General features: G+C 47.4%; 6 protein-coding genes across 18 annotated transcripts in view; 3 read left to right on the top strand and 3 right to left on the bottom strand.

The window, feature by feature from the left end:
• Nucleotides 1-19,872: 19,872 nt before the first annotated feature.
• ELOA (elongin A) lies at nt 19,873-38,335 on the top strand. The gene is made up of 11 exons (XM_033227869.1): nt 19,873-20,538; nt 25,966-26,022; nt 26,813-26,919; nt 27,506-28,697; nt 29,074-29,185; nt 30,769-30,924; nt 31,032-31,129; nt 32,531-32,711; nt 32,961-33,072; nt 33,920-34,092; nt 35,795-38,335. The coding sequence occupies exons 1-11, from the start codon at nt 20,386-20,388 to the stop codon at nt 35,854-35,856; spliced, it is 2,403 nt and encodes an 800-aa protein (XP_033083760.1). The 5' UTR covers nt 19,873-20,385; the 3' UTR covers nt 35,857-38,335.
• Nucleotides 38,336-56,020: 17,685 nt separating this feature from the next.
• On the top strand, nt 56,021-66,914 carry PITHD1 (PITH domain containing 1). 2 transcript variants are annotated; one of them, XM_033227867.1, is made up of 6 exons: nt 56,021-56,350; nt 57,075-57,118; nt 57,517-57,594; nt 63,172-63,276; nt 63,810-63,918; nt 66,713-66,914. In XM_033227867.1, the coding sequence occupies exons 1-6, from the start codon at nt 56,153-56,155 to the stop codon at nt 66,740-66,742; spliced, it is 564 nt and encodes a 187-aa protein (XP_033083758.1). In that variant the 5' UTR covers nt 56,021-56,152; the 3' UTR covers nt 66,743-66,914. The 2 variants fall into 2 exon arrangements, with proteins under 2 accessions (XP_033083758.1, XP_033083757.1); XM_033227866.1 differs by lacking the exon at nt 66,713-66,914 and adding an exon at nt 64,793-65,748 and having other exon boundaries at nt 56,024-56,350.
• Nucleotides 66,915-68,107: 1,193 nt separating this feature from the next.
• LYPLA2 (lysophospholipase 2) lies at nt 68,108-73,021 on the top strand. Of its 3 annotated transcripts, none has more exons than XM_033227863.1 (10): nt 68,108-68,740; nt 70,147-70,250; nt 70,494-70,525; nt 70,649-70,714; nt 71,196-71,243; nt 71,355-71,425; nt 71,559-71,632; nt 71,718-71,819; nt 71,922-72,095; nt 72,176-73,021. In XM_033227863.1, exons 2-10 carry the CDS (start codon nt 70,173-70,175, stop codon nt 72,224-72,226), a joined length of 696 nt encoding a protein of 231 aa, XP_033083754.1. In that variant the 5' UTR covers nt 68,108-68,740; nt 70,147-70,172; the 3' UTR covers nt 72,227-73,021. The 3 variants fall into 3 exon arrangements, with proteins under 3 accessions (XP_033083754.1, XP_033083756.1, XP_033083755.1); XM_033227865.1 differs by having other exon boundaries at nt 68,108-68,772; XM_033227864.1 differs by lacking the exon at nt 68,108-68,740 and adding an exon at nt 68,896-69,515.
• A 60-nt stretch (nt 73,022-73,081) lies between these two features.
• On the bottom strand, nt 73,082-79,175 carry GALE (UDP-galactose-4-epimerase). 4 transcript variants are annotated; one of them, XM_033227862.1, is made up of 12 exons: nt 78,151-79,175; nt 76,778-76,869; nt 76,328-76,453; nt 76,056-76,171; nt 75,551-75,664; nt 75,152-75,328; nt 74,509-74,622; nt 74,353-74,419; nt 74,179-74,264; nt 73,991-74,068; nt 73,635-73,749; nt 73,082-73,491 (listed from the first exon to the last, which is right to left on the bottom strand). In XM_033227862.1, exons 3-12 carry the CDS (start codon nt 76,446-76,448, stop codon nt 73,433-73,435), a joined length of 1,047 nt encoding a protein of 348 aa, XP_033083753.1. In that variant the 5' UTR covers nt 76,449-76,453; nt 76,778-76,869; nt 78,151-79,175; the 3' UTR covers nt 73,082-73,432. The 4 variants fall into 4 exon arrangements, with proteins under 4 accessions (XP_033083753.1, XP_033083749.1, XP_033083751.1 ...); XM_033227858.1 differs by having other exon boundaries at nt 73,991-74,264; XM_033227860.1 differs by lacking the exon at nt 78,151-79,175 and adding an exon at nt 77,826-78,107 and having other exon boundaries at nt 73,991-74,264.
• Nucleotides 79,176-79,308: 133 nt separating this feature from the next.
• Nucleotides 79,309-120,252, bottom strand: HMGCL (3-hydroxy-3-methylglutaryl-CoA lyase). 7 transcript variants are annotated; one of them, XM_033227856.1, is made up of 10 exons: nt 119,724-120,252; nt 104,479-104,580; nt 98,441-98,524; nt 95,118-95,225; nt 94,337-94,432; nt 91,510-91,658; nt 88,091-88,154; nt 85,674-85,862; nt 81,993-82,118; nt 79,309-80,000 (listed from the first exon to the last, which is right to left on the bottom strand). In XM_033227856.1, the coding sequence occupies exons 3-10, from the start codon at nt 98,507-98,509 to the stop codon at nt 79,899-79,901; spliced, it is 903 nt and encodes a 300-aa protein (XP_033083747.1). In that variant the 5' UTR covers nt 98,510-98,524; nt 104,479-104,580; nt 119,724-120,252; the 3' UTR covers nt 79,309-79,898. The 7 variants fall into 7 exon arrangements, with proteins under 7 accessions (XP_033083747.1, XP_033083743.1, XP_033083746.1 ...); XM_033227852.1 differs by lacking the exons at nt 104,479-104,580; nt 119,724-120,252 and adding exons at nt 103,084-103,213; nt 103,603-103,694; XM_033227855.1 differs by lacking the exon at nt 104,479-104,580 and having other exon boundaries at nt 119,742-120,239.
• An 8,562-nt stretch (nt 120,253-128,814) lies between these two features.
• The window catches only part of FUCA1 (alpha-L-fucosidase 1), a 23,810-nt gene continuing 12,863 nt past the window's right edge, over nt 128,815-139,761 (bottom strand). The window contains exons 5-8 of the mRNA XM_033227849.1: nt 137,788-137,988; nt 132,884-133,074; nt 129,808-129,907; nt 128,815-129,589 (exon numbers count right to left, since the gene is read on the bottom strand). Coding sequence (XP_033083740.1) covers nt 129,449-129,589; nt 129,808-129,907; nt 132,884-133,074; nt 137,788-137,988 — 633 coding nt within the window. The 3' untranslated portion in view covers nt 128,815-129,448. The remainder of the gene's footprint in view (nt 129,590-129,807; nt 129,908-132,883; nt 133,075-137,787; nt 137,989-139,761) is intronic.

The following is a 139,761-nucleotide window of genomic DNA, read 5'->3' as shown; positions in this document are numbered from 1 at the left end:
TTCATCAGGAGAATGGCATTTCAACTAAGCCTTGAAAGAGAAAGCTTGGTGAGAAGGGGTGGGTGTTTGTGGAAGACAAGACATTCCAGGCGGCAGGAACAGCAAGGCAAAGCCCAGAAGCAGGAGCGCCCCCTTTGGTGGAGTTGAGGAATTACAAGGTTTGTATGTGGAACACAGATTGGGGGAGTGGAGGTTGGACTTGCAAAGGATTTTAGGCTCCTCCTAGGAGCAAGTGGAATCCATCAAAGCGTTTGGGCAAGGGATTTTTATTTTTAATTGGTAAGCCCCTTGATTTGGTTAAGTAGAAAGGGATGAAAAATAAAGTTTATTGAGGGGTTTCTATGTGTCAGCTGCTTTACCTACCATTCCCTTCTTGGGTGGAAGCCCTGTGAGGTCAGAATTACTAGGAGATGAGTTCTCTGAGGACAAGGATTCAGCATTCTCAACTCTCTGATACTAAGTAGGACACTTGGCACAGATGACGTACTCAGTAATGATCCACATGGTTGATTTTACAGATGAGGCTCAGGGAGGTGAAGCCATTTGACCCAAGTGAGCAGGTGAGGAGGCCCTGCAGCCTAGGAGCTGTGCCAACCCTGAGCCCATAGTCCCTTCTAAACCATGCTACACATTCCACAACCCCAGATTTCCCTGCTGTTTTCCAGAGCCTCTTCCCTGAGTACCTCCTTCCCAGAACACTGGTGTGTGTACCCCTAGGCCCAAGGGGTGGCCAAGGGGCATCTGTTTGTGAGTGTGACTTTGCACTTAGGAGCTGGTGTGATCCCTGGGCTGAACGTGAGGTCCTGTGGTGCAGGACAGAGACTAGGGCAGGTATTCATTTCCTATTTCTGCTGTAAAAAAATTACCACGAACTTACTGACATTCATGGAGGCCAGAAGTCCAAAATGGGTCTCACTGGGCTGTAATCAAGGTATATCCGTGGCTGTGTCTTTCCTAGAGGCTCCAGGGAGAATCTGTTTGCTTGCCTTTTCCAGCTTCTAGAGGCCACCTGTGTTCCTTGGCTGGTGGCCACCGTCAAAGCCAGCAATCCCATCACTCCAGCCTCTGCCTCTTTCACCACATCCCCTCCGACTCTGACTCATGCCTCCCGCTTTCACTTAGAAGCACCCTTGTGATTACTATTGGGCCACCTCAATAATCCAGAATAATCTCCCTATCTTGAGTCAGCTTATTAGCAGTTTTTTATTGTATTAAAATAAATAAATTTGTAATATACATTGAAATGAGGTCTTGCAACGTTGCCCAGGCTGGTCTCAAACCCCTGAGCTCAAGTGATCCTCCTGCCTCAGCCTCCCAAAGTGCTGGGATTACAGGTGTGAGCCACCATGCTTGGCCTGATTAGCAATTTTAATTCCCCCTTGTCATGTAAGATAACATATTCACAGGTTCCTGGGGTCAGGGTATGGACATCTGGGGTGGGGAGGGGACATTATTCTGCCTAATGCAGGTGCGAAGAGCAGGGTGTAGGTCAGGGGCTAGTTCTCCTTGTGTCACCATATCCCCCAAGAACTCTTAAGAATCTGAGAATGTTAAATTTAAACCTAGCCCCAGGTCATTATGAAGGTATATTCATCAAGGTAAGAGAACAGAATAGGATAGGATAGAGTAGAAACTGTATTTAATGATTTGTTAGTTTTTAACTTTTAAATATTTAGATAAATGGTATGTGGACCTCATGTATGCACTTTTTCCATCAGCCATGCAAATATTAGAGGTCCATCTAACCTAAAGTCACATAGCTGGTGAGGATTCAAATTAGAACACAGATGTGTTACTTTCACCACACAAGGCCCCTCTTCAAGGAGAAGTAAGGCACTGTCTTACTCAGCTTCGAGGCTCTGTATCTTTGCCTGTTTCCTGGTGGTTACAGGCTATGTGCTCTGGAAACTCCCGCTGAGAACCTGGCCTCCTAGCCCTTCTGAAGCTGCAGTTCTTCTCTCATACCGTGTATTGTCCTATGCGGATACCTCTCATACAGACCCTCCACTGGGCTGTTCAAGTCCACATACTTATGGGTTCACCAGCTAGTTAGTGCCCCCAACAGGGATACAGAGATGGTTTAGTCACAGTTCCCATTTGCAAGGAGCTCGCAGTCTAGTGAGGACACCACACAAAGAAATGGACAGTGACGACCATGCGAGAGACTCTTCCAGTGATGGGTGCGCGATAATCTGGGGCAGATCTGGGGTGGGGTTAGGTAGAGGCTGCTCAAAGGAAGTGATTCTCAAACAGAGTCTTAATGAGGCCAGGAGGCCGAGGGCTGGAACTTTGAGTTGGCATATTTATAGACCCTGAGGCTACAACGGGTCAAGTTTGGGAAATCCCAAATCTGTCATGATGTCTAGAACAAAGAGTAAGAGGCTAGAGGGGCCAGAAGTAAGGCTTAAAACACTAAGAGCCTCAGCCCAGGAATGGTAGCTCACGCCTGTAATCCCAGCACTTTGGGAGGCCGAGGCGGGTGGATAACTTAAGGTCAGGAGTTCGAGACCAGCCTGACCAACATGGTGAAACCCCATCTCTCCTAAAAATACAAAAAAAAAAAAAAAAAAAAAATTAGCCAGGCATGGTGGCGCATGCCTATAATCCCAGCTACTCGGGAGGCTGAGATGGGAGAATCGCTTGAACCTGGGAGGCGGAGGTTGCTGTGAGCTGAGATCGCGCCGCTGCACTCTAGCCTGGGTGACAGAGCAAGACTATGTCTTTAAAAAAAAAAAAAATGCTGGCTGCAGTGGCTCATGCCTGTAATAGCACTTTGGGAGGTCAAGGTGGGCAGATCACCTGAGGTAAGGAGTTCAAGACCAGCCTGACCAACATGGAGAAACCCTGTCTCTACTAAAAATACAAAATTAGCCGGGCGCAGTGGCTCAAGCCTGTAATCCCAGCACTTTGGGAGGCCGAGACGGGCGGATCACAAGGTCAGGAGATCGAGACCATCCTGGCGAACACAGTGAAACCCCGTCTCTACTAAAAATACAAAAAACTAGCCGGGCGAGGTGGCGGGCGCTTGTAGTCCCAGCTACTCCGGAGGCTGAGGCAGGAGGATGGCGTAAACCCGGGAGGCGGAGCTTGCAGTGAGCTGAGATCCAGCCACTGCACTCCAGCCTGGGCGACAGAGCAAGACTCCGCCTCAAAAAACAAAACAAAACAAAACAAAAAATACAAAATTAGCCAGGCGTGATGGCACGTGCCCAAAATCCCAGTTACTCGGGAGGCTGAGGCAGGAGAATCGCTTGGACCTGGGAGATAGAGATTGCAGTAGGCTGAGATCTTGCCATTGCACTCCAGCCTGGGCAACAAGAGCGAAACTCCATCTCAAAAAAACAACCAAAAAAAAGCTAAAAACATTTGGTCTGAGTCTCTTAAGATATGGGGATTGGTGTTGGGATCAGTTTTAACGCTTCCCAGGTGACTCTAATGTGTAGCCAGGGTTGAGTACCAGGGTCACAGGCCATAAGGGAGCATTGAAGGGTTTTACTCGAAATCAGATTTGCATGTCAGACTCAATTTGAACTGACAGCTCTGCAGGAGATGGGTGGGGCAGGGTGTGAAGGGTGGTTGTGGAGAGGCAGTTGCAGCTTAATCCAGGTGAGAGAGAATGAGATGGAAGAAGCAAATGGGTTTTGAGGGAGTTTAGGAAGATACCATCAACAGGATCTGGTGAATGGAGGTGTGTGGGTAGGCAGGTCAGAGTCCAGGAAAGCCCCCTGACTTCAGACTTGAGCCACTTGGTGAATAATGGTGCCCTTTCCTGGAGTGGGAAGTAGGGACAGAGACAGGTTTAGGGAGGGTTCCTTGCTGAGTAATGTTCATTTTTTTTTTGAGACAGAGTCTCGCTCTGTTGCCCAGGCGGGAGTGCAGTGGTGCGATCTCAGCTCACTGTAAGCTCCGCCTCCTGGGTCCATACCATTCTCCTGCCTCAGCCTCCCGAGTAGCTGGGACTACAGGCATCCACTACCACATCCGGCTAATTTTTTTGTACTTTTAGTAGAGACTGGATTTCACTATGTTAGCCAGGATGGTCTCGATCTCCTGACCTTGTGATCTGCCCGCCTCAGCCTCCCAAAGTGCTGGGATTACAGGCGTGAGCCACCACGCCCGGCCTCTTGCTGAGTAAAGTTCTAACCGGCCTCTATAAACAGCTGTCTGATCTCTTTTTGGGCTTTTTTTTTCTTTTTTCTTTCTTTTTTTTAGACGAAGTCTTGCTCTGTCACGCTGGCTGGAGTGCAGTGGCGTGATCTTGGCTCACTGCAGCTTCCGCCTTCCGGGTTCAAGCTGTTCCCCTGCCTCAGCCTCCTGAGTAGCTGGGATTATAGCTGGCCACCACCATGCCCAGCTAATTTTTGTATTTTTAGTGGAGATGGGGTTTCACCGTGTTAGTCAGACTGGTCTCGAACTCCTGACCTCATGATCAGGCCCCGCCTCGGCCTCCCAAAGTGCTGGGATTCTAGGCGTGAGCCACTGTGCCCGGCCCCTTTTTACTCTTTTTCACCTTGCCTCAGGCCCTGAGTAGTTCCAGCTACTTTCATTTCTTCTTTACCACCTTCCCTATTCAGTCCATCCACTTGTAAGAGCTGTGGAGGGCAGCAGGGGAGGCATCATTTGTCCCACAAAACCTGACTGCACTACAGGGCAACAGTCTCTTTAGCCACTTTCCTCCATGTTGCCCTGAAGATTAACACTCGGGGCCTTTTTCTTCTTTTAAATAAAAAATAAAAGGATGGGTGGGGGAATAGGGAGAAAATTTCTGTAACACTCACTTAAGAACATTTGGAAAATACTGAAAAAAAAATCACTTATATCATGCCCACATAAATCCAATCACTGCCATCGTTTTGGTGTGTTTCCTAAGATGTAGATTATTTTGTTTTTTCCTTTTATAATTGTAATCATGCTGGTGAAACTGAATAGATTATAAAAACAAGAAAGCAGCTTAAGAGAGACAGTTGATGTGTGGTACAGGAAAAGACTCCCATCGTAGGCAAGGGCATGGAAAACAGGCACTTCTTACAGTGTTGGTGGAAATGTACATTGGCAGAGCCTTTCTGGAGGAGAACTTTACAATATCTATCAAAATCATAGATGCATGACTTTGACTCCAGAATTGTACTTAGAATTATCCTACAGTGTCCAACTACACAAATTTAGGTGAATGCATCAGTTATTTTTTCAAGAAGGAAAAACTAGGCCAGGCACGGTGGCTCACGCCTGTAATCCCAGCACTTTGGGAGTCTGAAGCGGTGGACTCACTTGAGGTCAGGAGTTCGAGACCACCCTGACCAACATGGTGAAACCCTGTCTCTACTAAAAATATAAAAATTAGCCAGGCGTGTTGGCACACACCTGTAATCCCAGCTAATCGTGAGGCTGAGGCAGGAGAACTGCTTGAACCCAGGAGGTGGAGATTGTAGTGAGCCAAGATTGTGCCACTGTACTCTAGCCTGGTGACAGAGCAATACTCCGTCTCAAAAAAAAAAGAAAAAAGAAAAAAGAAAAGACAACATAAATATTTATTTATTTACTTTATTTATTTATTTATTTATTTATGAGATGGAGTCTCACTGTGTCACCCAGGCTGGAGTGCAGTAGCATGCTCTCGGCTCACTGCAACCTCTGCCTCCCAGGTTCAAGCAATTCTTTTGCCTCAGCATCCTGAGTAGCTGGGACTACAGGCACGTGCCACCACGCCTGGCTAATTTTTATATTTTTCGTAGACAGGGTTTCACCATGTTGGCCAGGCTAGTCTCGATCTCGTGACCTCATGATCTACCCGCCTCAGCCTCCTGAAGTGCTGGGATTACAGGTGTGAGCCACCATGCCTGGCCATATTTATTCATTTATTTTTATTCTTTTTTTTTTTTTTGAGATGGAATCTTGCTCTGTCGCTCAGGCTGGAATGGCACGATCTTGGTTCACTGCAACCTCCACCTCCTGGGTTCAAGTGATTCTCCTGCCTCAGCCTCCTGAGTAGCTGGGATTACAGGTGCCCGCCACCACGCCTGGCTAATTTTTGTATTTTTAGTAGAGACGGGGTTCCCCCATGTTGGCCTGGCTGGTCTTGAACTCCTGATCTCAGTTGATCCTCCTGCCTCCATCTCCCAAAGTGCTGGGATTACAGGCATGAGCCACTGTGCCCAGCCTAAAAATTTTTTTGTGTGGAGACTGGGTCTTGCTCGCTCTGTTACCTGGGCTGGTCTCAAACTCCTGGACTCAAGTGATCCTCTCACCTTGGCCTCCCAAAGTGTTGGGAAAATAGGCATGATCCACCTTACCCAGCCTTAAATATTTGTAAGTTAAATAAATTACAGTAAGTCTGCAGAATGGAATAGCATGCTGATATGGAAGGTGCTCCACAATGTATTGTTAAGAGAAGGGTAAGTGGGCCAGGCACGTTGGCTCACACCTGTAATGCCAGCACTTTGGGAGGCCAAGGTGGGCGGATCACCTGAGGTCAGGAGATCAAGACCAACCTGACCAATATGGAGACACCCCGTCTCTACTAAAAATAAAAAAATTAGCCAGGCATGGTGGCGCATGCCTGTAATCCCAGTACTCAGGAGGCTGAGGCAGGAGAATCACTTGAACCCAGGAGGCAGAGGTTGCAGTGAGCAGAGATGTACCGTTGCACTCCAGCCTGGGCAACAAGAATGAAACTGTGTCTCAAAAAAAAGAGAAGGGTAAGCACGTTGCAGGATGGTATGTGGTATCCCATTGGGGTATTAAAAGCCAACACAGACAGTGCTTCTGTCTTGAAAAAAAGGCACTGAACTGTTAACAGTAGTGAGCATGAAGAGGGAATTGGTGGGATTGGTGAAGTGGGGACTCACTCTGCAGAAGCTACTAGAGGCAGGCAGCCACCTACCTTGCTGAGATTCAAGCTGTGTTGTGAGACTGCTGGATTCAAATCTCAGTTCTGCCTCCAATTAGCTGTGTGGCCTTTGACTAGTCATTAACCTTCTGTGCCATAGTTTCCTCACAAATAAAATGAGTTTAGTAGTTGTTTCTATCCCACAGGGTTGAAGTGAGAATCAAGTTATTTAGCTCATGTGATATATTTAAGTGCTTAGCCTATGAATATGCTTAATTAATATTAATTAATATTAGCTAAGTCAGAAATTCTTGAGTTTCCATTCCAGTTTTGCCACCCATTGGGCAAATTTCTTAACTTCTTTGAGCCTCAGTTTCCAATTGTGAATGAACAATGTTGATGATAGCATCAACCCTGTAGGGTTTTAAGGATTTGGGATAATAGGATGTCAGTATCTCACTGAAGAAACTGTCCCTGGCCGTAGCTCCTGGCCCCATTGCAGAGTTAGTAATACCAGTCTCTGAATTTTCTCCCTGAGAGCAGATCCCATTAGTCAAGGAGGAGCACACTTCTGTGCTTCTAGGACTAGAGAGAACAGAAGAAGATGCAGCAGCCCCAGCGTGGGAGGCCGGGGCAGTAGTGGGGATGTGGTGAAAGACGTAGGGCGCTCTCTGTTGCTCTCAGCTGCAGCCACGTGTTGCCCCATGGAGACTGGGCCAGGAGCCGATAGATCTTACTGTTTCTCAAGAGAAGTTGTGAAATCTCCTCATTTTAAACTCTTGGCAATTATTTCATTTTTGTAAACATTGTGAGAGCAAACAAAACATGTCAGTAGGCTGTATTTAGCCCACAAGCTGCCAGTTTGCTATTTATGTTCTAGGCTTTCTGTGCTTGATTTAGCAAAATATTTACTAAGTGCCTGCTGTACCTGTAGCTCCTCAGTACCTGGTCATGTTTACTGTTCCGCAACCTCAGGCCTGCTGGCTCAGTCATCCTATCAGGTACTAAACCAGTTTAGTGGGCTTGAAATGGTGTTTCAATTCAAATTAAAGTGCAATTTGCGGCCGGGCGCGGTGGCTCACACCTGTAATCCCAGCACTTTGGGAGGCTGAGGCCGGCGGATCACAAGGTCAGGAGATCGAGACCATCCTGGCTAACACGGTGAAACCTTGTCTCTACTAAAAATACAAAAAAAAAATTAGCTGGGTGCGGTGGCAGATGCCTGTGGTCCCAGCTACTCGGGAGGCTGAGGCAGGAGAATGGCGTGGGCCCGGGAGGTGGAGCTTGCAGTGAGCCAAGATCGCCCCACTGCACTCCAGCCTGGGCGACAGAGCAAGACTCCATCTCAAAAAATAAAGAAAGAAAGAAAGAAAGTGCAATTTGCATTTCCCTGATTACTGCTGAGTTTGAACTTATTAAAAAAAAATACATCTATAGAACTTTCTTCTCCCTCAGTAGAATTTTTGTTTTAAGTCTTCAGATAATCCTCTAGGTATAGAGAGATTTAAGGCTTCCCTAGTGAAATATTTCTTTTGAATAACATCACATTCACTAGCCTGGACTCTTGTTTAGGTTTGCGGCTGTCTGCACATCTCAGGAGGCCACGCATCAAGCCCAGTACCGCCACAGAGGAGGGGTTCAGTAAATATTTGAATGAATCTTTATTCCTATTTCAAGAGCATATTTCTTCTTTATTCTCTAGTTCTTGGCACAAGTATTATTGATTTAGTTATCAGCGTATTCAGCAATCACAACTCCCCACTTTGGTGAGGAAACACATTTCTAGAGGTTTGCCTGTGTCCTGCCCCATTCAGACCAGGAAGTGAAAGGGGAACCTACTGGCCTTAAGGGAACAATGATTCTTTTTTCTTTCTTTTTTTTTTTTTTTGAGATGGAGTCTGGCTCTGTCACCTAGGCTGGAGTGCAATGGGGCAATCCCAGCTCACTGCAATCTCTGCCTCACAGGTTCAAGTAATTTTCCTGCCTCAGCCTCCCGAGTAGCTGGAATTAGAGGCGCCCGTTTCCACGCCCAGCTAATTTTTGTATTTTTAGTAGAGACAGGGTTTCACCATGTTGGCCAGGCTGGCCTCGAACTCCTGACCTCAGGTGATCCACCCACCTCAGCCTCCCAAAGTGCTGGGATTACAGGTGTGAGTCACTGCTCCCGGCCTACTGTGACTTCTCTAGAGAGTAGTTCCTTGAGGGCTCAGAAGGTCATGCTAGTTTGAACATAGTGGTTCCATGTGGCTGGTTTTACATCTGTGCTCAGATGATTTGTTTTTTTTGTTGTTGTTTTTTGTTTTTGTCTTAAAGGTAGAACACTCCGGTCCCACAGCCCCTTTAATCAGTACCCACTGGGGAGTATTTATGGATGTGTTTATCAGTTTCAGGGTGTCTTGACCAAGATTCAGGAGGGAGGGTATCCCCTGTGAACATGGCCTTTTTCTTTTGGCTCTCCTTCATGCACCCTTCTCAAGCCGTGCTTACATTTCCTCTAACACTGCAGACTCCATCGGAACTCCAGACCCTTTACATCTGCTGTCACCTCACCTGGAGTATCCTTTCACTCACTTCTCATCTGACAAATTCCTTCCTCCTCCTCTTTGAAGATCTAGGTCAGATGGTCCCTTTCTGAAACCTTCTGTGGCTCTCCCAGCAGAGTTAGGCCTCCCTTCTTTGTAGACATTCATTAACTCACACACTTGGTTAGCTACCAAAAAATCGTCCTTGCCCTAGAGGAGTTCATAGGCTAGTGGGGGAGACAAACCTAAACATTTAGACAGCCATGCTGACTGCATTAGGGAAGCACTGAGGAGGAGCACTTCACCTGCCTTGGGGGACAGATGACAGGGAAGGTTCTAGAAGGTGTGGACACCTGAATCCTAAGAGTGTGTAGGTATCCAGATAAGGAACTGACTTGGGCAAAGGCACAGAGGAAACAAATAATGTTGCATGTGCACAACAATGACAAGCAGTTGGTTTTGCTGGAATATAGGCAGGGGCCTGAAAATGTAGGACTTTCTATTATATTGACCCATACGAAACTGCATTTTTTTTTTTTTTTTTTGAGATCGAGTCTCACTCTGTTGCCCAGGCTGGAGTGCAGTGGCATGATCTCAGCTCACCGCAACCTCCGCCTCCTGGGTTCAAGTGATTTTCCTGCTTCAGCCTCCTGAGTAGCTGGGACCACAGGCATGCACCACCATGCCTAGCTAATTTTTGTATTTTTATTTTTATGGAGATGGAGTTTCACAATGTTGGCCAGGCTGGTCACGAACTCCTGACCTCAGATGACCCGCGTGCCTTAGCCTCCCAAAGTGCTGGGATTACAGGTGTGAGCCACTGCGCCGGACCTAAAACTGTCATTTTTTTTTTCCGAGATGGAGTTTTCACTCTTGTTGCCCAGGCTGGAGTGCAGTGGCATGATCTCAGCTCGCTGCAACCTCCACCTCCCAGGTTCAAGCGATTCTTTTGCCTCAGGAGAATCCCAGGTAGCTGGGATTACAGGCACCCATCACACCTGGCTAATTTTGTATTTTTAGTAGAGATGGGGTTTCACCATGTTAGCCAGGCTAGTATCAAACTCCTGTCCTCAGGTGATCTGCCTGCCTTAGCCTCCCAAAGTGCTGGGATTACAGGTGTGAGCCATCATGCCCGGCCATGAAACTGCCATTTTTTATATATCAAAATAGATAGCATTAATTTCATGTGGTTTCAAGCTAATATGTCACCCTAAGAGTTTTGGACCTTATATTGTTTCCCAAACTTCTGTTGTTATTATTATTATTATTGGAGACAGGGTCTCACTCTGTCTCCCAGGGTGAAGTGCAGTGGTGCAACTGAGGCTCACTGCAACCTTGAACTCCTGGACTCAAGTGATCCTCCTGCCGAAGCCTCCTGAGTAGCTGAGCCTTCAGGCGCCACCATCATGCCCAGCTAACTTCTGTCATTTTTTAATCCACCTTCATGATTTTTACCTTCTCTGAGTTCCTACCTACCTACTATGATCCACTTAATTTTTATTCAGAGAGACTCCCTTTTCTTTTCTTCTTCTTCTTCTTCTTCTTTTTTTTTTTTTTCTGAGACAGAGTCTTGCTCTGTCCCCCAGTGATGCAATCTCGGCTCACTGTAACCTCCACCTCCTGGGTTCAAGCAATTCTCCTGCCTCAGCCTCCTGAGTAGCTGGGATTACAGGCATGCACCACCACGCCCAGTTAATTTTTGTATTTTTAGTAGAGATGGGGTTTCACTATGTTGGCCAGGCTGGTCTTACACTTCTGACTTCGTGATCCGCCTGCTTTGGCCTCCCAAAGTGCTGGGATTATGGGCATGAGCCACTGTGCCCGGCCAAGACTCCCTTTTCTAACTTAAATTTATTTTAAAAGGAAAGTTTAGGTCAAAAATTTAAAAAGCATTGTCACCCGCCATATAAAGAATTGTAAAAAGAAATTCCATAAAAACAAATATCTTGCTAGATTCTGTTGCCCACCAACCTCTGCCTATAAATTTCCCCTTCCACAAACAATAGAAGTCTAAGAAATTATTAAGAAGCATGTTGGCTGGGTGTGGTGAGGCACACCTGTAATCCCAGCACTTTGGGAGGCTGAGGTGGGTGGATCACAAGGTCAGGAGATCGAGGCCATCCTGGCCAACATGGTGAAACCCTGTCTCTACTAAAAATACAAAAATTAGCTGGGTGTGGTGGCACATGCCTGTAGTCCCAACTACTCGAGAGGCCAAGGCAGGAGAATCGCTTGAACCTGGGAGGTAGAGGTTGCAGTGAACAGAGATCGAGCCACTGGATCGAGCAGAGATCCAGCCTGGGTGACACAGTGAGACTCCATCTCAAGAAGAAGCAGTCAGCCAGGTGCAGTGGCTCATGCCTATAATCCTGGCACTTTGGGAGGCCAAGGCGGGTAGATCACCTGAGGTCAGGAGTTCGAGACGAGCCTGGCCAACATGGAGAAACCCCGTCTCTACTAAAAATAACAAAAATTAACTGGGCATGGTGGCAGGTGCCTTTAATCCCAGGGACTCAGGACGCTGAGGCAGGAGAATGGCTTGAACCCAGGAGGCAGAGGTTGCAGTGAGCCCAGATCGCGCCATTGTACTCCAGCCTGGGCAACAAGGGGGAAACTCTGTGTCAAAAAAAAAAAAGAAGAAGAAGCATGTAATTGGACATTTTGAGAGCATAGACATCAGTTAAGAGGCTAAGAAGGTTCATGGCAAGAAGAATTTAGAAGAGAAAATGGAAACAAGAAATGTTTGAGAATGAAAATCACTAGGACTAATTGGATATGGTGGGAGAGAAAAGAAGAATCAAGAATGACTTTTCAGGGCCAGGTGCGGTGGCTCACACCTATAATCCCAGCACTTTGGGAGGCTGAGGCAGGCAGATCAGGAGTCTCAACTCCTTGAGGTCAGGAGTTTAAGACCAGCCTGGCCAACATGGTGAAACCCCATCTCTACTTAAAAAAATACAAAAATTAGCTGGGCATGGTAGCATGCACCTGTAATCCCAGCTACTTGGGAGGCTGAGGCAGGAGAAACTCTTGAATCCAGGAGATGGAGGTTGCAGTGAGCTGAGATTGTGCCACTGCACTCTGGCCTGGGCGACAGAAGTGAGACTCTGACTCAAAAAAAAAAAAAGACTTTTAGGGTTCTATCCTGGAGGGTTAGGGGCAGGTGATGGTGCCAGCTATAGAGGGGGGAAGTGATGATTTAGGAGGGAAGATGATGAGGTAATCTTGCACGTCTTGCATTTGAGGTGCCCATGGTGCCCTCCAACTGGAGATGCCCAGGGTCAGGGTTCAGAGCAGAGCCACTGGGTACAGATAGTCCTCAAGACTGGGGTATCAGCCCTCCAGTAGAGGAGTTAAGGAAGCAGCCATTTTGATGAGTGTTTTGCTGCAAATCCTCCCAGCCTAAGAGTAGATTTTTGCCTTCCCTTATGGAGTAGATGGAGGTCTTGAGGGCAGCAGGATGTTTAGTCCTCTCTGTCTCAACAGCTTTAGCTCATCAGAGGAGAGGAAATTTAAGAAGAAGATGACACATTCCATCTCTAACCTGATAAGTCATAGAGACTGGGGAGTACCAATGGGAAGTGTCCATTCAGATGAATTCTGAACTCTATCCAGGCAACTGAAAGCCTGGGACTAGACCTGTAGATTTGGGTAGTACCAGCCTATATATACATGGTGGTAGCAACCATGAGAGTAGATGAGAATATCCAAAAAGAGTGTGTATTATCTTAAAAGTCATACAGCCAGGACCATACCCTGAAGAACTACAGCATTCAAGGTAGAGAAGTAGCAAAAAAGGAGAGCATAAAGGTAACAGAAGGAATAGTCAAAAACTTTTTTTTTTTTTTTTTTTGAGACGGAGTCTCACTCTGCTGCCCAGGCTGGAGTGCAGTGGCACCATCTCAGCTCACTGCAAATCACTGCAACTTCTACCTCCCGGGCTCAAGTGATTCCCAGGCCTCTGCCTCCCACATAGCTGGGACTACAGGCTCACACCACCACGCCTGGCTAATTTTTGTATTTTCAGTAGAGATGGGCTTTCACCATGTTGACCAGGCTGGTCTCAAACTTCTGACCTCAGGTGATCCGCCTGCCTTGTTCTCCCAAAGGGGTGGGATTGCACGCATGAGCCACTGCGCCTAGCCAATAGTCAGAAACTTTTGAAGTTACTCAGGAGAGTAAAGTGTCATGGAAGCCAACAGAATGGAATTTCATGGAGTGGAGTGATCATAAATGTCAGATATAGCAGAGATCTGCCACAACAAAAACATCTTCAGGTGTTGTCATTGGGATTTCACTGGTGACCTTAGAAAAGTTTTTTCCAGTAGAGTGGTGAGAATGGAAACCAAAATTCAGATTGCACTGGTGGGTGGCTGAGAGACAAGCATAGACAGTGAGCATAGACTGTTCTTTGGGGGAAATATAATATACCTTTGTTTATTCATTCAATAAAGATTTATTGGCCAGGTGCAGTGGCTTATGCCTGTAATTGGAGCACTTTGGGAAGCTGAGGTGGGTGGATCACCTGAGGTCGGGCGTTCAAGACCAGCCTGGCCAATATGGTGAAACCCCGTCTCTACTAAAATTACAAAAATTAGCCAGGTGTGGTGGCACATGCCTGTAATCCCAGTTACTTGGGAGGCTGAGGCATGAGAATAGCTTGAACCTGGGAGGCAGAGGTTGCAATGAGCTGAGATCATGCCACTGCACTCCAGCCTGGGTGACACAGTGAGACTCTGTCTCAAAAAAAGAAAGAAAGAAAGAAGAAAGAAAGAGAGAGAGAGAGAAGAGAGAGAGAGAGAGAGAGAGAGAAGAGAGAGAGAGAGAAAGAAAGAAGAAAGAAAGAAAGAAGAAAGAAAGAGAAAGAAAGAAAGAAAGAAAAAAAACTATTGATGGCCTATCTGGCCTTGTACTAGGTGATGATGAACAAAGCAATGAACAGAAACAAAGTCCAGCCAGGCATCGTGGCTCATGCCTGTAATTCCAGCACTTTGGAAGGCCGAGGCAGGTGGATTGCTTGAGCTCAGAGGTTTGAGACCAGGCTGGGCAACATACCGAGACTCCATCTCTATTAATCACTGTACTCCCTATTCAGAGCTTCCCTCCAAGCTGCTTCTAGAAGATCGGATGTGTTTGGAGACTCTCCTGATGGCCCTCAAACTCTGTCCCTTTTTAAAAAATTGTGGCTGAGCGCTGTGGCTCACGCCTGTAATCCCAGCACTTTGGGAGGCCAATGTGGGCGGATCACCTGAGGTCGGGAGTTTGAGACTAGCCTGACCAACATGGAGAAACCCTGTCTCTACTAAAAATACAAAATTAGCCAGGCATAGTGACACATGCCTGTAATCCCAGCTACTCAGGAGGCTGAGGCAGGAGAGTCACTTGAACTTGGGAGGCAGAGATTGCGGTGAGCCGAGATCGTGCCACTGCACTCCAACCTGGGCAACAAAAGTGAAACTCTGTCTAAAAAAAAAAAAAATTTAAACACCAAAACTAATGTTCTTGCTTTCACAGAGCTTATATTCTAGGGGTGGAGAGAGAAACTATACAAAACATGCAAAATAGTGTTAAGTACTTTGAAGAAAAAGTGACAGAAATTTATGTGCTATTTTGCATAGGGTGATTAGGAAAGGTCTCTGTGATCAAGTGACTTTTACGAGGGATTGTTGAATTTGTTTTAAAGTACAGTATCAGATTGTAGTCCTTAATTTTATTTATTTATTTTTTGAGATAGTCTTTCTCTGTCTCCCTGGCTGGAGTGCAGTAGTGCGATCTCAGCTCACTGCAACCTCTGCCCCCTGGTTCAAGCAATTCTCCTGCCTCAGCCTCCCTAGTAGCTGGGATTACAGGTATTTGCTACCACACCCGGCTAATTTTTGTATTTTTAGTAGAGACGGAGTTTTGCCATGTTGGCCAGGCTGGTCTTGAACTCCTGACCTCAAGTAATCTGCCGGGCTTGCCCTCCCAAAGTGCTGGGATTACAGGCAGCACTTTGATTACAGGCATGAGCCACTGTGCCTGGCCCTTAATTCTTGATATACTGTCTTCAGTGTTAAAATAATTGTACATTTTGCTACTCCTCTACCTAGAATCCACAAAACTTTACAATAAAATACGAATTCCTTATCATGGATCCTACATAAGGTTCCAAGACCCTGTAATCTACCTCTGCCTTTCTTACCAAGTTCATCTTATACCACCCTTCCCCTTTCTTATTCCACTGCAGCCACATGCACTAAAGCTGAGTTGAATGACCAAATGAAGTGTTGGAAGTATCTTACCAGGTGGCTTCTTGGGCAACAGGAAGCTACTCGGGAGGCTGAGGCAGGACAATGGCATAAACCCGGGAGGCGGAGCTTGCAGTGAGCTGAGATCCGGCCACTGCACTCCAGCCTGGGCGGTAGAGCAAGACTCCATCTCAAAAAAAAAAAAAAGAAGATATATGTAGAGGGCCAGGCGTGGTGGCTCACGCCTGTAACCCAGCACTTTGGGAGGCTCAGGCGGGCAGATCACCTGAGGTCAGGAGTTCCAGACCAGCCTGGCCAACATGGTGAAACCCTGTCTCTACTAAAAATATAAAAATTAGCTGGGTGTGGTGGCAGGCGCCTGTAATCCCACCTATTCCGGAGGCTGAAGCAGGAGAATAACTTGAATCCAGGAGGTGGAGGTTGCAGTGAGCCGAGATCCTGCCATTATACTCCAGCCTGGATGACAAGAGTTAAACTCCTGTCTAAAAAAGAAAAAAGAAGTGGAGCGTCTACTAGGTAACCAGGCACTGTTTTAGCTACAGTGATGTCTCATGGAGTTTACATATTGGGAAGAGACTTTAAAAAGTGCCTCTTAAGTGCACTATGTGCCACTTAAGTAAGGTAATTTCAAATTGTTTAAGTGCTGTAACAAAAATAAAACAAGATAAAGAGCTAAGGGAAGGCCTGTAGACAGGCTTCCACCTGGATACAATTTATATAAGTCTATAAAGTTTAACAGTATCAAAGTATACTTGTTACTTTTTACTTTTTTTTTTTTTTTTTTTGAGACAGAGTCTCCCTCTGTTGCCCAGGCTGGAGTGCAGTAGCACTATCTCAGCTCACTGCAACTTCCGACTCCCCGGTTCAAGCAATTCTCCGGCCTCAGCCTCCCTAGTAGCTGGGACTACAGGCATGTACCACCATGCCTGGCTAATTTTTGTATTTTTAGTAGGAACGGGGTTTCGCCAGACTGGTCTTGAACTACTGACCCCAGGTGATCCACCTGCCTCAGCCTCCCAAGTGCTGGGATTACAGGTGTGAGCCACTATGCCCGACCTACTTTTTAATTTTAATGGTAGCTTTTTTTTCCCCCTAGTAAATACAGATTCTCAGTAGACTGCTCTCCATGAGCAGAGAGAAGGCTATGTTCTACCCTCTTTTGACAAAAGGCCTCAGAGGGTATCTAGGTCTGATATCCTTAAATTGTTAGTGGAAAGTTTCATCTACCTTTCAAGGCATTCTGTGAAAGTTGTGGATTTTGAATCTCAAACACTACACCCTGGAGCTGGCAGTCTCCGTGTGCCATTATTGTATTTGAAGAGGGTGAATTCAGTTTGTGAAACCCAAAAAGATGCCATCCGTCAGCAAATAAACAAATGAATGTTGGTTGAAGGATGTGAAACAAAGATGAGTGTAGTCAATTCAGAAACATGAACCCCTGGGGAAGAGAACAGTGGCCACAGCTGTGCAGAACAAAATTGGCCAGATGGGCCGGGCGTACTGGCTCACGCCTGTAATCCCAGCACTTTGGGAGGCTGAGGCAGGTGGATCACCTGAGGTCAGGAGTTCAGGACCAGCCTGGCCAACATAGTGAAACCCTGTCTCTACTAAAAACACAAAAATTAGCTGGGCGTGGTGGTACACACCTGTAATCCCAGCTACTGGGAAGGCTGAGGCAGGAGAATTGCTTGAGCCCAGGAGGCAGAGGTTGCAGTAAGCTGAGATCGTGCCAATGCACTCTAGCCTGGCTGACAGAGTGAGACTCTGTCTCAAAAAAAAAAAAAGAAAAAAAAAAAAAAAAAAAACTGGCCAGATTGAGGATTTTATATCTTGCTTTACAGCAGCACACTATATTTTCATTACCAAGGCAATGCATTTTCCCTAATAATTGCTGCCTTTTCTAAAAGACCTATTATATGCCAATTACTTGACATATTAATAAGCCTCAGGATATCTATACAGTAGGAGGAAACAATTTCAGGAAGTTTAAGTAACTTGATCAGGAGCCGTGGTAGTTACTTTCGCAGAGGGCTCTGTAGTGCTAATAAGAGAGCTGAGGAGCCCCTCTCAGGTTTTCAGATGACACGCCAGGCTAGCCTTAAATTTAATAATAATTATTTCAGTTTTCAAGAAACTTACTGAATCTCATCTATGTGCTCAATGTTGCCGATCCAAGATGGGTAAACAGCCTCTGCCCTTAGGGAACTCATTCTTGTGTTGAACACTAGTGTGTAAACCAAGGATTACAATGGTAATCCCCCAGTGAATACATACAGAGTACCAATTTTAGAAGTGGTTGAAAACTTTTTTTAAAAAATCAGAGAATTACATATGTATAATTAGCTGCTCATCCTAGAAGTCATATATCCAGACCAGGCATGGTGGCTTATGCCTGTAATCGCAGCATTTTGGGAGGCTGAGGTGGGTGCATCACGTGAGGTCAGCAGTTCGAGACCAGCCTAGCCAACATGGCGAAACCCTGTCTCTACTAAAAATACAAAAATTAGCCAGGCACAGTGGTGCATGCCTGTAATCTCAGCTACTCTGGAGGCTGAGGCAGGAGAATTGATTGAATCTGGGAGGCAGAGGTTGCAGTGAGCCCAGATCTCACCATTGCACTCCAGCCTGGGTGACAGAGCAAGACAGAGTGAGACTCTCTCTCTCTCTGAAAAAAAAGTCACATATCCAAATGTAAGAGTATTTTGCAGGTAAGCCTGACTCAGGCTGACATAGGAATGGCTGTGGGGGAGCAGTGCACCCACTCCAGGATCCCCCAGAAACATTCATTGTTTTGTTTCTCTCTGGTTTTTTTTTTTTTTTTTTTTCTGTTGCCCAGGCTGGAGCACAGTGGTGCGATCATGGCTCACTGCAGTCTTGATCTCCTGGGCTCAAGTGGTTCTCCCAACTCAGCCTCCCAAGTAGCTGGGACCATAGGCATGCATCACCATGCCTGGCTAATTTTAAAATTTTTATATTTTTTGTAGAGACTGGGTCTTACTATGTTACCTAGGCTGGTCTCAAACTCCTGGGCTCAAGCAATCCTCCTGTCTTGACCCCCAGAGTGTTGCGATTACAGGCGTGAGCCACTGTGCCCAGTCTCGTTGTTTCTTTGCATTTTGGTTATTGAACTCTCCCTGGGTAACATTTGCAGAATGTTCCATGTGTCCCGAGTATGTGCCAGGCCAATTACTCAGCAATTCTGCTTCAAGAATCAGTCTGTATTCCATTACACCAGTGCTACATTTTCAAAATGGAAGGAATATAAAATGTAAAAGTATTTGCTATGCAGAGGAGGGAGACACTACTGCTGGGACTAGAATCGAAGTTTTCTCACACCCAGTTCAATGCCTTTTCCACAGCATCCCTCAGTTGAGCCTTAGGGCACCAAGTGGATGGTCATTAGTCTTGTATGGACTTGATATCCAATGCTGATTATAAGGTCTAGATGACGCTAGGTGGCAGAGATTCAAAGTTGGACAGGTCGGTTACTGTACTTGATAAATAAACAGCCCAGTGGCAAGACAGATAAATAAACGGACCATTTACACCCTGAAAAGGTGGTCAGTTGCTTAGGGAACTGGGGGAGGGGCACGAAATGGAGGAGTGGGGACATGGTAGGGAGGGCTTTTCAGCATAGTGAGTGAATGAATGCTCACTGGAAGAAACAACTTGTGTTTAAGGTGTTTTTGTTTCTTCCAGAGCTGGAATCTGGAAGAATTTCTGGGCTTTCCTGCTTTGAGGGAGAGATCAGGCTAGGTGCATTGCCCATTTGCTGCTGAAGCTCTGATTAGGTTCTACTTTGATCTGATCAAATGAGATTTAATCAATGCTGGTACTTTAAGTCAGTTTGCAACTATTTAGTTGCTCTTTTTAGTGGTAATATTAGTAATGGTAAAACTTAGTGCTTTTAGGATGAGAGTAGGCAGCCTGAAGAATGGTATCTTGGGTTCTTCTGATTCAAGCCCTACGGCTCATTGGCAGGTCATCAGAGGAAACATCTATCTATCTGTCCATTCATTCAAGAAGTATTTATTTGGTGCCTATGTGCCAGACACTGTGGGGAAAACAAGACACATGGGCTATTATTGCCTCTTGGAAGGAACTAAGCTGTTTGGATTTTGACAAATCCCTTTCTCTGGGCCTCAATTCCTCGACCTGTTCAGAAATGTGCGCTCACAGTGGTCCTAGGTATCTTAGATTCAGGTTCCATTTTCATTTCTTTCCTGTTCTGCGGCCATCTGCAAGTTAATTTGATCTCCTTGAACCTCAGTTTCCTCATCTGTAAAATGAAGATGATACAACTCGTTTCATCAGGTTGTACTGAGGCTGGAAAATATAGTCTTAACTACTGACGCATCGTGTGCTCAGCCTAGTGTGGCTGCTACCGCGAGTACCTGCGGACTCCTAGGGCGGGCACCAGCCCGGGACCCCTGACAGGGTGTTCATTAGGGCGTGGCTAAGCCCCGGGAAGGGGAAAGCGTTAGGATTTATAAAGCCAGAGTCTGGCGCGCTGGCCTCATTCCGTCTTGAACTAGACCCTGGAGAGGTCTTCCAGGCTTGGGCTCAGCACGCGAGCACCGGGAGCTGGGGTGCCGGCGGCGGAGGCGCATACGGCCCGAGCAGCCCCCAGCCCTCAGCGCGCACACCTGAGGCCGGGGCGCGAGGCGTGAGTGGCCGCTGGGTGGGCCCTGGGGACCCGGCTCTGGAGGCGGAGCCTGTGGCCCGCCGCCCCCCGCACACCCCAGCCGAGGCCCGGAAGGGGCCAGGCGCGCTTCCGTCTCCGCCGGGGATGCACGGAGGGCGGAGCTGCGGCCCGAGGACGCGACGCGAGCCCAGTTCCGGCGAGGAGGCCGCGCCAGTGACAGCGATGGCGGCGGAGTCGGCGCTCCAAGTTGTGGAGAAGCTGCAGGCGCGCCTGGTCGCGAACCCCGACCCTAAGAAGGTGAGCGAGGGGGCGGCGCGTAGCGGGGTGGGCGTTGGGACGGTGCAGGCCCCGTAACGGTCGCGGCCCGGGCGCGGCGGGGTTCGGGGACTGGGACCCTGAGCCAGGCCCCACGGGGCTGGGGTCGTGAAGTTCGCGGCCATTGGCCGCTGCTCGCGCGCTGGGACCCCGTGCGTCGGGACGCGGGGCCCCGGCCGCTCCCCCTCCCTCACGGGCCCGGGACGGGGGCGCGCCCGGTGTGGACACCGCGTGCCCAGCGCTTCCTCCCAGAGGCGCTCCCGTGGCGTCCCGAGCCAGCTGTTTCCTGCGGGAGAGCGCGCCCGGGGCGGGAGGGCGCTGGCCACCGCCTCGCTGGCCGCCCGGTGCCTGCGCTGGTGTCCGGCTCCCCGCGGAGCGGCGCGGACTCACCAGCGGGTGCGTGTTCGCTGGGAGGAGGAGACCGGGCGCCCGAACGCTGCGGAGCCTGTGCTCGTGGTGTCGTCCGCGCCGCTCGGAGACGCGGTTACTACTCTCCGGCTGGATATCAGAACGTGGACCTTTCGCTTTCTCAGTGAATCCCTTTCAAAACAGAATAAAGCCTCACGTCCCCTAGGCGTACTCCTGAAAACTTAGGTTGAAATTGAAAAAGAGGCGTGGGCCCGGGGTTGGAAGTTGCAGCTAGGTTTCCTTTTGGCGATTAATAGGAAGGTAAAAGCTACCGTTTCTCGTTGTTCGAATGATGGGTAACTATTTTTAATTGTAGTTAACTAGTTTTTGTTGTTTATTGTACAAACTGAACATTAAGTTAAAAGCGTTCTTGTACCTTTCCGTCTTTCTGTCACTCCTCCGTGGTCTCCAGGAGACAGTCTGGTGGTTGTCAGTATTATTTGTTTTCTTTGAGACCAGTCTTGCTCTGGTCGCCCAGCCTGGAGTGCAGTGGCGAGATCTCGGCCGCCTGCAACCTCCGCCTCCTGGGTTCAAGCAGGTCTCTGCCTCAGCCTCCCCAGTAGCTGGGATTACAGGCGCCCGCCACCACGCCTGGCTAATTTTTGTATTTTTAGTAGAGACGGTATTTCACTGGGTTGGCCAGGCTGGTGTTGAACTCGGCTGTCAGGATTTTTTAAGTGGAAATACAACACTACGTGTTTGGCATTCTCCGTCATCATTCTGGCCGGGGCGGGCAGTTCTTGGAGTTGGAGCTCAGTCCTGGTGGAAGAGGAAGTCGTGAAGGGAGCGCTAGGGCCGTGGGGGAATGGCTTTGCTGAGCCTCTTCCTCACCTGCTGTTTCCTAAGACTAACCTGAAAGGCTAAGGTACCAGCTGAAAGTCAGTGCTCAGAAGATACCAATCGTCGTTCTTCGGGTTTTTTTTTTTTTTTTTTTCTTGAAGAGCCACTTCCTCTTTACCTTGTTCTAGCCTGTTGGAGGTAGGGTTTCTCCAATTCCAAAGGCCATATACAGCCTCTCACCATCAGACCACTTTTTAAGGCTTCTCGTTCATACCTAGCTCGAAGATTCACTTCTTCAGGAAGCCATTTTAGTTACAAATCTGGGAAAACTTAAAATGCTTTCATTGTGCCATATTTTCTGTTGCAGCTTCAGTGCCGTACCTAGTGGTCAGGCATGCTTACAAGTTTCTTTTTACAGTAACCCCTTGTGGACATCTAATAAATGGTCATTATTTTAGTACTAGTTTGTTTTCCTAAACACTGTAAGATCTGTGACTGACGTTTGATACCTTAAAGCAATGCCATATAACTACCCCCATTTGTTCTTTATTTCTGTCAGATAAAAATGTTCTATGTAGTGTCTACAGTCTTTTTTTTTTTTTAACTAGAATTTAGATTTGGAAGTAGTTTTTCTATTGGTTGATTTGCATGAAATATAAAATTAGGAAAGGCTTATTCCACCTTAACCTAGTTGAATTATTAAGGTTTTTTTTTGTTTTGTTTTGTTTTGTTTTGAGGATTTGGGCTTTTTCTAGATAAAAAATCACCCTGAACTTCTAGCTTTGCATTGTGAAGTGATCATTATGAAGATGAGAAAATGTTGGGAGATCATTTTTGCAAAGGGCATAATAGTCGACTTTGAGAAATCAGTTAACTGAAGAGGGAAAATTGCAAGCTGGCATGTTGGCCTTGTTCCTTTCAACCTTCTGATAACCTAACAAGCTCCTACAGGTTGTATGTGAAATTGCAAGATGATTATATAGCACTGTTGAATTTGCAACCACATCTTGTTTTCAAACCATTATTAGCCAAGGGTTTGATTCCACACGTATGTTCATGGATTTTCTGGTATTAGACATTGCCGTAACTCTGTTTTCACTTTTTCATCTATCATCTTGGCTCACTTGAGGGAGAAGGTCTCACAGGCTAGGGCCACTTGGTTTCTGTTTTTATGTTTCATAGTTCATGGCTGATAAAAGTTACCTGTCCTTAGGCCGAGTACAGTGGCTCACACCTGTAATCCCAGCACTTTGGGAGGCCGAGGTGGGTGGATCACCTGAGATCAGGAGTGTGAGACCAGCCTGGCCAACATGGTGAAATCCCGTCTCTACTAAAAGTACGAAAATTAGCCGGGTGTGGTGGCAGGCACCTGTAATCCCAGCTACTCGGGAGACTGAGGCAGGAGAATCGCTCAAACCCGGGAGGCAGAGGTTGCAGTGAGCTGAGATCACGCCATTGCACTCCAGCATGCGCAACAAGAGCGAAACTGTCTCAAAAAAGAAAAGAAAAGAAAAAAAACCCAGCACACACAGAGTTGGCCGGGCGCCATGGCTCACATTTGTAATCACAGCACTTTGAGAGGCCAAGGCGGGTGGATCATGTGAGGTCAAGAGTTCGAGACCAGCCTGGCCAACATGATGAAACCCCGTCTCTACTAAAAATACAAAAATTAGTTGGTCATGGTGGTGGGTGCCTGTAATCCCAGGTACTTGGGAGGCTAAGGCAGGAGAATCGCTTGAACCCAGGAGGCGGAGGTTGCTGTGAGCCGAGATGGCACCATTACACTCCAGCCTGGGCAACAAAAGCAAAACTCCAACCCCCCCAAAAAAATAGTTAACTTGTCCTGTCTTATATTCTGACTGTGAAAACTACCAAGAACATTTTGATGGCAGGTGACATTAAAAATATTTTTTGCTTTTTTGGGTTGAAGGATTGTGCAGGGGACAACTGAGATGCCTAAACATGCACCCCGCAAATGTTTGATATTTCTCAATTGCCTGTTACCAGTTCTTACAAGCTCTACAGTTGGTACCTTGTTTGGTAACAGCAAGTTTCGATCCACCTGAGGATGCCCAATGTGCTTTTGTCTTGTTATTGCTTTGTTCTTTCTTGAAATTTACTGAAAATAGAGGGGTTGTGAAGTCCTTTTTTCTCTTGTGTTAGACTAAATGAGTCTGAAAATCTTGAGGGTTTTAGCTTTATCTGCTTTTAAATCACCCCTGCCAACCCAAAGTAAAGCAGAAAGACAGCATTTGTTCTTCCAGTTAGTGCTAGGCTTTGAGATAAACACACCCACAGTGATTCCAGCCTCATCCTCATATGTTGGCTTTGTAGAGGTCCTGGGACACCTTTGTCCCCTTGGTGACCTCCTTTACTATGTGGGTTCTGAACTGTCTAATGACATCACAGGAGGAGTTTTTCCGCTTTCTTGCAAGTATGCTAAGAAGTATATGAGCTGCCGCTCTATTTTCTTTTCCTAAGGACAGTGTTCTGATGTTGGATGCTTCTCCTGGCTTTATTTACTGTAGTAGACACATTTGACTTTCCATCTTGTTAAGCAAGTTACCTAACCTGATTGGGCTCAGTTGCAATATCTGTAAAATGGGGAGAATAACATCCACTTTATAGAGTTGGTTAGTGGGGATGAAATGCAGTAATACATGTGAGAACTTAGTGTAGTAGCTGACACACAGTAGATGGTATGTGAATGTTCCCAACCTACTCCTTCCAAGAGTGGCATTATGAGAGAACCACTTGTTTTTGACCTTTTCAGTGATTTAAAATTTTCCTTTAAGTGAAGCAATTGGCATTATTAGTCTTTGCACCCATAGTTTGGGTGGCAAGAAACACAAAATTTTTCCTGAGTTGATGTTGGTGGTGATAGGATTTGAAGTGGAGGATAATTTTCACTCAACTATGAAGGTGAAACTCCCTAGATATGCCACTTGGCCTCTTACTTGATCTCAAACAAGATTATCACTTGGTATCCAATTGCTCTGTCTGGTGTAATGATTGAAGCAGAATGACCAGAAAAACAGACTTGTTACTCCACCTAATAGCAATATGGCATACAATTACAGCCTGGTATTACATGGTAAAAGAACAGATCTTGTTATATAGTATTTAAATGTAAAGGTAACCACAGTTATCTATTTTAAACTACTTGTACTTTGAAGCACTCCTTGTATGGTGAGTATGTTTAGATACACATAGACATTTCCTAGAGAAAGGTGTGGCCAGTCATGACTTTTGTGAGAGATAGAGCAAGTAGGAATTGGCTGAGGAATATCTGGTTGAAGATCAAGGGCAGAACGTTGAAAGCTGTCAGTCGATGAATGAAATGGTAAGTATTTAGTGAGCTTTCATATTCTAGACACTATGACTAAGGACTGCACATGGTTTGTCTCAATGAATCCTCATAGTTTGTGAAGTAGAGACAGGACCAAGTTCCTGTTTTACAGATGAAGTAACTGAAGTTTGGGGATGTTTTTGACTTATTCAAGATCTCCCATCAAGGAGTGACAAAGCCAGACTGTGAAGCCTGTCTCTGACTCCCGAACTCCATCTTAACAGATCTGCTATACTGATTTTGACCTAGTTTTAGGGACTATAGGAAGGAAATGTGGTCAAACCCAGATCACTTTTCTAATCTACCCAGGCATTTTGTGTCCACCGTTAACATCAAAGCTGTGATTCTGGCAATTCAAAATGGTTCTTGGCTTTAGACTTATATAGAAGAAAACAATTCTGTTAAACACTGTGGTCCTTCTGGAAACACGATGGTCTTTTCCTGTAGAGGCCTTTTCTTCCTTTTACTTCCTCCGTGCCAGGTCCGTGGGTAATTCTCCTAAAACTGGTACCTTTCTTATAAATTCTATCAAAACTAGGGCAAAAATGATAGTTGTTGATGGCTTTTATCAGAGTTGGTAAGTTTTGATTCTCTTCTCTACATCTTATTTCCCCTTGGTGTAGCACAGTGGTTGAAAGCAGGGAATCTGAAGCCACAGACCTAAGTGAATCTTGCCCCACTTGCATCTTGGGACAAGAAACATAACTTTGATGAGCCTATTTTCACACTTGTAAAATAGGGATATTACTTATTACTTATTACTATAAATAGGGATAATACTTATTACTGTAAATGGTTAGCACTAAGCACTTAATAATCAGATATTCTTAAAGTGAATATGACTATTGAAATTAATGTTTTCTTCTTTGCAGCTATTGAAATATTTGAAGAAACTCTCCACCCTGCCTATTACAGTAGACATTCTTGCGGTAAGAACTGTGTGACTTTAAATATTATATAATGATATCCCATTCCCTTCTCACTGGAGAGTGTGTAGAGTAAGGTTACAAGTATGGGCTTTGGAAGTGAAAGAAACCAGACACAAAAGGCCACATATTGTCTGATTCCATTTATATGAAATGTCCAGAACAGGCAAATCCATAGACAGAAAGCAGATTAGTGGTTGCCAGGGGCTAGAAGAATTGGGAGGAACAGGATTTCTTTTTAGGGTAATGTAAATGTTCTGGAATCAGATGGTTATAATGGTTATACAATATTGTGAATGTTCTGGAAACCACTGAATTATGTACTTTAGTTAAAATGGTGAATATTGTTACCTGACTTTATTTCAAAATTAGAATTAAAAGAACATTGACTTTGGCATCAACTAGTCCCAGATTCAAATCTGAGTTCTGTGACTTTAGCCTGCTCCTATTGTAAAATGGGTCTGATTCCTGCCTCACAGAGTTATTGTAAAGACTGATTCAGAACTGTATGCAAAGTTCTTATCTTAGTGCCTAACACCTGCCCTAATCACTGTTGTTACCATTAAAGTTCTACACGTGTTTTTTCCTTCTCTGAACTTGGTACGCTTTGCTACTATGTGTCATTAGAGATTTGGGGCATAGGCACAAAGTAATTTAGTGTTAAGATTTGCAGGGTTATGTTTTAGGAAGGAAGTATTGCTTGTTGAGTTTCTCAAAGCAGGAGGCCTTATTTCTTTAGGAAAACGTTAGCCTAGTTCCAGACCCCTCTAACCATTACTTTGTCAAATTTTAGGAGACTGGGGTTGGGAAAACAGTAAATAGCTTGCGAAAGCACGAGCATGTTGGAAGCTTTGCCAGGGACCTAGTGGCCCAGTGGAAGAAGCTGGTTCCTGTGGAAAGGTAAGAACATTTCTCTTTAGGTTTGGTCAATTTCATGGTTAAATTGGGTTACCTGAAGTATTTACAGATAGAAAAGGTTTTCTTTATTATTTCTCTTTTGCCTTCTAAAACTGTTTTGCCTCAATTATAAAAATAATCTATGATCATTGTAGAATATTAGAAAATATTAAAAACAAATCAAAATTTCCTATTTCTATCATGCAAAGACAAACGTTATGAACATTTTGTTATGTTTCTTTCTAACCGCTCCTTAAATGGCATTTTTTTTTAGTTGTGAACTAGATAAATAATGAGCAGCCCCCATTTTATATAACAAACATGTCCCCATGTTTTAAAAAATCTTCACATTTTCATGTATATGAGATATTTGATCTTTGCATCTTGTAGTTAAACTCACCATTTCTCATTTGGGTTTTCCCGGTTTTAAGACTTGAGTATCTTTAAGCATAACCCACTTACCTTCTTCTTAAGACCTTGTTGTTTCTAACTCTGCATCTTCACTTCTTTGGTGAGTTCAGGTTCTGTGACTTTGTCCCTCAATAAGCAAGATTTAGATCTCCTTTGTCTGCTTTTTGTTTTATTTTAGAAATGCTGAGCCTGATGAACAGGACTTTGAGAAGAGCAGTTCCCGAAAGCGCCCTCGGGATGCCCTGCAGAAGGAGGAGGAGATGGAGGGGGACTACCAAGAAACCTGGAAAGCCATGGGGAGCCGATCCTATAGCCCTGACCACAGGCAGAAGAAACATAGGAAACTCTCAGAGCTTGAGAGACCTCACAAGGTGTCCCATGGTCATGAGAGGAGAGACGAGAGAAAGAGGTGTCACAGAATGTCACCAACTTACTCTTCAGACCCTGAGTCTTCTGATTACGGCCACGTTCAATCCCCTCCATCTTGTACCAGTCCTCATCAGATGTACGTCGACCACTACAGATCCCTGGAGGAGGACCAGGAGCCCATTATTTCACACCAGAAGCCTGGGAAAGGCCACAGCAATGCCTTTCAGGACAGACTGGGGGCCAGCCAAGAACGACACCTGGGTGAACCCCATGGGAAAGGGGTTGTGAGTCAAAACAAGGAGCACAAATCTTCCCACAGGGACAGACGCCCCGTGGATGCCAAGAGTGATGAGAAGGCCTCTGTGGTGAGCAGAGAGAAATCACACAAGGCCCTCTCCAAAGAGGAGAACCGAAGGCCACCCTCAGGGGACAGTGCAAGGGAGAAACCGCCCTCTAGTGGCATAAAGAAAGAGAAGGACAGAGAGGGCAGCAGCCTGAAGAAGAAGTATTTGCCTCCCTCAGAGGCTGCTTCAGACAACCACCTGAAAAAGCCAAAGCACAGAGACCTGGAGAAAGCCAAATTGGACAAAAGCAAGCAAGGTCTGGACAGCTTCGACACAGGAAAAGGAGCAGGAGGCCTGTTGCCCAAGGTAAAAGAGAAGAGTTCTAACAACCTAAAGACTCCAGAAGGGAAAGTCAAAACTAATTCGGATAGAAAGTCACTGGGCTCCCTCCCTAAAGTTGAGGAGACAGATATGGAGGATGAATTCGAGCAGCCAACCATGTCTTTCGAATCCTACCTCAGCTATGACCAGCCCCGGAAGAAAAAGAAAAAGATTGTGAAAACTTCAGCCACAGCACTTGGAGATAAAGGACTTAAAAAAAATGACTCTAAAAGCACTAGTAAAAACTTGGACTCAGTTCAGAAATTACCCAAGGTGAACAAAACCAAGTCAGAGAAGCTGCAGCCGGCTGGAGCTGATTCAGCCAAGCTGAGAAAGGTAACCCCTTCAGCCCCTTGGTGGCTTCCCACCCAGAGCACCTGGCCCTGCAGAGCTCAGAGGATTGCCCTGCCACTATTTTCCTTAGCTTGCTTTTAGGGGGCCTGTTGAATTTCAGCTTGCGGTAATTTCCTCTGGGCTTTACTGGTTGTCAGGGTACATTGTACCCCAAATAAGAATTTTCTGCGTTATTCTCTTGTGATGGGCCCATCTGTATTTATTTCCTGACTGAGGTGGTGTCAGGCATGACTGTGGCCCCCTCCAGCCTGGATCTTCCTGTGCAGGGTGTCCAGTTAATGCTCCTGGGAACAGAGTGTAGGAAAGAGAGCTGGGCTCATACTCCCTGACTCTCCACCCATGGGTCTGTCCCCCACAGGTGCCCGATGTGTTGCCGGTGTTGCCAGACCTCCCGTTACCCGCAATACAGGCCAATTACCGTCCACTGCCTTCCCTCGAGCTGATATCCTCCTTCCAGCCAAAGCGAAAAGGTAATTTTCTATATCTTCTTTTTCTTAATGGGAAAAAGATTTAAAAATTCATTCAAGGTAGGGTGCAGTGGCTCAAACCTATAATTCCAGCACTTTGGGAGGCTGAGGCAGGAGGATTGCTTGTGGCCAAGAGTTCTAAACCGACCGGGCGTGCTGGCTCACTCCTGTAATCCCAGCACTTTGGGAGGCCGAGGCAGGTGGGTCCCCTTAGGTAAGAAGTTCGAGACCAGCCCGGCCAACATGGTGAAACCCTGTCTCTACTAAAAATACAAAAATTAGCCAGGCATGGTAGCGCGTGCCTGTGATCCCAGCCACTCCGGAAGCTGAGGCAGGCAAATCACTTGAACCTAGGAGGCGGCGGTCACAGTGGGCTGAGAATGTGCTATTGCACTCAAGCCTGGGTAACAAGAGCGAAACTCCATTTCAAAAAAAAAAAAGAGTTCTAAACCCTAAACCACCCTGGTCAATACAGCAAGATGCTGTCTCTACAAGAGAAGAAAAAATAGCCAGGCGTGGTGGCACATCCCAGGTACTCGGTAGACTGAGGTGGGAGGAACACTTGAGCCCAGGAGTTCAAGGCTGCAGTGAGCTATGCACTCTAGCTTGAGTGACAGAGCAAGACTGTTTGAAAACAAACAAAAAAACTTGTATCACCATAACATCAGATTTTTGATGCATTTCCTAAGTGCATAGATTCTGAAGTTTGATGGCTTGGGTTTGAATCCTAACTCTGGTTTCTGTAAGTTATATGACCTTGAGAAATACCTTAATTTCTATGGACCTTAGTTGTATATATTGTGTAAATGGGAGTTATGATGGTATCTGTCCCATAGGGCTCAGTTTAGTGAATTCAGAAGTGATGCCTTTTCGCTCTGAGTTTATCACATAGTAATTGTTCAGTAAATTGCTGCTGCTGTTATTAGCAGCCCTTTATCCTATGTGTTATAGGATTTTTGTCTGAAAGAAAAAAATGTCTAATTTTCATAGAAAAAGAAGTAGAAGCCACATAAGGGTCTGTCAGCAGGAGACTAACAGATAAATCATGGTTCATTTACACAGTGGCATCCTATGCCATCATAAAAAAAAAAAAATGTGGAAAGTCTATGCATTGACATGGAATGATCTCTCAGATGTGGCAAATGAAAAAAAGCAGTGTATGTAGTGAGTATGTTGTTAATTGATTAATTGGTTTAAAAGGAATAAGAGACATTTGCCTTTTTTTTTTCTTCTGTGTGTTGAGAGTCTTGCTCTGTTGCCCAGGCTGGAGTGCAGTAGCTCAATCTTGGCTCACTGCAGCCTCTACCTCCGAGGTTCAAGCAATTCCTCTGCCTTAGCCTCCTGAGTAGCTGGGACTACAGGTGCATGTTGGGCAGGCTGGTCTCGAACTCTTGACCTCAGATGATTCGTCTGCCTTGGCCTCCAAAGTGCTGGGATTACAGGAGCTTATTTTTAAATTCTCTAGAAGGATCTACAAGAATCTGTAGTGTGGATTGCCATTGGGAAAGGGAAGTGGGAGGCAAGAGTTTTCACTGGATCACTTAGGGCCTTTTGTAATTCCCTTTTGTGTTTTTCTTGCCCTATAGCATTCTCTTCACCCCAGGAAGAAGAAGAAGCTGGATTTACTGGGCGCAGAATGAATTCCAAGATGCAGGTGTATTCTGGTTCCAAGTGTGCCTATCTCCCTAAAATGATGACCTTGCACCAGCAATGCATCCGAGTACTTAAAAACAACATCGATTGTAAGTCACATGCTTCTCTCTAGCCCTCATGCACATTGTAGCACTTGGACCTTATCACTGGGTGGCTTGGCTACTACTCAGTGCTTTCACCTTTGATTTCTCTGCAGCAATCTTTGAAGTGGGAGGAGTCCCATACTCTGTTCTTGAACCTGTTTTGGAGAGGTGTACACCTGATCAGCTGTATCGCATAGAGGAATACAATCATGTGAGTATTCTGTTTGAGTGGGAAGAGGGCAGTTTTCTGGCTTGTACCTCCAGAAATAGCTTTGTCCCTGTGACTCCGCTGTGGCTGAAGGGCAGATCAGTGGTCAGAGCATTGTTGTGGGCCTTTAAACAAGCATGTTATTAGCACTTGCTCCTGGCACCTTAAGTGGGCCTCTTTGGCTAGGATCAAGGTGGGATTCAAAGGGAGAAGAAAAACACTTTTAACACCTCCCTTGAGCTTGCCTAGTCATGAAGGTCAAGGGAGAATTCTGGCAGCAGAGCAGCTGGGACCCAGGGTGGGTAAAGCACTTTGTGTTGACACTGACATCTGGTGATTGACTGGATGTCTCTTAAGAGACATCAAGATCTATCCAGAAATCCTCCTTAGGATATGGGTATACACATTTGATTGCATCAGCTATCTCTCTTTAATTGTGAGAGTTCTATGACCTAACATCTTTTTTTTTTTTTTTTTTTTTTGAGACAGGGTCTACCTCTGTTGCTTAGACTCTGTAGTACAGTAGCCTAATCATGGCTCACTGCATCCTTGAACTCCTGGGCTTAAGTGATCCTCCCAAGTAGCTGGGACTACAGGCACATACCACCACTCCTGGCTAATACTTTTATTTTTCAGAGAGATGGACTCTCAGACTCCTGGCCTCAAGTGATGTCCCATCTTGGCCTCCCGAAGTGCTGGGATTACAGGCATGAGCCACTGCGTCTGGCCAATAACTTAACATCCTTCTTAGGTTGCCCCCTGCCATCACAGTTCAGCATAGTGTTGAGAAGTACCTGATTGGACTTGATCACAGTTCTACCCTTTGCTGATTTTCTAAAGGAAAAGACTGATCTTAAACACTAATTTTTGTGATAACCTGTCACAGCCACCAAAAGCAACTAGCATAGTGCCTCACACTTAGCATTCTTAAAATTTAGTGAGTTATTTTTTCCTAGAATTGTGGTATTTAACATACTACTACGATAAAGACCAAAAAATTATTAGGAAACTGGTCACTCCTAGGTAATTAATCAGAAAAAGATATGGGGCTGGGCATGGTGACACACGCCTGTAATCCCAGCACTTTGGGTAGCTAAGGTGGGCGGATCACTTGAGGTCAGGAGTTTGAGGCCAGCCTGGCCGACATGGCGATACCCGTCTCTACTAAAAATATAAAAAATTAGCTGGGCATGGTGGTAAGCACCTGTAGTCCTGGCTACTTGGGAGGCTGAGGCACAAGAATCGCTTGAACCCAGGAGGCAAGGGTTGCAGTGAGCCGAAATTGCACCACTGCACTCCAGTCTACATGACAGAGCAAGGCTCTTTCTCAAAAAAAAAAAAAAAAAGATAGTGCTTGTACATAAAAGTGCTTGTACATAAATGATGTCCTGGTTCTGGTTTCAGGTATTAATTGAAGAAACAGATCAATTATGGAAAGTTCACTGTCACCGAGACTTTAAGGAAGAAAGACCCGAAGAGTATGAGTCGTGGCGAGAGATGTACCTGCGGCTTCAGGATGCCCGAGAGCAGCGGCTACGAGTACTAACAAAGAATATCCAATTCGCACATGCCAATAAGCCCAAAGGTAACAGAGACGGGAGAGCTGGGGTAGAACTGGCAGGATGAGTGTTCTGGTCAATAGCAGGGTCTTGGTGGGCTTGGCTGGTGTGGGACTGCTCGCCCCTATATCAGGTAGCAGGGTGAGTATTTCTTCTGCCACAGCCCATGCTACCCTATAGTGGGGTTTCAGGGCAGTGGAAAAGCCCGTGGATTATTTAAATAACAGTAGCATCTCTGCTCAAGAAGGCAGATGTTCATCTCCATAATTCCACAGGCCGACAAGCAAAGATGGCCTTTGTCAACTCTGTGGCCAAGCCACCTCGTGACGTCCGGAGGAGGCAGGAAAAGTTTGGAACGGGAGGAGCAGCTGTCCCTGAGAAAATCAAGTAAGATCTGTGTTCTTTTTTTTTTTTTTTTTTTTTTGAGACGGAGTCTCGCTCTGTCGCCCAGGCTGGACTGCAGTGGCGCTTTCTCGGCTTACTGCAAGCTCCGCCTCCCGGGTTCATGCCATTCTCCTGCCTCAGCCTCCCGAGTAGCTGGGACTACAGGTGCCCGCCACCTCGCCCGGCTAGTTTTTCTTGTAGTTTTTAGTAGAGACGGGGTTTCACCATGTTAGCCAGGATGGTCTCGATCTCCTGACCTCGTGATCCGCCCGTCTCGGCTCCCAAAGATCTGTGTTCTTACCTGGCTTTTGTGTGCTATCAACCCTTAAGAGGTAGCCATAGTGGCAGGAAGCAAATTGCTTTTGGTGAAAGCCAGGCAGTACAGATGGTGGACTCTGGAGGCAGACCTCATCAGCTCAGCACTTCCCTCACCTCCCTCAGTCTCTGCTTCTTGGACTGCAGTGCAAGGTGATAATTTCTCCTGCCCTAGGGTAGTCAAGATTAAATGGAGAGCAAAGCCTGGCTTATGGGAAACATTCCCTTATGCTCTCCCTTTTCTCATCTAAACAAAAGACACATTTCTGCAATGACTGTTATTTTGGCTAAGCCACATTAGCATTTTCAAAATATAGATTTATACCAAAACAGTGAAAAGTTAGTTGAGATTATCATTTATTCTGAAAGGATAATGCAGACATCTCTGAGCCACCACCAGAATCCAGGGTGCTAGGGTACACTGGTCAAAGCCACAAACGGGGTGAGTCATCTTCACACAGGCCAGCTTCAGGCTCTTCATGCTCAGGGCAGAATTCTTGTGCTCATGACTAACCAGTGTTGTCCTGTGTTGCAGGATTAAGCCAGCCCCGTACCCCACGGCAAGCAGCCATGCTTCCGCCAGTAGCAACAGCTTTAACCCCAGCCCCGAGGAGCCGGCCTATGACGGCCCAAGCACCAGCAGTGCCCACTTGGCACCAGTGGTCAGCAGCACTGTTTCCTATGATCCTAGGAAACCCACTGTGAAGAGTAAGTAACTTGGAGTTCCTGCTCAAATATTTCAGAACTAGTTTTTAACTCTCAATGTCATTATTCACTGCATTACATTTTGTGGACTGCATGTTGCATGTGTGTGATGCCTTGCACATAGCTGGTCTGAATGTCAGTCCCTCCTTCCCTCTGCTTTGTCCATAGTGCACTGTATCTCTTAAATAATTATAGTTGAGTCCATGTGCGGTGGCTCATGCCTGTAATCCCAGCACTCTGGCAGGCTGAGGCAGGAGGATCCCTTGAACCCAGGAGTTCAAGACCAGCCTGGGCAACATAACGAGACTCTCTACAAAATTTAAAAATTGGGCATAGTGGTACATGTCTGTAGTCCCAACTACTCAGGAGACTGAGGTGGGAGGATCACTTGAGCCTGGGAGGTCGAGGCTTCAGTCAGCCTAGATCATACCACTGCACTCCTCTAGCCTGGGTGACAGACGCTGTCTCTTTTTTTTTTTTTTTTTTTTTTTTTTTGAGACGGAGTCTCGCTCTGTCACCCAGGCTAGAGTGCAGTGGCACGATCTCAGCTCACTGCAAGCTCCGCCTTCTGGGTTCACACCATTCTTCTGCCTCAGCCTCCTGAGTAGCTGGGACTATAGGTGCCCACCACCACACCTGCCTAATTTTTTCTATTTTTTAGTGGAGACAGGGTTTCACCATGTTAGCCAGGATGGTCTCAATCTCTTGACCTCGTGATCCGCCTGCCTCAGCCTCCCAAAGTGCCGGGATTACAGGCATGAGCCACCATGCCCAGTTGGGTCTTCCAAATATTTATTCTTTATATCTAGTTGCGTCTATTTTGTATTTTGTTAACTTTATTACCATAGACTATCCCCAGTATCCTAAGGGGATGTCCTAACTTAAGTCTTATTCTGTATTAATTGCAGAGCGTATGGGAGGGCAGGAGTCCTGGCTTGAGCAGCAGCTATGCTCAGATTAACCATTCAGGAGGCAGGCTGGCCCTCCTTAGGTAGTACTTGCAGAGCCACCTTAGACCTGTTTCTACACTGGACAGATTAGGGGTAGACGGGCTGTTTACTGGTTTGGCTATTTGTGAGGCAAAGTTATGTCCGAGTATGGCCTTTAGAGTCTGGCAAAGGCCAGGGCGCAGTGGTTCACACACACCTGTCATCCCAGCATTTTGGGAGGCTGGGGTAGGAGGATGCTTGAGCCCAGGAGATTGAGACCAGCCTGAGCAACATAGTGAGACCCTGACTTTACAGAAAATAAAAAAAATTAGCCAGGCATGCTGGCATACTCCTGTAGTCCCAGCTACTCTGGAGCCTAGGAGGTAGAGGCTACAGTGTGCTGTGATTGTGCCACTGCACCCTAGCCAGGGTGACAGAGTGAGACCCTTTCTTTAAAAAAATAACAAGAAAGTCTGACAAAGATTGAATTGCAATTCTGTACCTTACTGTACAACCATGGGCAAGTTCGGCAGGCTCTCTGAGCCTTGGTGCAGATAGTTAGAGAGTGGTTATTATGCCCCTGGCAGGTCCTCTGAAAGTGTCCGCTCTGTGCTGCTGTTTTTATTGCATTGTAAACAGAGGAGATAGTTACTACTTGTATCTCTGCCTGGTGGTGCACAGCCAAGAGTAGCAGAGCTGGCTTTGACTGTAAAGCACTGGGGGTGTGTCTAAGCCGCCATAGATCTGAGACAGCTGCCTTTTTTCTCTTTTCACAGAAATTGCCCCAATGATGGCCAAGACAATTAAAGCTTTCAAGAACAGATTCTCCCGACGATAAACTGAGGACTTGCCTTGGAAATGGAATCTGGGGAGGCAAGAATACAAGGAAAGTGGGGGTTGGGGAATGGAATTCTACAGGGAACTGGAGTCTTGCTTTGTGGATCCTTTTGGTCTCCGAGTCCTGCAGTCTGCAGGTGCTGCCCCTGGGAACCTGCGTGCCACAGCCCCGCCTCCCTGCCTGGAGCACACTTCAGAATTCTGAAGAAGATGTGAAGCCTCTGTCTCACTGAGGATTTTAAAGGTCAATTATACTTTTGTTGTTCATTAGCATCTTTGTAAACTATAAGACATGGTTTTAATTAATAAATATTGCCCCCAGATTGTATTTATATTACCCCCTAGGTTTGTTTTTGTTTTTGTTTTTTGTCCTCTACCACACATTTAGCCTTTTATCTTCCAGGTCCTTATTAAAATCAGATGAAAGCCTAGTGAAAGCCATTCTCCTGCCCCAGCTCAGCTCTCCTGAGTGGACTCTGGTCCAGACAGAGGACTGGGCATCTCCAGAGCCTGCACAGTACCTGCTGCACATAGGGCGAGGAGTGAGCACCAGACCCCCCATCCCCAAGGGAGCCTCAGTGGGGCAACAGGGCACGGTGGACTCCACCTTAGGCCCTCCCCAGTGTCGCTGCGCATTCCTGTGCAGGAGCATCTCTTTCTTACTCACTAGTATTTATTGAGGGAAGTGCTCTGTAGGTCTGGAGCCTTTCCCTCATCCTTTTTGTGAGTCCCTACCTTTTTGGTTTTTTTTCTTTGAGGCTCACTAGAGGACACAGAACCTTGGGAGACTGATTTGCACAGAACTCTCCACTTCCCACTTTTACAATTTCCAGTATCTGACTGAAAATTTTTGGGTTTCCCCCCAATCCCCTTCCCTATCTTTCCTTCTCCTCAACAGCATGAAGGAAAAACAAACACATGGCAGGGCTTTTTGTAGCCCTGAATGCAACTTTAGACATTTAAAAGCCAGCACTTTAATCTCTTGTTCTCTGTGAATCACTATGAGAAGTGAATGGTTTTTAAAGCTGTAATGCTATGTTGGAAATTGGTTTGTTTTGCCTTTTATTTAAAAGGTAAGATCATGTGATTGGAAGAACAAAACTGTTGGCTTGGGAAGAGAACTTTGCCGCTGAAGCGTTTTCTACCTTCTGTTTAAGGCAGGATTTGGAGGGAAGGACCAGCTTAGGGAGAGTGTCTGAGCCACAGCGTCAGGATGGGGCAAACTACATGGGATCCATCAAGTTCTAGTTGAACAGGAGCAAGATCAGAACTTAGGAGGGCAATGTCAGCTCCCTTGTTGGCTGTCAAGGAACATCGATCTAGTAGAAACCCACTTGGTTGTGACCCAGGTGGAGGTAGATGTCATACATTAGAGATGTGCGTCCTTAAGGAACCTGACATGCAGACTGAGGGGATGGTAAATGTGACAGCCTGACAAGTTTTCTCAAAGCCCAAGATACAGAGCCAGTGTTTTCTGTAACTGGAACCCTCAGTTAGGCCAACTTTGAATTCCAGAGCAATGTAGGAAGTGTGTTCAGCAGAAACTCGACATTGTTCAGTGTGAATTTCTGTGCAGGGTGCCTATTGTGACAGGACACAAACGTTACTGTGTTTTAATTTGCTATATTTTTGAATTGGGTAAAGCATTACTTCTCTTGGTCACTTGTACACCATTCCACCCCTATCCCTAGCCTGGCCCTCCAAATCTAATATCAGGAAGCCTCTTACCTGAAACCAAATGAACATTTGGGTCAGGTATCAGATGTCTGCTGCCTAGAATAGCTTTTTCTAGGCGTCTACCACCTTGAATTTGTCTCTTAACTGTGTTCAAGTCTTTGTCATTGAAACCAGTTTTTCATATCTTAGATTCAGTTGTGTATGATTTAATTTCCATTAGGAGTCTTTAGGCAGGGAGGGAAGAAAAGGCAGATTTGTTCATATCAATGTCAGTATCCATTTTGGCACATAAAGATTTTTGATGAACCCTGTTTGCATAGAGCCAGATCTTTTCCCCTCCCCCAAGAGTATCTACATCAGGGATGTGACTTGGTGCGAAGAGTCGGGGCAAGAGGAAAAACCCAATTTCTAAATGACCTCCTTGCCCAGCTTACTAAAATGACTGCAGAGCAGACACAGGATGAATTTGAACCTGACACAGGATGAATTTGAACCTTTGGTCTCATTTATGGGAAAACTTGTGCAATTTTTTTTCTGTGCTACACTACATACAAATCACCAAATTACAGATTACTCCTTTGATCCTTGGTGTACTGAGCAGTTTCTTTGGGGCTTTTTCTTTCTGGGAAGCGGGAGGGAAAGGAGCAAGGTGTCATCCTGCTCTTCATTTGTATTTTGGTCCCAAAATGTAAATACAATTTTCTATGTTACTTTTTTGTGGTAACTACCCAGATGAATATTTTAATTAGATAAGTTATATGAAAAGGAAAATTCCATGTCTAAATAAAAAACAAAAAACTCCATATACTGTGTCTTCCTTACTTACAGTGTCAGTGAAAAGAAGTTAGAAAATGCCTGATTCTTGGACTGTTTAAGGCAGAGACTTTTTCTTTTAAAGACAGTGTCTGGCTCTGTCTCCCAGGCCGGAGTGCAGTGGTGCGATCTCTGCTCACTGCAAGCTCCGCCTCCCAGGTTCAAGCCATTCTCCTGCCTCAGCCTCCCAAGTAGCTCAGACTATAGGCGCCCACCATCACGCCTGGCTAATTTTTTGTATTTTTAGTAGAGACAGGGTTTCACCGTGTTAGCCAGGATGGTCTCGATCTCCTGACCTCGTGATCCGCCCTCCTTGGCCTCCCAAAGTGCTGGGATTACAGGTGTGAGCCACCACGCCTGGCCAGAGACTTTTTTTTTTGAGATGGAGTTTCGCTCTTGTTGCCTAGGCTGATGTCTGGAGGAGGTCATCTCGGCTCACCGCAACCTCCTAAGGCAGAGATTTTAATCAGTATCCTTGGGCTGGGCCTTAAACGATGCCTAATTTCTGTTGGTAACGTAGGACGAGGAAAGAGGAATTTCAGGGGGAAAGAATTCTGTCAGCAAAGGAAGGGAACTCAGCATTTGTAGGGAACAGGCACTGTCCCTTGTTATACTTGGAACCCTGGTAACCCCATCTTAAAATCAGAAACTGGTTCAAAGGGGTGAAATGGGGCCAGGCATGGTGGCTCATACCTATAATCCCAACACTTTGAAGGGCGGGGGCAGGAGGATTGCTTGAGCCCAAGAGTTCAAGACCACCCTGAGCAACATATTGAGGCCCTGTCTCTTAAAAGATTAAACATTAGCCGGGTGTGATGGTGCACCTATAGTCCCGGCTACGTGGGAGGCTGAGGTGGGAGGATCACGAGCTTGGGAGGTCAAGGCTACAGTGGCCTGTGGTTATGCCACTGCACCCCAGTCTAAGTGACAGAGCAAGACTAGCCTGGCAACATGGCAAAACCCATCTCTTCTGTTTTTTTTTGGTCTCAAAATAAAACGGGTAGGGGGTCAGGGGGTACTGTGGCTCATGTCTGTAATCCCAGGACTTTGGGAGGCCAAGGCGGGTGGATTGCTGGAGTTCAGGAGTTGGAGGCCGGCCTCGGCAACATGGCAAAACCCTATCTCTACAAAAGATACAAAAAAAACTAGCTGGGTGTGGTGGCACACACCTTTAGTCCCAGTCACTCGGGAGTCTGAGGTGGGAGGATGGTTTGAGCCCAGGAGGTTGAGCCATGATTGCCACTGCACTCCAGCGTGGGCAACAGAGCAAGACCCTGTCTCCCCCCCCCAAAAAAAAAAAAAAAAAAAAACGGGGGTCGCGGGGGGAGGAGTGAAATTAACATGACCAAGTTGCATAGCTAATAAAGTGGCAAAAGGAAGGATTTAACACCATGAGTCTCTGACTGCAAGGTTTGTGCCACTCTACCTTTCAGTTTCCAGGGGCTGTGAGGGCCCAGTAGGTCTCAGCTTACACAGGCGTTCTAATGAGAACAGAAGGAACATGAATGCAGCAAAGTCGTGCCAGCAGGGACTTAATGAGAACCTGCTGTGGTGGCTCTGGCTGAGCTGCAGGAGCTTTAGCACTTGCTAATGGAGCCACGGTTTGGCTTCAACCCTGCATACAGCAAGTGGATTGGACCTTCCATCAAACATACAAATCTGTCCTTTATCGATTAATTAAACATTTGCTGAGCCAGGACCTGTATTAGACCTTAGGATATGGAGTAATAGACTCCTGTCACTTACAACTGGGGGGGAGTAACTGACTATTGATTATGCACCTACTAGGTGCCACCATTCCTCCTTGTATAGACTACCTCTTATCACAATGATCCTGTGAGGTAAACAGTCATGGCCCCATTTTAAAAATGACAACGTAATCCTGGTAAATCCAGGGGATTAAAAAATAAAAATGAGAACTTGTCACCATAGTATCTGTAGAAATAAATTTTTAAAAATTGTTTTAGTGAAAATGAGAAAACTGAAGCACAGAGAGATGAAGAACCTGCTTAAGGTCACAGAATGACTGAGCAGTGGTGCTATGTATTGGCCTGATTCCAAAACACATGCTCTCCGTCACATTTACCATCTCACACACTGACACACATACCCAATTTGGTCTCTGAAGCAAAGCCGACCTCCAAAACAAAAGATGCCTGAGCCAAGGCCACAGTCATTTCTGGGGTTTTTTTGAGACAGAGTCTCACTTTGTTGTCCAGGCTGGTGTGCAGTGGCACGATCTGGACTCACTGCAGCCTCAGCCTCCCGAGTAGCTGGGATTACAAACATGTGCCACCATGCCCAGCTAATTTTTATATTTTTAGTAGAGACAGGGTTTCACCATGTTGGCCAGGCTGGTCTCGAACTCCCAACCTCAAGCCATTTGCCCGTTTTGGCCTCCCAAAGCGCTGGGATTACAGGTGTGAGCCACGGTGCCCAACCTAAAAATTATTTTCCTCAAATTCAACAGCCATTTCTAAGAATGAGATATTTTGTCTGCTTCATGTAACTGATGCCCAGCAGAATCCTACCTGGCTTATCAGCTTGACAGATGCCCCCATCACAGGGTTTCTCATCCACTTTCATCTCTTTCTGGTTATTTGCCAAATGGTGAAACAGTTTGTCTTCAGAGGCCCCTGGACTTCTTTCTCTTGCTCTTTTTTTCTTTTTGAGACTGTCTCACTCTGTCACCCAGGCTGGAGTGCAGTGGTGGGATCTTGGCTCACTGCAGCCTCAACCTCCCAGGCTCAAGTGTTCCTCCCACCTCAGCCTCCCAAGTAGCTGTGACTACAGATGTGCACCACCACTCCCAGGTAATTTTTGGGTATTTTTTTGGAAGAGATGGGGTTTTGCCATGTTGCCAGGCTGGTCTCGAGCTCTTGAGCTCAGTCAGTCTGCCTTGGCCTCCCAAAGTGCAGGGATTACAGGCATGAGGCACCTTGCCCAGCCCCCTGAACTTCTCTATGATGTCTATTGTCTCAACTCTTTTCAAAGACTAAGGAAAGTTCCAGCCATCAAAATTTTACATCACTGTATCTGTTCCTTAAGCACAAAGTCTTGGGTTGGGGCCTCAGAATATGCATTTAAAAAGACACAACTCAAGTGTTACGGACTAAATGTTTGTGTCCTCTCCAAAACTCCTATGCTGAAATCCTAAACCCCAGTGTGACAGTATTAGGAGATGGGCCTTTGGAGGTAATTAGGTCACGTGTGTAGAGGCTTCATGAATAGGATTCTCCCTCATAAGAGAAATGAGAGTTTGTTCTTGCTCCTTGTTCTCCACCACGTGAGGAAATGAGAAGATGGCAGTCTGCAAACCAGGAAGAGGGCCCTCGCCAGACACAGAATTGGCCAGCGCCTTGATCTTGGACTTCCAGCTTTGAACTGTGAGAAGTAAATGTTGCCTAAGCCACCCAGTCTGTGGTAAGTTGTTATAGTAGCCTGAACTGACTGAGACACTAAGCAATTTTTTTTTTTTTTTGAGGTGAAGTCTCACTCAGTCACCCAGGCTGGAATGCAGTAGCTCGATCGCTCTTGGCTCACTGCAACTTCCACCTCCCAGGTTCATGTGATTCTCCTGCCTCACAGCCTCCCAAGTAGCTGGGACTACAGGCGTGCACCACCAACTTTTGTATTTTTAGTAGAGATGGGTTTCGCCATGTTGGCCAGGCTGGTCTTGAACTCCTGACCTCAGGTGATCCATCTGCCTCGGCCTCCCAAAGTGCTGGGATTACAGGCATGAGCCACTGTCCCCAGCCTGCCATGTCTGACTTAGTCAGTGACACAGAGTGGGAGGCAATGCAAGCATTTGCTTAAAACTAAATCGACAAGCTTCCTAGTCCTGACCTAGGGACCTGCTGTGAAGAGCTATTCCACTGTGGCAAATTCTCTGAAGCAGTTCTCAAACTTCAGTGTACATTTTAAGAATTGCTTAGTGTCAGCCAGGCATGGTGGCTCATGACTGTAATCCCAGCACTTTGGGAGGCTGAGGTGGGCGGATCACTTGAGGTTGGGAGATCAAGACCAGCCTGACAAACATGAAGAAACCCCGTCTCTGCTAAAAACACAAAATTAGCCAGGTGTGGTGGCACATGCCTGTAATCCCAGCTACTCGGGAGGCTGAAGCAGGAGAATAGCTTGAACCTGGGAAGCAGAGGTTGCGGTGAGCCAAGATCACACCATTGTATTCTAGCCTGGGCAACAAGAGTGAAACTCCATCTCAAATTAAAATAAAATAAAATGATAATAAAATAAAATATTAGGGCCGGGTGTGGTGGCTCACGCCTGTAATCCCAGCACTTTGGGAGGCCGAGGTGGGTGGATCACGAGGTCAGGAGATCGAGACCGTCCTGGCTAACACAGTGAAACCCCGTCTCTACTAAAAACACCAAAAAAAAAAATTAGCCAGGTGTGGTGGCAGGCGCCTACAGTCCCAGCTACTCAGGAGGCTGAGGCAGGAGAATGGCGTGAACCCAGGAGGCAGAGCTTGCAGTGAGCCGAGATAGTGCCACTGCACTCTAGCCTGGGTGACAGAGTGAGACTCTGTCTCCAAAGGAAAAAAAAAAAAAAAAAAAAAAAAATATATATATATATATATTAATTGGGCATGGTGGCATGCACCTGTAGTTCTAGCTACTCAGGAGGCTGAGGTGGGAGGATTGCTTGAACTCGGGGAGGTTGAGGCTGCAGTGAGCCACAATTGTACCATTGTGCACCAGCCTGGGTGAAAGAGCAAGACCCTGTCTCAAAAAAGAAAAAAAAAAGGCCGGGGGCACAGGGACTCACACCTCTAATCCCGGCACTTTGGGAGGTCGAGGCAGATGAATCACCTGGGCATGGTGGTGTGCGCCTGTAATCCCAGCTACTTGGGAGGCTGAGGCAGGAGAATTGCTTGAACCCAGGAGGTGGAGGTTGCAGTGAGCCGAGATTGTGCCATTGCACTCCAGTCTGGGCAACAAGAGCGAAAGTCCATCTCAAAAAAAAGAGAGATGGCCCTTGCCCTCATGAAGCTTTCATCTTACATAGGGAGACAGTTATCAAATAACTGAGTACAGGTTTCTGGGCCCTACTGAAGAAATATGGTTGAATAGGTAAAAGGTAGGATCTGGAAACAGGTACTCTTGTAGGCCTCCCTCCCCCAATGAACTCGATGAGTGGCCTGGTTTGGGAATGCCTAGTGTAGTGGAAAAAGCATGCATGACCTTCGGAATGAGACCCAGGTTGAAATCCTGCCTCCACCACCCCCACACCTCTCTGAGCCTCAGTTTCCTCATTGGTAAAATGGAAATTATGACACTCCGCAGGAATTCTTATAAGATGCAATGACAGAAGGGGAGTCCACATTTAGTGTCCTTCCTTCTTTCCCTCTAAATGTGGAATGAAATAAAAAGGTTTTGTCTTTTACTGATGGGAATTCAAACTTTAGGGTCACAAGCTAAGAACTATTTTGAGGTCAACAAGTCCTTGTTGATAACTGAAATCTTAGCGCCTGCTTCCCCAGACAGTTAGTTTGACTTTTCTGTTCTGGGGCCCTATTCTTATTTTTTCAGGTCTCTTAAACTGTAGCTCCTAAACAACCACTAAAAAGGAAGACCACCTAATTTCTCCTCAGGGCCACAAACTCCAATACCAGGGGTTTGGTATGTGACAGCAGGCAGTGATGGGAACAGAAAGAAAATGAGAGCTATCCACACCGCTCCACTTTATTGCTTCCAGGTGGAAGACAGGGCCCAGTGTTGCCACCTCTTCTGGATTTAAAGAAAAAGGCCGGCCAGGTGCGGTGGCTCATGCCTGTAATCCTAGAACTTTGGAGGCCGAGGCAGGTGGATCACTTGAGGTCAGGAGTTTGAGACCAGCCTGCCAACATGGTGAAACCCCATCTCTACCACAATATACAAAAATTAGCTAGGTGTGGTGGAGTGTGCCTGCAGTCCCAGCTACTGGGAGGCTGAGGTGGGAAAATCACTTGAACCTGGGAAGCAAAGGTTGCAGTGAGCTGAGATTGCCCACTGCGCTCCAGCCTGGGTGACAAACTGAGACGTGTCTCAAAAAAAAAAAAGTGGGGGGGAAAGGAATAGGCTAGGCAGTAGTTCTCAACCAGAGGTGACTTTGTCCCAGTATGACACTTGGCAACGTCTGGAGACATTTTGCTTGTCGCTGTTGTTGGGGAGCTATGGGCATCTAGTGGGCAGAGGCCAGGGATGCTGCTATCCATGCTACAATGCACAAGACAGCGCCCCTCCCACAACAAAGAATTATCTGGCCGAAAATGTAAATGTGGCCAAGATGGAGAAGCCTTGAACATAGTTCTGTTGCAGCAACAACCCCCAAATCTCAGTGGCTTGCAACAACAGAGCGGTCTCACCGCCTGTCCATTGTGGGTCTGATAGGGATCTGCTTTTTGTCATCCTCACTCAGGGGCCCAGGCTAAGGGAGGTGCCATTCCCAAGCTTGTAAGATTTTCGAGGCAAGTGGAGAATATTAATATATTATTAATATTAATTACAATAATAAAAATATAATATTAATATAACTCTAAGTTATATCTAGAAGTGACATCTATCGTTGCCATCATATTGCATTGGCTGCACCTAAATTCATGGGGTCAAGGAAGCACAATCCATCCATGTTCCTGGATGCAGAGAATTGGGAATATTTGCTAACAGCATTAAAGACTCCAAAGGTCGGGTGCACCCAAACCTCAGAAATCACCACTAAAGAACTTATTCATGTAACCAAACACCACCTGTCCCCCCAAAACTTATTGGAAAAAAATAAAAATCCAGAAAAAAATGTATGCTGACCAAAACAAAAACAAAAATAAAAAAAAATCTCCAAAGGCAATCATGACAGCCTGGGCTCTAGGTAATCCACAAGGCTCGGAGAAGGGCAGCTAAGGGCACAGGCTGTGGAGTCAGACGTCAGACTCGGCTTCAAACCCTACACTTCTAGCCGTGTGGCCTTGAGCATGTCACTTAATCTCTTTCTCGGTTTCTTTCTCTAAAAATGAGGAAAACAGGCTGGGCACGGTGGCTCACACCTGTAATCCCAGTACTTTGGGAGGCTGAGGCGGGTGGATTACGAGGTCAGGAGCTCGAGACCAGCCTGACCAATATGGTGAAACCCCGTCTCTACTAAAAATACAAAAATTAGGCTGGACGCAGTGGCTCACGCCTGTAATCCCAGCATTTTGGGAGGCCAAGGAAGGCGGATCACGAGGTCAGGAGTTTGAGACCAGCCTGATGATCATGGTGAAATGCTGTCTTTATTAAAAATACAAAAATTAGCCAGGCGTGGTGGTAGTGTGCGTCTGTAATGCCAACTACTCAGGAGGATGAGGCAGGAGAATCGCTTGAACCTGGGAGGTGGAGGTCGCAGTGAGCCGAGATTACACCACTGCACTCCAGCCTAGGTGACAGTGAGACACCGTCTCCAAAAAAAAAAGTTAGGCATGGTGGCTCACGCCTGTAATCCCAGCACTTTGGGAGGCCAAGGCAGGTAGATCATGAGGTCAGGAGATTGAGACCATCCTGGCTAACACGGTGAAACCCCAGCTCTACTGAAAATACAAAAAATTAGCCGGGTGTGGTGGTGGGCGCCTGTGGTCCCAGCTACTCAGGAGGCTGAGGTAGGAGAATGGCATGAACCTGGGAGGCGGAGCTTGCAGGGAGCCAAGATCGTGCCACTGCACTGCAGCCTGGGCAACAGAGTGAGACTCCATCTCAAAAAAAAAAAAAAATTAGTCGGGTGTGGTGGTGTGTGCCTGTAGTCCCAAATACTTGGGAGGCTGAGGCAGAAGAATTGCTTGAACCCAGGAGGTGGAGGTTGCAGTGAGCTGAGATTATGCCACTACACTCCAGCCTGGGCAACAGAGCGAGACTCCATCTCAAAGAAAAAAAAAAAGGGGGACAACAAATCAACCTTGCAGTGTTAAAATGCTTAGAACAGTGCCTGGCACACAGAAAGTGCTCAGGACACGTTAGCCAGGATGGTGATGATGATGGATTAGGCCAGGTGCCAATCACAGAGTGGGCATTTAGTAAACAGTTACTGTTATAACCTAAGCTCTGAGGAAAATGACTTGTCCAAGGTAGCACAGCTGGTAAGTGCAGCATGGTGGAGAAGAGCCTAAGCTCCAGGGTCTCAGCCTGGCACATCGTAAATCATAAATGTTAAATAATATTTGGAGGAGGTTCAGTGTGGTTAAGAACATGGACTCGGCAGCTCACACCTATAATCCCGGCATTTAGGGATTTTTGGAGGCTAACATGGGCACATCCTTTGATCCCAGAAGTTTGAGACCAGCCTCGTCAATACGGGAAAACTCCATCTCTACAAAATATACAAAAATTAGCCAGGCATCGTGATGTGTGCCTGTAGTCCCAGCTACTCAAGAGGCTGAGGCAGGAGGATCACTGAAGCCCAGGGGTGTCAAGGCTGCAGTGGGCTGAGATCACGACACTGTACTCCAGTCTGGGTGGCAGAGCAAGACCTTGTCTCAAAAAATAAATAAATAAAAATAACATGAACTCTGGAGGCTGACCGCCGGGTTCAAATCCTAGCTCTACTACTGACCGCCTGTATGAACTTGAGCAAGTAACTCAGCCTCTCTGTGCCCAGTTTTCTCATCTATAAAATGAAGCTAATAATAAAACAACTGCAATTAGGAAGATTAAAAAAATAACATTAGGCCGGGCGCGGTGGCTCAAGCCTGTAATCCCAGCACTTTGGGAGGCCGAGGCGGGCGGATCACGAGGTCAGGAGATCGAGACCATCCTGGCTAACACTGTGAAACCCCGTCTCTACTAAAAAATACAAAAAACTAGCCGGGCGAGGTGGCGGGCGCCTGTAGTCCCAGCTACTCCGGAGGCTGAGGCAGGAGAATGGCGTAAACCCGGGAGGCGGAGCTTGCAGTGAGCTGAGATCCAGCCACTGCACTCCAGCCCGGGCGACAGAGCGAGACTCCGTCTCAAAAAAAAAAAAAAAAAAAAAAAAAAAAAAAACATTAGTGGCCAGCGCGGTGGCTCACGCCTGTAATCCCAGCACTTTGGGAGGCCAAGGCGGGTGGATCACAAGGTCAGGAGATCGAGACCATGGTGAAACTCCGTCTCTACTAAAAATACAAAAAAAATTAGCCGGGTGCGGTGGCGGGTGCCTGTAGTCCCAGCTACTCAGGAGGCTGAGGCAGGAGAATGGCGTGAACCCGGGAGGCAGAGCTTGCAGTGAGCTGAGATCGCGCCACTGCACTCCAGCCTGGGCCACAGAGCGAGACTCCGTCTCAAAAAAAAAAAAAAAACATTAGTAAAGCCCTCAGGACCCATATGGTTGTTAGCTGCTACAGTATTACTATGCCCTCAGTTTGCCACAAAGAAACATTGAAAGTAACGGTGGCTCAAGCCTGTAATCCCAGCACTTTGGGAGGCCGAGACGGGCGGATCACGAGGTCAGGAGATCGAGACCATCCTGGCTAACACGGTGAAACCCGTCTCTACTAAAAAATACCAAAAACTAGCCGGGCGAGGTGGCGGGCGCCTGTAGTCCCAGCTACTTGGGAGGCGGAGGCAGGAGAATGGCGTGAACCCGGGAGGCGGAGCTTGTAGTGAGCTGAGATCCGGCCACTGCACTCCAGCCTGGGCGACAGAGCGAGACTCCGTCTCAAAAAAAAAAAAAAAAAAAGAAAGTAACAGAAAACAGTTAACAGTATCATTTCACAGACCCAACTGAGATAGGGGAGAAGAAAATGGATACAAATTCAGCAATCCTTGAGCTAAGAAAACCTTTACAGCCGGGGTGGTCGTTCAGGTCTATAGTCCTAGCAGTTTGGGAGGCTGAGGCCAGCAGAGCACTTGAGCCTGGGATTTTGAGACCAGCCTAGGCAATGTGATGAAACCCCATCTCTACAAAAAATACAAAAATTACCTGGGATGGTGGCATGCACCTGTAATCCCAGCTACTCAGGAGGCTGAAGTGGGAGGACCGGTTGAGCCCAGGAGGCAGAGGTTGCAGTGAGCCAAGATTGTGCCACTGCACTCCAGCCTGCGTGGCAGAGGGAGACCCTATCTCCAAAAAAAAAAAAAAAAAAAAAAAGGCCGGGCGCGGTGGCTCAAGCCTGTAATCCCAGCACTTTGGGAGGCCGAGACAGGTGGATCACGAGGTCAGGAGATTGAGACTATCCTGGCTAACACGGTGAAACCCCGTCTCTACTAAAAAATACAAAAAACTAGCCGGGCGAGGTGGCGGGCGCCTGTAGTCCCAGCTACTCGGGAGGCTGAGGCAGGAGAATGGCGTAAAACCCGGGAGGCGGAGCTTGCAGTGAGCTGAGATCCGGCCACTGCACTCCAGCCTGGGCGACAGAGTGAGACTCCGTCTCAAAAAAAAAAAAAAAAAAAAAAAAGTTTATAAATGGAGCAATGGGAAAAGAAAAAACTTGGATGCTTTTCTTTTTTTTTTTTTTCTTTTTTTTTTTTTTTTGAGACGGAGTCTCGCTCTGTCGCCCGGCCTGGAGTGCAGTGGCCGGATCTCAGCTCACTGCAATCTCCGCCTCCGGGTTTACCGCCATTCTCCTGCCTCAGCCTCCCGAGTAGCTGGGACTACAGGCGCCCGCCACCTCGCCCGGCTAGTTTTTTCTATTTTTTAGTAGAGACGGGGTTTCACAGTGTTAGCCAGGATGGTCTCGATCTCCTGACCTCGTGATCCGCCCGTCTCGGCCTCCCAAAGTGCTGGGATTACAGGCTTGAGCCACCGCGCCCGGCCTTGGATGCTTTTCTTACCTGCCCCAGGGTAGTCCTAGAAATCAGTGAGAATTCCCATTTGTCCTCAGAGATTCCTGCAACATAGAAGTGCAAGAGAGGAGACAATAAGCAGAGGCACAAGGCATTGCTCCCAAATCACAGCTAAGCCACCATGCAACCCTGGCCGGCTCCTTCCAAACCCAGCTCCCTTAGCAACTGCAGTTTCCTATCCAACCAGACGGGGGCGCTGAGCTGACAGTCTTGTTGCTGACAACAGTGACAGCCTCTGTGAAAGCACAGTAGATGCTCGTCCACTTGTCGAGGAGCATGCTGAATTCTTATCACTTTTGCACCATTGTAAAGTCACAAAGCCATAAGTCGAACCCTCATAAACTGGGGATTATCCACAGTCCCCCCTTATCTGTGGGGGACATGTTCCAAGACCCCCAGGGGATGACTGCATAGTACTGAACCCTATATATACAGTAAGTACTGTGTGTTTTTCTATACATACATATCTATGATTATGTTTAATTTATAAATTAGGCACGATAAGAGATTAACAACTAACAATAAAATAGAACAATTATAGCAATATGATGTAATACAGTTATCACGCACTGTGGTCATAACTTTTGCAGTTTCATGTGTGGCAGCAAAACTAGCAGGTATTTTTTTCCTTCTTCATAATTTCACAGATAGAAGATTCGTTCTTACCACAGATCTTAGCAACCTCAGCATACTTTCTTTTTTCCTTCCTTATTAAGTTGAGAACTTTTACCTTTTTCATTTAAAGAAAGAATTTTATGGCTTCTCTTTGGCATATCCAAATTGCTAGCATCACGACTCTTGCACTTAGGGGCCATTATTAAGTCAAATAAGGGTGACTTGAACACAAGCTTTGCATACCACGGCAGTCGATCCGATAATGAACAGGGCACTTACTAAGTGACTAATGAACAGGGAGTGTATACAGCATGGAGACGCAAGACAAAGGGACAATTCAGGTCCCCCAGGTGGACAGAGTGGGACAGCACAAGACTTCGTCACGCTACTCAGAACAGCGTGCAATTTAAAACTTACAGATAGTTTATTTCTGAAATTGTCCATTTAATATTTTTGGACAGTGGTTTGACTGCATGTAACTGAAACCACAGAAAGCAAAACCGAGTCAGGGGGCGGGTGGGGGGGCGGTTACAGTAATAGCCTTTCCCTGTGGACCAGATGTTATACCAAACACTTTCTTTTTTTTTTTTTTTGAGACGGAGTCTCGCTCTGTCGCCCAGGCTGGAGTGCAGTGGCCGGATCTCAGCTTACTGCAAGCTCCGCCTCCTGGGTTTACGCCATTCTCCTGCCTCAGCCTCCGGAGTAGCTGGGACTACAAGCGCCCGCCACCTCACCCGGCTAGTTTTTTATATTTTTTAGTAGAGACGGGGTTTCATCGGGTTAGCCAGGATGGTCTCGATCTCCTGACCTTGTGATCCGCCCATCTCGGCCTCCCAAAGTGCTGGGATTACAGGCTTGAGCCACTGCGCCCGGCCTATACCAAACACTTTCATGTGTTATTTCACATTACTGTCATAACACTCCACAACATAGGAACTCTTATTATTCCCATTTTATGTAAGACAAATCTGAGGCCTAGAAAAAAAATAAGAAGAAGAAAAAAGAAAAAAATCTGAGACCTAGAGAGGTTAAGCAATTTGCCTAGCAGGCCAAACCTAATATTTGCAGGACAGGGGCAAGAATACAGCTGAATGCATACTTAAAAAGTTATAAATGATCCTAATGAACTATTAAATAAAAGACAATTTATTCTGCTATGTTGATAAATAAACCTTCACAATGACTTGGAAGACCACATTCACATTTTTGGGCCTCTCAGAGTTCTGTACTAGAAGGTGGTGGGAGGCGGAGAACAGAATCCCAGCCCTGCCCCCTTCTCTTCATATCTCTAAATCTGTTTGCCTGGCAGGGCCTTGTGTCCATGCACGCAGAGGTCCTAACCTGCATGCTCACCCTCTGTTCCCGGGGTTCTAAACTGAAAAGTTCCCTCAGGTATCCAGCACAATGAATGGCAAAAGAGCTACATCAAAGCACAATAAAAATCATCACATTCTAGAATACCAAGAGAAGATCTTCAACGCTTCCAGAAAACAGGCTTGGGGTGGGGGAAAAACCCGTACCAAGAATTGGGAGTCAGAACAGCACTGTATTTATCAAAGTCAGAAAAAAACCAGAGCAGTATCTTCACAATTATGAAAGAATTCTATCCACAGCCAAACTACTAATTAAACCAGCCAAACTACTAATTAAAGCCATTTTCAGTGCCATTTAACATGTATGGCAGCACGGTAGCCAGCCACTAAGGTGGCCCCTAATGATTTCTACCTCCTGGTATCTGCACTCTTACAAAGCTCCCGTGCACACTGAATATGGCTGACCTGTGAAACCATGGGATGTTGCAAAATTGATGATATGGGACTTCTGAGGCTAGGTCATAAAAGACATTGGTGGTTTCTACCTTGCTCTTAGATCACTTGCCCTGCTGAAAACCAGCTGCTGTATCATGAGGACACTCAAACAGTACTACGGAGAGGTCCATGTGGTAAGGAACTGGGGCCTCCTGCCAACAGCTTGCACAAACTTGCCAGCCGGGGCTCCTCCAGCCCTGGCCAAGCCTTCACATAATTTCAGTCTCATGAGAGACCCCAAACCAGAACCACCCAGCTAGGACGCTCTCAAATTCCTAACTCACAGAAACTGTGAGATGATAAATGTTAACTGTTGTTTTGAGGAGAGAGGCTATTTCTCTTACTGTCTCTGAAGACAAGGAAGAAGTAAAAGCTGAAAAACAACAGGAATGAAGTCAGTGGCAAGACCAACTGGACGTCACTGACCAGGCCTGAGGTTAAAGATAACCGCACCACCCCCCCACCCCCCTCCGCCACTGTAACCACATGTGTTACCTATAGATCACTTGCTCAGTCTATCACAACCCTTTCATGTGGACCCCCTTAGAGTTGTAAGCCCTTAAAAGGGCCAGGAACTTTTTCTTCGGAGGGCTTGGTTCTTGAGACGCAAGTCTGCCGACGCTCCTAGCCGAGTAAAGTCTCTTCCTTCTTTAACCTGGTATCTGAGAGGTTTCGTCTGCAGCTTGTCCTGCTACAGTTTTAAGCCATTAAGTTTGGGAATAATTTGTTACACAACAAAAGACAACTAATACAGACCTATTGGGAGGGGAGGAGCCACAGTATTTTGTAGTTCTTCTAATTAAGAGGTGAAGTCTGCAGTCTAGCTCTCTACTCTAGAATTTGGATTTGGCTGACGGGTCATTATAGAAAGATTACAGAAGTAAGGCTTAAAAAGCGCTTGTGCAGGCAGGGCGCGGTGGCTCACGCCTGTAATCCCAGCACTTTGGGAGGTCAAGGTGGGCGGATCACCTGAGGTCAGGAGTTCGAGACCAGCCTGCCCAACATGGTGAGACCCCCGTCTCTACTAAAAATACAAAAATTAGCCAGGCATGGTGGCAGGCACCTGTAATCCCAGCTATTTGGAAGGCTGAGGCAGGAGAATTGCTTGAACCTGGAAGGCGGAGATTGCAGTGAGCTGAGATTATGCCACTGCACTCCAGACTGGGTGAGAGTGAGACTCCATCTCAAAAAAAAAAAAAAAAAAAACAAAAAAAACAAAACTGCTTGTGCAATTGAGTCTTGCCCTCTCTTGCTCCTGGGAACTCTGCAATTATCACCATGTAATTTAGCTAGGCTTGTCTGCTGAAGACACGTGGTCCCATCATCCCAGCTATCAGCCAGCATCAAGCAGACGAGAGTGAGACCATCCCAAACTTTCCAGCCCAAGCTGAACTGGCTCAGAAAAGCTAATCTACAGGATCATGAGAATTAATCAATGTTTGTTTTTTAAAGCTATCAAAGTTTTCAGGTAATTTGTTACACAGCATAAGCTAATTGATACAGCATATTTACTTTGTGTGCACCTCCTGCCTCAACCTCCCCACCCTAACCAGGAAACTATTGATGTGTTACAAGAACACTACAGGATGTGTTCAAAGCCTGGTTACCTCCTAACTTTACCTGGTCTCGGGCAAGTTAATTTACCTCTTTCAGCTTCAGTTTTCCTCATCTTCAAATTGGAGATAACAGTAGGTAATAGTACCTAGCTTTTTTTTTTCTTTTTTTTTTGAGATGGAGTTACGCTCTGTCACTCAGGCTGGAGTACAGTGGTGTGATCTCGGCTCACTGCAACCTCTGCCTCCTGGGTTCAAGCGATTCTCCTGCCTCAGCCTCCCAAGTAGCTAGGATTACAGGCACGTGCTACAACGCCTGGCTAATTTTTGTATTTTTAGTAGAGATGGGGTTTCACCATGTTGGCCAGGCTGGTCTCAAACTCCTGACCTCAAGTGATCTGCCCACCTCGGCCTCCCAGAGTGTTACCGGTGTGAGCCACCATGCCTGGCTGTACCTAGCTCTTAAAGTTCATGTGACAATTAATTGAGATGAACTACATAATGTGCTTAGCACACAATGCTCACATAAATCATTAATGAAGGTAACAGGAAAAAAGTCAAAATGAGTAGATCTCCTGGGTAAGGCCTGGGTTGGTCCTTCAATAGGACAGTCTTGGCCGGGCGCGGTGGCTCAAGCCTGTAATCCTAGCACTTTGGGAGGCCGAGACGGGCGGATCATGAGGTCAGGAGATCGAGACCATCCTGGCTAACACGGTGAAACCCCGTCTCTACTAAAAAATACAAAAAACTAGCTGGGTGAGGTGGCGGGCACCTGTAGTCCCAGCTACTCGGGAGGCTGAGGCAGGAGAATGGCGTAAACCCAGGAGGCGGAGATTGCAGTGAGCTGAGATCCGGCCACTGCACTCCAGCCTGGGCGACAGAGCCAGACTCCATCTCAAAAAAAAGAAAAAAAAAAAAAAATAGGACAGTCTTTCCAAAGAATGGCTACGAAGTGTATCAGTCAAGTAAACATTTATTATGTTTGCCACATTCCAGGTCCCTTACCTGAAACTGACCTAAAAGCAGGAATAATTCATGGCACTGAGCTATTTTGAACCAGAACCAAGCTTGCTTATTGCACAAGTAACTAAAGTAGGACATCAAAATATTTTTGTTTTTATTTTTTTGAGACAGTCTTGCTTTGTCACCCAGGCTGGAGTGCAGTGGCATGATCACGGCTCACTGCAGCCTCACCCTCCCAGGCTCAGGAGATCCTTCCACTTCAGCCTCCCAAATAGCTGGAACCACAGGCATGAGCCACCCTGTCGGGCTAATATTTTTTATTATTTTTGTAAAGATGGGGTCTCCCTATGTTGCCCAGGCTAGTCTCAAACTCCTGGGCTCAAGTGATCCTCCCACCTTGGCCTCCCAAAAGTGCTGAGATTACAGGCATGAGGCAATGCACCTGGCCCAAAAAATATTCTGAATAGAACTTGAAAATATGGATATTTTGGTCTATACTTCACCAGCCCCACTGAGCACTCCAGAGCCAGATGTGAAGGGAAGAGAGTAGCCAGGGTATCCCATAACTCTTTCTGTATCCTGTCTTTTCCCCACCAGGAAGTAGCAAAACATTCTATCCTGAAAACAAGATTATTTCACCTCTAAACAGTGGTTTTTTAATTATTTTGATCTCAACCCACAAAATGAAAAACACATCATATTGTGCCTGAATACAAACTCAAAACTGAAACAAAAGTTTCATCAATTGAGACTTGAAATGTGTGATACATTGTTGTTGTTGTTGTTGTTGTTGTATTCTATTTTTTTTTTAAATGTTGATCACAATTTTCTATAAACGGATTTTAAAACCTATTTACAGGTCAACACCAGCTGTTTGAAAGAAGTACTCTGAAATATCACATGGGGGAGGAATCCCTTCACTTCCCAGGGGGTAAACCGGCTCTCAGAGAGATCGAGTCAGTTGCCCAAGGCCACGCAGCTAGTAAGTGGCTGTGGTTGGATTTGACCGTAATAACCATCGGGTACTGAATGCCTATCATGTGTCAGCCATTTGCTGAGTTCTTTTTTCTTTTTGAGACGGAGTCTTGCTCTGTCGCCAGGCTGGAGTGCAGTGGCGCGATCTCGGCTCAATTGCAACCTCTGCCTCCCGGGTTCAAGCGATTCTGCTGCTTCAGCCTCCCGAGTAGCTGGGACTACAGGCTCGCGCCACCACGCCTGGCTAATTTTTGTATTTTTAGTAGAGACGGGGTTTCACCATGTTGGCTAGGCTGGTCTCCATCTCTTGACCTCGTGATCCGCCCGCCTCGGCCTCCCAAAGTGCTGGGATTACAGGCGTGAGCCACCGCGCCCGGCCTGCTGAATTCTTTAATTGCATTATTTCATTTAATACTCACTGTGATCCTATGAAACAGATACTATTCTTTCCACCTTACAGACTAGGAAACGGAGTCTCAGAATAGGGGAAATGACTTAAGGTGTCACAACGGCCAGTAGCAGACCCAGGACTGGTCTCTAGGTCTGGCCGTGCACAAAGCCCCGTGCTCTCAAGCTGTAACCCCGCTATCAAGAAAGTGGTTATGCAAGTGGGCCTGTGAGCTCTCAACGCTTAAGCGTGCGCATGTGAGACAGCGATAAGCTCGCGTTCTCCAGTCTCCAGGGCCTTATCATTCCTCACCCTTTCCTCCATCAGCTCGCAAAGAAACGTGGTGATCAAGGAAGACAGCACAGGCTCCAGCCTCGTTGGGGGAGGACAATTAGAATCTCAGCCTGTGAGTTTACTCAGCACACCCGTTTAATCTCTCGGTCCTTCAGTTTCCACACCTGGGAAGCTGGGACAGCAGCAGCATATAGCTCCAGGACCGGAGTCTACACGAACTCTGCCACCCGGGAGCTGCGAGTCCAACGTCAGTTCCGCCCGACCCCGCCCCCGCCTTCTCCCTGGGCGCATGCGCCGCGCAGGGGCGCCTTTTACGACGCGGCGGGCGCGGCGCGCTTGGCGGCCGGAGATAAGCGGCGCGGAGCTAGTCTGAGCAGAGCGAGCGAGTGCGGCGGCGGGGCCGAGAGGACGCGCAGGTGGCGGTGTCGCCATGTCGCACGGTCACAGCCACGGCGGGGGAGGCTGCCGCTGCGCCGCCGAACGGGAGGAGCCGCCCGAGCAGCGCGGCCTGGCCTATGGCCTGTACCTGCGCATCGACCTGGAGCGGCTGCAGTGCCTTAACGAGAGCCGCGAGGGCAGCGGCCGCGGCGTCTTCAAGCCGTGGGAGGAGCGGACCGACCGCTCCAAGGTGGGCCGCCTGGAGCTTGGGGCGGGCGGGGCGGGGTGCGCGTTTGGCCTCGGGCCGTGGGTCTACTCATTCCTGATGTTAAAAATAACGACAGCCTGGTTGCCAAGCGCTTTTCCGTGCCTGTCTCCTGCCAACTCTTTGGGAGGCGAGCAGCGTTGAGTCTCCCCATTTTGCATATAGGGAAACTGAGGCCGAGAGGGAATGGGGACAGTTTCGTCAAGCTACACAGCCTAACGCTCTTCCAGGGCTGTGTGGGTTAGAGAGGATGGCCGTGAGGGCCGTTGGACCATTGGTGCTAATGGCTGCCTCATCATATCACCTAGTGAAGAAGAGCCTAGGGAGATGAAAGGTGTTTCCCCTTTAAAGCAAAGGTTCTTTATATTGTGGGGTCGCAGACCCCCTTGCTATCTATTTGAAAACGATGGACCTTCTCCTCAGAAAAATGCACGTAAGCACCTGCCTTTCAGTTCACACTTAAGAAGGCTCTTCGACCCTGGAAATTCATTCATGGGCTTTTTATTAAGCACCTTCCAGTTGGATGACCTGTGGCTGTTAGGACACTGGATAAGACTGATTAGCTTCAAGTTAATAAGTCTTGGAAAACAAAGGGAGAGTGACTATTCCCATTGCACCCCAGTTGTAGAACAGGGTGGGAGATGCCTGAAATTGTAGGCTCTCAGCAAATATTTGTTGCTTTCTCCTCCCCCCTCCCCATCCCCTCCAGTTTGTTGAAAGTGATGCAGATGAAGAGCTTCTGTTTAATATTCCGTAAGTATCTCCTTGGTGCCTACCTCAGGCTAAATAAGCTGTACCCAGTTGCCTCCTCAGATGAATTCATTCACTGGTGTCAAGAGCACACCATTCACTGGTGTCAAGAGCTTCTTGAAATGGGATAAATTAATTTAATGGGTTTGAGGAGGAAGGCATCATAGCTTTCTTGGTGCAGACTGGAAACAGATGTAGTTGTTGAACAATAACTGAGAAATTGAGGTAAATTTCTTAGAATTGTAGAATGCTAGAGGTGGACAGGATCTTAGAAATTATCTAGTACAAGTTGACAGATGAGTAAACTGAAGCCCATACAAGGGAAGGGTCTTGCCCAGGGTCACACAACTAAACAGGTATTCAAACCCAGATTGACAACCTTCTCTTTTGCATTCTGGCAGATTTACGGGCAATGTCAAGCTCAAAGGCATCATTATAATGGGAGAGGACGATGACTCACACCCCTCTGAGATGAGACTGTAAGTGGCAAAAGCTTAGGCCCTCAAGGAGCTCCTCTGGTAACATTTTATTCCAGAATAGTATCATTTTTCTTCTTACCAGGTTTAATATTTCCCCTTTTAAAATATCTTGGCCCTGTTCTCATTCTGCGTTGGAATACACATATTTCTTCCTGAATTAATGACCTTCTCAGATTAAGCATCTTTAGGCCCAACACCTTGTCTCATATTTCAAAGTGCATACTATGACACGATTCATTCAGAGAGCATTGTGTAAATGTCATTTGTTGATGACTTTGCAGTTTTCTTAATAACTAGCTGCAGATCTCATGTGATCTTTATGGATTCTATTCTTGGGGTTAGCTTCAACATTTTTCCTTGCTGTTTCATACAGTAATGATCTTATGTGTTTTGTTGACGTGGAATTACTCCACTTGAGTTTGTGTGGCATTTAGTTAGCAAAGTTGTGTATACTTCTTGCAACACTGAATCTTTTGCCAACAGAGTTAGTACCCTTTTTGACAACTTACCTTATTCCAGAACAGCCTTCCTAAAAGAAAGGGAAAACTGCTTTTTGAGTGCTGGAGAAACATACAAGAAGAACTTTACATCTAAAAAGTTCAGGCCGGGTGCAGTAACTTTTCCCACAAAACCAATAAAAGATGACATATAGGTCGGGCACGGTGACTCACACCTGTAATCCCAGCACTTTGGGAGGCTGAGGTGGGCAGATCACCTGAGGTTCGAGACCAGCCTGGCCAACCTGGTGAAACCCTGTCTCTCCTAAAAATAAAAAAATTAGCCGGGCCTGGTGGTGCACACCTGTAATCCCAGCTACTAGGGAGGGTGAGGCAGGAGAATTGCTTGAACCTGGGAGGCAGAGGTTGCAGCGAACTGAGATCTCTCCACTGCACTCCAGCCTGGATGACAGAATGAGACCCCATCGCAAAAGTAGTAATAAAAACAAATAAATAAAAAATTAAAATCCTAGAGGCCGGGCATGGTGGCTCATGCCTGTAATCCCAGCACTTTGGGAGGCTGAGACGGGTAGATCACGAGGTCAGGAGTTCAAGACCAGCCTGGCCAAGTTGCTGAAACCCCATCTCTACTAAAAATACAAAAATTAGCTGGGTGTGGTGGCACACGCCTGTAATCCCAGCTACTCAGGAGGCTGAGGCAGGAGAATCGCTTGAACCCAGGTGGCAGAGGTTGCAGTGAGCCAAGATCGCCTCACTGCACTCCAGTCTGGGTGACAGCAAGACTCCATCTCAAAAAAAAGAAAAAAAAAAAAATTCAAATCCCAGCACTTTGGGAGGCCGAGGCAGGCGGATCACTTGAGGCCAGGAGTTCAAGATCAGCCTGGTCAACATGACGAAACCCTGTCTCTACTAAAAATACAAAAATTAGCTGGGTGCGGTGGCACAGGCCTGTAATCCTAGCTACTGGAGAGGCTGAAGCATGAAAATCACTTGAACCGGGGAGGTGCAGGTTGCAGTGAGCCAAGATTGCACCACTGCACTCCAGCCTGGACAACAGAGCGAGACTCTGTCTCAAAAAAAAAAATCATCTGAAAAATTGATTAATTTAAAGGACTTTAAAGAGATTTAAGATATATTGTAGTTGAGTATTAGAAACATGAATTTGGAAGCAAATACTGTGTTTAATCATTTTAAGGAAATTATACCTTTGATGCTTTTGGAGACTCATTTACTTGGAAGATGATGGACTGACCTGAGAATATTAGACATCCATGCTGCATTGTGATTTAGAGTGTGGGGTCTGGAGTAAACTGGGTTCAAATAATGGCTGTACCACTTGCTACCTTCATGACTTTGAGACTTTATCTTCTATGCCTGGATTTTCTCATATCTAACATGGGAATGGTACCAGTGCATACATAACTTATAAGATTGTGGAGAAGCTTAAATGAGATAAAACATGTAAAGAGCTTAGATTAGGTCTGGAACACAGTAAGTGCCCGATTTTGGGTGAACAGGTACAAATACATAGTGCTCAGTTCTAAGCATACTACATGTATTACACTTTATCAAATGTAAAATGTCATTGATTGTAAAATGTACCATTATATTATATACAGTTAATACAGAAAAAAATGCTGTTTAACTATGACATGCCATGGACACATCCAGAAAAGTTAGATTGAGAGTATTAAATCAGGGAAGTTTGAACACAGATAAGGTGTTGCTTGTTACTAAAGAATTACCATTCAGCCAGGCGCAGCGGCTCACACCTATAATCCCAGCACTTTGGGAAGCCACAACAGGCAGATCACCTGAGGTCAGGAGTTCAAGACCAGCCTGGCCAACATGGTGAAACCCTGTCTCTACTAAAAACACAAAAATTAGCCGGGCATAGTGGCAGGTGCCTGTAATCCCAGCTACTCGGGAGGCTGAGGCAGGAGAATCACTTGAACCCAGGAGGCAGAGGTTGCAGTGAACTGAGATCACGCTACTGCACTCCAGCATGTGCAACAGTGCAAGACTCTGTCTCAAAAGAAAAAAAAAAATTACCATTGGGCTGGGCACAGTGGCTCATGCCTCAATCCTAGCACTTTGGGGAGACTGAGGCCAAAGGATCACTTGAGCCTAGGAATTAAAGGTTATGGTGAATTAAGATCATAAGATCTTATATTGTACCCCAGCCTGGGCAACAGAGCAAGGCTTAAAAATATATTATTTATGTATATATTTTGAGATAGGGCCTCACTTTGTCACCTAGGCTGGAGTGCAGTGGTGCAATCGTAGCTCACTGCAGCCTCTACCTCCTCAGCTCAAGCAATCCTCTCACCGCAGCCTCCCAGGCAGCTGGGAATACAGATGTGCCAACATGCCCAGCTAATTTGTGTATTTTTTTGCAGAAATGGGGTTTTGCCATGTTGCCCAGGCTGGTCTTGAACTCCTGGGATCAAGCAGTCTGCCCACCTCAGCCTCCCAGTGTGCTGAGATTATAGGAGTGAGCCACTGCACCCAGCCTAAAAAAAATTAAAAAGAATTGCTGTTAATTTTGTTATCTGTTGATGTTGTCAATTATTGTAAAATGGTATTACATATATTTTGTTTGTTTGTTTGTTTGGAGACAGAGTCTCTGTCGCCCAGATTGGAGTGCAGTGGTGTCATCTCAGCTCACTGCAAGCTCTGCCTCCTGGGTTCACACCATTCTCCCACCTCAGCCTCCCAAGTAGCTGGGACTACAGGTGCCGGCCACCACGCCTGGCTAATTTTTTGTATTTTTTAGTAGAGACAGGGTTTCACCATGTTAGCCAGGATGGTCTTGATCTCCTGACCTCGGGATCTGCCCACCTCAGCCTCCCAAAGTGCTGGGAATTACAGGCATGAGCCATGGTGCCCAGCCACATATATGTATTTTTTTTAAAGCCCCCCTCCTTCCCCGCCCCCACCCTTTTTTTTTTTTTAAGATGAAGTCTCACTTATGCCCAGGCTGGAATGCAGTGGTGCAATCTCGGCTCACTGCAACCTCCGCCTCCCAGGTTCAAGTGATTCTTCTGCCTCAGCCTCCCAAGGAGCTGGGATTACAGACGCCTGCCACCAAACCTGGCTAATTTTTGTATTTTTTACAGAGATGGGGTTTCGCCATGTTGGCCAGGCTGGTCTCAAGAACTCCTGGCCTCAAGGAAACCACCGTGCCTGGCCTAAAAGCCCTTTTTAACGGTATATATTATATATATTTATTATTATTTTTTTTTAAGACAGAGTTCTGCTCTGTTGCCTAGGTTGGAGTGCAGTGGCCCAATCTTGGCTCACTGCAACCTCCGCCTCTTGGGGTCAAGCGATTCTCTTGCCTCAGCCTCCTGAATAGCTGGGATTACAGGCACACACCACCATGCCTTGCTAATTTTTTTTTTAGTTTTAGTATCGACACGGTTTCACTGTGTTGACCAGGCAGCTCTCGAACTCCTGACCTCAAGTGATCCAGCTGCCTCCGCCTCCCAAGGTGCTGGGATTACAGGGGTGAGCCACGGCACCTGACCCATACTGGAATATTTATAGGTGAAATGCTGTGTCTGGGATTGCTTTAAAATATTGAGCTTAAACAAAATCGGGCTGATATAGGCAAAATCTACAAAAGGTTGATCATTGAAGATGAGTGAAAAGTATGTGGAGATTCATTATGTTCTCTCTGCTTTTATGTAAGTTTGACCTTTTCCATAGTAAAGTGTGTTTAATATATGCATTACTTAGAATTGATACAATTTCATCTCCATACCAACTGTGTGGAATATGTGCTATTATTATTCCCATTTTACAGAGGTTAAATCAGGTGCCCAAATTTACTCAGCTGGTGACAGAGCCAGGCTTGAATCCCAGAAAGTCTAGCTCTAGATTTTGACTACAGTGCTATACTGCTTCTCATTATGCCGCTTATAAATGTTCACTATTATTATTATTCTGTGGTGCATCATTCTTAGAAACACTTTGAAGTAAATATTTGCTTTCTTAAATTACATGATTTTGCTCCAGCTAATATCGAGGCCTCTTCTCTGTGGGTGTGTTAATAAAACACCCTGGAATTGGTGGGGACATGTGGCTTAGTCTTTGGGAATTTGTGGGTTATAGAGACAGCTACTTTTTAGATTACTCTTTGAAAAACATTTTCTTCTCTAGCAGTTTACTTTTTATTTATTTTGAGACAGAGTCTCACTGTCATCCTGGCTGGAGTGCAGTGGCATGATCTCGGCTCACTGCACCCTCTCTAGTGGTTTAGATGTGAGATTGCAGTCTTTTGTGCTCTTTCAAAATGGAAATCCCAATGTTATAAATTTTTTAAGAACTGTAAGGTGACTGAGTATATGACGTAATTTTTGGACACAAAATGATTGAGCATTGGGTTACCTGATCTTTTATCTCTTAACTGTGTGTAATATGTTTCTGCCAAAGTATGTATTTTTCCCATGAATAAGCTGTTTTATTTAATAACATCCCCAGTTTGGTCTGAATGTGCTGAGTTGTTTATTTTCTCCATGCATTTGCTGCGTGTGACCTAGTTTGAGCCGTCTCTTTGTGTATTGCTTCTCATGTGATATTAACCCACTCAAAGATGCCATGGGGTTATGTTGCAGATCTCAGCTCTTTTTTTGTTGGATTAAAGATATTCGTAGGCTGGGCGCAGTGGCTCATGCCTGTAATTCCAGCACTTTGGGAGATCGATGTGGGCAGATCACCTGAAGTTGGGAGTTAGAGACCAGCATTGCCAACATGGCGAAATGGTGTCTTTACTAAAAGTACCAAAATTAGCTGGGCGTGGTGACGTACACCTGTAGTCCCAGCTACTCAGGAGGCTGAGGCATGAGAATCACTTGAACCTGGGAGGTGGAGGTTGCAGTGAGCTGAGATTGCACCATTGCACTCCAGCCTAGGTGACACAGTGAGACTCTGTCTAAAAAAAAAAAAGAAAAAGATATTTGGAGATACTTGTATAAAATGTTATTTCTAAAATTTGACCCCCAAATTCAGTCTCCTATTGATAGAACCAAAACCATTTAAGCAGTCAGAACGTTTTGAAAACCTGAAACATGTGATAATGCACATTTCTTGACTTTTCTTTCCTTTCCTTTCTCAGGTACAAGAATATTCCACAGATGTCCTTTGATGATACAGAAAGGGAGCCAGATCAGACCTTTAGTCTGAACCGGGATCTTACAGGAGAATTAGAGTATGCTACAAAGTAAGCACTGGGCCTGTCTTCCATTCTCTGTGGCTTCTTACAGGGCTTGCCATTTGTTTGTGGCCAGTCTCCTGCTCTCCTAGCATTGGAAATGAGTTAAAACAGTGGGGGAGACTGGATCTTTGGCTTGGTCAACTTTTGGCAGAGATTTCAGTGCAAGCCACAGACTTGTTAACTTGTAAGCAACTGGCAGATCTGAATGAACTCCTAGGGTGGTTTTAGGAAAGATGTATCTCCCATTAGTTTAGGTTAACACTAAATGTGCTTTAGAATCCCTGCTGGGTTATGCAGCATTTCGCATTCCTGTTCCTTGAGGGCGGGAGCAGTGTTTATCCCTATCTTGGACAGGATCTGGCAGGTGCTCAGTAAATGGTCATTGAATTAATTGCCTGTCCAAAGGAGAAGGAAGGACTCAGGAGCTCTGACTTTGCCTGGCTTTTACAAGCTGGAGCTGAATTATTGTTTTACATGGTGGTGAGATACTCATTGAACTATAATTCATACCTTCTTTCCCTATTCCTGTCATCCCCTAGAATATCTCGTTTTTCAAATGTCTATCATCTCTCAATTCATATTTCAAAAAACTTCGGAGCAGATACGACAAAGGTCTTTTATATTGGCCTGAGAGGAGAGTGGACTGAGGTAAGATGGGGTTGGAAAGGTTGTGCCCTCATGTCTACATATCTGCACACTGTGGTGATGGGAGCGGAAGGGAAAAAAGCAAGTGTCACAATTACTCCCAGTTTGTTATTTTTCTTGGTTTTATCAGTATGAACTTTTCGTCTCATTTGACAAACTACAGATATTTTTAAGGGGGTTGAAACTGTTATTTTCAACCCCCTTAAATATATAACATTATATATATATATATATCTTTTTTTTTAATATATCTTGGCTCACAGCGACCTCTGCCTCCTGGGTTCAAGTGATTCTCCTGCCTCAGCCTCCTCCCCCCCTCCCGAGTAGCTGGGATTACAGGTGCCTGTTGCCACGCCTGGCTAATTTTTTTGTATTTTTAGTAGAGATGGGGTTTCGCCATGTTGGCCAGGCTGGTCTCGAACTCCTGACTTCAGGTGATCTGCCTGTCTCAGCCTCCCAAAGTGTTGGGATTACAGGCATGAGCCTCCATGCCCAGCCTGAAATTGTCATTTATATTCACGGTTTTTTCCTTTCAAATGCTTTCATTGAGTATTTTTGATAATCTTTTCTATTCATGGACCAGGGATAAGATAATACGATAGACAGGTTCCTGTTCGCATGGTACCCCCATTATAGTAGAGAGACTGAATCTTCAGAGTTACAGGGTGAATCATTGATAATGATCTTTGCAGCTTTCTGAAGTTAAAAAGTATCAAAATTGGGAGATATTAGATGATGACTTCTAAGTATTAAAATCAGGAGATATTAAGTGATGACCCCTAGAAATGAATCTGAATAAGGACTACTGCAACGTGTGTGGTGTGGGAAAGGACAGTTCTTCTAATGGCTGGCTGACCCAGCCTCAATTTTCTTGCAGCTTCGCCGACACGAGGTGACCATCTGCAATTATGAAGCATCTGCCAACCCAGCAGACCATAGGGTCCATCAGGTTACCCCACAGACACACTTTATTTCCTAAGGGCTGGCCAAGGCTCCCATAGAGGTGCTGTGTCAGTGAAGATGTACGACTACCTGTTGGGAAGGACAAAGGGATGAGGCTCCACAGAGAGTTGGCTGCCATAGCCTCTGCCAAGCTTTGTCTTTGGGGCTTGCTGCAGAAACCTGGCCAACGGAAGATATGACACCACTGGGAGGGTTGTGTAGGTGCCAGGGGACCGTCGTTCTTCTTTAGGGCGCTGCGGAAATTGGGTCTTGGGCTGGGTGGCATCTGGCAGTCATGAATAACATTTGCTTTTCCAGTCAATGTGGCCATGTGATTCCAAGTGTCATGTTGCTTTGTGGCAGGATTGTTATGTGACTTGTTTTTTGTTTTGTTTTGTTTTTTTTAAAGGAAACTTTGTGGGTTATAGGAAACTTTCTGACGCCTCAGGATTGTGTTAATAGTAGCCATCAGGGGGGTCTCCAGCTAAAACACTTGTTCCTGCTTGCTCCTTTACCCTCTCATTGTTCAGCATTCTTGTCAAGTTGCCCAGCTTGGAGTTGTCTGTCACGCACATGTGTCCTGTGGTTATAGCTAGAAGGTCAGGAGTCTCCTGCTGATGCGTGATAGCTTAAGCTTGGGGAGAAGGTCTTTTCCACTGCCTAGCTAAGCAGTCTGGGGAGAGCATGGGGATCATTTCTGTGTGTGTGTGGGTAATCTGGTTGGTAAGATTGAGACTTAGTTAAGATTTCCCTTGGAACTTCCTTAATGTTTATTAGCTTCTAACTAGTGTTGTAAGTCCAATGCCAGAATTTGGAGATCTGAGTTCTTCTTTTCATGGCTTTTATTCACTGTGACTAATAAGCTTCCTAATAAATCCTTGCCAGACTTAATGTTTGTATTTTCTTTTGAGTTCTTGATAGCAGTGATGCAACTTTCATGTCATGGGGAACTGTACTGAACTTTGAAATTTTTTTTTTTTTTTTTTTTTGAGACGGAGTTTCACTCTGTCGCCCAGGCTGGAGTGCAGTGGCCGGATCTCTGCTCACTGCAAGCTCCGCCTCCCGGGTTTACGCCATTCTCCTGCCTCAGCCTTCCGAGTTGCTGGGACTACAGGCGCCCGCCACCTCGCCCAGCTAGTTTTTCTGTATTTTTTAGTAGAGACGGGGTTTCACCATGTTAGCCAAGATGGTCTCGATCTCCTGACCTCGTGATCCACCCGTCTCGGCCTCCCAAAGTGCTGGGATTACAGGCTTGAGCCACCACGCCCGGCCACTTTGAAATTTTTTGTTGTTGTTTTGGACTAGGTAGATTATAGGAAGTGCCACAATTAAATCAAGACTGGATCAGTTTTTCCAGGAAAGGTCAAGCTTAATTTTATACAGTAGACCAAAAACACTCCTACACCCATATATAGTAAAGAAGAAGGTGGGGTTGAAAACCTGTATTTCACAAAAATTAGCTGGGCATGGTGGTGTGCACCTGTAGTCCCAGCCACTTGGGAGGCTGAGGTGGGAGGATCACTAGAGCCCAGGAGGTAGCGGCTACAGTAAGCCATGATTGTGTCACTACACCCCAGCCTGAGGTGACAGAGTGAGACCTTGTCTCAAAACAACAACAACAAAACCCTTTATTTCATTTTGCACAAAGGGAAGTAATTTGTAGAATGACATTTACAAAAATGAGGGAGAACCAGTTCTGGAGCTCATCAGAAGAAATGAGGGTGAAGAAATTGAGCAGCTCATGTGGTCTGCCGGTGGACCAAAGACTTTGGACTTAAAACTCAGTTTAGCAATTGAAGAAAATGTAAGTATCTAAAAAGGGGATTTGATATGGTCAGTATTCTCTCCCTTGCAGAAAACAGGAACAGGTGATAAAGGGAATTAGTGTTGAATCTGATCCTTTCGGGAGAATTCGTCTGAGGGATTGGCCCATGCTGCTGTTTGGAGGATATAGCCACTGTTTCTCCAGCCTGTCCTAGGAAAACTGCCACCACCAAACCTTGTTGGCCCTCAAAATTTCTAAAATGCAGCCTGAAATAAATCAGAATACAAATGCTGTTCTTGAAAAGCATGAAGGAGGCCGGGCGTGGTGGCTCACGCCTGTAATCCCAGCACTTTGGGAGACCAAGGTGGGCGGATCATGAGGTCAGGAGATCGAGACCACCCTGGCTAACACGGTGAAACCCCATCTCTACTAAAAATACAAAGAATTAGCCGGGCGCAGTGGCGGCGCCTGTAGTCCCAGCTACTCGGAGGCTGAGGTAGGAGAATAGCGGGAACCCAGGAGGCGGAGCTTGCAGTGAGCCAAGATCGCGCCACTGCACTCCAGCCTGGGCGGCAGAGCGAGACTCTGTCCCCCCCCCCCCAAAAAAAGAAAAAAACACGAAGGGTCCTATTCACCCAGCCACAGCCTCTTTACTTCAGTTGGATCATTTTTTGGAGTTAAAAGAAGGGCTATGTTTAAATTTGGAGTAGGGGGAAAAATAAAGTTAGAAATCAGAGCAGACGAGCCCTTCACTAATTCCACTAATTAAAGCATTAATCACAGCTCCTGGGACTGAGCCTCGGAATTTGAAGCCTCACTGAAGAATGTGTTGTAAGTGTCATGGTGTCTCAGGTGATTGAGGTTGCAGGAGGAACTGTTCATTCTTCATAAGTGGGGACACTACCCTCCTTTTTCTTTTGACAGTCCCGAGTCCTTGGCTTGCGGTGGTCCCCTAGGCCCACAGTTTTCTGCCCTGAATCCTGGTATTGTAGGCTCCCTGACCTGTTGAGTATTTAGGACCAAATTGCCTCTGGGCCTGGGGGAAGTGCTTCATTGAGCTTTCAACTTTGTACTGTTTTCTTTCTGTTCAAAGAAAACACTAGTATAGGTTAAGCTGGTAGAGTGAGTCCTAAGTGACTGAGGGGCAAGTGTGACTCATTTCCTATTTGCAGATCCCCACACATTCTCAGGGACATGCTGCTTCAACTCAGTTTGCCTCCCTTCTGACTTTTATGTGGTCCCTGATATACCTATTTCCACTTCAGCTTGAAGGCAGCGTGTTGTGCACTGTCTGCATGACATTGCTTGTGAAGGGCAGCGCTAACACTGCCAGTGCCTGTCCAGCTCTCCTGATACGGCTTTTGTATTTTTCCTAGGTCCTTTTTTACGTGATTAACGCATCACGCTGTGATTTTACTGTATAAAGCATGTTCACACAACCTCATTTAAACCTACCAACAAAGCCGTGAAGGAGGCAAGGTGGTTATTACCATTTTATATCTCAGGAAGCAGATCCAGAGAGGCAGAATTTCAATGGAATCCCAAGGTTGCTGTTTACTTGCTTCCTTGAGCCTCAGTTTCCCCATCTTTAAGGCTGGAGAACTAGATGATCTGTAAGGTCTCTTCGGTTCGGAGTGTGTCATTCCATTCATGATCCTGGAATAGGGCATGAAAGCCAGTGGCAGACACCCGAGACCTTAAGAGGTGTGTCCCATAGGGATGGCAAGGTGGTAAAGTTTATGCGAACAATAGTGTGAGGGATGCCTCTCCTTCCGGTCAGCCCTCCTCCAGGAGGCGCATGGGTGGTGGTAGCAAGTGGGAGTCTTGGGTGCCCTGTCTCGATTCTACAAGGTGGGAGCGGGAGAGAACCCAGCGACTGCACGACTGAATGACAGGGAGTGGCCCCACCGCCTCCAACATGGCAGCTTCTATCCAGCGAAGCCGGGTCCCTGCTTCCGGGTTCCGTACTGCCGGGCAGGCTACTTCCGGCAGCGCGATGGCTGGGTTCCCGGGACTCGAACGGAAGTTCCGGCGGGGGCGGCCGAGGGGGAAGAGTGTGTGTCTGCGGGAGAAAGAGGAGAATTGCCCAAGCGGCCTCGGAAGCCCCAGGGAGTGGAGGTAGCCAGCCGGCGGCTGCGGAGGAAGGGCATGTAGGGGAGGTCGGCCTTGGGAGGGTCCCGGAGAGCGGGGAGGGGGACTGCGATAGGGGAGGATGGGGGTGGGGAGTGAGGTACGAAGGAGCTGTCCAGTCTTGGGGACTTCGGGAGTGGAGTGGGGCTAGACAAGGGGGTGTCTGGGTATAATGGGACAGACTTCGGGGTCGAAAGTAGAAGAGCCCATTGTGGGGCGGGGGCTTCCCCAGAGTCAAAGGTACAAAGCCCCATTGTGGGCAGGTGCGAGTCCCGGGTCGGGGTAGAAAATGTTACTGGGGAGGGTGACCCTTGGACAGAACAGAAGTTCCCATTGTGGGGAGCAGGAGATCCTGGGTCAGGGTGGAAGTTCTCAAGGTGTAGAAGGAGACAGATCGGGGGAAGGCACCCCTCCAAGGAGGGACCCTGGGCGGGAGGTGCAAGTCCCCACGGTGGAGAAGGAAGGGAATCGCAGCTCAGGGCGGGAGATGCGTTCCCCAGTGGGAAGAGGAGCCCCGGGTCACAGGTGAATGGTCCCATTGTGGGGAGCTGCCCTCAGGGGCCAGAGATGGAAGGTGAGGCCAGTTGGGAGGGGTGGGCAGGCACTTGGAGGCAGGTAGTGGAAGCTTCCGGCGAGTTTGGAGGACGCCGGCGAGTTTGGAGGATGGGGAGGGGCCAGCCAGCCTGACATTCTTTTGTGTGTTTGGGAGTCCCAGAGCGTGGTCAAGCCGGGGCTCGTTTGCAGTCAGTGGCAGCAGCAGCAGGTAGCTCCGTTTAGGGGGGCGTGGAGCACCAGTTTGGGGTTGGGTGGAGTTCTTAACGCTATCTGGGGACATGGGCAGCCCCCTGGGCGTCTGGGAATGGATGGGCCAGAAACTGCTGTGAAGGCTGGATGGGGGCTGGGTCAGGGGAGGTTGAGATGGGGGTTGGAGGCGGCACTGAGTAGGGGATGGAAGCTCCTTTCCCTGGCATTTTTCTCTCTATTTCCCATAGGGCCGGGAGCTGGGGAGGCAGGGACCCAGGGATGATTGGAGAGGAGGGGGAAGGCACTGACCCCCGAGAAGTTAGAGGGGGAATGAAGCAGGCGTGCCGCTGCCTCCCCTCTGCCCCCTGCCCTACAGTCCCTGTGCCCTGCCTCTGCCTGTCTCCAGCAAGCTCAGATCCTGTGGTTGGGCCAGAACCAGAGACACATGTTCTGGGCCACTAGGGTGGCTGCCTCTGCCTTTCAACCCTGGAACTGAGGCAGACTTCCTTCCCCTGTGCCCTGGGACTTGCCTATTTGTGCCCAAGACAGAACCTGGGTGCTGTGTGGGGCTGATGGCCTGGTGGCCTCTTGGGCCAGGATTGTGTCCTGTGCCTGGTTTTGCTCTTGACTGCCACCCCTGATGTGTGCAGGCCCCCGCCGTGGAGCCGTGTGGTGTATGTGTGGTAACACCATGTCTGTGCCCCTGCTCACCGATGCTGCCACCGTGTCTGGAGCTGAGCGGGAAACGGCCGCGGTAAGGGTCCCCTTTCATGCACGGCCAGACACTGTGGGAGCAGCTGGAGGACCAGCTGGAGGGGGTGTGGGAAAAATGGAGGTGGCAGTGATGAGCAGGGAGTATCCTGAGGCCAGGAGGCTCAGGGTAGTAACCTGTTTGCTACCTGGGTTCCTCCAGGTCCCTGGAGGTGGGGGAGGAGTGGGCAGAAGTTGGAGAACCTAGAGGGAACCTTCCTGTCTCCCCATTTCCATCCTTTCCCAGGTTATTTTTTTACATGGACTTGGAGACACAGGGTAAGTGACTGAGGAGGGGTGCTTCTTAAGGAGGGGGCCTGGGCCCAGCAGCGGACTGGAGAGGCCTGCACGTCCCCTTCTCTTCCTACCACATCAGAGCCTTTTCTCCCATCCCTCCTACAGGCACAGCTGGGCTGACGCCCTCTCCACCATCCGACTCCCTCACGTCAAGTACATCTGTCCCCATGCGTGAGTGTCACCCCAACAAGGGAGGGGCTGAGGCTGGGGATCATCTGGGGGTGGTCCTGGCATCCCAGGCCTGTTCTCTCCTGTCAGCTGCATCCTGGGGCTTGGGCTCAGGGCAGTCAGAAGTGGCATTTTCAGCCTTAGCTCCTGTGGAGCCCCCAGGAGTGGGGTCCAGCACCAACCCCCAGCTCTAGGGCCTCCTAGACCTGAGCTCTCCTAGAACCCACACCTCCCTTTGCCCCTTCCCCAAGTACTCACTGACTACCTGGGACCCCGTCACACCAAGCGCTGGGCTCTGCTTCTCCATCGCTGGCGCTTTGCTCCAACCACAGCCTCCAGCCCCACGTGGCAGGTTGCCTGGCAACACCTTAAACACAGGCCCTGCCTGCTGGGAGGCCCCAGGGGCGGCACGGCCCCACTCTGGGCTGTGGGCTGTGGCCTCGTCACTCCTCCTGAGCATGCGGGCCTCTGGCTGTCTCCCCAGGCCTAGGATCCCTGTGACCCTCAACATGAAGATGGTGATGCCCTCCTGGTGAGTCTGGGAGCGGGGCTGGGCAGGGGGATGAGGACCCTTGGGCTGAGGGAACTACAGAGGGCTGGCTGGCTGGGGTTTTCTATAGCTGCCTGTGCCTCTACTCCCCAGGTTTGACCTGATGGGGCTGAGTCCAGATGCCCCAGAGGACGAGGCTGGCATCAAGAAGGCAGCAGAGAACAGTAAGACCCCAGCCCCTCCTCTGCCGCCTCCTTCCCCTGCCCCCCAGGAAAGCTCTGGGCGGTTCCTCAGCCTGGCTCCGTTCTTGGGCCCCTTGGCAGCTTCCCCCCACCTATTTATGCCCCCTCCCCCCAGTCAAGGCCTTGATTGAGCATGAAATGAAGAATGGGATTCCTGCCAATCGAATCGTCCTGGGAGGCTTTTCACAGGTGAGGGGAGAGGGGTGGGGGTGTAGGGGGTAGGGGTGGCAGGTGAGTGAGCTGTGCCCTCATGAGTCCTCTCTTCTCCCTCCAGGGCGGGGCCCTCTCCCTCTACACGGCCCTCACTTGCCCCCACCCTCTGGCTGGCATCGTGGCGTTGAGCTGTTGGCTGCCTCTGCACCGGGCCTTCCCCCAGGTGAATGTCCCCACTGACCCCCCCAACCTTTTGGGTCTGCATCCTCGTGGCTTGGGGACTGCTGCAGCACTAGCTTTGCCCTGAGTCCTATCCGGCCCCCAGGCAGCTAATGGCAGTGCCAAGGACCTGGCCATCCTCCAGTGCCATGGGGAGCTGGACCCCATGGTGCCTGTACGGTTTGGGGCCCTGACGGCTGAGAAGCTCCGGTCTGTTGTCACACCTGCCAGGGTCCAGTTCAAGACATACCCGGGTGTCATGCACAGCTCCTGTCCTCAGGTCAGTGGGGGACCGTTTCCCACTCCCACTTCTCTGCCTCCCGCCAGGAACCTCTCGTGATCCCCTCTTAATCCCCTCAGGAGATGGCAGCTGTTAAGGAATTTCTTGAGAAGCTGCTGCCTCCTGTCTAACTAGTCGCTGGCCCCAGTGCGGTGCCCCAGCTCATGGGGGACTCAGCAAGCAAGCCTGGCACCATCTTGGATCTGAGCCGGTCGGGCCCCTGTCCCCACCCTTCCTGACCTGTCCTTCTCCCACAGGCCTCTGGGGCAGGTGGCAAGGCCTGGCCTTCCTTCCTGGCCTCAGCCACCTGGCTCTGTCTGCAGCAGGGGCAGGCTTTCTTATCCCATTTCCCTGGAGGCGGGCCCCCCTGGCAGCAGTATTGGAGGGGCTACAGGCAGCTGGAGAAAGGGGCCCAGCCGCTGACCCACTCACTCAGGACCTCACTCACTAGCCCCGCTTTGGGCCCCCTCCTGTGACCTCAGGGTTTGGCCCATGGGGCCCTCCCAGGCCCCTGCCCCAACTGATTCTGCCCAGATAATCGTGTGTCTCCTGCCTCCACTCAGCTGCTTCTCAGTCATGAATGTGGCCATGGCCCCGGGGTCCCCTTGCTGCTGTGGGCTCCCTGTCCCTGGGCAGGAGTGCTGGTGAGGAGGTGGAGCCTTTTGAGGGGGGCCTTCCCTCAGCTGTTTCCCCACACTGAGGGGCTGGGCCCCGCCTCCCGGTTACCCTCCTTCCCTGCAGGCCTGGAGCCTGTAGGGCTGGACTGAGGTTCTGGTCTCCCCCAAGCTGTCTCACCCCCTTTGTCCCCACTCTACAGCAGGGAGGCAGTGGGGGAGGAGTTGTGTCTCGTCTTCTGTCTCCATGTGGTTTTTGGGTGTTTTTCTTGTGTCCTGGATTCCGATAAAATTAAAGAAATTGCTTCCTCATTGCTCAGGCCTGGCTGATTCTATTCCAGGGGTGGATAGTGACCATCTGTGAGAACCTGCCCCAGTGTAAGAAAACTTGTTTTTATTTTTAAATACTTTGGAAAGCTCTTTCAGAGCAGTATAAATGAATCCCTGGGAGGGGAGGTTTTGTTCCAGAGCCTTGCCCCTCACTCGCCCTTGGTGGTCCTCATGAACTCTCGGACCCTGCGGAAGAGGAGAGTTACAGACCTCGGCCTCCTGGTCAGTGGAGCCCTTGGCCTCATGCCTGGTGGGATGGGCGGGCCCAGCTGGGGTTTGAGGTAGGGGAGGCCGTGACTTGGCCCCAGCAGCTCCAGGGCCCTGAGTTCCTCCTGCCAGAGGCTAGAGGGCAGGCGGCTGCTGCTTTTCCTGGTCCTTGGTAGGGGAGGGTCCTCAGGCCTGCGCGCCAAAGCCTGAAGGATTCTGCTTCTGCCAGCGCCACAGATCCTCACCTGCAACACAGCAAGGTGTGTGCTCAGGGCCCACGGTGGAATGCAGAGCCTCCCCCCACTCCACAGCCTGCCCTGGCTGGGCATGCCCAGATCTGATCAGCCCCTCCTTGGCCCCTAACTGCAGGGGTCCGGCCAGCACTCACACATCCTGTCCAGTCCTAAGGCTGCTGTCCACCCCAGCTCCTCGTGGGCCAGGCTGGGGTTGGCGTAACAGGCTGCCACATCACCTTCCCGCCGTGCCACCACCTTGTACGGGATCTGCAAGACAGGAGGGTAGTTGGAGCTTAGCTGAGCCAACGCTGGCCCAGCTGCTGGCCTGGTCTTTAAGAAGCGGAAGTGCAGAGCAGCGGCTCGCCCGCAGGCACCTGGTGCTGGGTGCTAGGCAGGCTGAGGAGACTGGGCAGTGCCAGGTGCCCACAGGAGAGGTGAGTGGGAAGGGCCAAAGCTGCTGTGCTGCTGAGAGCTGGGTGGGGTGAGGTGGGTGGGGCAGGGGGCCTACCTTCTTCCCAGAGGCCTTCTCCATAGCTTGGACCATCTGCAGCACTGAATAGCCTGTGCCCGTGCCCAGGTTGTAGATCTGCCCCGCAGAGAACAGGGTTTATGGAAGGAGCTGGACTGACCACCCCTCTGGGCCTCTCTGCCTGGATCTGGTCCCTCCCCTCCCTCATTTCTCCCTTCTTGTCCTACCCGGCAGCCACACTGCTCTTTCAGCTTCCTCAAGGCTGCAATGTGGCCCTTGGCCAGATCCACGACATGGATGTAATCCCGGACACCTGCAGAGAAGGGAGTGTGTTGGATGGGGAGTCTGTTCCCCCTGACTCTCCTGGTTCCCACTCCTAGGTCCCCCGGTCCTAGGCTCACCTGTGCCATCCTCTGTATCATAGTCATTGCCAAAGACATTCAGGGCCTCCCGTCGCCCGATCGCCACCTGGAGGTGGAGATCAGGTCAGTTCCTCTCAGATCCCAGGCACCAGCTATAACCCCAGGGTCACTCCTGTCCCTTCCCTTCTGCCTTACCTGGGAGACATAAGGCATGAGGTTGTTGGGTATGCCCTGGGGATCCTCGCCGATGCAGCCAGAGGCATGGGCACCTGTGGGGTTGAAATAGCGCAGCAGCACTGCGTTCCAGGTCTGTGGGATGTGGGTCAGGCGGTGAGGCCAGAGGCACAGGCAGTGTGTCCCAACTGAACCCAGAGCCCTCCCCATGCCTATTCTGTTTTTTTGAGATGGAGTCTCACTATGGCCCAGGCTGGAGTGTAGTGGCCTGATGTGGCTCACTGCAACCTCCGCCTTCCAGGTTCAAGCAATTCTTATGCCTCAGCCTCCCAAATAGCTGGGACCACAGGCACACACCACCATGCCGGGCTAATGTTTGTATTTTTAGTAGAGATGGGGTTTTACCATGTTGTCCAGGCTGGTCTCAAACTCCTGACCTCAGGTGATCTGCCCACCTGGGCCTCCCAAAATGCTGAGATTACAGGCATGAGCCACCGCGCCTGGCCAGTTGCCTATTCTTTAGAAACAAGCAGGGGATGGGGCCCTCTACTGCGACTGCCTGAGCCTTAGCTTCCTCCTTAGCAGGGGTGTTCAGAATCCCACCCTCAGGCTCAGGGTGGGCCATCAATCAGTGGAGCCAGGGTGCTATCAAGGGGGCCCTCACCTTGTCTGCCTGGCACAGGTCCCGGATCATTTCCTCGATGAAGAACTTGGACTTGCCGTAAGGGTTGGTACAGCCACCAGTGGGGTGGGCCTCGTCCAGAGGCAGGTACTGGGGTTTCCCATACACAGTGGCTGAGCTGCTGAACACTAGGTTCTTCACCCCATGGGCCTTCATGATCTGGCCATGGAGAGGTGGCATCAGTGGCCTCCGCCTCACACATTACTCCCACCCTGTTACTTCTCCACAGGAGAATGGGGCTGAGGTGGGGAAATTGAGACTGGGATGTAAAGACCTGAGTCCAGGATGATAGAGCTTGGGCTCTGTGTTTGGCACTGCCTGCCGGGCTGGGACCCAGCTGGGCACTCTCCTAATGCCTGTGCCCTGCCCCATGCCTCTCACCTCCAGAAGCTGGATGGTCCCAGTCAGGTTAACTCTGTAGTAATCCAGAGGCTTCTGCACCGACTCGCCCACAGCCTTGAGCCCCGCAAAGTGGATGACCGCCATAAAGCTGTGCTGCAGGGGCGACATGGCCAGAGATTGCTCTACTGGCCTTAGTCCTTGGCAATGCCCCCGGCCTGCCTGCCTGCACCCACCTTTTTTTTCTTTTTTTGACATTTTCGCTCTGTTGCCCAGGCTGGAGTGCAGTGGTGCCATCTCAGCTCACTGCAGCCTCCACCTCCCGGGCTCAAGCCATCCTCCTATGCCAGCCTCCGAGTGGCTGGGATGGGCTACCACAGGTATGGGCTACCACACCCAGCTAATTTTTGTATTTTTCTGTAGAGATGGAGTTTCACCGTGTTGAGCAAGCTGATCTTGAACACCTGGGTTCAAGTGATCTCCTCACCTTAGCCTTCCAAAGTGCTGGAATTATAGGCATGAGCCACCATGCCCAGCCTGCACCCACCTTTTTGAAGAGACGCTGTAGGGCTCCCTGGTCCAAAATATCCATCTCCTCAAACTCCACAGAGCGGCCTGCCAGCTCCTGGACCCGCCGCAGGCTCTCAGGCAGGGAGCCCCCTCCTGGTAGGGTACATGTAGGCCACATCATGACGACATGGGGTGCTGTGTTCCCAGGGACTCGCCAGACACACATTCCCCACCCGGTGGTGGAGGTGGAATCCAGAGTTTTGCTTCTGCCATCCCCTCAAGTAGTCCCAGCCCCACTGCCCCGCTCACCACGGAAGGCGTTATGGAAGTTGTCGATGACCACGGGCAAGTAGCCGGCCTCCAGCAGCTCCAGCACCGTGTGGCTGCCAATGTAGCCAGCGCCACCTGTTACCAGCACCTTCTCTGCCATGGCACCTGGCCCAGGATAGAGAGTCTCAGAGGTGGCTTGGGCTGCCCGCTCAGAGCTTCCTTCCCACTGGAATCCTGTCCCCTCTGCTCACTTTGGAAGGAGGCAGCCGTGTGCCCTAGGTACCAGGCTGGCTCAGAAGTCAGCCCTGGGGCAAGTCTGGATACTATCACTTTCTGGCGTTAGGCTTTGGAAATTAGCCTCTTGGCCTCAGTTTCTACCTCTGTAAAACGGAGCTAATAACTGTATAAACATCATGAGGCAGTGTGAGGGTTCAGTGAGGTGATCTTAAGGGCCCACCACAGGAGAGCTGGGGAGACTGACACAGGCACCTTATTTTCTAGTTCCACTTGTCTTGGAGTTGGAAAGATGGAATCTGAGGATCCACACTTCTTTCTCCAAGGTGACTGAGGAGCGGAGAGTCCTGGGCAGAAGGAAAATAGCAGCAGGATTGGGACTCCAGGGTCCCAGGAAGGGGTTCTGTCTGCTCAGACCGAGGCCTGTCCAATGCCTCCACCTTCGCTAGGTGTAAATTGGCACCTGGGCTCAGTGACTAATACCTCCTGCTCTAGGCGGCCCGCACCCCCTTTCCCTCAAGGGTCAGCTGGGAGGAAGCAGGAAATAGATCACATGGCCTCAAGGATGAGGTCTTTGCCTGGCAGGCTGAGGCCAGCTCAGGGGCAACCACACCGTGGTTGGTCCTGGAGTGGGCCCCACCCAACCCTCGCTCAGCCTCTGCCCATGCCAGGGCCAGCCCGGTCACTCCTGGCTCGGAGTTAGGAATCCCACCCAACTTAGGCCTCTCTGGGTAGGCCGTGTAGACGTGGACTTTGCCAGGTGCGCACCTCCACCCTGAACAAATTGCGGGCAGAACAGCCGGGACGGGGAGGAAGCCCCAGACACTAAGGCCTTTCATTCCCAGCGACCAGGCCAGCTGCCGCCTTCCTCCACGCTGCCTCTATCCCCTTCTGGGCTCACGCAGCTCCAACCCACTTGACCAAGAGCCCTCTGCGTGCCAGGCTCTGTACCAGGCACTTTTGCATGATTTTCCTGAATTCCCCCAGCATCTCGGTGAGGCAGGTGTTATCACTGGCATTTTACAGATACAGACACTAGGGTCAGAGAGGTGAAACAGTTTCCCTTCGGTCCCACAGCTGGCGACAGCGGGCTGAAATCTGGATCGCCAGGCTTGCAGCCCGGCCCCCTCCCCAGGCGGCTCGCCCTTCCCCCACCGCTCCCCGCTGGACTCTGCCCGCCGCGCGGAAGCCGCCCCTGCCCCCGCCCCGCGCCCGGCGCGGACCCCGAAAGTGGTGGCAGAGAGGCCCTGGGAGGCAGGAAAGGTGGTCTCAGCCCGGCTGCGCCCCCGACCCGCGGAGTGACCTTGCTCAGCCGTCGCCCCCTCGGTTTTCCCAGTCTGTCTGCTGGAGGAAAGGGGAGCCGGGCCGTGGGCACTCTAGGGCGGCTGGGTCTCAGGCTGGGCTTTGGGCTGTGGCGCGGAGCGGCGCCGAGCTAGGAGTCCCCAGGCCGGGAATGAATGAACCTCGGCCGCCCCAGCCCAGGCAGCGGGGTACCGGGACAGAGGGGGCGGGCCTGCCCCGTGGGGACTCTGCCAGGAACGCGACCCGCCCCTCGGAAACTCCCTCGCTCCCCGCGGACTCCCCGGCCCCTCGCGAGCCCACCCGGCCCTTCATTCCGCCTCCCGAACCTGCTCGGGTTCCCGCGCCCCGCACTGGCTCCAGAGGCACCGCCTCCTGCGCCCGAGCGGCGGGCCCTTTAAGTGCTGACGGCCCACCCCCACCCCGCTCCTCCACGCCCCCAAGGAAACGTGTCACTCGGGTTACGGCCACTACGGGGACGCCGGGAGGACAAAAGACCTCCGCGCTGTGACTGCGACTGCGCGGCGCACGCCCACGGAAGGCGGAAGTGGGCGGTGCCACCCCGCGAGGGGCGCAGCCAGTGCCAGGTCCCGTGGGCGGGTGGGTCCCTGCCGGTGCCCCGGGTCCCCAGGCCAGCTTGTCCCAACCCCTGGAAGAGGGCCGCGCTTCCGAGGGGGCAGGGGATAGAGAGTAGGGGGCCCACGGCTCCGCCCCACTCCGACCCGTAGGTTTTCAAACTTGCCGGTGTCTACCAGACCCTGAATTCAAAATCTTGAACTACCCGATCCCACGGGACTAAGGCAGGAGAGGGTCGCAGGGGCCGTGGTGCCGGAAGTCCAGTCTGCAACTAAACCAAGGAGCTGGAGGAAGCTGTCAGGCCACACTAGCGGTTCCAGCGCCCTTGGCTCTCAGCCCTCACCGCGGTCCACACCTGCCGGGAATGCTCTGCCCTCTGCCTGCCACGACGGCAGGTTAGAAAATGATTTTGTTTACAATGAAAAGTGGAGCTAAAGAATAATATGCACTAAATGTGACATCCTGCGTGATGAAGCCAGAGCAAAGGAGCCCTAAATGCAGGAGCGCACAGGTGTCCCCGCAGCCGAGAATCAGCGCCTGACCGCAGAACCCGGGGAACCGACAGGTGAGCGCTCCCGGGCCTGAGAGCGCCAGGGAGAGGCCGGGCCACCGAGGTCCAAAGCAGCAAGTGTGCCCTCGGGGGAGCTTGTGCAGTAGCCCTAGTCACAGAGGCAAAGCTCAGAAACAACCCTGTCGGGTGTTCTGGCCAGCAACTGCTGCAAGCAGCCTCCTGAGTAAGCCCAAAACCACTGATTTCCAGTCACTATGGATTTGGGGCTCAGGTGGGGAAACAGGGAGGAAATGCAAAGATTAATAAACTAGTTCATAGTCTCCATTTTCCTCTCAGAGTGCAACATGGTAAAGTATTTTCCTCCCCCACGCTCATGTATACACACAGCTGCACAACCGAATGCCGGAATGATTCTGTGCCATTCAACCTTTAATTACATAAGCTGTTTTCAAAAATCACATTCAGCGTGGAGATTTTCCAGAGATGCTGGAGTTGGCAGATGGCCAGCACGAAGCTCTCCACTTTCCACAAATGGTCTCTGCCAGCTTGGGAAGAAGCCCCATGACCTGTGTCCTGAGAAGTCAGACAGCAAGGGCCCCAAGGCCATGGCAGGCTGGAGCTGTGTAGAGGGCAGCCAGGTGGCCAGCTCGCAGATTCCATACAGAGAGGAGACTCAAGGATCATGCCAAGTAGGGAATGGGGTTCCCACATGTCCTCAGGGATTCAACTCCTGGGCCAGGGTCCATAATGAAGGGAGACTTCAGCCCTCAAAGCCTCTTGCTCCTACTCAGGTCTGGGCAGGAGGTCCTGCTGCCAAGCAGCTCCTCCTGCCCCTCGCCTGCTTTCTGCCAGGAGAGACCTCTGTGTAGAGCTGGCTATGAGGTACCTGCACCATTTAACCTCATTCTCATTTCCGAGTTCCCATCCATGAATCATCTGTGTGTGCACCTATTTCCATACCATCCCCAGGGCTTCAGGTGGGCAAGGGGCTCAGAGTTTACAGGTAGCCTGAGCCACTTTGGAGCTCGTTTTTCTGTTCAGGGCTTGACAGATAAAGTTCCCAGCTTCCAGAAGCTTCTGGAGATTCACACCCTTTGAGAAACAAGTTAGAGGATGTGGTAAGTCATAGGCATAGCCCTCAACACCAGGGAAAACATCAGCATGGATAGACAACTGTGGTACTGAGAAAGTAAAGGTGAAGATAAACAGGCTTTTTCCTTGACAGCGGGGCGCCAGCTGCCTGTGAGTTCCTGTCTGTCTGGCACCTGGATTATTCCTCTGACACCCCCTCATGTAAGATGCCCAATCTGTATAAGGGTTTGTAGTGCAACTACCAGGGCAGAGATCTCATCAGTCTTGTTCAGTACTCCCTCTTCAGGGCCCAGCACAGGGCCTGGCCCACAGAGGTAAAAAACCGATATTCAAGTGAGGATTGTGAGGCAGAGAGGGAGGGATAAAAACACCAACTAAAAGGGCCAGGCAGAAACCCTCTGTTCATACAGTAGCTCATATTTGCTGAAATGCACTGTGTGTTCAGCTCTGTGCTAAAGCATTCTACATAAGGTTTCTTTTTCTTTTTAATTTTTTTTGGAGACAAGAGTTTTGCTCATGTTGCCCAGGCTGGAGTGCAATGGCGCGCTCTCAGCTCACTGCAACCTCTGCCTCCTGGGTTCAAGTGATTCTCCTGCCTCAGCGTCCCAGGTAGCTGGGGTTACAGGTGCCCGCCACCACACCCAGCTAATTTTTGTATTTTTAGTAGAGAAGGGGTTTCACCATGTTGGCCAAGCTGGTCTCCAACTCCTGACCTCAGGTGATCTGCCCACCCTGGCCTCCCAAAGTGCTGGGATTACAGGCCTGAGCCACCGTGCCCAGCAATTTTTCTATTATTAGTAGAGACAGGGTTTCACCATGTTGGCCAGGCTGGTCTCGAACTCTTGACCTCAGGTGATCCATCCGCCTTGGCTTCCCAAAGTGCTGGGTTACAGGTGTGAGCCACCGTGCCTGGCCCTCTACATATATCTTTTTTTTTTTTTTTTGAGATGGAGTCTCGCTCTACTGCCCAGGCTGGAGTGCAGTGGCCAGATCTCAGCTCACTGCAAGCTCCGCCTCCCGGGTTCACGCCATTCTCCTGCCTCAGCCTCCCGAGTAGCTGGGACTACAGGCGCCCACCACCTCGCCCGGCTAGTTTTTTTGTATTTTTTAGTAGAGACGGGGTTTCACAGTGTTAGCCAGGATGGTCTCGATCTCCTGACCTCGTGATCCACCCGTCTCGGCCTCCCAAAGTGCTGGGATTACAGGCTTGAGCCACCGCGCCCGGCCTATATCTTCTTACTTAATCCTCACAATGGCTCCATGAGATAGATAGCATTATTATTCCCATTTCTTAGGTTCAGATAGATGAAATGATTTGTCTGAGGTCTCATAGCCTGTGAGTGGCAGCAGTACGCTTTAAACCCAGTTCTATCTGATCCTCAAGCACAGATGCTAGTCTGCTTCCGTCCCACCACTGAGGGCCCTGGTGGACTCTGGTAGATCCCTGGTGAGCTGTTTAACGCTACTGTCCGCATTTTACAGAGAACAAAACAAAGCCAAGAGAGAACTGACTCATTTCAGGTCATGAACCTGACCCTTCCCAGGACCCCTTCCATGTTCCCTGGTGTCTCCTAGGACTGAGCTGTCAAAGTCACCCGGACACTCCAGCCTTCTTGTGCCCATGCGTGTGGCCTCACTCAACCCTACTCTCACAAACATTAAAACATTAGATCAAATATCCATAATCCCTGGCACCCTTCTCCTCTTTTGTTTTGTTTTGAAGAGACAGGGTCTTGCTCTTTCACCCAGGCTGGAGTGCACTGGCAGGATCATAGCTCACTGCACCCTCAAACTCCTGGGCTCAAGTGACCTGCCTCAGCCTCCCAAAGTGCTGAGATTATAGGCACGAGCCACTGTGCCTGGCTAACCCTTTCCCTCTTTACTCCTCCGCACCTTAACAACCCCAAAGACCCCCATCTGCTTTTGTTCTCAGCTTCAGGCCAAGCCCTGGTCAGTTCAGGGCTGTCGCCACCAGGGGGTGGGCGGGCTTACCGTGTGAATGCCCAAGCCCTCTAGCATGTAGACCAGGTCCTCCGTGGCCAAGTTTCCTGATGCCCCCTGTGCATAGGGACAGCCTCCAAGTCCTGCCACAGAAGAGTCCACGACACTCACTCCCATCTGGAAACATAAGGATGGTGAAACACGGTTGGCGCTGGGGACAAGAGCCCACAGAGCTGGGCCTTGCAAACCTCCCAAGCGTCTGTTGCCTGAAATTCTAGAGTCATTCTTTGCTTTGGCTTATGATCCTGTTGACACGAAAATCCCACAGAGACAGTGCTTCTCCCTTTAGTTTCCATTACACTGTTTCTTCTGCCAGTAGTATCTTTCCTTTCATGGTGGACTCTCACCCTTTAGGTTCCAGTCTGAAAGCTACCTGCTCAGGGAGACCTTTTCTGATCACCAGCCTAACCCCCTCCCAATGCTGAAATTTCAGACCTCTGTTGTTTACTGTGGTTCATTTATTACCCCCCGCTTACCCCCCACCACCTCCAGGCTGGTCTCACTCAGTCAGGGCCTTGCCACATGAGGGCCACATCCCATCTTCCCAGGTCAGTCACCTCCCACTCTCCCAAATGACTATTTCACTTTCTCCTCTCTTGTTAAACCTCTATCACCCCCTTCCCCATCCTCATTCTCATCTGCTGCTTTATGGAAATGGATGCAATCAAAAGAGATGTCTCCATTGACTCCCACCATCATATCTACCCACCTGCCTACATCTGGGCCTACAGAACCACTGTCCCTCATGCTGCCTGAGATGGACCCCGAGCTCCTAGCCCAGGCCAACCTCTCCACCTTGTCATGAGGCCCATTCCCACCTGCTTCAGGATGTGCTCCAGTAAGTCTCTCCCTCTCTCCTGCAACCTGTTACTCCCCTCCACTGGGTCATCCTCACACAGCCTGCGATCTCTCCCATCTTTTACAAACCTTTTTGGAACCCTCTAACCTCCCATTTCTTTCCCTCCATTCAAAGCGAAGTCCCTCAAAAGAGCTGTTCCCATTTAATATCTACCATTCCCACTTGAACCCATTTGAAACAGGTTTGCATCCCCACAACTCCTCCACTGAAACAGCTCTAGTCAAGGCTACTGGTGGCCTCCATGTAGCTAAGTACAAAGGTCAAGTGTCTTCATCTTTGCACTTGACTAGCTGCATCATCGTGGACACCTTCTCGTATGGCTTCCAGGGCTCCACATCCCTTGGTTTTCCTCCTAGTGCTCTGGCCTCTCCTGAGGCCTCGATCCAGTCTTTGCTGGCTCTTCCTCACCTCCCTGATCTTGGCTGGAGCCCTTACTGCTCACTCCTCAGACAGCTTCTCTACCTCCACTCACTCCCAGTTAATTGCACCCAGGTTAACATACCTGCCTATAGATGTCTCGAGCTTCACAGATGAGAACACGAACTGCTGAGATCTGGTCACGCACCTCTGCCCTCCAGGTCTCCTTGCGTGTCTCTCACCTGGATTGCTGTAGGCTCCAAACTGGTTTTTCTGCCTCTACAGTGTATTCTCTACACAGCAGCCAGAAGAGCCTCTTTTTTTTTTTTTTTTTTTTTGATAAGGAGTCTCGCTCTGTTGCCCAGGCTGGAGTGCACTGGCACTATCTCAGCTCACTGCAAATCACTGCAACCTCCACCTTCCGGGCTCAAGTGATTCTCATGACTCAGCCTCCCAAATAGCTAGGATTACAGACCCCCGCCACCATGCCCGGCTAATTTTTATATTTTTAGTTGAGACGGGGTTTCACCATGTTGGCCGGGTGGTCTCAAACTCCTGACCTCAAGTGATTCACCTGCCTCAGCCTCCCAAAGTGCTGGGATTATGGGTGTGAGCCACCGCGCCCGGCCGAGGAGCCTCTCAAAGGGAACATTCAGATCGTCTCCCTCCCCGCCCCTGCTCAAGACTCTGTTAGCTTCCCAGCTCAGTCTGAAAGAGTCAAAGTCCTACAAGGCCCCCGATCTGGCCTTCCTGTAACCCTGACATCTCTGCCCCCTTCTCCTCGGTCACACTGCTCCTGCCACATGCCTCCTCCTGATCCCTGAACATGGCAAGCACACTCCTCCCTCAGGGGCTCTGTGCCTGCTTTCCTGGGTGGGGCTCCCTTCCCTCCCCCTCCCTGCTAGGGGTCCGCAGGGCTCACTCCCTCACTTCCCTCAGGTCTCTCTCAAATGCTTCCTTCTGAGTGAGGCCACTCTACAGAAAGGCCTGGCACTGCCTTCACCTGCTTCATTTTTCTCCACAGTGCTTATGAGCACCTGGCTGCTGTATGTTTATTTATTATCTGTCTCATCGTACTAGAGTGTCAGCCTCATGAGGTCAGAGACTCTGTTTTGGTCGCAGCTGAATCCTTAATGCTAAGAACAGTGCCGAGCACACTAGGCACTGTCAGGTTAGGTTTTAATAGGTGAATAAATGGTCTGACAATGTGTTATTTACACGCCTGTAATCTTCCATCCGTCTTCCCCACCCACCATGACATGAGCTCCCAGAGGGCAGGGATTGGGTTTTGTTACTATTATGTAAGTCAGCACTTAACCTGGCACATCAATCCCTATTTCTGAAATAACGGATGGAAGAGGGAGGTCAGAGGAAGCTGCTGCCAGACATCATACAGCTCAACCTGTTCCCTGATACATTTTCAAAAAGGGGATCCTGAGACATCACTGCCATGAAACAGAGAAGCACAGAGGAGCAGGAGTGTCCCGAGCCTAGTCAGGATGAAGTTTTGCCTCAGACTCACCTCAGCTGCGCAGAATTCCCCTTTACCTGCCTGGCAAGGTCTAGGAAGGGAAGTTACTCTTCCTGACTGCCTGGCCGGGAAACGCATGAGCTGAAGGAAAGCCCAGGAGCCAGGGTGGAGTGTCACAGTAAGCCGAGAAATGAGGAGACCACAGAGCTATGAACCTTAACCTTGACAGCCACAACTCTGAGGAAACCAGCCCAGAGTGTAACAGACTCACCTGGCTTAGACATGAACCTCTAGGGGATAATTGAGAGGAAAAAAAAAAGTGTCTGGGACCGCCATCACTATCCTAGAGATGGAAGGGTAGGCCAGTGCTACAGCAAGGTAGCCGTGGTCAGACACCAAGAATGTCCCTTCTATCTGGCTGCCAACCAATGGATCACCATTCTGGACCAGACCTCAAGGGAAACTAAATCTGAGGGGAACAGCATTAAAGTCTCTCCCTCTGAGTGACCTCTGCTGGCCTCTCTACCTCCTGTCTCCTCACCTGCTTCCGCTACACACCCACACACTCACAACCCTGTAGGTTATATGAGTCCCCCCTGAACCCTACATCAGTCCTGAGGTGCAGTTCTGCCCAGTCACCTTTCCTCTTCCCTCGCCAGCAGCTTACTTTATATCCTTCAAGCTTTACTCAGACCTCTTCTGCAAATCCTCCTAGATCTCCTCAGCTGGGATGGGGCCTCTCTAGGCTTCCTGAGCCCCATGCTTCCTCCCTTCATGGCATCTGGCATAACGCAGTAGGATGACTGTCTCCCCAACACGGAGGTGTACACTTCACATCTGAGCGGGGTCACCATGACAATGTCCACCATTGCCCGCTCAGAACCTGGCATACTGGCATCAGTAAATGTTTGCTGAAAGAATAAATGATAACAAGCTGTCCTGCCCACCATGACCTTTGGGAGAATGGGCATATGATTTTGATTACCTGCAGGGCCATCAGGGTGTTGGCCAGGGCTTGGCCATAGGTGTCATGGCAGTGGACAGCCAGGGCAGCCGGAGGCACTTCCTGCATGACAGCAGACAGCATGTCTTTCATGATCCCTGGGGTGCCCACACCAATAGTGTCCCCCAGGGAGATCTCGTAGCAGCCCATTGAGTATAACTTCTTGGTGACCTAAGGAAGCAAGCAGGCACTTGGAGGATACAGAATCCACCAGCCAGGGGATCCATGCACTCAGAAGCAGGGGACCTTGCCTGGACAGAACTGGTAGGAATTGAGTGTATGAAGCACTCAATTCCTACCGGATGACATGCTCCTCACAACTCCAACTGGGAATGATGATCCTCTTACCTATGATCAGGAGGTGGAGGCTTAAGGGGCAGAGCCAGCCGCTGGAGCCAGCCCACAGTCCTGAAGCTCCAACCCCTGTGCTTTCCTCCCTACCTGTGCCCCTCACACTTCAGTCTTTCACTTACCACCGTCACATCATACTGTCAGACCCAGGTGCTGGAATCAGTGAAGCTGATTCCTTCTGTGTCATTTTATCCTCAGCAATAAAATCCATGAAATCATGGGTCTGAGATGCTAGTTACTTTTTTTTTTTTTCAGACAAGGTCTCACTCTGTCATTCAGGCTGGAGTACAGTGGTGTGATCTCGGCCTCTCAGGCTCAAGCAATCCTCCCACCTCAGCCTCCCAAGTAACCTGGACCACAGGTGTGCACCACCATGCCCAGCTAATAGTATATATATAATGTATATAATATATAATACATACGTATATCATTATATATTATGTATATAATTGTATATGTAATATATGATTATGCAATATATAATGTATATAATTATGTATATAATTATATATAATACATATTATACATATACATATAATATACATATTATATATGTATAATATATATATTTTTTGAGAGTCTCGCTCTGTCACCCAGGCTGGAGTGCAGTGGCACAATCTCAGCTCACTGCAACTTCTGCCTCCTGGATTCAAGTGATTCTCCTGTCTTAGTCTCCCAAGTAGCTGGGATTATAGGCACCTGCCACCACGCCCCCGCTAATTTTTTGTATTTTTAGTAGAGACGGGGTTTCACCATGTTGGCCAGGCTGGTCTTGAACTCCTGACCTCAGGTGATAAGCCTGCTTCGGCCTCCCAAAGTGCTGGGATTACAGTCGTGAGCCACCGTGACTGGCCAATAGTTACATTTTTTAATAGAGGTACATCACTATTTAAATTTTTAGAAGCCCATTTGCACACCTCTAAAACCACTGCAAAATGGGTCCATATTGGAATAGGTCCAATATGGGTCCAACTGGAATAAGCCATACTGGAAGAGGGTTGGCCCCTAATCCCATATGACTGGTGAACTTAAAAAAAAGATGGCCTCACTCAAGGAGCTGCTGCCGGCATGGGGCTGCTAGACAAGGTGCGGAGGGATGTGGCGGGGCAGGGGGACCAGAAGCCACCAATGATCTGCTAGATAAATGAAATGGTGATGTCGTTTCCCCCAGCGGCCCTGCACAGAGGGGGGCAGCAGTGGCTGGCCTTTAGGGGGCAGCAGGGTGCAGGGGAAGGAGCAGAACTTTGAAGTCACAAGATGCTGGGTTAAAGTCCTAGTTCTGCTGCTCACTAGCTGTGGGCCTTGGCAAGGAACTTAACTTTTCTGAGCTTCAATTTCTGCTTCTGAAAAATGGTGATGACCATTTGGTCATATGGCAAGGACTGGTGCAACTGAGGCTGAGACCTGGAGCAGGGCAGCTGCTCTCAAGAAACAGTTGCTACTGTTACCATTCCCCCTATCTGGATGCCACAAAGTATCCTGGGAAGAAGCGGGCTTTGGAGGGAGACAAAATGGGGTTTGATACCTGATTTCACCATTTGTAACCTGTGGCAAATTATTTAGTGTCAGTTTCCTCAACTGTAAGAGGGAATAATAACACCAAATTTGCACAGTGGTTTTGAGGACTAAATGACGTAAGTTCTTGGGCTGGTCAAACTCAATTCCTGTGCCGTGTTCTTCTCAGTGTTGACCTGGTGACTGTTAGAGGACATCAGGGTTGTGGCCTTTCAATCACTACAAGGAGCTGTGGGAACTCCTGGGTAAGGAGCCTCTCCTTAGAGAATCACCTCAACGACCAGCCTGGAAACGGAGTCAGAGGTTTTCAGGCGGGGTAGAGGCCGGGGCTTCAAGGACTGCATGTCCAGCTAGGAGGGGCCTCCAGGGAGCAAGTGCAGGGCTGTGCTCACAGGCGGAGCTTAATGAAGGAGCTGAGGGAATGAATGAAATCAGGAACCTGCAGAAAGGGGCAGGGAGAGGAACCTATGCACTCACGGGCAGACAAGGTGGCCAACCCTCACCAAACCCCCCACCCGGACACATGCACACACCTCAGCTACTTTAGCTGGGGAGATCTTCCCTTCATAAGGGCAGCCAAGCACACAGGAGACGTACCTGTGGGAAGACAGGGGAGGAATGAGGTCAGTGTCCTGAGCTCTTTGGCTAGCAGAACTGAGGCAGGGCGTTTAACACACATTTCTGATCAGTGTGCAATCAACACCTGCAGCTGGGCGGAGTAAGGGCAGGGATGGTACAACTCAGTGCCAGCAGGAGGCAGTAGAGAGCAATGGCAGGGAACTGGGGGACAATGGACCTACCGTTCAGGAAGCAGAAGTTGCACAGGCCTCAGGAGTGGCAGCCAAAGATTTACAATAAGCGGAGGGGGAGGAGCTAGACAGGGCAAGGAGAGTAAGCAGCTGGGTTGTACGGTGGGGAGACGGAGCAAAACTACGTGCCAGAGGAGCTGGGGCCAGTACTCCAGAAGGAGACCAAAGACTGAGTAAAACCAAACTCAGAACAAGAGCTGAGTTGGATATTAGTCAGCAACAGGCTGGGCTGGCCTGAGGGCCAAGGGATGAGCTGCCCCAGTGAGTTGCCAGGGGATTCATTCATTCATTTATTCACCTGATGTTTACTGAGTTGCCTGCTATGTGCCAGGCACTGGCATAGAGCAGTGGGCAAGACTGATAAGGTTCCTGCCCTCTCAGAGCTTATCTCAAGTTAGGGAGATGGCCAATAAAAAAGCAACCAAGTAAGTAATGGAGAAACTCTCAGAAGTGATGTGCTACAGAGGAAAGATGGGAAATGATAGGAACAAGGGGAGGCCAACTGTAGTCAGGGTCCAGAAAAGACCCCTCTGAGGACAGGATGTTGGAGCCGAAAGAAATGGGGGGTCTGTGAGAAGAGCATTCCAGGCAGAGAGAAGAGCCTGGAGAAAGCTGTGAGACAGAGAGCCAGGCGTGCTCCAGACAGAACAAAGGATAGCTGAAGCAGAGAGAGCAAGGGGAAAGGAAGTATGAGATAAGGAGGTCAGCAAGGTGGGCATAGGTCTGATCATGGGTCTTAGGGCTATGGTAAGGAGGGTAGATTTTGGATGTAGGTGACTTCTATTCCCACCCACCCTCTTGGAGCGGAGATGTCTTCAAAACCCTTTAGAGTCAAGCAAAGTATCCTGCATATTAAGAGGCATAATAAACGTTCAACAGATAAATAATTTCAGACTCAAAGATCTCAGTGTACTTTTCCATTTTGATGCTCCCACTTATTCTCCAACCACTGCTGAGCAAGAAAAAGGTAAGAGAGATGCTTAGAAAGACACAGATCTGGGAGTCGGACCGATGTTACTGGAGCCCCTGCTTCCCCATTCATCCACCTGCCCATCAGTGACTGAGTGCCCACTGTGTGCTAGGCCCCGAGCTGGGAGAGCGGAGCACCCCAGGGACTGGGAGAGATGTGGGCTTTGCCCTCATGGAATGCACGGTCTAGTGGGGTGGGGCAGGGAGGGAATTTAACAAGCAGCTAAGTGCTACATTTAGAGGATCTCCTGACACTATGGGAGCCCAGAGAAGGGCGGCTGAAGGACTGGAGCAGCTTCTCAGAGGAACTGACTCCCACAAGAAGACCTGAAGGATGAGCAGGAGTTATCTCCGAAAAGCATGATGTGGAGGAAGTGTTCTTTTTTATGTTTTGGAGGCAGAGTCTCACTCTTTCACCCATGCTGGTGTGCAGTGGCATGATTCTGGCTCACTTCAGCTTGGACCTCTCAGGCTCAGGTGATCTTCTCACCTTAGCCTCCTGAGTAGCTGGGACTACAGGCACATGCCACCACGCCTGGCTTTTTTTTTTTTTTTTTTTTTTTGTAGAGCTGGGGTTTCACCACGTTGCCCAGGCCCAGGCTGGTCACAAACTCCTGGACTGAAGCAACCCGCCCACCTTAGCCTCCCAAGGAAGGTTGTTCTAAGTCTACAGAAAGCACGTGCAAAGGTCCAGAGGCAAGAGAGAGTGGAGGCATGTGACAAATGGAAAGAAGTTCCAGTTGGGCTGGAGCGTACCATGAGGAGGAAGCAGGGGCCAGAAGGGAACTTCAACAGTAGGGCTACTGAAAAGAGCCGAGACCAAATCATGCAGGGTTTGTTAGCCTCATTAAAAAGTCTGCACTTGATTAGTCACTGAAAGCTTTTTAACTGGGAGGGATGTGATCAGATGTGCACTTTTGTGGGATTTTGGTTTTTGTTTTTGAGACAGAGTCTCGCTGTCACCTAGGTTGGAGTGCAATGGTGTGATCTCGGCTCACTGCAACCTCTGCCTTCTGGGTTCAAGTGATTCTCCTGCCTCAGCCTCCTGAGTAGCTGGGATTACAGGTGCGCGCCACCATGCCTGGCTAATTTTTGTATTTTTAGTAGAGATGGGGTTTCACCATGTTGGCCAGGCTGGTCTCAAACTCCTGACCTCAGGAGATCCGCCCGCCTCGGCCTCCCAAAGTGCTGGGATTACAGGCATGAGCGACCATGTCCAGCCCAGATGTGCACTTTTGAAAGACCCTTCTGGCTGCAATTTTTTATTTATTTATTTATTTTTCTTTTTTAGACAGAGTTTTGCTCTGTCACCCAGGCCGGAGTACAGTGGCGTGATCTTGGCTCACTGCAACCTCCACCTCCCAGGTTCAAATGATTCTTCTGCCTCAGCCTCCCAAGTAGCTGGAATTACTGCTAATTTTTGTATCTTTAGTAGAGATGGGGTTTCGCCATGTTGGTCAGGCTGGTCTTGAACTCCTGACCTCAGGTGATCCTCCCGCCTTGGCCTCCCAAAGTGCTGGGATTATAGGTGTGAGCCACCGTGCTGGGCCTCTGGCTGCAATTTGCACAGCAGTGTGACCTTACAGTAGACTATTCACCCTTCCTGGGCCTCAGTTTTGTCATTTATAAAGTGGGGATAACCTACTCCCTGCTAGGCTATTATGAGGTTTCAATTATTATAGATAATACACACACAATGCCTGGAACCACTGATATTAGAGACGTGATGTTGGAAACATAGAAGCCTAGGTAATTCTCCAGGGATGTGTGAAGAGCTAGTTATAAAGCCAGGACTCAACTGATCTCCACAAACTCCAGTTAGTGTCCCGTCCTGCTAGATTCCTCTAGCATGATAGCAGTGGTGCTATCATGGCTCACTGCAGCCTCAAACTCCTGGTCTCAAGCCATCCTCTGCCTCAGTCTCCCAAGTTGCTAGGACTACAGGTACATGCCATCATGGTCAGCTGGTAAACTGACCCAAAATTCAGATTTGAGAGAAAGTACTTGCTAGGATTTCCTCTGACCACACTTATTTGGGAACAGATGTCTAGGTGTGGAGTTTGGGCTGCCCCCAACCAGGATAAGAAGTTTGTGGCAGGAGGACCACTTGAGTCAGAGTCTAGCCCCATTCCAGAATGGTACAGAGGAAACGATACCAATGTGCTCTGACTCACCCCCGCACAGAAATATTGGCTGACTGTGCTGCCTTCAAGATTGCGTCAAACCTCTGAAAACTCTCCTCCATGGAACAATTGATGTTCTTCTTGGTGAAAAGCTCTGAGGCAGCTCCAAAGATGCTTACTTCCTTGGCTCCAGCAGCAACCTGCCAACATCCAGGTGAACTCCTTTTAGCACTTTTCTCTTTTTTTTTTTTTTTTTGAGACGGAGTCTTGCTTTGTCACCCGGGCTGGAGTGTAGTGGCACAATCTTGGCTCACTGCAACTTCCGCCTCCCAGGTTCAAGCGATTCTCCTGCCTCAGCCTCCTGAGTAGCTGGGATTACAGGCGCCCGCCACCACGCCTGGCTAATTTTTATATTTTTAGTAGAGACAGAGTTTCACCATGTTGGTCAGGCTGGTTTTGAACTCCTGACCTTGTGATCCACCCGCCTCGGTCTCCCAAAGTGCTGGGATTACAGGTGTGAGCCACCGCACCCAGCCAGAACTTTCTTGTTTAAGGAACACTGACACCGAGTGGCAAAAAATTTCTCTGGGCCAGGCGCGGTGGCTCACGCCTGTAATCCCAGCACTTTGGGAGGCCGAGACGGGCGGATCACGAGGTCAAGAGATCGAGACCATCCTGGCTAACACAGTGAAACCCCGTCTCTACTAAAAATACAAAAACTAGCCGGACGAGGTGGCGGGCGCCTGTAGTCCCAGCTACTTGGGAGGCTGAGGCAGGAGAATGGCGTAAACTCGGGAGGCGGAGCTTGCAGTGAGCTGAGATCCAGCCACTGCACTCCAGTCCGGGCGACAGAGCGAGACTCTGCCTCCAAAAAAAAAAAAAAAAAAAAAAAAAATTTCTCTGAAGGTAAATTTTATGTTATGTGAATGTTATGGGTTGACTTGTGTCCTCCTAAAAAGACATGTTGAAAGATTAAAACCCAGCACACCTCAGAATGTGACCTTATTTGGAAACAGGGTCATTGCAGATATAATTAGTTAAGATGAAGCCATACTGGAATAGGATGGGCCCCTAATCCCATATGACTGGTGACCTTAAAAAAAGATGGCCAGCCGGGTGTGGTGGCTCACGCCTGTAATCTCAGCATTTTGGGAGGCCGAGGTGGGCAGATCACGAGGTCAGGAGATCAAGACCATCCTGGCTAACACAGTGAAAGCCTGTCTGTAGTAAAAATACAAAAAATTAGCCGGGCGTGGTGGTGGACGCCTGTAGTCCCAGCTACTCTGGAGGCTGAGGCAGGTGAACTGCTTGAACTTGGGAGGCGGAGCCTGCAGCGAGCCGAGATTGTGCCACTGTACTCCAGCCTGGGCGACAGAGCAAGACTCTGTATAAAAAAAAAACAAAAACAAAAGATAGCCACGTAAAGACACAGAGACACAGAAAAGGTCGCCCTGGGAAGATGGAGGCAGAGACTGGAGAGATGCATCTACAAGCCAGGCAATGCCAAGGACTGCTGGCCACCACCAGACCCCAGTAGAAAGGCATGGGACAGATTCTCCCAGAGGCCTCAGAAGGAACCAATCCTGCTGACACCTTGTTTTGGGACTTCTGGCCTCCAGAACTGTGAGAGAATAAATTCCTGTTGTTTTAAGCCACCCAATTTGTAGTGCTTTTTTTTTTTTTTGAGACAGAGTCTCGCTCTGTCACCCAGGCTGGAGTGCAGTGGCATGGTCTTGGCTCACTGCAACCTCCGCCTTCTGGGTTCAAGTGACTCTGCTGCCTCAGCCTCCCAAATAGCTAGGATTACAGGCGCCTGCCACTATGCTCGGCTAATTTTTTGTATTTTTAGTAGAGATGGGCTTCCACTGTGTTAGCCAGGATGGTCTCGATCTCCTGACCTCATGATCTGCCCACCTTGGCCTCCCAAAGTGCTGGGATTACAGGCGTGAGCCACCGCGCCCAGCCTGTAGTGCTTTCTTACAGTAGCAGTATGAAACAAACACAGTAATTTCTCTTAATTAAAAAAAAACAACTTTGACTTTCCCCACGGAAACCACCACCACTGCCATCACCACCCTGGAAGTCACTCTTGAGAAAACGCTTTTTTTTTTCTTTTCTTGCTCTGTCACCCAGGCTGGATGAGTGCAGCAGTGTTATCATGGCTCACTGCAGCCTCGAACTCCTAGTCTCAAGCCATCCTGTGCCTCAGTCTCCTGAGTAGCTAGGACTACAGGTGCATGCCATCACAGCCAGCTAATTAATATTTTTTTCTTTCTTTTTTTTTTTCTTTTTTTGTAGAGACAAGGTCTCCTTATGGTCTGGTCCATAAGGCTGGTCTCAAGCTGGTCTCAAGTTTCTGGCCTCAAGCTGTCCTCCTGCCTCAGCCTCCCAAAGTGCTGGGATTATAGATGTGAGCCACTGTGCCCAGCCAAATAAAGGTTTTTGCCTACATCCAGAACTGACATCTCCAAAGATGTTCTTGTCTAAAATTGTAAGAAAGTTGGCAGATGCCAGCAACTACTGTTGAAACTTGTGGAGAGCTTGGTTACCTTTCTCTAAAGAAGTGGATAATCAAAAGAGCTATCATTTATTAAGCAGTTACCTTTTATCAGACTCTTGCTAAGCAATGTACATGCATCCTATCTTCTGAAATGCTCACAACTTCAGGTATTATCATTTAGCCCTATTTTATAGGCTTGTCAACTTGTCAAGATCACAGAGCAGTGAGTGGCAGGGCCAGGTCTGCCCCAGGGTCTGGCTGACAGACAAGCTGTTCAGATGGACATCCCAGGACAGGGGACTGAGGCCCCAAGACAAGGCAGGGACCAACGCCATTCATCTCATTTCAGGAGCCCCCACCACCAAGCTATCCTCTTACCGCTGCCTCGAAGCCTTTCAAATTGGGGGTCAGGACTGGGTAGGTGATGCCGGGAAACTTCTGAATGCCCTTCAAGACCTCAGCATGGTCAGCCATCTAGGAACCAAGGGAGACACTGTCAAGTCATCACCAAGAGCAGGCAGAGAGTTCAGTTAGAGAAAGCCTCTGATCTCCAGAACTCAGAGTGATTCCTTCTGCAGAACTGAGTCTCTCCAATACGTTCACTGTTTGACTGCTGCTGAGTCCCAAGGGCCCGTGGTTTGGGTGAGATCCCAATTTCTCCATAGGGCCCATCCTGCCAGCTTGACATATGCAGAAACAGCAGGAATACTACTACCAGCCATTTATCGAGAATGTACTCTGGGCCAGGCACTGAGCTCAGCTCTGTGTTAAACACTCCTTTATAACAGGATGTATCTTCTCCACTTAACTATCTTTGTGAAGCAGGAGTTGTCAGTCTTCCTCTTTTACAAACAAAGAAACCACAGACAGGCATAGAGGGTCTTAGACTTTAGGGCTAAAAGAGGTCATCTCTAATATCGAGGAGGGGAAAGGCCTTAGCAATGTCACTGAGCAAGTCAGATGAGCAGAGCCAAGACTGAACCCAAGGCCCTGAATCCTGGGCCATGTTCTTCTGCTGCAACACAGTGCTATGAATCACCTGAGACCTCTCAAAGCCAGGAGCTTGGAAACCTATGTTCTTGACTTCTACTTGCTTCAAAGGCAAATGGAAAACTTTTCATCCCTGGAGAAAGGCCTCTCATTGAGGGCTAGGGCTCACCTGGGGAACCCACTTAGGAGACACAAAGCTGGTGGCTTCTATAACAGAGAGTCCTGCTTCAGAAAGCATGTCTATCAGCTTGATTTTCACTGGAGTAGATACGATATTCTATAGTGGAGAAACACCAGGTCAGCAAAGTTAGTATTAAAACAGCCTTAGAATGCAGTACCTGTTAGTTCAAGTACTATAGGTAATTTTTTGCAGTGAATGCAGCTTCTCACCTGAAAAAGAGTTATTTACATGGAAACATTATTCCGCCATGCAGGTTTTCCCATAAGTAAATGTGTGTTAATTTATAATCCCATCATAAACAAATTGAGAGCAATGTGTGACGGCCTGAAAGGGCAGAGATGACTAACCCTCTGGGGGGTATGGGATGGGGCCCTGAAAGTATCACACCCGCCTCTCTTCTGTCTCCCAACTGGCATAGGATTTCAGCCTCATGTGTTCAGTGCACAGCTTCTTCATCCTCCTCTCCACCATGTCCAGTGGCTCACCAGATTCCATGGATTCCTCTTTCCAAATCTACCATCATTATTCTGTATATAACATGGCATGGTCTCATGCCACTAATTCATCCTACACAGGAATCCTCCTAAAATTCAGCTTTCAATCTTCCATTCTCCTGCATCAAAACGTTTCTATGGCTCCCTAAGATTTACAGGATTAGGCAAAAAATTCTAAGAACTCCAGGTCCAGGAGGACACATTGGCTCACGCCTGTAATCCCAGCACTTTGGGAGGCTGAGGCAGATAGATTGTTTAAGCTTAGGCGTGTGAGACCAGCCTGGGCAACATGGCGAAAAATACAAAAGTTAGCCAGGCGTAGTGGCACGTGTGTGATCCAGCTACTCAGGAGGCTGAGGTGGGAGGATCGCTGGACCCTGGAAAGTCAAGGCTGCAGTGAACAATAATTGTGCCACTGCACTGAGTGACACAGAGCAAGACCCTGTCTCAAACAAAAAGAACACACAAAAAAAACTCCAGGCCCTTCTTGCTAGGTCCTCCCCTCACCTGCCTTCTCCAATTTCTCTCCCACTGCTCTAACTTAATCTATTCCATACATACACACACACACACACACACACACACACACACATATATATTTTTTTGAGATGGAGTCTCGCTCTATTGCTCAGGCTGGAGTGCAGCAGCACAATCTCAGCTCACTGCAACCTCCACCTTCTGGGTTCAAGCAATTCTCCTGCCTCAGCCTCCAGAGTAGCTGGGATTACATGCACATGCCACCACCACGGCTCATTTATTTTAGTAGAGATGAGGTTTTACCATGTTGGCCAGGCTTGTCTCAAACTCCTGACCTCAGGTGATCCGCCTGCCTCAGCCTCCCAAAGTGCCAGTATTACAGGCATCATGCCCAGCCTGTCAAATAATTTTTGAAAAGCCTTCCATGTTCCAGGCATTGTGCTAGGTGCCAGGGATATAGTGGTAAGCAGAACAGACAGGATTCTGCCCTCCGGGAACTTACACACTATTGTTTCCAATAAGCACTCACTATTAAAGCTAGGATGGACGTGCTAAAAGAAAAAAAAAATTATTTTCTTTTTGAAAAAGAAAATTGAAAAATATTATTGAATTTTGAAAAATAATCTTATTGAAAAATAATCTATATATGATTCTTTCAGAAAAACATGCCAAAAACAAAAGAAAACTACCCTTAGAACCTCCCAGTGATAACACTATTAACACCCTGGTGTGTAACTTTCTAGATCTGTGCAGTCCAATATGTCACTAGTCACATGTGGTTATTTCAATTTAATAAAAATTGTGTAAAAATAAAAATTCAATTCCTTGGCCACACTAGTCACATCTCAAGTTCTCAAGGGCCACATGGGTGTAGTGGCCACCACATGGAAAAGCTCACGTCCAGAATATTTCCATCTTCACAGAAAGTGCTGGTCTAGGTCCTAGTGTAGATAAATGTTCCCGTATGTATATAAACTTTTTTCTTCTTACATAAAAGTGTAAGATAAAAAAATACATGGCAGGGCACAGTGGCTCATGCCTGTAATCTCAGCACTTTGGGAGGCCGAGGCAGGTGGATTACCTGAGGTTGGGAGTTCAAGACCAGCCTGGCCAACCTGGTGAAACTTCGTCTCTACTAAAAATACAAAAATTACCTGGGCATGGTGGCAGAGTCCTGTAATCCTCGCTACTCAGGAGGCTGAAGCAGAATCACTTGAACCGGGAAGGTGGAGGATGCAGTGAGCCAAGATTGTGCCACTGCACTCCAGCCTGGGTGACAGAGTGAGACGCTGTCTCCCCGCCCAAAAAAAAAAAAAAAAAAAAAAACACACACACACACACAAACACGCACATGCACTATTTTTGTTTGGAGACAGAATCGTGCTCTGTCACCCATGCTGGAGTACAGTGGCACGATCTTGACACACTACAACCTCTGCCTTCCGGGTTCAAGTAATTCTCGTGCCTCAGCCTTAGGATTACAGGTGTGCGCCATCACACCCAGCTAATTTTTTTTTTTTTTTTTTTTTTTTTAAAGTAGAGACAGGGTTTCACTATATTGGCCAGCCTGGTCTCAAACTCCCAGCTTCAAGTGATCTGCCTGCCTCAGCCTCCTGAAGTGCTGGGATTACAGGCATGAGCCACCACCATGCCCAGCCACACGCACTCTTTTATAACCTGCTTGAGTCACTTTATATATACCTATGTTATTAATGGCTTCATAATATTTCATTTTATAAGAAGTCCATAATGTATCTGATCCAACTTTCCTCATATGAAACATTTAGGTTGTTTCCAACAGTTCTGCGCTTACCAACAGGTTCGTAAGGAACACCTCCAAGGCTAAATCTCTACATTTGGCCTTCATGACTTGCTTTGGATAAATCCCATTACATGGAATTGCTGGGTCTAAAGGCATGCCCTCACCTTCACTCCACACCACCTACCCCACCCCACTGGGCTGTGGACCTGGGGACACCAAACCTGTTGCACCACCATTCAATTTATGTATATATATGTGTATATATATATTTTTTAATAAGATGGAGTCTTGCTATGTTGCCCAGACTGGTCTCAAATTCCTGGGCTCAAGCCATCCTCCCACCTCAGCCTCCCAAGTAATTAGCGATGACAGACATGAGCCACCCACCCAGCTTGCCCCACCATTTTAGATCATTTAACTGTCACAGATGCCTGTCCCTATTTGGCCTCCTCTCCTCTCCCCTAACTTGTGCAGAGCAACCACATCTTGCATAGCTCTGTCCACTGCCATCGCACCTACCACATGTTATACTCAAAGCAGATGCTGGAAACACTTTTCTGGCTCGTTTCCACCTTTACCTTTTCATTTTGTAGACCATCTCGGGGACCAACTTCCACAATTTTCACTCGCTTTGGTAAAGTGTCCATAGATGAGGTGCTGACCTTTGGTTTAAAAGAGGAAACAAAAAGTATGAGGAAGAGATTGCCACAATTCCCAGGGAGACCAATATGAAAGAATGGATCTGTCTTCACTAATAATGACACAAGAAGAAATATTTCTCACCATTTAATTCACATTTGGTCTATTTTAGAATTAAGAACAAAAAAAATATTTCACTTAGTAACCGGAAAAAGCAAGAGATTCATGGTCCCAGTACAGGTTCTCCTCTGAAGTCTGGACTCCTTTTCCACTGCCTACCTGACAGCTCTATTTGCATCTCTTCAATTTAGCAGTCCTGAAACAGAACTCTAATTTCTCCTAAAGCCCGTCTGACTCCATCCTTTCCATCTCTGTAAAAGGCATCGCATGTACCCTACTGCTTAAGCCAGAACTTCATTCATCCCTTTCACCTATTCACCATGGCCTACAGGACTTTGTATGCTGCTGTACGTACGTCCGAAGTAGTTTAAAAAGGCCGGGTATTGCAGTGGGGGGCAGTGGCTCATGCCTGTAATCCCAGTACTTTGGGAGGCTGAGGCAGGCGACCACTTGAGGTCAGAAGTTTGAGACCAGCCTGACCAACATAGTGAAACCCCGTCTCTACTAAAAATATACAAAAAATAGCCAGGTGTGGTGGTGCACGCCCATAATTCCAGCTACTCAAGAGGCTAAGGCAGGAGAATCGCTTGAACCAGGGAGGCGGAAGTTGCAGTGAGCCAAGATCGTGCCACTGTACTCCATCTTGGGTGACAGAGCAAGACTCCATCTCAAAAAAAACAAAAAACAGAAAACAAAAGGCCAGGCACTGTGGCTCATGCCTGTAATCCCAGCACTTTGGGAGGCCAAGGCAGGCAGATCACTTGAGGCTAGAGGTTTGAGACCAGCCTGGCCAACATGAAGAAACCCTGTCTCTACTAAAAATAGAAAAATTAGCCAGGTGCTGTGGAATGGACCTGTAGTCCCAGCTACTCAAGAGGCTGAGGTGGGAGAATCGCTTGAGCCCAGAAGGTCGAGGCTGCAGTGAGCTATGACTGTGCCACTACACTCCAGCCTGGTCAACAGAGCAAGACCATCTCAAAAAAAAAAAAAAATTAACTGACTCTATATATCACTTGATGCTTTCCAATTAAAAAAAGAAAAGACTCTGTATGAGTTGGCTCCTCTGACCTCCTGGAATCATCACTTGCCCCTACTGTCCACTCCCAACCTTCACCCAACAGGTTGCTAAGCTCCCTGCCTTCTCTTTCTTCTGCCCCAAGGCTGCTTATCTGGCTTTAAAAAAAAAAAAAAAACAAAACCTAGCTCTTCTCACATCTCTCTCTCATCTTTCAGTTGCAGAGAGGCTTCCTCTGACCACCCTTTGCAAAGCTGCCTCTCTTCCCACCCCCATTATTTTCTATTGCAGAGCTATAATTATTTCCTTCAAAGCACGATAAAGAATGCCTACTCAATGTCTCTTCCAGTAGAACATAACCTCTTTGAGGGACCTTGTCTGTCCCAACTCCAATTCATCCCTAGTGTTTGGCACTGTGTTTGGTACAAAGTAGGCACTCTTTAAAGTTATTAAAATAACAAACAAACCATGAAGGACATAGCTGTCCCAGAAGAGAGCAATTACTGAGTGTGGGGAGGAATAGTCAGTCCTGGACTTTTCGGGGTGTGGGCGAGATGCAGGAGGGCTCTATTCTGTTATAGTCATAGGCTGGATGATGACAAGAATGGGTCTAAGGGGAGGTGACACCCCCAGTAGCTGAAAACATTTTTTACAAAATGCCTTGAGTCTCCTCTACATAAAGTCTGCTCCAAATCTTAGTCTTCCCTATCAAGTAACACAAGACTTTTTTTTTTCCCTCTTCCCTCTACCTGTCTTGATACTGTAACTTTTCAAATCAACTTTGTTATATAGATTTAATCCGGATAAATATACCACAATGGGGCAAAGCGGGAGGCACACTGTGTAATTTGCTAAGGATCTCAACCCCCTGAAGCCCCTCAGGAATTCCCTGATAGGAAGCAGCTGGAACATGTACAACTCACCTGACTGGCCTTGTTTCAGCCAACAAAGCTTTTTAGAGACTAAGGCAATGAGCCACTGAATTCCATGAAGTCAACAGGCTAACTTGGAAGATCCCTGCAACTTGAATCTCCCTCTAACAGGGCTGTTCAGCCTCTGTTAGTATATCACCCTAAAACTATCTCACTGGAACATAAGTTTCATGAGACAGGGACTTTGTTTTATTCAATGCTGTATTTCTAAGGCCCTGGGACATAATAGAGGCTCGATAAATAACAGTTGAGTGTTGCTGAAAGAATCTAAAACCTGCTTCAGGCCGAGCGTGGTGGCTCATGCTTGTAATCCCAGCACTTTGGGAGGCTGAGGTGGGCGGATCACCTGAGTCAGGAGTCCGAGACCAGCCTGGCCAACATGGTGAAGCCCCATCTCTACCAAAAATACATAAATTAGCCAGGCGTGGTGGCAGGCGACTGTAATCCCAGCTACTCGGGAGGCTGAGGCAGAAGAATCGCTTGAACCCAGGAGGAGGTTGCAGTGAGCCGAGATCACGCCATTGCGCTCCAGCCTGGGGGACAAGACTGATATTTCATCTCAAAAAACAAAAAGAATCTAAAACCTGCTTCCAAGTTGCTTTTATTAGAACATTATAAACTCAATTACACTTCCTTCCCCGTAACAGCTCTTCAGAAAATCATTCACAGTTTTTAAACACTTAACATTTGCCAGGCACATACAAGAGCCATTTACATATTTATTTCTTTATTTGAGATACAGTCTCATTCTGTCTCCAGGCTGGAGAGTAGTGACATGATCTCAGCTCACTGCAACCTCCACCTCCTGGGTTCAAGTGATTCCCCTGCCTCAGCCTCCCAAGTAGCTGGGACTACAGGTGCACACCACCATGCCTGGCTAATTTTTTTTTTTTTTTTTTTTTTGAGACGGAGTCTGGCTCTGTAGCCCAGGCTGGAGTGCAGTGGCCGGATCTCAGCTCACTGCAAGCTCCGCCTCCCGGGTTTACGCCATTCTCCTGCCTCAGCCTCCCGAGTAGCTGGGACTACAGGCGCCTGCCACCTCGCCTGGCTAGTTTTTTGTATTTTTTTAGTAGAGACGGGGTTTCACCGTGTTAGCCAGGATGGTCTTGATCTCCTGACCTCGTGATCCGCCCGTCTCGGCCTCCCAAAGTGCTGGGATTACAGGCTTGAGCCACCGCGCCCGGCCTAATCTTTTGTATTTTAGTAGAGACAGGGTTTCACCAGGTTGGCCAGGCTGGTCTCAAACTCCCGACCTCAAGTGATCTACCCACCTCGGCCTCCCAAAGTGCTAGGATTATAGGCACGAGCCACCACGCCTGGTGAGCCGTTTACATATTAACCCACATTGTCGTCTCAACAATCTTATCAGGTAGGAACTATCGTCATCCCCATTTTATTGTAAGAAATCTAAGGCCCCACTCGGGAGGCTGAGAGGAGAATCGCTTGAACCTGGGAGGTGGAGGTTGTAGTGAGTTGAGATTGCGCCACTGCACTCCAGTCTGGGTGACAGATGGCAGAGCAAGACTCTGTCTCAGGAAAAAAAAAAAAAAAAAAGAAAGAAATCTGAGGCCCAAAGAGATTAAGTAACCTTCCTGAGGCGACATAGAGAGCTAGTCACTGAGGCAGCATCTAAACCTGGCAGTGTGGCTCTAGAGCACAAGCTCCTAACCTCCGGGCCACTGTTGCCTCTTTACCACCGTTCGGTCCACAGTCTTCTCTTCTCCTGGTTAAACATCCCATTCCTCCTCCGTAAAGCTCTGCTCAGAGAGGGTCCCCCTAACTACACAAGTACTGTGCCACAGTGTCCTGAGGTATGGTATACCTACGTCAACATTAACAGCGAATACTGACTAAACTCAGTGTTAAACCACAGGCATTAGAACCTCAAGGCAGGGACTATTACTATCCCAATTCTATAGGTGAAGAAACCAAGCCTCAGGAAGATTATCCAAAAATCACAGTTAGAAAGTGACAGAGCTTGGACTTGAACCCATATCTGGTACTAATACTAATACTGGTTTCTATGCTTGGAACCCCATAGATGGCCATCTCATTACACCAAATATTTCTTAAAAGCATATTAATATCTACTATTTCGTTTAATTTTCTTAACTTTCTAAGTTGGAATTGCCATCTTCATTTTACACATGACCAAGTGGTGCAGGTGAATGGCCTAGTAAAGATATTAACGTGGCTTTCTGAGAGGGACCCAGTGCCAGGAGTGTATTTTCCCCTCTGTACAGCTATAACTCCTTCTTAACTCTCTAAGGGAAAAAGACAACCACCGACCGATCACTTGCTAGGAGCCAGAACACTGCCAACTGTATTACTCACATTTTCTCTAATCTCAAAACAACCCCAAGAGAATGTTGTCCGTTTTACAGATGAAAGAGCTGAAGTTTAGAGAAAGTAAATAACTATGTCATTAAGCCTAGAAAGTGGCAGAACTATTGGGACACCCTAGCTTGAGCTTTTATTTTTTCTGTTCCATACAGCTAGGTCTCCTACATTTTACCTGCGCCGAGAATGGGAGAGGGGAAACATCAGGATCGAACAGGATCAAAGTGCAATTCCAAGGGAATCACAGCTTGGCTCCAGTCAACGCAAGTCCCGCTCGGTACGCTGGGATAGTTCCCCAAGCATCTCTAAAAGCAACAAGAGTTGGAAATGGAGGCGAGGGAAATGGAAGGGTGTTCGTGATTTTCACTAATGAATAGTTGGAGCGGTCGGAAGATCAATTAGAGGAAGGGGCCAGGGTCATCGGAAAGGGCCCTGGGCGGGGAATAAGGACGCCTAGGATGGCGTCCCAGGTCTCCATGACCTAGACAAATCACTCCACCTCTCCGGACCTCAGTTTTCCCATCCCCTTCAAAGGATTTGAGGGGAACAGGGAGGGTCCAGGACTCCAACGCCCTCCCGACTCTGGCCTGAGAGCTGTCCGGCCTCGCCTTTAAGAGAGCAGCCACCACGGGCCAAGCCCCCGACCCTGACAGAGTGCCGGCAGGGCCGCCGCCTCAGGGCTCGGGGCACTTACAGCCCGAAGGGACGCCATGCCCACCAGTCGCCGCGGAAGCGCCTTAGTCATTGCTGCCATCTTGGCCCAGTATGCCCCGCGGCAGTCCCGCGAGGCCCCGCGTGACCGACGGCCCGCCTGCTGGGCGAGGCCCCGCCCCTCCGCAGTGACTTCCGAAGCTGGCTCCACCCCCAGCCTCTCTCCGTTTTGATTCCGAGAGCCTCTTACTTGCCAGGCCAAGTGAGACGCTGGGAATATAAAGATGAGCAGAATTAGCCTGGACATCATGTTAAACCTAGCACTTTGGGAGACCGAGGCGGGTAGATCACCTGAGGTCAGGAGTTCGAGACCAGCCTGGCTAACATGGCGAAACCCCCGTCTCTACTAAAAAAAAAAAAAAAAAAAAAAATTAGCCGGGCGCGGTGGTGGGCTCCTGTAATCCCATCTACTTGGGAGGCTGAGGCAGAATTGTTTGAACCCGGGAGGCGAGGTTGCAGTGAGCCGAGATCTCACCACTGCACTCCAGCCTGGGCAACAGAGCGCGACTCCGTCTCAAAAAAAAAAAAAAAAAAAGTTAGGTATGGTGGCGGATGCCTGTAATTCCAGCTAATTGGGGGCTGAGGCAAGAGGATCGTTTGAGCCTGGGATGCTGAGGTTGCAGCGAGTGGAGATCGTGCCACTGAACTCCAGCCCGGGCGACACAGTGAGAGCCTGTCAAAAACAAACAAAAAAACCAAAACCAAACAAACAAAAACATGAACAAAAATTAACCAAATTCTGTGGCTTCTTGTATTTAGAGTGTGGGAGCTGTGAAGAGACAGATATTCCTAGTTACACAAACAGTCGTGTCATTTCTAACTCGCACTATAAGAAGCAGCTTTACGATTTGCCACTCACTGTTCCGAGTTGTTAGCACATATTAAGTCACACATCACTATCTTCAGGATTCAAACACAGGCAGGCAGCTCCAGAGAGTCAGGCATCCTTAGACTTTCACACCTTAAAAAAATGATTAAAATCTATCTAGGTGTACTTTCTGAAAGGCTGAAAAAAGAAATCTATCCAGGTGAAGAGAATACAAGAAAAACTTTCCAGACGGTGTAGCATTCGCAATGGCCCTGAGGCAAAGAAAATGCTTAGAATACTGTGTTTTGTTTTGTTTTGTTTTGGTGTTTGGTTGGTTTTTTATTTTGTTTTTGTTTTTTGTTTTTTGAGATGGAGTCTCACTCTGTTACCCAGGTTGGAGTGCAGTGGCGCGATCTCGGCTCACTGCAACCTCCACCTCCAGGGTTCAAGAGATTCTCGTGCCTCAGTCTCCTGAGTAGCTGGGATTACAGGTGTGTGCCACCACGCCCGGCTAATTTTAGTGTTTTTAGTAGAAACGGGGTTTCACCATGTTGGCCAGGCTGGTCTCAAATTCCTGACCTCAGGTGGTCCACCCGCCTTGGCTTCCCAAAATTCTGGGATTACAGGCGAGAGCCACTGCCCCCGGTCAGAGCACTGTTTTTTTTTTTTTTTTTTTTTGAGACGGAGTCTTGCTCTTTCGCCCGGGCTGGAGTGCAGTGGCCACATCTCAGCTCACTGCAAGCTCCGCCTCCCGGGTTTTACGCCATTCTCCTGCCTCAGCCTCCGGAGTAGCTGGGACTACAGGCGCCCGCCACCTCGCCCAGCTAGTTTTTTGTATTTTTAGTGGAGACGGGGTTTCACCGTGTTAGCCAGGATGGTCTCGATCTCCTGACCTCGTGATCCGCCCGTCTCGGCCTCCCAAAGTGCTGGGATGTTTTTCAAACTATATGTTGTACCCCACTAATTGGTCACAGTATCAATTTAGCGGATACAAATTTTTTTAAAAAATAAATAACTAAAATTTGATTGATTGATTGATTGAGACAGAGTCTCAATCTGTTGCCCAGGTAACTGTGCAGTGGCCTGATCTTGGCTCACTGCAACCTCTGCCTTCAGGGTTCAAGTGATTCTCCTGCCTCAGCCTCTGAAGTAGCTGGGATGCCAGTGCCCGTCACCGTGCCTGGATAACGTTTGTATTTTTGGTAGAGATGAGGGTGTTTTACCATGTTGGCCTGGCTCGTCTCAAACCCCTAAGCTGAAGCAATTCACCCTCCTCGGCCTCCCAAAGTGCTGGGATTACAGGTGTGAGCCACTGTTCCAGGCCCAGAATATAAAATATTGCTCTCTAAAAGAATGATCTAAAAAATAAAAATAATAAATAATAAAAGAGAAAAGGCTGGGTTCGGTGGCTTACACCTATAATCCCAGCACTTTGGGAGGTTAAGATGAGAGGATCACTTGAGGTCAGGACTTGAAGGCCACTCTGGCCAATAAAGTGAGACCCCAAGTCTATACAATAAATAAGAAAAATATTAGAATACAATGTATAAAAGTAGTAAAGCTAAATACTGCTTTGCAAAACTTGTGTTCATTATATATATCAACAGGGTTGCAATGTAAAATAAATTTCTTTCTGTGGGCTGCACTCAGAAATGTTTGAAAACATCTTTTTAGCAAGATGAAAAGAAGGCTGGGATGATTGGAGAGCAGGGAGGGAGTAGGAAAGGGACTTCCTACTAAGACTGGAGAGTTTGGCAGGAACTGTCCCGCAGGGTTTTGGTGAACACACTAATAACAGCTGTCCTAATAGCAGTGATTTTGAATGGTTTAGAGCAAGGAAATCTGACTAAATTTGCATTTTTAAATAGTTACTAGGTGGATGCTAATTGGTGTGTCTTTGGTATTCTCAGGAAAGGCAGAGAAGGCACTTTCCTTGACTTTAAGGAGCTCAGATTTTATCTAAAGAAAAAACAAGACATGATACACATTCTGTTAGGTTTCAGCAGCACTGGACATTTTCTCTATCATGACACTCAGAGCATTACCCACAGAATTCTTAAACCTGTGCTAGAGGGCTGTAGTTGGCCCAAACATACTGGCATGGTATTATTTAAAATATGACTTTCAAGACTTGTATACTGAAAATTATAAGCCATTGATGAAAAAAATTAAAGAAGACATAGTGGTAGGACATCCCATGTTCATGAATTGGAATGCTTAATACTCTTTTTTAGTTTGTTTGCTTTTGCTTTTTTAAAATTTTTAATATTTATTTATTTATTTATTATTTTTTTTGAGACAGAGTCTCGCTCTGTTGCCCGGGCTGGAGTGCAGTGGTGCAATCTCGGCTCACTGCAACCTCCACCTCCTGGGTTCAAGCAATTCTCCTGCCTCAGCCTCCTGAGTAGCTGGGATTACAGGCACCTGCCACCATGCCCGGCTAATTTTTGTGCTTTTAGTAGAGACAGGGTTTCACCATGTTGGCCAGGCTGGTCTCCAACTCCTTAACTCAAGTCATCCACCCTCCTTGGCCTCCCCAAAGTGCTGGGATTACAGGTGTGAGCCACCACATCCAGCCTTTTTTTTTTTTTTTTTTTTTTAGATGGGGTCTCACTCACTCTCTTGACCAGGCTAGAGCATAATAGTGCAATCATAGCTCACTGTAGCCTCAACCTCCTGCGCTCAAGCCATCCTCCCACCTCAGCCTCTGAGTAGCTGGGATTACAGGCACCTGCCACCATGCCGGCTAATTTTTGTGCTTTTAGTAGAAACAGGGTTTCACCATGTTGGCCAGGCTGGTCTCCAACTCCTTAACTCAAGTCATCCACCCTCCTTGGCCTCCCCAAAGTGCTGGGATTACAGGTGTGAGCCACCACATCCAGCCTTTTTTTTTTTTTTTTTTTAGATGGGGTCTCACTCACTCTCTTGACCAGGCTAGAGCATAATAGTGCAATCATAGCTCACTGTAGCCTCAACCTCCTGCGCTCAAGCCATCCTCCCACCTCAGCCTCCTGAGTAGCCGGGACCACTGGTGCGTACGCCATCACACCCAGTTAAGTTTTACATTTTTTGTACCAACGAGGGTCTTGCCATGTTGCCCAGGCTGGTCTTGGACTCCTGGGTTCAAGTGATCTTTCTTGTCTTGGCGCCCCAAAGTGTTGAGATTAAAGATGTGAGTCCCAGCACCTGGCCAAGAAGACTTAATATTGTTAAAATGTTAATACTATCAAAAATGATCTACAGGTTGAATGCATTCCCTATTAAAATCCCAAGGATTTTTTTTTGCAGAAATAGAAACATTCATCCTAAAATTCACATGGAATCTCAATGGCCCTTGAATAACCAAAACAATCTTGAAAAAGGACAGTTGGAGGACTCAAACTTCCTGATTTCAAACCTTACCATAGTAAACGAAAGAGTGTGGTACTGAAATAAAGACAGACGTAACCAATGAAGTAAAACAGAGAGCCCAGATACAAAGGCTTGTATATATGGTCAAATGATTTTTGACAAAAGTGCCAAAATCATTCCATGGAGAAAGACAGCCTTTGTAAACAAATTATGCTGTGAAAACCAGATATCCACATGTGAAAGAATAAAGTTGGACCCTTACTTGATACCATATACAAAACCTAACTCAAAATGGGTAAAAGGCCTAACCATAAGAACGAAAACTATAAGACTTTTGGAAGAAAATGTAGGGGAAAAAGCACAGTCACAAAAAATAATGAAATCATGTTCTTTGCAACAACATGGATGGCGCTGGAGGCTATAATCCTAAGTGAATTAACTCAGGAACAAAAAACCAAATACCACATGTTCTCACTTATAAGTGGGAGCTAAACATTGAGCACACATAGACATAAACGTGGGAACAATAGGCCAGGCATGGTGGCTCACGCATGTAACCCCAGCACTTTGGGAGGCTGAGATGGGTGGATCACTTGAGCTCACGAGTTTGAGACCAGCCTGGCCAACATGGTGAAACCCCATCTCTACTAATAATACAAAAATTAGCCGGGTATGGTAGCAGGCACCTGTAATCCCAGCTAATTGGGTGGCTGAGGCAGGAGAATAGCTTGAACTCAGGAGGTAGAGGCTGCAGTGAGCTGAGATTGCGCTACTGTACTCCAACCTGGGCAACAGAGTGAGACTGTCTCAAAAAACAAAACAAGGCCAGGTGCAGTGGCTCATGCCTGTAATCCCAGCATTTTGGGAAACCGAGGTGGGCGGATCACGATGTCAAGAGATCAAGACCATCCTGGCCAACATGGTAAAACCCCGTCTCTACTAAAAATATAAAAATTAAGTGGGCGTGGTTGCGCATGCCTGTAGTCCCAGCTACTCAGGAGGCTGAGGCAGGAGAATCACTTGAACCCTGGACGTGGAGGTTGCAGTGAGCCAAGATCGCGCCACTGAACTGCAGCCTGGTGACAGATGGAGACTCCATCTCAAAAAAAAAGGGAGGGGGGGAACAATAGACATTGCAGACTACTGGGAATGGGGTAGGGAGGGGGAATGGCTTGAAACACTACCTATTGGGTACTGTACTCTCCACCTGTATGCAAGAGACCCACGTAACAAACCCGCACAGGTACCTCCTGTATCTAAAATAAAAGTTGATTTTTTAAAAAGAAAAATATGTAGGTGAAAGAGCTTCACAGCATTGGATCTGGCAATAATTTCTTAGATATGACACCAAAAACACAGGCAACCAAAAGAATAAAAATTGGCCAGACTTGGTGGCTCATGCCTGTAATCCCAGCACTTTGGGAGGCTGAGGCGGGAGGATCACTGGAGCCCACGAGTTAAGATCAGCCTAGGCAGTATGATGAAACCTCATCTCTGCAAAAAAAATTAACTGGGCATGGTGGCATGCACACCTGTAGTCCCAGTTACTCCAGAGGCTGAAGTGGGAGGATCTCTTGAGCCTGGACAGGGAAGTTGCAGTGAGCCAAGGTCATGCCACTGCATTCCAGTCTGGGCAACAGAGCAAGACTTTGTCTCAAAAAAAAAAAAAGAAGAAGAAGAAGAAAAGAAAAAAATTAATGAGACTTCATCAAAATTAAAAAGTTTTGTGCATCAAAAGACACTACTCACAAAGTGAAAAGGCAACCCACAGAATGGGAAAAAATATTTGAAAATCAGGTATCTGATAAGGGCTTCATATCCAGAATATATAAAGAACTCTTAAAGCTCAACAATAAAAAAAAAAACCAACCCCAAAATGGGCAAGGACTTGCACAGAGATTTCTCCAAAGAAGATATACAAATGACTGATAAGCACACAAGCTGCTCAACATCACTAATCATCAGGGAAATCCAAATCAAAGCTACAAAGAGATACCACTTCATACCAGCTACAATGGCTATGACACTTTTTTAAACAAAACCCTGAAAAATAACAATTGCTAGCAAGGACGCAGAGATATTAGAACACTGGTGCATTGCTGATGAAAATGTAAAAGGTGCCACCACTGTGAAAAACAGTATACCTCAAAACATTGAACACAGAATTAACAGCCAGGTGCAGGGGCTCACACCTGTAATCCTAGTATTTTGGGAGGCCAGAGTAGGTGGATCACTTCAGCTTAGGAGTTCAAGACCAGTCTGGGTAACATAGTAAACCTCGTCTCTACAAAAAACACAAAAATTGGGCCAGGCGCGGTGACTCACGCCTGTAATCCCAGCACTTTGGGAGGCCAAGGTGGGAGGATCACAAGGTCAGGAGATCGAGACCATCCTGGCTAACACAGTGAAACCCCGTCTCTGCTAAAAATACAAAAAATTAGGCAGGCGTGGTGGCAGGCGCCTGTAGTCCCAGCTACTTGGGAGGCTGAGGCAGGAGAATGGCATGAACCTGGCAAATGGAGCTTGCAGTGAGCCAAGATCGCGCCACTGCACTCCAGCCTGGGCGACAGAGAGAGACTCTGTCTCAAAAAAAAAAAAACCACAAAAAACAAAAAAAAACAAAAATTACCCCAGTGTGGTGGCACACGTCTGTAGTCCAAGCTACTCAGGAGGCTGAGGTGGGAAGATCACCTGAGCCTGGGAGGTGGAGGCTACAGTGAGCTGTGATTGCACCACTGCACTCCAGCCTAGGTGACAGTGAGACCCTGTCTGAAAAAATATAAAAAATAAAAATAAAAATTACCATATGATCCATGAATTTCACCTCTAGGAATATACCTAAAATAATTGAAAATAGGGATTAAACATATATACATATACCAATAGTGTTGCTATGTTGCTCATAAATACATATTCTTGTATATACAGAATATAAATATATTCATAAATATATATTATATATAGAATGTATAGAATATAAATTATTTATAAATATATTTATTATATTCTGTATATACAAGAATATATATTATGAGCAACATAGCAACATTTGTATTGTTATACCAATTTACATATAAATATATATTCTGTGTATACAAGAATATATATTTATGAGCAAACATAGCAACATTATTGGTATGTGAATATCTGTTTAATTCCCTGTTTTCAATTATTTTCAGTGTATTTCTAGAAGTGAAATTCCTGGATCATATGGTAATGTCTGTTTTTATTTTTGTTTTATTTATCTATTTATTTATTTATTTATTTATTTTTTGAGACTGAGTCTCACTCTGTCGCCCAGGCTGGAGTGCAGTGGTGCAGTCTCAGCTCACTGCAACCTCCACCTCCTGGGTTCAAGCAATTTTCATGCTTCAGCCTCCTGAGTAACCGGGATTACAGGCACACACCACCACACCTGGCTAATTTTTGTATTTTTAGTAGAGATGGGGTTTCACCATGTTGGTCAGGCTGGTCTTGAACTGCTGACTTCAAGTGATCTGTCCACCTTGGCCTCCCAAAGTGCTGGGATTAGAGGTGTGAACCACCGCGCCCAGCCTATGTTTTTTTTTTTTAAAGACAGGGTCTCACTGTGAAACCTAGGCTGGAGTGCAGTGGTGCAATCACAGCTCACTGCAGCCTTCACCTCCCTGGGCTCAGGTGACCCTCCCACCTCAGCCTCCTGAGTAGCTTTTATGTATATATAATTTACATATATAATTTTAATGTATTAATATATAATATATTTATAAATTATTATATAACAAATTATATAAGTATATCATATATCATATATATTATATTTTATTTATAATCATATGTTTTTATATTATATATAATATATGTATATATAATATACTTATTATAATGATCTCCTATTGGTTCTGTTTCTCTGGAGAACCCTGTCTAACATAATGAGCAATAATGTGGCTCGTAGTAACGTAGCAGGACGAGCCACAGACAAAACTCCTCATCCACCGGATTAAAGAAGGAAGTGGTTTATTCGGCCGGGAGCGTCAGCAGATTTGAGTCTTAAGAGCCGAGCTCCTCGAAAAAGAAATTCTTGGCCTTTTTAAAGGCTTACAACTTTAAGGGGTCCACGTGAAAGGGTCGTGATAAATCGAGCAAGCGTCGGAAACGTGACTGGGGGCTACATGCATCAGCTAACAGAACAAAAAGTTTTACGATGCTTTTTTTCATACAGTGTCTGGAATTTACAGATAACACAAGTCGTTTAGGTCAGGGGTTGATGTTATTATTACTTTTTTTAACTCCTAGGGCCGGATGGTGGTGCCAAGTTTATCTGGCTATTTATCTTTTGTTTCTTTCTAACTTTTTGCTTTCTCTCCTTCCTCCTGTCTTGTGAACTAAGCAAGGTGTGGGGAGGAGGGCAGCCAGGAGTAGCAGTGGTCTCCTTCCTTAGTAACATTATCTGTGATGGCCAAAAGGTGTAAAGAACCCACATGTTCATTAACAGATAAATGGATGAACAAAATGTGCTGTATACCTACAATAGTTACTCATTCTTAAAAATATATACAATTCTGGGCCGGGCGCGGTGGCTCAAGCCTGTAATCCCAGCACTTTGGGAGGCCGAGACGGGCGGATCACGAGGTCAGGAGATCGAGACCATCCTGGCTAACACGGTGAAACCCCGTCTCTACTAAAAAATACAAAAAACTAGCCGGGCAAAGTGGTGGGCGCCTGTAGTCCCAGCTACTCGGGAGGCTGAGGCAGGAGAATGGCGTAAACCCGGGAGGCGGAGCTTGCAGTGAGCTGAGATCCAGCCACCGTACTCCAGCCCGGGCGACAGAGCGAGACTCCGTCTCAAAAAAAAAAAAAAAAAAAAAAAAAAAAAAAAAAAATATATATATATATATATATATATATATATAATATATATATATATACAATTCTGATACATGTTACAACATGGATAAACCTTAAAAATATTCTGCTAAGCCAGACACAAAAGGGCAAATTTCATGATTCTACTTATGTGGGTGTGATGGTTCATTTTATGTGTCAACTTGACTAGGCCACAGGGTCTCCAAATATTTAACTACACATTATTTCTGGGTGTGTCTGTGAGGGTTTTCGGAATGAGGTTAGCATTTGAGTCAGTAGAGGGAGTAAAGCAGATTACTCCCTCAATGTGGGGGCATCATCCAACCCTTCGAAGGCCTGAATAGAACAAAAAGGTGGGGAAAGAAGAATTCTCTCTTCTGCATTCAGACTGGGACTTACACTACACCGTTGGCTCCCCTTGTTCTCAGGCCCCTGGGCTTCCACTGTAGCTAAACCTCACTGGCTTTTTTTGGTCTCCAGCTTGCTGACACCAGATCATGATATTTCATATATATACATATATATATATATATGTTTGTTTGTTTGTTTGTTTTTTGAGATGGAATTTTGCTCTTGTTACCCAGGCTGGAGTGCAGTGGCGTGATCTTGGCTCACTGCAACCTCCACCTCCTGGGTTCAAGCAATTCTCCTGCCTCAGCCTCCCGAGTAGCTGGGACTACAGGCACCCAACACCATGCCTGGCTAATTTTTGTATTTTTTAAATAGAGACGGGGTTTCACCATGTTGGCCAGGCTGGTGTTGAACTCCTGACCTCAGGTGCTCCAGCAGCCTCCAAAAGTGTTGGGATTACAGGTGTGAGCCACTGCATCCGGCCTATATATTTTATTGGTTTTGTTTCTCTGGAGAATCCTATTACAATGAGAACTTACAATAGTCAAATTCATAGAGAAAGAAAGTTGAATAGTAGTTATCGGGGGCTGGGAGTGGAAAGAAATTGGGAGTTATTGTTTAATGGGTACAGAATTTCAGTTTGGGACATGAAGGAGTTCTGGTTAGTGGAGATGATTATATAACAATGTGAATATACTTAATGGCACTGAGTTAAAATGGTAAACTTTATGCTACATATATTTTACTACAATAAAAAAAATAAGTAACTGCATAAGAAAAAAAAAGACTTAGGGGAGGCATACCCTTGCCAGCTCCCCAGTCCCTAGTACTCCTAATTGTCACAGACACGAGGCTTCCCTCCTTCTCCGTTTGCCCCCTAAAAGCCCTTGTTGGCAAATTCTGCAAAAGCAAATAACTTACAAGCACAGCTCTGAGGGAAACGTCTAAACTAAAGGGCAGAGACTTTATCTGGTGGTTGAATGTGGTGTCTCCAATACCAGGCACATTTGGTGGCATTAATTAAATACTGAAAGAGTAACATTAGCAACTGTAAGAGACTTGGCTCAGGGTCACCCTTAGTTGGAATCTTATTTTAACCAAGATGTTTCCTTTTTTGCATTGTAACCCACCTTCAGTTACAAAGCTTACAATAATTATTAACAATAGCAGCTACCATTTATTAAGTACCTTTTCTATATTGGTTGTGATATATAGTAACTTTTCATGAGTTATCAAACTCTGCAACATAAATATTTCTCTTTCCATCTGAGAGATGAGGAAATGGAGGCTTCAGAGACATTAGATAACTTTTCTTTTCTTTTCTTTTTTTTTTTTTTTTTGAGACGGAGTCTCGTTCTGTCGCCCAGGCTGGAGCCCAGTGGCCGGATCTCGGCTCACTGCAAGCTCCGCCTCCCGGGTTTACGCCATTCTCCTGCCTCAGCCTCCTGAGTAGCTGGGACTACAGGCGCCCGCCACCTTGTCTGACTAGTTTTTTGTATTTTTTAGTAGAGACGGGGTTTCACTGGGTTAGCCAGGATGGTCTCGATCTCCTGACCTCGTGGTCCGCCCGACCTCGTGATCCGCCCGTCTCGGCCTCCCAAAGTGCTGGGATTACAGGCTTGAGCCACCGTGCCCGGCCAACGTTAGATAACTTTTCTAAGATCATGTATGGTAGGTAAGTTCAGACCCAAATCTGACCCTAGAGAATGCTTTCTTTGCTATATGCCAACACTATTCCCTCTTTCCTCTTCCTTTTTCTTCAAACTACTAAAAGAGATAGCTGCTGTGACTAAGGCACAAGTTGGTGCTAGGTGCTGAGACCGCAGTAGTAAATAAGATTCACCACAATTCCGTGCACCTTTCTCAGACCTTCAGATTTTATGGTAATAGGTTTTTTCCCCAGGACTTTTTCTCTCTTTCTAAATTTTTTTTTTTAATGAGACAGAGTCTTGCTCTGTCACCAGGCAGGAGTGCAGTGGTGTGACCTTGGCTCACTGCAACCTCCACCTCCCGGGTTCAAGAAATTCTCCTGTCTCAGCCTCCCGAATAGCTGGGACTACAGGTGCCCACCACCACACCTGGCTAATTTTTGTATATTCAGTAGAGACGGGGTTTCACCATGTTAGTCAGGCTGGTCTCAAACTCCTGACCTCAGGTGATCCGCCTACCTCAGCCTCCCAAAGTGCTGCAATTACAGGCGTGAGCCACCATGCCTGGCCTCAGATTGCATTTCTGATGGACAACAGCAAATCTCTTTTCACAGCTTTTCCTTAACAACAGCAGATGACCTCTCTTCTGCAAGTGGGAATAATAATGTTTAAATCGCAACATCTGCCTTTCTGCAAATGCTGTGAGAGCAATAGCAGATTTTTTACATTAGTGGAACTTAGTGTGAACTTTTATGAACGTTTATGATATTCTAGGCCATAAAGCAAATTGCAAAAAATTGGTGACATACATATCCTATTAACCATAGTTAATGACAAATGGATAACTGTGTGTGTGTGTGTGTGTGTTGTGTGTGTGTGTTAGAGACAGGGTCTTCTCTGTCACCCAGGCTGGAGTGCAGTGGCACAATCACAGCTCACTGTAGCCTTGAGCCTTTGGGTTCAAGCAATCCTTCCACCTCAGCTTCCCTAGTAGCTGGGATGACAGGCACATGCCACCATGCCCAGCTCAATTTTTTGTTTTGTATTTTTTGTAGAGATGGGGGTCTTACTATGTTGCCTAGGCTGGTCTTGAACTCCTGGGCTCAAGTGATCCTCTCACCTTGGCATCCCAAAGTGCTGGGATTACAGGCATGAGCCGCCATACCCAACTGGATAACTCATGTTAAGAGGAGACGAGATTATGTTGAAAATGAAGCCCACAGCAGCAGGTCATCCACATCAAGTTTTAAGGAAAAAATTTCATCTTGTTTGTACTCTAATTGAAGAGGGCCGATAATTAACATCACAAACAATAGCCAACACCATAGACATCTCAATTGGTTCAGTTTACACAATTCTGATGGAAAACTCAAGTTAGAAATAGAGCAATTAAGTTAGACATAACAAAACCTTATGCTTGGAAAGTATGGGGGGAAAAAAACCCTAACTCACGACTCAAAGAAAAAAATCATAATAGAAATTATAGGCCAGGCATGGTGGCTCACACCTGTAATCTCAGCACTTTGGGAGGCCGAGGCAGGCGGATCTCCTGAGGTCAGGAGTTTGAGACCAGCCTGGCCAACATGGTGAAACCCTGTCTCTACTAAAAATACAAAAGATTGGCTGGGCGTGGTGGCAGGTGCCTGTAATCCCAGCTACTTGGGAGGCTGTAGCAGGAGAATCGCTTCAACCCGGGAGGCAGAGGTTGCAGTGAGCCAAGATTGTGCCATTGCACTCCAGTCTGGGCAATAAGAGCAAGACTTAGTCTCAAAAAAAAAAAAAAAAAAAAAAGAAAGAAAGGAAAAGAAAAGAAAGAAATTATAATAGGTTGGGCGTGGTGGCTCACGCCTGTAATCCCAGCACTTTGGGAGGCTGAGAAGGGTGGATCACTTGAGGTCAGGAATTCGAGACCAGCCTGACCAACATGGCAAAACCCCATCTCTATTAAAAATACAAAAATTAGTTGGGCCTGGTGGCTGATGCCTGTAATCCCAGCTACTACAGAGGCTGAGGCAGGAGAATTAATTGAACTCAGGAGGCGGAGGTTGCAGTGAGTCGAGATCACACCACTGCACTCCAGCCTGGGTGACAGAGCGAAAGTCCATCTCCAAAAAAAAAGAAAAAAAGAAAAAAAGAAATTATAATATACTTAGAATGATAATGGAAATATATATATATATATATATTTTTTTTTTGAGACGGAGTCTTGCTCTGTCGCCCAGGCTGGAGTGCAGTGGCCGGATCTCAGCTCACTGCATGCTCTGCCTCCCGGGTTTACGCCATTCTCCTGCCTCAGCCTCCCAAGTAGCTGGGACTACAGGCGCCTGCCACCTCGCCCGGCTAGTTTTTTGTATTTTTTAGTAGAGACGGGGTTTCACCGTGTTAGCCAGAATAGTCTCGATCTCCTGACCTCGTGATCCGCCCGTCTCGGCCTCCCAAAGTGCTGGGATTACAGGCTTGAGCCACCGCGCCTGGCCTGATAATGGAAATATATTAAAAGACAAATGCTTGTATTGGAAAAGGTAGTTGAAGATTAGCAAATGAAGTTTCTAACTCAAGATGTGAGGCTGGGTGCAGTGGCTCATGCCTGCAATCCCAGCACTTTGGGAGGCTGAGGCAGGCAGATCACCTGAGGTCAGGAGTTTGAGACTGGCTTGGCCAACATGGTGAAACCCCATCTCTACTAAAAATACAAAAATTAACTGGGCATGTTGGCGTACGCCTGTAGTCACAGCTACTCGGGAGTCTGAGGCAGGATAATCGTTTGAACCTGGGAGGCAGAGGTTGCAGTGAACCAAGATCATGCTACTCACTCCAGCCTGGGTGATGGACCAAGATTGATCTCAAAAAAGAAAAAGAAAAAGAAATGAATAGAAAAAGGTGTGAGAAAAAGCACAGACAAAATGTAAGTACAATAAAAGACAAAATAAAAGGTAAAAATGTGTTTGTTTTTTGAGACAGCATCTTGCTCTGTTGCCCAGAGTAGAATGTGGTAGTGTGATCGCAGCTCACTGAAGCCTCAGCCTCATGGGCTCAAGTGATCCTCCTGTCCCAGTCTCTCGAGCAGCTGGGACTACAGGCACACACCATCACACCCAGCTAATTTTTGTATGTTTTTGTAGAGAGGAGTCTCACCATGAACTCCTGGGCTCAAGTGATTTGCCTGCCTCAACTTCCCGACATGCTAGGATTTCAGGCATGAACCACCGCACCTGGCCTGAAAAGGTAGAAATTTGAGTAAAATAAGAAAATATTACAACAAAGAGGATCATCCAACAACAACAACAAAGAAACTTGGTTCTTTGAGTCTAATAAAATTGACAAGCTTCACAACAGATCACAAAAAAGGCATGCACGTCGAAGGGGGTCCCGGACTGCTCAATGGGTCGACTCCAGGGGAAAACCTTCCTACTCCACTTTCTTCTGGCTTCCAACATCTGCCAAGAGCTATCTCCACTCCTCTTTTTACATTTATTTTTTATTTTTGAGACAGAGTCTTGCTTTGTCATCCAGGCTGGAGTGCAGTGGAGCGATCTCAGCTCACTGCAACCTATGCCTCCGGGTTCAAATGATTCTCCTGTTTCAGCCTCCTGAGTAGCTGAGATCACAGGTGCGTGCCACCATGTCGAGCTAATTTTTGTATTTTTAATAGAGATGAGGTTTCACCATGTTGGCTAGGCTGGTCTTGAACTCCTGACCTCAGGTAATCCACCTGCCTTGGCCTCCCAAAGTGCGGGATTATGGGCATGAGCCACTGTGCCCGGCTGATTACTGCCTTTTAGAAGAACGCTGAAGGCTGGGCATGGTGGCTCACACCTGTAACTCCACCAATTTGGGAGACTGAGGCAGGTGGATCACGAGGTCAGGAGTTCAAGACCAGCCTGACCCAACATGGTGAAACCCCGTCTCTACTTAAAAAAAAAAATACAGAAATTAGCTGGGGTGGTGGCAGGTGCCTATAATCCCAGTTACTTAGGAGGCCAAGACAGGGAACTGCTTGAACTCGGAAGGTGGAGGTTACAGTGAGCTGAGATCACACCACTGCACTCCAGCCTGGGTGACTGGGTGGGGTGACAGAGCGAGACTCCGTCTCAAAAAAAAAAAAAAAAAAAGAACAATAACAACAACAACACTGAAATGTTTACTGTACAAATTTATGGACAATAAATCTGAAAACTTTGTTGAAATGGATAATTTCCTAGAAAATCATAACTGAAAAGAAGTGGCCTAAAAATAAAAGAATCTTCTCATCCACTAGGATGGCTGTAATTAAAAAATAGATAATAACAAGTGTTGACAAAAATGTGGAGAAATTGGCACCTTCATACATTGCTAGTGGGAATGTAAAGTGGTACAGCTGTTGTGGAAAACAGTTTGGTGGTTCCTCTAAACGCTAACCACAGACTCACCATATGACTTAGCAATTCCACTCCTAGGTATATACCCAAAAGAACTGAAAATCAGAAACTCAAACACGTACTTGTACACCAATGTTCATTACAGCATTATTCACAAAAACTAAACGGCATAAACAATTTAAATGTCCATCAACTGATGAACGGATAAACATGCAATGAAGTATTATTCAGCCTTAAAAAAGAGTAAAATTTTGATACCTGCTACATCATGGGTGAACCTTGAAATATTATGCTAAGTGAAATAAGCCATACACAAGATGACAAATATTGCATGATTCCACTTATATAAAATATCTAGATTGGAAAATTTATAAAGATAGAAAGTAGATTAGAGGTTCCCAGCGGTTGGGGTGGTGTGGGGAGAGGAATGGTGAGTTATTGCTTAATGGTCATATAATTTCTGTTTGGGGTAATGAAAAATTTTAGAAATAGATTGCAGTAAGGGTTGTGATACCGAAAGGAAGTGCTGGGAAGGGAAGAGCATCGTCCCTATAAATGATATGGAAAGGAGGGAAGGAAGTGCTGGGTAGAGGAGGATGTGAGGACGTGGTCCCTGGCTACGGCTCCACCCCCACAGACTTAGGTGAGGACAGGCATTTTTGTTTTCCTGCCCAAATGTTGCATTTCCCAAGACCACCCGGCCTGCCACGCCCCCATCCTGTGCTATAAAAAACCCCAAGACCTTAGCAGGCAGACACACAGGTAGCCGGACGTGGAGAGGATCACATCAGTGGAGGAACACGCAGGCGGCTGGACGTCCAGAGGAGCACATCAGCAGGCACTGGCACGCAAGCAGGCCACTGACCAGCAGAACGACGCGGAGTTTGGCTGGGACCGTCGAAGGGCTGCTTAGTGGCCCGACTGCAGGGGAAAACCTTCCTGCTGCACTCTCTTCTGGCTTCCAACATCTGCCAAGAGCTATCTCCACTCAATAAAACCTTGCATTCGTTCTCTAAGCCCAGGTGTGATCCGGTACACCGAGTAAGGACCCGGGATACAGAAAGCCCTCTGTCCTTGTGACAAGGTAGAGGGTCTAATTGAGCTGGTTAACACAAGCCGCCTATAGACAGCAAAACTGAAAGAGCAACCTGTAACACACGCCCACTGGGGTTTCAGGAGCTGTAAACATCTACCCCTACATGCTGCCGTGGGGTTGCAGGCCCACAGCCTGCCTGCCTGTCTGTACGCTCCCCTAGAGGTTTGAGCAGCCGGGCACCTAAGAAGCGAGCCACACCCCCACCGCGCGCCACACCCCCACCGCGTGCCACACCCTCATCGCACGCCCTGCGAGGGGGAAAAGGAACTTTTCCCGTTTCAGTTGCACAACATTGTGAAAGTAATGCCACTGAGTTGTACACTTAAAAATGTTTAAAATGACATGTCTTATGTTACATATATTTTATCACAACAAAATAAGTTAAACATAGTTACCATATGACCCAGTAATTTCGCTTCTAGGTATACGAGGGGACTTTAAAAACTTACTGGAAAATGGAATCAAAAGATTCAGATAAAAAATATAAACCTCATTTCTCAGTATAAGCTCTATCAAGGGCAAGACATTTTTGTAAAGCTATGATATGCATTTAGTCTATCCTTAAAGGGCCGAGGATCCTGGGAATTAAACCATGTCAATGCAGTCTTTTTTGTGTTATTAACTGAAGAAAAATGGGTGCCCTTTAAATATTTTTTTAAGATTACAGATTACAAAAGAAGAAGTCAGGAGGCCGGGCGCAGTGGCTCACGCCTGTAATCCCAGCACTTTGGGAGGCCAAGGTGGGTGGATCACGAGGTCAGGAGATAGAGACCATCCTGGCTAATGCGGTGAAACCCCGTCTCTACTAAAAATACAAAAAATTAGCCGGGCGAGGTGGCGGGCGCCTGTAGTCACGGCTACTCGGGAGACTGAGGCAGGAGAATGGCGTGAACCCGGGGGGCGGAGCTTGCAGTGAGCCGAGATCGCGCCACTGCACTCCAGCCTGGGCAACAAAGCGAGACGCTGTCTCAAAAAAAAAAAGGCCGGGCGCGGTGGCTCAAGCCTGTAATCCCAGCACTTTGGGAGGCCGAGTCGGGTGGATCACGAGGTCAGGAGATCGAGACCATCCTGGCTAACACGGTGAAACCCCGTCTCTACTAAAAATACAAAAAACTAGCCGGGTGAGGTGGTGGGCGCCTGTAGTCCCAGCTGCTCGGGAGGCTGAGGCAGGAGAATGGCGTGAACCCGGGAGGCGGAGCTTGCAGTGAGCCGAGATCCGGCCACAGCACTCCAGCCTGGGCGACAGAGCGAGACTCCGTCTCAAAAAAAAAAAAAAAAGTCATGAGCATTGTTGTGAGTTGGGGAAGTACTTGGTGAAGCTCTCCCTGGCCTTTTTGTTTGTTTTTGAGACAGTCTCACTCAGTTGCCCAGGCTGGAGTGCAGTGGCACATTCTCGGCTCACTGAAACCTCCTCCTCCCAGTTTCAAGTGATTGGGAGGCCAAGGTGGGCAGATCACCTGAGGTCAGGAGTTCAAGACCAGCCTGGCCAATATGGTGAAACCCCGTCTCTACTAAAAATACAAAAATTCATCGCCCATGGTGGTACATGCCTGTAATCCCAGCCACTCAGGAGGCTGAGGCAGGAGAATTGCTTGAACCTGGGAGGCGCAGTTGCAGTGAGCCGAGATTGTGCCACTGCACTCCAGCCTGGGCGACAAAAGCGAGACTCCACCTAAAATAAATAAATAAATAAATAAATAAATAAAAGCTCTGCTTTATAAAGCTGAGGTGGTGAGTTTTTAAAAATTATTTTATTATTATTATTATTATTATTTGAGACAATGTTTCACTCTTGTTGCCCAGGCTGTAGTGCAGTGGCTCCATCTTGGCTCACTGCAACCTCTGCCTCTGGGTTCAAGAGATTCTCCTGCCTCAGCCTCCTGAGTAACTGGATTACAGGTGTGTGCCACCATGCCCAGCTAATTGTGCATTTTTTTTTTTTAGTAGAGATGGGGTTTCACCATGTTGGCCAGGCTAGTCTTGAACTCCTGACCTCAAGTGAACTGCCCGCCTCGGCCTCCCAAAGTGCTGGGATTATAGGAGTGAGCCCCCATGCCTGGCCTAAAAAATTATTAAATAAATAAATAAATAGAAGCTCTGCTTTTGCCTGCAGCTGATCTGGGTGCAGTTTTTTTTTTTTTTTTTGAGAAGGAGTCTTGCTCTGTCGCCCAGGCTGGAGTGCAGTGGCATAATCTCGGCTCACTGAAACTTCCGCTCCCTGGGTTCAAGCAATTCTTCTGCCTAAGCCTCCTGAGTAGCTGGGACTACAGGCAAGCCCCACTACGGCCGGCTAATTTTTGTATTTTCAGTAGAGACGGGGTTTCACCATATTGGCCAGGTTGGTCTCGAATCCCTGACCTTGTGATCCATCCGCCTTGGTCTCCCAAAGTGCTGGGATTACACGCATGGGCCACCGCGCCTGGCCTATCTGGGTGCAATACTTTTAGCACCCATTCATGGGAAAGTTTGCTGAACTTTTTCAGTCAGAATTGTGTAAGCCGAACCAATTAGATGTCTACGATGTTGGCTATTGTTTGGGCTGTTAATTGCCAGTTCTCTTCAGTTGGGGCACAAAGTGAATTTTTTCCTCGAAAATTGATATAGATGATCTGCTGCTGCAGGGCTCACCTTCAACATTGTCTTATCCTTTTTTTTTTTTTTTTTTTTTTTTTTGAGACAGAGTCTCGCTGTGTAGCCCAGGCTGGAGCGCAGTGGCGCGATCTTGGCTCACTGCAAGCTCCGCCTCCCGGGTTCATGCCATTCTCCCGCCTCAGCCTCCCAGTAGCTGGGACTACAGGCACCCCCACCACGCTGGCTAGTTTTTTTTTTTTTTTTGTATTTTTTAGTAGGGACGGGTTTTCACCATGTTAGCCAGGATGGTCTCGATCACCTGACCTCGTGATCCACCCGCCTCGGCCTCCCAAAGTGCTGGGATTACAGGCTTGAGCCATCGCGCCGGGCCTGTCTTACCCTTTCTTAAAAATAAGTTATCCATTTGTAAACTGCTGATTTATTTGAGGCATTGTTCTCATAAACTTTTCATAAAGCATCAGTGATTTCACCTTCCTCCACTGAAGCTTCAACATAAATCTGATGTTTGGCTGGGTGTGGTGGTTCACACCTGTAATTCCAGCACTTTGGGTGGCCGAGGCAGGTGGATCACCTGAGGTCAGGAGTTCGAGATCAGCCTTGCCAAACTAGTGAAACCCCGTTTCTACTAAAAATACAAAAAATTGGCTGGGCGTGGTGGCAAGTACCTGTAATCCCAGTTACTCGGGAGGCTGAGGCAGGAGAATCTCTTCAACTTGGGAGGCGAAGGTTGTAGTGAGCCATGATTGCACCACCGCACTCAAGCCTGGATGACAGAGCAAGACATCGCCTCAAAAAAAAAAAAAAAAGTTGACATTTGTTATTGCTTCAATTTTAGCAGAATTCATGTTGCTCTGATATCGGCACTTTTCTTTTTTTTCTTTTTTTTTTTTTTGAGACGGAGTCTTGCTCTGTCGCCCAGGCTGGAGTGCAGTGGTAGGATCTCAGCTCACTGCGAGCTCCCTCTCCTGGGTTTACGCCATTCTCCTGCTTCAGCCTCCCGAGTAGCTGGGACTACAGGCGCCCGCCACCTCGTCGGGCTAGTTTCTTTTTGTATTTTTTAGTAGAGGCGGGGTTTCACCATGTTAGCCAGGATGGTCTCGATCTCCTGACCTCGTGATCCGCCCATCTCGGCCTCCCTAAGTGCTGGGATTACAGGCTTGAGCCACTGTGCCCGGCGATATCGGCACTTTTCAAACTGATGTCTTTTTTCTTTTCTTAGTACCTCAAAGTAGATCCCGTGGCAGTAGAGGGGATGGAATAGTGTGAAGTTCTTTGCAACTGTGTACACATTTTCCCTTCTGCTCTGGTGCCTGGGAAGGCTTCTGTTCAAGTTGGCCTGTCTGTCAGGCACGGGGGTAAAATGTTGTGCTCACCCTGTAGACAAGAACAATGGATGATGATGATATAAATGTAGATAGCTGTGGAAAAAAAAAAAAAAGTAGATCCTGTTTCAGACATATGAGTTTATTTTGGTACAAAGGAATTTTAAAATCAATGTAGTTTTTTTTCATTATATACATTTTCCATGAACTTTTTGAAGATCCCTGTCTACCTAAGATAAAAAATTACGTCCACGGCTGGACGTGGTGGCTCATGCCTGTAATCCTAGCATTTTGGGAGGCTGAGACAGGCAGATTACCTGAGCTCGGGAGTTCGAGACCAGCCTGGGCAACAGAGTGAAACCCCATCTCTACTAAAATACAAAAAAAAAATTAGCCAGGCATGGTGGCATGCACCTGTAGTCCCAGCTACTTGGGAAGCTGAGGGAGAAGAATTGCTTGAACCTGGGAGGTGAAGGTTACAGTGAGCTAAGATTGTGTCACTGCACACCAGCCTGGGTGACAGAGCAAGACTCCGTCTCTTTAAAAAAAAAAAAAAAATTATGTCCACACAAAAACTCGTACACAGATGTTTGCAGCAGCATTATTCACAATTAATCCAAAAGTAGAAACAACCAAAATCTGTACAATAAATACATAGTATGTCCATACGATGGAATATTAGTGAGTCATAAAAATAAAGTACCTGATATATGTTACAACATGGGTGAACCTCGAAAACATATGCTGTGTGAAAGAAGCCTGACACAAAAGACCACACATTGTATGATTCCATTTATATGAGGTACCCAAAACAGGCAAATTCATAGCTAAAGAAAGTAGATTAATGATTGTCTAGGGCTGGGAAATCTGTTGCACGGAAATGGGGAGTGACTCCCAAAATGTGTGAAATTTCTTTTGGGGATGACAAAAATATTCCAAAATTATTGTGGTGATGGTTGGACAATTCTGTGAACATACTAAAAACTATTGAATTGTACACTTTAAATGAATGAGTTTTATCATATAAATTATATTTCAATAAAATTGTTTTCTAAAATGCAAGAACATAATGAAATAAAGGGAGGGAAATTTCCTAAGACGACTGACAATGCAGTCACTTGGGCCTCAAAGGCCCACCCAATCTTTCTGCCCACTGGAGGTTGGCCACCTGGGCCTAAGACCCAAGAAGTCCTCACTAGTACAGAGTCTGGATCTTGGAGAAGGTCTCCTTGGCTGCATCACGTGGTAGGATTGCCTCTACCTTTAGGAACCATGGCTAGAACACTTCCAGCCCATTAACAGATTGCATGCATCACTTTTGACAGCTTCCTAAGATAAGCGCAGTACAAAAATAGTTTGTCACACTGGGATTTTGTGACAAATGAGAGTGAGCGGCCTCCCAAGGTCGCTAGCTGAAGAGTTGAGACACACTGTGGGCCCTTATAAGGCGTTCAACCTACTCTTCATTGCAATCCTGGTCATTTCAACACTGAATGACTTTAGACGTTTGAGTTGAGGTCAAATATTTGAACGCATTCAATTTATTATTTCCATTGTGGAAGACCCTCCAACATGGATTTACTAGATACAGATTTATTAGTAACATCTGATACAGTCTGGAAGACTTAAGAATTGGGGTCAGGCATGGTAGCTCACGCCTATAATCCCAGCACTTTGGAAGGTGGAGGTGGGAGGATGGCTTGAGGCCAGGAGTTCAAGTTTAAGAACCAGAACACACCTTGGACCTCCATTTGGTAAAGGGTTCCATCCATATCTTCACAGCAAACCATCTGCACCTGTCACTCTCCACAGACCTATTCCACCTGCTTAGGGAAAGGAAACAACATAGCTTGGACCTTGATTTGTAAGAATGTGAACCTAACTGATCTCCATCGTAACTATTCTAGAATCCGGAATCATGTCCAGCAGCACAGATTTACTCCAGATATTAGATGTGGTCTGGGTCTCAGAGATGGGAACACAGTTTGGGATTTGATTTTATAAGGAGTTGGATCTACCTGTCTCTCTTGGAACCAGACTGCAATCAAATCAAATAGCGTGGATTTACTTGAGACATTGGATGCAACATTGAAGATTTAAGGATTAGGGACACATTTGGGACTCAATTTTGAAAGGAGTTTCTCCAAGTTTTCACAGCAGCCATTCTTGAATAACACCCAACAAAGCTGATTTACTCAAGACATTGGATACTGCCGGGCGCGGTGGCTCACGCTTGTAATCCCAGCACTTTGGGAGGCCGAGGTGGGCGGATCACTTGAGGACAGGAGTTCAAGACCAGCCTGGTCAACATGGTGAAACATTTTGTGTTTTGTCTAAAAACACAAAAAAGTTAGCTGGGCATGGTGGTGTGTGCCTGTAATCCTAGCTACTCGGGAGGCTGTGGCAGGTGAATCGCTTGAACCTGGGAGGCAGAGGTTGCAGTGAGCCAAGATCATGCCATGCATTCCAGCCTGGGCAAGACAGCGAGACTCTGTCTCAAAAAAAAAAAAAAAAAGAAAAGAAAAGAAAAAAGAGCCGAGAACATTTCCAGGGCTGCAATTTTGAGATTTTACCAGGAGTTGGAATTTTTCGTGGATTCACTCAACAGTATTTGCTTAATACATTCCACAAAGTCAGCAAGGCTGGGTCAAGAAACCTCCAAAAGGTCTGAGAGAGGCCATCTGGCATCATCTTGATGCCCTTGCATCCCTTCCTTTGGGAAATGGAAGTTGGAAACTTGGGGCCGCTGGAGCTGCAATGGTTGGGTGCTTCCTGCACAACTCTTGCTAATTTCATTTTAGTTACTTTATACCTTTTGTTATGATAAACGGAATATTTTCACTGTATTCTAGTTTCTGGACTGTAGAAATGCAATTGTGTCTGATCCAACAACTTGCCAAAGTATCTCATTAATTCTAACAATTTATTTGTATATTATTCGAAGTTTTCTATGTGGACAGTTTCATCACCTGAGAACATTGACAGTTTGGTTTCATCCTTGCTGCTCCTTATATCCTTTTACTTCTTTTGCGTTTTAAATTTTATTTATTTATTTAGAGACGGGGTCTTGATCTGTCACCCAGGCTGGAGTCCAGTGGTGTGACTGATCTCAGCTCACTGCAGCCTCGACCTCGCAGGCTCAAGCAATCCTCCTACCTAAGCCTTCCAAATAGCTGAGACTACAGGTGTGCACCACCACACCTGGCTACTTTTTGTATTTTTTGTAGAGGTGGGATTTTGCTGTGTTGCCCAGGCTGGTCTGGAACTCCTGAACTCAAGAAATCCACCCACCTCTCCTTCCCAAAGTGTTAGGATTACAAGTGTGAGCCACTGTACCTGGCCTTCATTTCAGCCTTCTTTTTAACATAAACATTCAACGCTATATTTTCCTGAGGTGCTTTTATTTTTAAAGCTACATCTTATAAGGTTCAATATATAGTGTTACTATCATTCCAAGTATTTTCTAATTCCCTGAATGGTGCCTTCTTTGATCAATGAGTTTTTTTTTTTTTTTAGTAGTGTGCATGAAGTTGCTTTAAGATTGTGAAGAACCGTATCAGCAATATTATCATCAACTTGCTCTCTAACTCTGGGCAGAAAGCGATCTAATTAAAATTGGCTGTGCTAATCTACTTACACTAATGTGTACTTTTCTCTTTCACAACCAGGCTTCATTTGCCTCACCAGAACTACATATTTGGAATTCTTTATATCTCATGGCACAATCCATAAATTTATGAATCAGTAACACAATGAGTTATTTAGTGTATTTTAAAATTTACAGTTTTTTTCTTCTCCAAGTTTTTGTTATTGTTCTGTAATTATATTGTAGACACACTAAATAGCTTATATGATGCTGCTTCTTTGGTATATGAGATTTGCAAATGTTCCATATGTGCTTGAGAAAAACATGTATAATTTAAATGTTGGGAAAGATTTCTAAATATATCTACTTGGCTGGGTGTGGTGGTTCACACATGTAATCCTAGCACTCTGGGAGGCTGTAAGGTAGGTGGACCACTTGAACCCAGGAGTTCGAGACCAGCCTGGGCAACATGGTAAAACCCTGGCTCTACAAAAAAAAAAAAAAAAAAAAAAAAGAATTAGCTGGGCATGGTGGCATGTGCCTATAGTCTCAGCTACTTGGGAAGCTGAGGAGGGAGGATCACTTGAACCTGGGAGGTGGAGGTTGCAGTGAGCCAAGATCACACCACTGTACTCCAGCCTGAGCAACAGAGCAAGACTCTGCCTCAAAACAAAACAAAACAAGAGGCCGGGTGCGGTGGCTCAAGCCTGTAATCCCAGCACTTTGGGAGGCTGAGACGGGCGGATCACAAGGTCAGGAGATCGAGACCATCCTGGCTAATACGGTGAAACCCCGTCTCTACTAAACAATACAAAAAACTAGCCGGGCGACGAGGCGGGCGCCTGTAGTCCCAGCTACTTGGGAGGCGGAGGCAGGAGAATGGCGTAAACCTGGGAGGCGGAGCTTGCAGTGAGCTGAGATCCGGCCACTGCACTCCAGCCTGGGCGACAGAGCCAGACTCCGTCTCAAAAAAAAAAAAAAAAAGAAGATTTCTAAACATATCTATTAAGGAAAAACGAAATAGAAAACTTGATTAGATCTATAACAAAGAGGCTGAACTGGTAGTCAACTCAGAAGAATGGTATTACAAGTGAGAAGCAGAAAAAACACAGGAATTACATTTTTTTGTTCAGCATTAAGGAGATTTTGCAAGATTAAAAAAAAACCCACAAATCAGAAACTGATCATAAAGCTATAGCAGTCTAAGTTGAAACTAGGAAAAGAAAGCTATCCCATGTTTTTTTGGTAGAAATGATGTGATGCACACATTTTTTTTATTTGATCATATTTAAAAAGACAGAGCAGAATCACATTCATTTTCTTAATAGTATCACTGTAAACATAGTGAATATTGTTTAGTGCTCTTAGATTGCTCTGGAAATTTCTGAAGAGTTGACCATAGCAGCTTGGTAAGCCTTTTCCTTTCCCCCAAGGCTCTCCTGCCCTTTGCATAGTGTTGGTGACAACTGATGCTAACTAAATAGCATGTGGCTGAGCTTGCCAAATCCTTTCCACCTCCTCCCATAGGCAACAGGGTGACTTGGCTGAAAGGCATTGAGTAAGCAAGTAGGTTATCAGAGAACAGAGGGAAGATTCCATTGTAGATAATTTCAAATATTAGAATTGATGAACTCAGAGTTTAACTGCTCAGTCCTTTCTTCTGCTGACCCGATACAGATATAATCGCAATGGATCTCAGATCTTTGGTCCATTAAGACATCGGGGTAATGTACTCAGTTCCTTTGATTAAAATGTGTTGGAGAAGCCATCTCTGGGTAGAGAAGTTCGTTGATTATAGTGATGGTATTATAAGAGGAAAACTGAAGCAGCAAAACAGGAGGCAGCGCCTCTTTCTTCTTGCACTCAAATGATTACTTCACTCCGGTCAGCTTTATAGTCCAAGCAAACTCTGCAGGAACAGCAGAGGGTGGCAACTGGGGCAGAGAGATGAGGAGACCTTTATCTGGATCTGTGGACCACTTCAGATCTCCTTGAATTCCCAGCATCAATATCTGCAGAAAACAAAAGGGAATGAAACCAACTGGTAATGCACTAATGAGTAGAGAATACAGGCTGACTACGGTGGGAAATGGCCATGCTGGGCCAGGGCAGGAAAGCCAGTCTAAAAGAGGTATGAATATGGGAGAAACCTGGCAGGGAAGGAAGAAAGAATGAATCTGCCAATTCCTTTACAGAAAGTTACATCTTAGGACTGACTGAGCCTCCTTACCTTCGTAGTTGAGGTAGTTATGGGAGATTCAAGGTTTAAGACTCCATTTTCTGGCCAATGCAGAAAAATGACATAAACAGCTGATCCCTTTGAGGTATACCTGGGAAAACAGAAACAACACTGTCAAAGATACCTGGCTTGTTATCCTGATACATAACTTTATGCATTCCCCCTTTTTCATGTTAATTTTAATTTTTTTTTTCTTTTGAGACAAAGTCTCGCTCTGTTGCCCAGGCTGGAGTGCAATGGTGTGATCTTGGTTCACTGTAATCTCTGCCTCCTGGGTTCAAGCAATTCTTGTGCCTCAGCCTCCCGAGTCACTGGATTACAGGTGTGCGCCACCATGCCCGGCTAACTTTTGTATTTTTAGTAGATATGGCATTTTGCTATGTTGACCAGGCTGGTCTTAAACTCTTGGCCTCGAGTGATCCACCTGCGTCGGTCTCCCAAAGTGCTGGGATTACAGGTATGAGCCATTGCGCCTGGCTCCTTATTTTTTTATTTTCTTTTTGAGTCAGAGCCTCGCTCTTGTCCAGGGTGAAGTATAGCGGTATAATCTTGGCTCAGGGCAACCTCCACCTCCCAGGTTCAAGCAATTCTCCCGCCTCAGCCTCCTGAGTAACTGGGATTATAGGTGCCTGCCACCATGCCCAGCTAATTTTTGTATTTTTAGTAAAGATGGGGTTTCACCATGTTGGCCAGGCTGGTCTTGAACTCCTGACCTCAGGTGATCCACCCGCCTTGGCCTCCCAAAGTGCTGGGATTACAGGCGTGAGCCACTGTGCCTGGCCGAATTTCTCTTTTTTAGTGATGGAGTCTTGCTGTGTTGCCCAGGCTGGTCTCAAACTCCTAGGCTCAAGTGATCCTCCCACCTTGGCCTTCCAAAGTGCTGGGATTACAGGCATGAACCACTGCACAAGGCCACTCATCCCCTTTCAATTATCTACCAAATCCCAGTCCTTGAGTCTGTCACTGCTAATAGGGAGCACCAATAACTCACTACCAATGAAGGTCTGCAGGAAGGAGGCAGTCTATACAACTCTATCTGGTGATATCTTCCATTTTCCCTGCCAATTGGGTCAAATTGTCTTTAAAAATTAACTCCTACACCAGTTACTTCAAATAAATGAAGCCATTTACCTTATTATTCAAATCTCTTTTCTATTCCAAATCCATGTGAAAATAGCAGAGACGGCCGGGCGCGGTGGCTCAAGCCTGTAATCCCAGCACTTTGGGAGGCCGAGACGGGCGGATCACGAGGTCAGGAGATCGAGACCATCCTGGCTAACACGGTGAAACCCCATCTCTACTAAAAATACAAAAACTAGCCGGGCGAGGTGGCGGGCGCCTGTAGTCCCAGTTACCCGGGAGGCTGAGGCAGGAGAATGGCGTAAACCCGGGAGGCGGAGCTTGCAGTGAGCTGAGATCCGGCCACTGCACTCCAGCCTGGGCGACAGAGCGAGACTCTGCCTCAAAAAAAAGAAAAAAAAAAGAAAATAGCAGAGACTATAACAAGGACAAGATATGCAATGAAGACAGATTTGTTGTTCAGAGATTTCTTTCTTTCTTTTTTTTTTTTCTGAGACCGCGCCTGGCCTGTTCTGAAATTTCACTATCTTTAGAGAAGAGGATGAAAATCACTACTACGGTTTGAATGTGTCTCCCAAATCTCATGTGTTGGAAACTTAATCTCCAAATTCATATGTTGATGGTACAGTATTTAGAGGTGAGGCCTTTGGGAAGTAATTAGGATCAGATAAGGTGATCAGGGTAGGGCCCCATGATAGGACCAATGGCTTTGTAAGAGGAAGAGAGACCTGAGTGGACATGCCCACTCTTGTCGCCAACCATGTCATAATGTAGCAGGAAGGCCATCACCAGATGCTGGTGCTATGCTCTTGAACTTCCCAGCCTCCAGAACTGTGAGCTAAATAAACCTCTATTCTTTAAAAATTATCCAGTGTAAGCCAGGTGCAGTGGCTCATGCCTGTAATCCCAGCACTTTGAGAGGCAGAGGCGGGTGGATCACTTGAGGCCAGGAGTTCGAGACCAGCCTGGCCAACGTGGTGACACCCCATCTCTACTAAAAATACAAAAATTAGTTGGGCGTGGTGGCAGGTGCCTGTAATCCCAGCTGCTTGGGAGGCTGAGGCAGGAGAATTGCTTGAACCCGGAAGGCAGAGGTTGCAGTGAACTGAGACTGTGCCACTGTACTCCAATCTGGGCAACAGAATGAGACTGTCTAAAAAATAAAATAAAATAAAATAAAAATCCAGCCTGTGGGATTCAGTTATAGCAACAGAAAACGGCCTAAGACAACCACTAAACAGAAACTCATCCAAAACAGAGGGATTAATGGAGGGATTAGATCCAGAGACCTAAGCTCTCTGGTATACTACAAGCAGTTCCCTTTAATGGAACACTTAGTTTGTGCCAGGCACTCATCTCATTTAATCCTCACAACAACACTATAAAGTATCATCACCTCATTCTGCAGTGGAAAAAAATGGGACCCAAGATCAAATAACTAGATCCCGAAGTCCAAGTATGAATGGAAAGAATTTAGAATGGGGCCCTGTGCAACCCAAGCATTCGTTATTACTATTTTTAGGGGGCAGGGTAATAATCTCAATAAATTGACTGATGCTTTGTTGCTCCTTCCCTTTTCACCAAACCCACTTTCTCCCCTCACTGGTCAAAGATAACCCAGTAGCCTAAGACATAACTCAAATGGGGCACAAATTTTATGGGAAAATGACAGCTTTTGGATTTTCTCAAGGCAACTTCCAGCCTGGCTTGTAACATTGTGGACCCAAGGAGATACTAGTTCCAGATGGGGCACCATCCTGTTCTTACACAACAGAGCGGGATGGCCGGGCTGGCTCAGCCTGTAATCCAGCACTTTCGAGACTGGATCACGAGGTCAGCAGATAGAAGCTAACATGGTGAAACCCCGTCTCTACTAATACTGCAGATGGCGGGCGCCTGTCCAGTACTGGGAGGCTGGCGTTCCCAGCTTGAGCTGAGATGGCCAGCACTCCAGCTGGCGGAAGAGCGAGAATCAAAAGGGACTCACCATACAGATGTTGTGTTCTTTTCCCATTGCACCCGCCATGGTTTGGAGGCATAGATAGCCTCTCCGTTGATGCTCAGCCATTTCCCAAGAGCAAGAAGTCTTTCTTGGAAGATGGGAACAATCAATCCATCTTTGGTTGGTCCAATGTTCAGAAGATAGTTGCCTCCCAAACTGACTGTCTGAACCAGTTCCTGGAGAGAACAGACACAATGAAACTCTAGCCAGGAATGCCAAGTCTGGCATCATGCTTAAAATAGACAGTAGGAGAAGAGAAAGAATCTAGGGCACACTGTTTGGTAAATATCCTCTGTTGTTTTAAATTTTTTGTTTTTGTTTTTGAGCCGGAGTTTCACTCTTGTCGCCCAGGCTGGAGTGCAATGGCGTGATCTCGGCTCACTGCAACCTCCACCTCCCTAGTTCAAGCAATTCTCCTGCCTCAGCCTACTGAGTAGCTGGAATTACAGGCATGCGCCACCATATCCAGCTAATATTGTTATATTTTTAATAGAGACAGGGTTTCACCATGTTGGCCAGGGCAGTCTCAAAACTCCTGACCTCAGGTGATCTACCTGCCTCGGCCTCCCACAGTGCTGGGATCACAGACACAGGTCGTCACACCTGAGCTAAAAATTCTCTCTCTATATATATTTTTGTCACTATAAAAGCAGGTTAGGCTCATGTGAGTAAACTGAAAAATCATGCTATAAGATGGATAATTATATTAACTCGAATTTCAGGGAGTGGCCATGGAGCACTTCCTGTGATACTGTAATTCTCATGGTGCTGGGTAAGTGGGAAGGGTCATGCCCCAGAAACGTGAGGTGTGGGCAGGGAAGCTGACAATTTCAGGACCTTCTTTATGTATTGAGTTATATAAATGCACATGCTGCCCCTTTGGGAAAACTGCTATAAAGAGATACATTCTTTTTTTTTTTTTTTTTTTGAGACGGAGTCTTGCTCTGTCTCCCAGGCTGGAGTGTAGTACCATGATCTCGGCTCACTGCAACCTCTGCCTCCTGGGTTCAAGTGATTCTCCTGCCTCAGCCTCCTGAGTAGCTGGGTCTACAGGTGTGCGCCACCATGCCTGGTTAATTTCTGTATTTTTAGTAGAGATGGGGTTTCACTATGTTGGCCAGGCTGGTCTTGAACTCCTGACTTTGTGATCCACCTGCTTCACCCTCCCAAAGTGCTGGGATTACAGGTGTGAGCCACCACGCCCAGCCAAGACATACATTCTTTACAGCTTCTGGAGTGGAATTCAGGTGTGTGTGTTTTTACTGTGACCTTAAACAGGTATTATACATATCCAGGCAGCTCAGAAAAACTAAGGTTATATAGACTGGGCACAGTGGCTCACACCTGTAATCCCAGCACTTTGGGAGGCTGAGGCGGGTGGATCATGAGGTCAGGAGATCAAGACCATCCTGGCTAACACAGTGAAACACCATCTCTACTAAAAATACAAAAAATTAGCCAGATGTGGTGGCAGGTGCCTGTAGTCCCAGCTACTCAGAAGGCTGAGGGAGGAGAATGGTGTGAGCCCAGGAGGCGGAGCTTGCAGTAATCCAAGATCGTGCGGCTACACTCCAGCCTGAACAACAGAGCAAGACTCTGTCTCAAAAAAAAAAAAAAAAGAAAGAAAGAAAAAAGAAACTAAGGTTATATAGAGAAAATTTTAAATTCATTATAGAAAATTTGAAGAATTCAGCCAGATGTGGTAGCTCACGTCTGTAATCCCAGCACTTTGGGAGTCCGAGGCAGGTGGATTACCTGAAGTCAGGAGTTTGAGACCAGCCTGGCCAACATGGTGAAGCCCTGTCTCTACTAAAAATACAAAATAGCTGGGCACAGTGGTGGGCACCTGTAGTCCCAGCTACTTGGGAGGCTGAGACAAGATAATCACTTGAACCCAGGAGGTGGAGGTTGTAGTGAGCCGAGATCATGCCACTGCACTCCAGCCCGGGCAACAAAAGTGAAACTCCATCTCAAAAAAAAAAAAAAAGGAATTTAAAGAATTAATTATAAGAATTCATGGCCGGGCGCGGTGGCTCAAGCCTGTAATCCCAGCACTTTGGGAGGCCGAGACGGGTGGATCACGAGGTCAGGAGATGGAGACCATCCTGGCCTACACGGTGAAACCCCGTCTCTACTAAAAAACACAAAAAACTAGCTGGGTAAGATGGCGGGTGCCTGTAGCCCCAGCTACTCGGGAGGCTGAGACAGGAGAATGGCGTAAACCCGGGAGGCGGAGCTTGCTTGCAGTGAGCCGAGATCCGGCCACCGCACTCCAGCCTGGGCGACAGAGCAAGACTCCGTCTCAAAAAAAAAAAAAAAAAACAAGAATTCATTTACAGTACTCCAAGTGACACCACACCATTAACTTTTGATGTCTTCTTCCAGTCTTTTTCCTATGTAGTTAAATTTATACAGTTGTAATAATATGTAACTTATCTATTTATTTATTAATTTAAAAAAATTTTTGGCCAGGCGCGGTGGCTCAAGCCTGTAATCCCAGCACTTTGGGAGGCTGAGACGGGTGGATCACGAGATCAGGAGATAGAGACCATCCTGGCTAACACGGTGAAACCCCGTCTCTACTAAAACCAAAAAATACAAAAAACTAGCCGGGCAAGGTGGCAGGCACCTGTAGTCCCAGTCTCGGGAGGCTGAGACAGGAGAATGGTATAAACCTGGGAGGTGGAGCTTGCAGTGAGCTGAGATCCGGCCACTGCACTCCAGCCTGGGCGACAGAGCAAGACTCTGTCGTTCTGTCGCCCAGGCTGGAGTGCAGTGGTGCAATCTCAGCTCACTGCAACCTCCGCCTCCCGGGTTCAAGCAATTCTCCTGCCTCAGCCTCCCGAGTAGCTGGGATTATGGCATGTGCCACCATGACCAGCTAATTTTTTTGGATTTTTTAGTAGAGACGGGGCTTTACCATATTGGCCAGGCTGGTCTCCAACTCCTGCCCCTTGTGATCCGCCCTCCTTGGCCTCCCAAAGTGCTGGGATTACAGGCGTGAGCCACCGTGCTCAGCTACTTATTTTTATTTTTTAAAATAGAGATGGGGGTCTCACTATGTTGGTTAGGCTGGTTTTGAACTTCTGCCCTCAAGCAATCTTCTTGCCTTGGCCTCCCAAACTGTTGGGATTACAAGTGTGAGCCACCACCATGCCCAGCCCATACATAACTTTATGGAAAAAAAATATATAATAATAGAGATGGGACTTTTCTATGTCAGCCAGGCTGGTCTTGAACTCCTGGCCTCAAAGGATCCTCCCACCTTGGCCTTCTAAAGTATTGGCATTACAGGTGTGAGCCACTGTGCCCACAGCCAATATGTAACTTATTTTTTCACTCAGTGCTCTAAGCATTAACCCATATTAAATTTGTCAAAATTTTTATGGTTACCAGGAGTTTGAGACCAGCCTGGCCAACATGAAGAAACCCTGTGTCTCCTAAAAACACAAAAATAAGCTGGGCATGGTGAGACGTGCCTGTATTCCCAGCTATTCGGGAAGCTGAGGCAGGAGAATCACTTGAACCTGGGAGGCGGAGGTTGCAGCAGGCCGAGATTGCACCACTGCACTCTAGCCTGGGTGACAGAGTGAAATTTGGTCATAAATAAATTAATACATACATACATACAAATAATCCTGGGAAGGACCTCTGCACAACTTTCTTGTGTAACTCCAATTATTTCCTTGGACAGTTTCTGTTAGTCTATTCAATGTCCCTAAAAGGGTTCTATTGGCCGGGTGCGGTGGCTCAAGCCTGTAATCCCAGCACTTTGGGAGGCCAAGGCGGGCGGATCATGAGGTCGGGAGATCGAGACCATCCTGGCTAACACAGTGAAACCCCGTCTCTACTAAAAAATTAAAAAAAAAACAAAAACTAGCCGGGTGAGGTGGCGGGCGCCTGTAGTCCCAGCTACTCGGGAGGCTGAGGCAGGAGAATGGCGTAAACCTGGAACGCGGAGCTTGCAGTGAGCTGAGATCCAGCCACTGCACTCCTGCCTGGGCGACTGAGCGAGACTCCGTCTCAAAAAAAAAAAAAAAAGGGTTCTATTGATCTGTACTTCTATCCAGAGTGCTTCCATTGCACTTACATAAAAAAGCTGGGTTTGCAGCCATAAAAAAGAATGAGTTCATGTCCTTTGCAGGGACATGGATCAAGCTGGAAACTATTGTTCTCAGCAAACTAACACAGGAACAGAAAACCAAACACCACATGTTTTCACTCATAAGTGGGAGCTGAACAATGAGAACACATGGACACAGGGCGGGGAACATCACACACCAGGGCCTGTTGGAGTGTAGGGGGCTAGGGAAGGGAGAGCATTACGACAAATACCTAATGCATGCGGGGCTTAAAACCCAGACAACAGGTTGATAGTTTGCAGCAAACCATCACAGCACATGTATACCTATGTAACAAACCTGCACACTCTGCACATGTATCCCAGAACTGAAAGTAAAATTTTAAAAAAGAGAGAAAAAATAATTACAATCAATCATATAGTATGTTAGAAAGTAATAATAATAATTTAAAAAGCTGGTTTGAGATCCATAGTTAAAAAATAATGAACTCAGGCCAGGTGCCGTGGCTCATGCCTGTAATCCAGTGCTTTGGGAAGCTGAGGCTAGAAGATCTCTTGAGGCCAGGAGTTTGAGACCAGCCTGGGCAACACAGCAAGACCCTGTCTCTACAAAAAATTTAAAAAGTAGCTGGATGTAGAGGTACATACCTGTAATTCTAACTACTCAGGAGGCTGAGGTGGGAGGATCACTCAAGCCCCAGGAGTTTGAGATTACAGTGAGGTATGATCGTGCCATTGCACTATTGCCTGCATGACAGAGTAAGACCCCATTTCATTAAAAAAACAAAAAACTCAAAGGTGCTCTTACCGAAATGATTTCAGATTCTTCTGTAACATCAGACATTGCCATGTCACGACGATAGCCCCAGGAAAACTTGTCAATGCTGGTGCACATCTCCCACTTGTGATCTGGCAAGCTCTGTGGCTTGAATTTATCTTCACAGTTATAGTATCCTCCATGGTGACAGGAACAGTTCTGACCCCATCGGTCATTTACTACCACCTCATCCTAAGAAGGGAAAGAATACTTGGTCATGAGGAGTAAAACCACTTAACTTCTTTATGTAATGCACTTTGGTAAGGCTCTATTTGAAAGCAAGAAAGTTAGTCTAGAGCAGTGATTCTCAACTGGGGGCAATTTCGCTCTGGAGGGGACATTTGGTAAAGTCTAGAGACATTTTTGACTGTCATAACTGGGGTGGTACGCCATCTAGTGGGTAGAGACCAGGGATGCTATTAAACATCCTGCAATGCACAGGATAGCCCCCACAGCAAACAAATATTCAGCCCTAAATGTCAACAGTACTGAGGCAGAGAAACCCTGCTGCAGAGATACATGTCAGGGCTGGGAGAGCCTGCTTTAAAGATCATCTGGTAAACCACTTATTCTATAAGAAGAGAAATAGACAGGAGACGACCTGCCTGGGACCACGCCCCTAGGCAGTTGTAAAAGCTGGAACCACAAATCAGGTATCTGAACCCATGGCAGGCTATTTTCCAACTATATAATCCCAACCTTACCTAGGTAAAGGAAGGAAAGCCAATCCCACTCAAAAAATAAAAAATAAAAAAGCAAATTCTTTTTCTTCCTTCAAGGTTTAGCTGAAGAATGACAAATCATACATGGAATATCTTAACGTAAATGTTAAATATGGTAGCATATTTTATAACAGGGTGGCCAATACAAGATAAATTTGGGAGGCCGAGGCAGGCAGATCATGAGGTCAGGAGATCGAGACCATCCTGGCTAACATGGTGAAACCCCGTTTCTACTAAAAATACAAAAAATTAGCTGGGCATGGTAGCACGTGCCTTTAGTCCCAGCTACTCGGGAGGCTGAGGCAGGAGAATCGCTGGAACCCAGGAGGCGGAGGTTGCAGTGAGCCGAGATTGTGCCACTGCACTCCAGCCTGGGCGACAGAGCAAGACTCCATCTCAAAAACAAAAACAAAAACAAATGAAACCTGAAACCATGTTCAACTCATCATGGCAAAAGGAGATTAAATAAAAGTTTTAAATTCCCATTTCTTGCCTGTTTTAGAGTCATTCGCATTGGTATGGAAGTTTCTCCTATGGAAGCTAGTTAAGTGCCAAAGAGAAATAGAAGAATAGTCATTATTTGTAACTGGTTCAATCCAATGTCTGGACATCATGGGGTCACAGAATTGAAAAGGACAACTCAAGATCAATTCAAGAACAGGCATGTAAAAGTCATTTCAGAGAAAAATGGGGTATTAACAATCCTAATTCTTCATTCAACACCTACCCATCCATTTATTCAATAGGTATTTACTCAACAACTACCATGAGGCTCACACTGTGGGCAGATTATTGGGTCTCCAGGGTGAATAAAACAGAGGTCTTGCCCTCAACCATCCAGCAGAGACTAGCAGAGGAGAAATATGTGGACAATTACAATATGACATCATATCAGAGTTTATTGCTTGGTTACAAGATTATTGAGGGCTTTGAGGTTCATAGCTGGCTCCACGACCTAGTAGTCAAGGGGTCTTAGGCAGGTAACTTTACCTTTTAAGTCCAGTTACCTTATCTGTAAAAACAAACAAAACCAACCAACCAAACAAAATCCCAAAGCAAATACCACCCACTTCACAGGGGTCTGAGAGGGAGAGATAAAAGTGACAGTGTGCCCAGCCTCTGGCACAGGGTGAGTAAAGGTGTCTCCTCGCCACACCTCCCCTTTCTCAGAGTCCTCAGGTGATATGAATGCTCCGTGTACACTCAGCCCGTCAAGGACAGACACAGCCATGCACTCCTCAAT

The sequence above is a fragment of the Trachypithecus francoisi genome, unplaced genomic scaffold, assembly GCF_009764315.1.
Source record: "Trachypithecus francoisi isolate TF-2019V2 unplaced genomic scaffold, Tfra_2.0 Lachesis_group12, whole genome shotgun sequence".
Classification (NCBI taxonomy): Eukaryota; Metazoa; Chordata; class Mammalia; order Primates; family Cercopithecidae; genus Trachypithecus; species Trachypithecus francoisi.
Note: the sequence above shows the minus strand (reverse complement) of the source record. Positions and strands in the feature narration are given on the sequence as shown.

Bases quoted from the DNA above. Each gene is read 5' to 3' on its own strand.
- ELOA (XM_033227869.1), top strand. From the start codon at position 20,386: ATGCACGGAGGGCGGAGCTGCGGCCCGAGGACGCGACGCGAGCCCAGT. The intron at 31,130-32,530 runs GTGAGTATTCTG...TTCTGGTTTCAG, and splicing joins GCATAGAGGAATACAATCAT to GTATTAATTGAAGAAACAGA. The intron at 33,073-33,919 runs GTAAGATCTGTG...CCTGTGTTGCAG, and splicing joins GCTGTCCCTGAGAAAATCAA to GATTAAGCCAGCCCCGTACC.
- PITHD1 (XM_033227866.1), top strand. From the start codon at position 56,153: ATGTCGCACGGTCACAGCCACGGCGGGGGAGGCTGCCGCTGCGCCGCC. The intron at 57,119-57,516 runs GTAAGTATCTCC...GCATTCTGGCAG, and splicing joins GAGCTTCTGTTTAATATTCC to ATTTACGGGCAATGTCAAGC. The intron at 57,595-63,171 runs GTAAGTGGCAAA...TTCCTTTCTCAG, and splicing joins CACCCCTCTGAGATGAGACT to GTACAAGAATATTCCACAGA.
- LYPLA2 (XM_033227863.1), top strand. From the start codon at position 70,173: ATGTGTGGTAACACCATGTCTGTGCCCCTGCTCACCGATGCTGCCACC. The intron at 70,526-70,648 runs GTAAGTGACTGA...TCCCTCCTACAG, and splicing joins CATGGACTTGGAGACACAGG to GCACAGCTGGGCTGACGCCC. The intron at 72,096-72,175 runs GTCAGTGGGGGA...TAATCCCCTCAG, and splicing joins TGCACAGCTCCTGTCCTCAG to GAGATGGCAGCTGTTAAGGA.
- GALE (XM_033227858.1), bottom strand. From the start codon at position 76,448: ATGGCAGAGAAGGTGCTGGTAACAGGTGGCGCTGGCTACATTGGCAGC. The intron at 74,623-75,151 runs GTGAGGGCCCCC...CACATCCCACAG, and splicing joins ACCTGTGCCAGGCAGACAAG to ACCTGGAACGCAGTGCTGCT. The intron at 73,750-73,990 runs GTAGGCCCCCTG...CCTGTCTTGCAG, and splicing joins AGAAGGCCTCTGGGAAGAAG to ATCCCGTACAAGGTGGTGGC.
- HMGCL (XM_033227850.1), bottom strand. From the start codon at position 103,662: ATGGCAGCAATGACTAAGGCGCTTCCGCGGCGACTGGTGGGCATGGCG. The intron at 94,433-95,117 runs GTGAGCCCTAGC...CTTGGTTCCTAG, and splicing joins CTCCTAAGTGGGTTCCCCAG to ATGGCTGACCATGCTGAGGT. The intron at 91,659-94,336 runs GTAAGAGGATAG...GGATGTTGGCAG, and splicing joins TGAAAGGCTTCGAGGCAGCG to GTTGCTGCTGGAGCCAAGGA.